The sequence below is a fragment of the Anopheles arabiensis genome, chromosome 2, assembly GCF_016920715.1.
Source record: "Anopheles arabiensis isolate DONGOLA chromosome 2, AaraD3, whole genome shotgun sequence".
Taxonomy (NCBI): Eukaryota; Metazoa; Arthropoda; class Insecta; order Diptera; family Culicidae; genus Anopheles; species Anopheles arabiensis.
In genome coordinates, this window is record NC_053517.1 from 14,411,630 (window position 1) to 14,525,893 (window position 114,264).

The 114,264-nt window shown below is 49.7% G+C and overlaps 19 protein-coding genes across 35 annotated transcripts; 12 read left to right on the forward strand and 7 right to left on the reverse strand.

Annotated features, from left to right (window-relative positions):
• Positions 1–2,842: 2,842 nt before the first annotated feature.
• LOC120896153 (putative mediator of RNA polymerase II transcription subunit 26) lies at positions 2,843–20,142 on the forward strand. Of its 5 annotated transcripts, XM_040300080.1 has the most exons (7): positions 2,843–2,946; positions 3,798–4,220; positions 12,025–12,209; positions 15,047–15,263; positions 15,404–15,912; positions 15,943–16,024; positions 16,638–20,142. In XM_040300080.1, exons 2-7 carry the CDS (start codon positions 4,184–4,186, stop codon positions 19,145–19,147), a joined length of 3,540 nt encoding a protein of 1,179 aa, XP_040156014.1. In that variant the 5' UTR covers positions 2,843–2,946; positions 3,798–4,183; the 3' UTR covers positions 19,148–20,142. The 5 variants fall into 5 exon arrangements, with proteins under 5 accessions (XP_040156014.1, XP_040156010.1, XP_040156011.1 ...); XM_040300076.1 differs by having other exon boundaries at positions 15,404–16,024; XM_040300077.1 differs by having other exon boundaries at positions 2,850–2,946; positions 3,820–4,220; positions 15,404–16,024.
• A 628-nt stretch (positions 20,143–20,770) lies between these two features.
• LOC120893826 lies at positions 20,771–22,087 on the forward strand. The gene is made up of 5 exons (XM_040295955.1): positions 20,771–21,091; positions 21,176–21,250; positions 21,312–21,392; positions 21,462–21,612; positions 21,757–22,087. Exons 1-5 carry the CDS (start codon positions 20,992–20,994, stop codon positions 21,809–21,811), a joined length of 462 nt encoding a protein of 153 aa, XP_040151889.1. The 5' UTR covers positions 20,771–20,991; the 3' UTR covers positions 21,812–22,087.
• A 275-nt stretch (positions 22,088–22,362) lies between these two features.
• Positions 22,363–23,450, forward strand: LOC120901951. 2 transcript variants are annotated; one of them, XM_040310332.1, is made up of 4 exons: positions 22,363–22,658; positions 22,727–22,804; positions 22,878–22,961; positions 23,033–23,450. In XM_040310332.1, exons 1-4 carry the CDS (start codon positions 22,643–22,645, stop codon positions 23,215–23,217), a joined length of 363 nt encoding a protein of 120 aa, XP_040166266.1. In that variant the 5' UTR covers positions 22,363–22,642; the 3' UTR covers positions 23,218–23,450. The 2 variants fall into 2 exon arrangements, with proteins under 2 accessions (XP_040166266.1, XP_040166276.1); XM_040310342.1 differs by having other exon boundaries at positions 22,881–22,961.
• Positions 23,274–41,755, reverse strand: LOC120901902 (unc-112-related protein-like). 4 transcript variants are annotated; one of them, XM_040310278.1, is made up of 7 exons: positions 41,681–41,755; positions 40,020–40,626; positions 31,058–31,206; positions 26,291–26,683; positions 25,645–26,213; positions 24,875–25,565; positions 23,274–24,790 (listed from the first exon to the last, which is right to left on the reverse strand). In XM_040310278.1, exons 2-7 carry the CDS (start codon positions 40,144–40,146, stop codon positions 24,590–24,592), a joined length of 2,130 nt encoding a protein of 709 aa, XP_040166212.1. In that variant the 5' UTR covers positions 40,147–40,626; positions 41,681–41,755; the 3' UTR covers positions 23,274–24,589. The 4 variants fall into 4 exon arrangements, with proteins under 4 accessions (XP_040166212.1, XP_040166195.1, XP_040166204.1 ...); XM_040310261.1 differs by having other exon boundaries at positions 41,563–41,733; XM_040310270.1 differs by having other exon boundaries at positions 41,465–41,733.
• On the forward strand, positions 36,990–46,460 carry LOC120901925 (beta-galactosidase-like). Of its 3 annotated transcripts, none has more exons than XM_040310309.1 (7): positions 36,990–37,619; positions 44,124–44,438; positions 44,523–45,215; positions 45,289–45,567; positions 45,654–45,785; positions 45,856–46,107; positions 46,180–46,460. In XM_040310309.1, the coding sequence occupies exons 1-7, from the start codon at positions 37,614–37,616 to the stop codon at positions 46,366–46,368; spliced, it is 1,866 nt and encodes a 621-aa protein (XP_040166243.1). In that variant the 5' UTR covers positions 36,990–37,613; the 3' UTR covers positions 46,369–46,460. The 3 variants fall into 3 exon arrangements, with proteins under 3 accessions (XP_040166243.1, XP_040166227.1, XP_040166234.1); XM_040310293.1 differs by lacking the exon at positions 36,990–37,619 and adding an exon at positions 43,123–43,277; XM_040310300.1 differs by lacking the exon at positions 36,990–37,619 and adding an exon at positions 43,785–44,000.
• Positions 46,461–47,055: 595 nt separating this feature from the next.
• LOC120901943 (beta-galactosidase-like) lies at positions 47,056–51,026 on the forward strand. The gene is made up of 7 exons (XM_040310321.1): positions 47,056–47,204; positions 47,294–47,451; positions 48,783–48,997; positions 49,079–49,243; positions 49,331–49,441; positions 49,512–49,898; positions 49,968–51,026. The coding sequence occupies exons 1-7, from the start codon at positions 47,136–47,138 to the stop codon at positions 50,765–50,767; spliced, it is 1,905 nt and encodes a 634-aa protein (XP_040166255.1). The 5' UTR covers positions 47,056–47,135; the 3' UTR covers positions 50,768–51,026.
• A 433-nt stretch (positions 51,027–51,459) lies between these two features.
• On the forward strand, positions 51,460–54,538 carry LOC120898878 (beta-galactosidase-like). The gene is made up of 9 exons (XM_040305329.1): positions 51,460–51,918; positions 52,000–52,093; positions 52,173–52,330; positions 52,429–52,643; positions 52,707–52,871; positions 52,950–53,054; positions 53,117–53,463; positions 53,542–53,820; positions 53,886–54,538. Exons 2-9 carry the CDS (start codon positions 52,007–52,009, stop codon positions 54,420–54,422), a joined length of 1,893 nt encoding a protein of 630 aa, XP_040161263.1. The 5' UTR covers positions 51,460–51,918; positions 52,000–52,006; the 3' UTR covers positions 54,423–54,538.
• On the reverse strand, positions 54,465–55,467 carry LOC120898881. The gene is made up of 3 exons (XM_040305333.1): positions 55,273–55,467; positions 55,045–55,185; positions 54,465–54,974 (listed from the first exon to the last, which is right to left on the reverse strand). Exons 1-3 carry the CDS (start codon positions 55,401–55,403, stop codon positions 54,620–54,622), a joined length of 627 nt encoding a protein of 208 aa, XP_040161267.1. The 5' UTR covers positions 55,404–55,467; the 3' UTR covers positions 54,465–54,619.
• Positions 55,468–55,544: 77 nt separating this feature from the next.
• LOC120898876 (biorientation of chromosomes in cell division protein 1-like 1) lies at positions 55,545–59,025 on the forward strand. The gene is made up of 4 exons (XM_040305322.1): positions 55,545–55,693; positions 55,889–56,163; positions 56,238–57,172; positions 57,236–59,025. The coding sequence occupies exons 2-4, from the start codon at positions 55,931–55,933 to the stop codon at positions 58,861–58,863; spliced, it is 2,796 nt and encodes a 931-aa protein (XP_040161256.1). The 5' UTR covers positions 55,545–55,693; positions 55,889–55,930; the 3' UTR covers positions 58,864–59,025.
• Positions 59,026–59,064: 39 nt separating this feature from the next.
• Positions 59,065–78,052, reverse strand: LOC120898877 (ABC transporter G family member 20). Of its 5 annotated transcripts, none has more exons than XM_040305326.1 (12): positions 77,933–78,052; positions 75,087–75,546; positions 66,774–66,943; positions 63,324–63,620; positions 63,026–63,245; positions 62,489–62,874; positions 61,213–61,447; positions 60,774–61,138; positions 60,592–60,680; positions 60,342–60,518; positions 60,184–60,270; positions 59,065–60,110 (listed from the first exon to the last, which is right to left on the reverse strand). In XM_040305326.1, the coding sequence occupies exons 3-12, from the start codon at positions 66,881–66,883 to the stop codon at positions 59,899–59,901; spliced, it is 2,178 nt and encodes a 725-aa protein (XP_040161260.1). In that variant the 5' UTR covers positions 66,884–66,943; positions 75,087–75,546; positions 77,933–78,052; the 3' UTR covers positions 59,065–59,898. The 5 variants fall into 5 exon arrangements, with proteins under 5 accessions (XP_040161260.1, XP_040161262.1, XP_040161258.1 ...); XM_040305328.1 differs by having other exon boundaries at positions 59,899–60,110; positions 66,774–66,945; positions 75,090–75,546; XM_040305324.1 differs by having other exon boundaries at positions 59,899–60,110; positions 77,921–78,037.
• Positions 78,053–80,557: 2,505 nt separating this feature from the next.
• On the forward strand, positions 80,558–82,044 carry LOC120898879 (26S proteasome non-ATPase regulatory subunit 6). The gene is made up of 2 exons (XM_040305330.1): positions 80,558–80,692; positions 80,759–82,044. The coding sequence occupies exon 2, from the start codon at positions 80,775–80,777 to the stop codon at positions 81,942–81,944; it is 1,170 nt and encodes a 389-aa protein (XP_040161264.1). The 5' UTR covers positions 80,558–80,692; positions 80,759–80,774; the 3' UTR covers positions 81,945–82,044.
• On the reverse strand, positions 82,027–83,424 carry LOC120898880 (protein FAM50 homolog). The gene is made up of 2 exons (XM_040305331.1): positions 82,559–83,424; positions 82,027–82,489 (listed from the first exon to the last, which is right to left on the reverse strand). Exons 1-2 carry the CDS (start codon positions 83,256–83,258, stop codon positions 82,113–82,115), a joined length of 1,077 nt encoding a protein of 358 aa, XP_040161265.1. The 5' UTR covers positions 83,259–83,424; the 3' UTR covers positions 82,027–82,112.
• Positions 83,425–84,682: 1,258 nt separating this feature from the next.
• Positions 84,683–86,772, forward strand: LOC120898328 (nucleolar protein 56). Its single transcript, XM_040304030.1, has 2 exons — positions 84,683–84,832; positions 84,914–86,772. Exons 1-2 carry the CDS (start codon positions 84,830–84,832, stop codon positions 86,459–86,461), a joined length of 1,551 nt encoding a protein of 516 aa, XP_040159964.1. The 5' UTR covers positions 84,683–84,829; the 3' UTR covers positions 86,462–86,772.
• LOC120898330 (abscission/NoCut checkpoint regulator) lies at positions 86,670–88,059 on the reverse strand. The gene is made up of 2 exons (XM_040304034.1): positions 87,824–88,059; positions 86,670–87,752 (listed from the first exon to the last, which is right to left on the reverse strand). Exons 1-2 carry the CDS (start codon positions 87,869–87,871, stop codon positions 86,829–86,831), a joined length of 972 nt encoding a protein of 323 aa, XP_040159968.1. The 5' UTR covers positions 87,872–88,059; the 3' UTR covers positions 86,670–86,828.
• A 245-nt stretch (positions 88,060–88,304) lies between these two features.
• LOC120898331 (retinol-binding protein pinta) lies at positions 88,305–89,995 on the forward strand. The gene is made up of 5 exons (XM_040304035.1): positions 88,305–88,413; positions 88,532–88,948; positions 89,051–89,377; positions 89,458–89,553; positions 89,637–89,995. The coding sequence occupies exons 2-5, from the start codon at positions 88,737–88,739 to the stop codon at positions 89,833–89,835; spliced, it is 834 nt and encodes a 277-aa protein (XP_040159969.1). The 5' UTR covers positions 88,305–88,413; positions 88,532–88,736; the 3' UTR covers positions 89,836–89,995.
• A 321-nt stretch (positions 89,996–90,316) lies between these two features.
• LOC120898332 (MOB kinase activator-like 1) lies at positions 90,317–93,473 on the reverse strand. Its single transcript, XM_040304036.1, has 3 exons — positions 92,875–93,473; positions 92,568–92,728; positions 90,317–92,197 (listed from the first exon to the last, which is right to left on the reverse strand). The coding sequence occupies exons 1-3, from the start codon at positions 92,886–92,888 to the stop codon at positions 91,725–91,727; spliced, it is 648 nt and encodes a 215-aa protein (XP_040159970.1). The 5' UTR covers positions 92,889–93,473; the 3' UTR covers positions 90,317–91,724.
• Positions 93,474–93,618: 145 nt separating this feature from the next.
• LOC120898327 (FAST kinase domain-containing protein 3, mitochondrial) lies at positions 93,619–96,228 on the forward strand. Its single transcript, XM_040304029.1, has 6 exons — positions 93,619–93,862; positions 94,047–94,244; positions 94,323–94,510; positions 94,598–95,657; positions 95,733–95,802; positions 95,888–96,228. The coding sequence occupies exons 2-6, from the start codon at positions 94,049–94,051 to the stop codon at positions 96,099–96,101; spliced, it is 1,728 nt and encodes a 575-aa protein (XP_040159963.1). The 5' UTR covers positions 93,619–93,862; positions 94,047–94,048; the 3' UTR covers positions 96,102–96,228.
• On the reverse strand, positions 95,830–102,782 carry LOC120898326 (IQ and ubiquitin-like domain-containing protein). Its single transcript, XM_040304028.1, has 7 exons — positions 102,034–102,782; positions 101,505–101,641; positions 101,096–101,423; positions 97,472–97,818; positions 97,214–97,392; positions 96,952–97,087; positions 95,830–96,810 (listed from the first exon to the last, which is right to left on the reverse strand). The coding sequence occupies exons 1-7, from the start codon at positions 102,444–102,446 to the stop codon at positions 96,266–96,268; spliced, it is 2,085 nt and encodes a 694-aa protein (XP_040159962.1). The 5' UTR covers positions 102,447–102,782; the 3' UTR covers positions 95,830–96,265.
• Positions 96,995–112,284, forward strand: LOC120898329 (all trans-polyprenyl-diphosphate synthase PDSS1-like). 3 transcript variants are annotated; one of them, XM_040304031.1, is made up of 2 exons: positions 96,995–97,107; positions 109,780–112,284. In XM_040304031.1, exon 2 carries the CDS (start codon positions 109,793–109,795, stop codon positions 111,008–111,010), a length of 1,218 nt encoding a protein of 405 aa, XP_040159965.1. In that variant the 5' UTR covers positions 96,995–97,107; positions 109,780–109,792; the 3' UTR covers positions 111,011–112,284. The 3 variants fall into 3 exon arrangements, with proteins under 3 accessions (XP_040159965.1, XP_040159967.1, XP_040159966.1); XM_040304033.1 differs by lacking the exon at positions 96,995–97,107 and adding an exon at positions 97,716–97,821; XM_040304032.1 differs by lacking the exon at positions 96,995–97,107 and adding an exon at positions 109,353–109,453.
• The last annotated feature ends 1,980 nt before the right edge of the window (positions 112,285–114,264 follow it).

Consider the following 114,264-nt stretch of genomic DNA (forward strand, 5'->3'; position numbering starts at 1 on the left):
TCAGCTCAAGCCAGCAATGCCGCACTACGCGCGCCGCAGGAAACAACGGCATTACAAACGTCCGCAGCCGAAAGAAAATGCCGAAAACAAAACCACTTTTCCTCAATCAAAACAAATCATCGACGAGAGGTGGGTTTCGCGGCAGTGGCTGTTGTCTATGCCGCTGAAGTGGATGATGAAATGATAGCCTCCAATTTGCGTACCCTTAAGTTGGATTATTATTATGCGAAAGTGGCTAGCCGGCCGGTGTCCCTTTCGAGCGAGTGCTTCAGGCCAGTGCCGGAGAGTCGAATGTCAAGGCTGGAGTCTGGAGGGTGTCCGTAGCCACGGCGTGGGAAAATGCACCACTCCTTGACTCGAGAACTTCGACGGTACTTTCCAACATCAATCACTCACGATGCCGGCTAGACTCGGATATTGGTTGGCAGGGTTTTTCGTTTTTTCTATAATTTTATTACTCGCTCAACTTCCTAACACGCCAAACTACGGGCAAATTGCACCGTTCAGCTGTTCTATAACGTTTTGTTTTTGCCAGCTATGATACACCATCCTCTCGATATTACCGATTTCAGCCCACTTTTTCCCTATCCACCGTTCGCAGTGAAATGTCGTCAAACCATTTAACCCGACCTCACGGAATGCAACCCCGTTGGTCGTAGAAGCGCATCGTTAGATTGCCATAAAGACGGTTGCTTGTAATCCAACCTCTGTTCCTCCCCTAGCATAAGTCCCGCTGAACCCAGTATGCGGACGGAAACGACATTTTAAGGTTATGGCTTTACCGTGCGGCTCGGTCGGTACCGTGCGGCTTCTCTTCCTACCCGAAGATGCCACTGCTCGCGGCGAAGTGTATTGAAATGTATCACCCAAACCGGTGGACGGACGGGGGTTGTTGTGTATCCTCCCGCACAGGATGCCGAAAGGGACGGAGAAGGGAAGGACAAAACTGCGGAAAGAAATAAATGTCAAACATGCGCACACACCCCCCTAGGCAATCGAGTGTACGAGCAGAAGCGGGTGGAGGTTTCGTAGCAAATTTGAAGATGTTGCCGGCACGAAAATGGGCATGGGGGAGGAACTGGAGTAATGGCACTCGTCTTTCGAACTGTGTCAACTGCAGCCTAGGTTTAAAGGGGTAGTTGGAGAATCATAATGGCAAGGTAGGCTGTGTGGTACGGTCGATAATGAAAGTAAGTGAAAGCATCATTTGACGGTGACGTAATGGGGAAGCCTACTGACATTCGGGGAGTGTAGGAGAGCCTCTCAAACCAAATAACGATGCCCTTTTGGCTAGGATGCCCATGTGTACGTATGTGGCTAGTATTTGAACAGGAATAGACGTTGGAATTGTTGTTTAGTTCATGCTAAAGCTGATGTGTGAGCCTCGAATGGCAAACAGTGTGAAATGTTGAAGAATGTCAGAAGAAAATAGACAGGATCTTAGATGGGTTGTTGTCCAGCGAAACCACTGAAGAAATTAAGTCTTCAGTTAAGTGTTTTAAACGTATTGATATATATATTTAGAAATATAGAAATTTCCCGGTAGATATCCAGGTGATATTTCTTAAAGTTGTAAGTCTTATCTCATCATAAGCCGATATAAGCAAATTAGTTAACCAACACTAGATAACTATTCAAAATCCTCTGTGCTGTATTAGTAATGTAACAATGATGTATAATGATGTCCAGAACCCAGTTGTTGATGAACTACAGAAACACATTACAAAATACTGAACATATCCCTCTAGCTCTCTCAAAAACATCACATATTTGTGGGCTCAGCGTTTACAAAATACGGATATTCCAAGAGATAAATTCCAGCACAGCTGATCCTCCGATACTTATGCTTATTTGTCACTTGATCTTACGAAATGAGAAAACAATTTTCCGTAAAATATTGTTTTGAAACAACAATTGTTCGAAAGATATTGTTTTGAAACAACAACAAACAAGAACAATTGAAAAGGTCACTTTTTTGTAAAATTGTAAAATTGTTGATTCTTCAAATCTACTCCGGAATCATCAAAAGGTTTACTTTATGTTTAGAATTCAAGAAGCGCTTTAAAACAATCAATTTAATACTTTCCACATCATTGCTCTTTGTAAATCCGGACTCGTATTTCAAATGACCTTAGACATAATACACAGATCCACCATTAAAAGTCACAAGGAAAATGAACTGTAACGATGCTCCACTATCCGGAATTTGTCACCAACCGACAAGATCATCCCCAATGCAGACACGCCACACAGCGTCACCACTAACATTTAGTCTCCTACAATTCCACTCGCCAGACACTCGCCCCCCAAAGCCCTCAAAAGTCACGCTTTACTGTGCCACGTATGCCATCTTTAAGCATGGTTCACTAAGAAAAACGAGACCCATGTTAGAAAATAATAAACCATACATACACACACGTACTCGCAAACAGCCCCGAGCGAGTACGCCAAACGATCAGAATGTCTCCCGCCGCAAGCGCGGCAATGAAGGGTTGCCGTTTCGATCACCCGAGGCCACGCTTGTTGCAGATCGCAGCACAACAAAAAGTACGACCCATTACGCGACCCGAGAAGCGTTGGCACCAGAAACAGGGGAGCAGATGAACCGATCCCCTCCTACTGGTGTAGTACCCAGATCTGGGGTCTGGGAGGGTTGCGATGAAGAAGCTGTAGCACAGCGCAGCATCTTCGCCCGCAGTACCCGAGCTGCACGATCACTGCAAAGTTCCCTCTCTCTCACACACGCAGACAGACACTCGCGCCGTCCGAAAAGCCAGCGGGGATCAGACGCTGAAGATGTCGGTCGGTCTTAGCTCTTCCTTTCATTTTCAGCTCGCATCACTTCGATACTAACCGCAGGAAAGTGCAGTCGAGCTCGGGGGATCGAGCGCTAAACACAGTGCCTCACGGATGCCCACCAGTGTTAGACATCCGGACGCCCGCTCGGTAACGTTTCGCACCCGTTTCTTTTGTGGTGTGCAGCCCAGAGCCCAGAGTGTACAGTTGCTGTTAGGTTTCGAGGAGTTTCAACCACTCTACTAGTACCAGAACGTTCTAGCAGCTGCCAGCGACTTATCAAGTGGAAGAATAAGTGCAGCAGCTTAGAAGAATCGCTCCGCCCTCGGGGCTCGGTTTTGTGCAATCAAATTGTGAATTAGGGCCCCGATTATCGGAAGCCCCCCCCCAGCAGCACTAACGTGTGAACATACTGTTTCTGCAGAAAACAATAAATCACCCTCCCCAACAATGGCCCCCAACGCCGGTTCTTTCTCCGGTTCACGGGACTCAGTTGAGCCGTTTTCCCAGAACTGCTGACTGCAACTACTTGCAGCAAGTTTTCCCTCCCCGCGCACTAACGGAACGGTGGAAGTGAAACCCTGATTGCAGCAGGTGTCTGCAGCGCATTGTGTTCTGTGTCCGTCCGCCTTCACTGCCTTCCACCATCATAAACCGTCAACACATCGACGTGGAACGTCCCACGCCACGAGAACTCGCATCGCACCCCGGGAAATGCATTCCACAGCCACCGGGCGATGGAATGCACTTCACGTGGGCGCGAATGTGAGAAGGCTCTAAGGTGTCCCCTCCCGCACGTACAGAGGACAGAACAGCAGTTGGCAGCCAGTGACGGTGGACGGTTCAGTGTTCCGAACTTCAGGGCTCCGTGGTCCGTGCCTCGCTGTCAGTTATGATTTACGGTGCCAGTGAAACGGTTCTCAGAACTTCCGGTTGAGTGAAACCTTACGTGTACTACTCGCTGTGTACCTTCCGAATTGTAGTTCACTTATTTTTCGTAGTTTTTCCAATGTTTTTTCCTAGGTTTCTGTTTAAAGAGATGACCATCTCGATCATGCGCTTAATGGTGACGACGTTTTAAGTGTTTATTATTCTTTGTGCCTGCAAAAAAACCAAAAACCAATTAAATAGCAAACGATAGTGATAGTGAATAGAACGTGCGTTTTAGTGGGATAGTGATTGAAGGGTTTTGTGGATTCGGGAAAGAAAAGTGCCACAATTTTTGCACGGTGAGGAGTTGAAGTGTACTAAAGCTCAAGCTTGCTGTTGGCCAACGGTGCCCCGGTGAGAGGATTGTCTTGGTTCCAGAACTGCTGGAGAATATCGCCCAGGAGCTGTATTTGTGGCATTCGTCCGAACACTGAGCAGCAGGCATTGCGCTCGAGACATGATGGCGCTGATGCAGCAGCTTACACTTTGCACGGGTAAGTATTTTCCTTCATTTAAAGCACGATAATATAAGGTCTATGTCATAGACATCAAACTGCAAAGCCATAGCTCCAAATTATGACTCACAAGCAGCACGTTGCATTCCGAGATTGATCTCAACGCTTCTAAGCTTCCAATTATTGTGCAGCGAAGCATTGCAACACTGAAACCAATTAGCGAAGCCTCGGCAAAACTGTTCTAGCCCACGCAGAATATTAACAACAACAAATAAAGTCACTCGGTAGTCACTTGCAACATGCAACATTATGCTGAGGTATTTTGAATCGATCTTCATCTTCACTCGATCGCTGCTTTATACCAACGATCCATGATCACGACACATTTCGACACCATTTTTTCCGCACCGTACAACCATTAGTCGTGCGGGCAAATTGCAACTCCCTGGATATGCAAATGCTTCCCATCCCAATCTTGAAGACCTGCTCGTGGGTGTTGAAGGATCGCGATCAACACCCGAACGGCACAGCCTGGTCGGGAGTGTGATAGGTGTGGGCTTGCTTATTGATGAGCGTTGTGTGGGAGTTTTATTGGTGCGAATTTCTCGCTGCCAAAAAGTGGCACAATCTTGAATTTAAGTCAGCGGTTAGTGTCTTTTTCCTGTTGGTTTAATTCACAAAGTAGATGCGAATGTGCATTTAGATAGCGTGCTGATAACATAGAGCAGTCGTTAAAATTTATTAGCCACTATCTCGCAAAACTAACCGTAAAAGCGACGTTTTACCGTGATCCTCCCGTGATATTAAGCCGGATCTTCCCCAACATTATCTTGTTTGTTGAGAGTGAAGCACCACACACGCCCATGTAATTATGTCGCACAGGAAGATGCAATCTCCGCTGACCTTTCGCGTGGCCCTGCTCATCCTAATCAGCTCAAGATGCAAAGCCCGCCTCGAAGACGCATCAAAACTGTCACTGTCACAGGAAATTTACATCCGGCCTTGGTTTACGATTCGCCGCCCCGCTCTCAATGTCGCAATTAAAGGTTTCGTCTTTAACGATCTGGATCGCGTCTTCTCGCCCCTCCAGCGAAAAAATAGACAGCACCTTGGTATCCATCTTTCTTGGAGTGCTAGGCCGGGATGAATCAAACACACCCGACCTGCACCCTTGAACATTCGACCCCGCAATTGCCTTTGCCGGATTTGCCTATTACGGTCAGGAAGATCGCACGATCGGCACCACCGCCTGTAATAATACCATCATCGCCGACCGTTCCCTACCCGTGTCTGCTCGAAGTCGATTTTTAATCAGCATTTTGACACCTTTGTCGACCTTTTAAAAAAGCGCGCACGCGCTCGAGGGCATGCGCAATCGAGCAAAGCTATTCGTGCGCCACCAAGAAAAGGCCACTCTGCTCGCATTCGGTAGCACGAACGAAACATCCAAACTGCTCATCGAGAACCGTACTCATCCTTTCTGCGGTCGTTTGTATCGGTAAAATAGCAATCAACCCGGACACGAGCGCATATTCGAACCGAGGGAGGGAAAGAGGGCATTGATCGGCGTTGGTGGCGTTACAACCGATCGTGAGAAAAATTCTTGTCCCATTCCCAAACCCCCAATTCCATTAGGCTTGGGCAATGCGGCCGCACAGCGCATCCCGCGGTGATCGCGTGAAGAAATGAACTTTACGGCAAACCGCAATCCCTTTCGGAGCCGCTGCTAACCTTGAGGGTACATCTTCAAACAAATATCAACCCGCGGCTGGTTCTCCACTCCGGAGCCGGAGCGTGCCACGATTTGAAATGCGAGCAAATTAATGGACGAAGCTGCAGCGGGTCGGATCGGTTGCAAGAATTATTTCATCCAGCGGTGCCGCTGGTTTTTCGGGTGGCTTGTTGAAAACCGCGCGACCCACCGGGTCTGTGATGCTAGTTTTATGTGCTCAAGCAGAGGGGGGGGGGGGGGTGGCCTGTATGTATGTATTCCTCTAACTTTAATTCGTCCGCTTGATGGGGAAACTCTCAAACGTACACCCGCGCCATCAGCCACGAGAGGAGAGCGTGTGGGGAAATGAAGCAACGAACGTTACTGCAGAGGTAGCGCCGTGTTTCCCAACTTCCGTGCAATAGGCAGGAATTTGTAGGAGAAGCTCATTTGAAATGACTCATGCAGCCACGCAACAAGACCTTTACTGTACGGATTCATTAAGCGACTCTTGCTCTGTACTCTAGACAACTTTACTTGGAGAAAAATAGCTTTTTTAAGTTCAACACAAGAGTATTTGAAAGGCTCGAAAGCGAAGCATTTGATCCATTATGTTGGTTGTAGCCTTCTGTACGTATTCACTGTAATTGTACCCAACCACATAATTATTTATTTCAATCTTTAAATTGCGCGTTTTGCTTAATAAAAACAAAACAAATCAAAAAATCATTGCAGGCGCAATTATGCAACCTCAAACCCCCGTTCACAAAACAACTCATTTCCTTGGTACCATGGGTTTTCCCGCTGCTTGTCGCTGCCAAGTGCCACATCAAGCATATTAATTTAATTTAATAATATTTTCAAAACCCAACCCCACAGCCGCCCCCTCCGAAAACGCATCGCATAACCTTTGGCACTTTCGCCTGCACTGTGATTAATCGACAATTTGTTGAATTACAATAATTTGCTTTACCATGCTTTAATCACAACTCCGGCTGCATTGTTTTCCAATCCTTTTGCCCGCTCGCCCGCTCGCACTCGCATTGCTTTACCCAATTTCCCAAGCGAAAAGAAGCATGCTGATGATGCCTGTTTTTTTACGAGCATAAATTACAGCCGCATCATTATGAGCAGCGATTTGCACTGCACAGGGCAGGCTCGCTTTGCAGCTTTCGTTGCCGCTGCTTTCCATACAATGGTCGAAGGGGTGGTGAAGCAAAAACCCCCGGCTAAAATCCTACTTCCGATCCCAATCGGTTACAAACGGCATTACATAATTGACCTCGTTAGGAAACAACTAGACACACACCACACATACGCGCGCACGAAGTGTTCTTTGGCTGCGGGTCGGATCTTTCCGATGCAGCTGGGGCGTTAATTTATTACCACCAACACAGCTGGTCGATCCAGCAACATGTAAGGCAAGCCAGCTACACATTCTCAGCTGCGAGCTGGCAATCTGGGGTTGGATTTCAGCGCTAATCGCGCCACAATCTTCATCCACCGTCAAACGGCTACCCAAAGGGCGGAACACTTGTGCGCTGATAATGAACTCTCGCACCCTGCAAGATGGAGGGATTGCAATGAAGCAACAACAAAAAAGACACATAAATTAAAACATAATGATCATAACCCCAAACCGCTGGCGCTGATTGATTACGGAATGGGGTGGGCTTGCAGCCTTTTCGTGTGCAACGTTCGCTTCCGCCGCTTCGTTTGCAAGACAAGAGGAAAGTGAATGGGTGTGAAAATGGCATTCCATCCCGATCGTTGGTGAATCATCCCCAACCTTCGCTTCGAACCCTTAATTGAAGGACTGGAGAGGAAGGTTTCAGGTGGTGATAAAAATCGAAAGATTTTTCCACGTGTTAATCGGCAGAAGACGAACCTTCACGTTTTGCGGGGAGCTAACGCATCATTACACAACGCGATCGCGTACCAGCGTTGATGTTGTGTTTCCTTTTTGTTTGTGTATTGTGGTACGTGCACTTAGAATTGACCAAAGGTCAATCAGGTCCATTGGATAAGCTGATCTTGACGATCAAAAGGATGAAGCGTGCCTTACGATCACACATCACCTTTGACCGCCGCAGTCGTAATATGCTTCAGCCAGCACAACTCCTCTCCCCAACATCTCTTGGCGCTCTCAGGCCCGCACTCTGCCACACTTCGCCATGAATGCATCAACCTCAAACCCCCGTGGGCTGATCGTGCTCGTGAGCTGCAATTGTTTTCTTGCTGGGTTTTGCGCTCGGAAGCATCCCCCCGCGAGCTCGATTGCAGCCGCGATCGCAGTGATTATGCAACACCGGCCGGCCGCACACGACTCCCACGGTTCTCATCACCCCGTGCGCAACCGCATTTGGGCGCTCATGCCGAAGATCAGCTCACCTTTTCGCTAATTACCGCTACCGATCTAACCAGCGCCACACCGGCAGTGGTCGGCCACCGCGCGCATAAACGGCCCAGTTGACCTTGTGACCATGATCGCGATGCGTAACTGCGTAACGGCGCGCTACCGAAAATTCCTTAGCCCCGTTCCAAAAAATCGCCGTACACCCGCTCTGTTCAAACACTCCACTCCACGATGGGTGCTGTAATTTATTTTACCGCCAGTTGCTTACAGCCTTACAACACAGCGCCACCGTGGCGATGTGCTAGTGTTGTGGATCTGCGGATCTCGGTACTGATGCTGCAAGAAAGCATCAGCAGGGTGTGCAACGGCTCGGCTTGCATTGCGCCGAGCGGTCGCGACGTCCATGTGGCGAATGCAGCAACGATTCCATTCATCATCACGCCAGCCCGTCCACGTATCTGGTCCGGTCCAACCCCCCCGCCCGGTCGGTCCAGTTCGGTGGCCTCCGGTGACCTCCACCGTGCGCCAATGTATGCATTGTTTGGGGCTTTTTTTTGTTTTTCTTCTGCTGGACACGTGCTGGACGTACGCGCATGCAAAGCGCTCGTACACGAACCGACGAAACCAGCTCAACTAGCTGCCGATTTTTTTTGGGATGGTGTAATTGGGGAGGAAAACCACGTTACCGTTGCTTTCGCCACTGGATTGCAGTTTCTTGGCATCGGCCCTCTTCGCTCCCTCGTTGGTTTGCATTTTTCGCCGCCTGCGACCACGAGTGTAGGGAGGCCACCCTCCGCACGGATGCCTCAGCTGGAATGGAAGCAATCATTCAATTTACCGTGCGGACCCTAACTGCCAATGGTGCGCAATGCTGGATTGTTGGCATAAAAATAATGAGCCCCGCGAGTTCAATCCGCGAATGCAGGTAAAAAGATCGCACCGAGCGACTGTTGGTGGTGTTCATCAATCATACCAGCGCAACGGACCGATCGCTGCATCGCTTTCGGAGCATTCACCGTCTTTTTGCGAAAGTGCAGTGGGGCTGGAATTTTTCGGCGCCGTTTAATGTAAACGAGCGATCCTGCATCGCTTGCATTGCGGATGGTTTGGTACCGGCGGGCATGTTTGGGAGGTTCTTCATGCCGTTTGAAAGAAAAAACAAACGAACGAAATGGATGATTTATATTCGCTGTAAACTACACCGTAACATGGATCAGATATGGCTGATAAATAATATCTATTTAGCGGTTGTGTAATACTTTGACTTAGGAGTCATTTATAATACCGGGTGCACTTTATTACAGGCGTGTTTGGAATGGAATATTAAAATTCCGGGATTATAACATGGAACTGGTATACTGTTATACACGAAGATTATACACCGATCGTTACTACAAAAGAGTTCTTATAGCCTCAGTTTAAATTTTCAGTTCAATCCTGATGGTTGAGTGAGGAGGTATTTTTAATAACCGATTATGCCTTACTAAATGCTGTTATTTTCAAATAATGTGCATTCTTGTTAATTTTTAAGCATTTTGATTTTTTCTTGTTGTGTTTTGTTCTAATTTGAAATCTTCTAATTGGATTATTATGCTTCTATTTATTCATGTTTTTCGTTAGACTAATGTAATGTATTACAGTTTTTATATCCATTTTATGTATTTTATGTTATTTCATAATTATGTTTCAATTTTTTACATTTTTACATATTCTAAACGCTGCAAATGTTATTCAATTTATCATTGAACTTTATACACATCCACTACAACATTTCCCGGTGCCTCTTACCAACGTTTTATAATCCTTCTGATGGCCCATCATTGATCACACAGTGTATACTGTATGCATAAAGCTATTTTCATAACCAAACAAATTTGTTACGTTTTTAAATACCCTCATTCTGTCGCCGTACCGTCCGAAAACAATTCACTTCCATTTTGCGTAGCGTGCCTAACAACCTATGTGCGCACCATTTTTGGCATTCCATCGCTGCGGTGACCTTCGGAACGAAATGTCGAAGCATCACAGCATCGAAATCAACCTGCTGCTGCTGTGCAATGTCGAAATAAGATCATCACCATCATCTACCAAACCAGCCAAAGTGCGGTGGTAATTGTGCGCGTGAGGAGCATTCGGTTTTTGTTTTGTTTTTTCTGCAGCGCCTTACAGCGATGTGATGTCCGTCCATTTGTAGAATCGGGAGGATGGTGTTGTTGAGCCTAGCCAGGGAAAGGCACACAAAACGGTAGCGCTAACGGTAGCAGCGGGCAAAGCACTGCGGGCAGGTCTACATAAAACAAAACTGCTCACCCTCGCCAAAGCTTCACCGCGATCCTCCGTAATTGGGTAATGAGCTTGAGGTTAAATGTTCAACTGCGGGGGTATGTATCCCTCTGGCTCTGAAAGGCAGAGGCATGACCGTTGACAGCTGGGGCCTAGCGTTTGCACCGGAGCGTGTAGTACTGAAAGGGACGCTTTCCGTCCGTCTTCGCGTAGCTGATGGACACAATGGACAGCTTAATGAGGGGACCGTTTGGTCCCCAAAACCGCAAGCGGATGATTCTCGCGCTCAATCTCGATAAAGCTACGCACACAGATTGTGCAACACGTTGGTTGGTGTACGGTTTTTTGCTGCTGCACCCAATGTCAACCGGGTGACGGACAGTAAGGTTCGTGGTCTTATGGCGCACCGGAGTCACTCTGGCGGTGTTACAGCCGTCCAAGCGAATCGATCAGGAAGCAAGATCGGAGGACATCGCTCACTGTTTTCTATTGTAGCCGTTGTAACACACAGCCAGACATGCAAACCCCCCAACAGAGATTTTGCTACCAGACCTCACCACCCACCAATAGGTCAAATAGCGCGCATAAAAAAGGTCAACTTTCACGGAAACGTCGTTGAAACAAACGAAACCAAATTGTAACTAAACGACTAACCGCGAGCAGGGTAGCAGCAAGCTTGGGACCCAAGCATCGCAGTGGTAGGTCTGGCAATCATTACACCTAAATCGTGATAACCGGAAGGGATGCTGCAGCATTTAAGAAGCTACGCCGCCGCAACCGGTCACGCGCACTGCGCTTCGTTCGCTTCGTTTTTTTGTGTTGTTTTTGTTTCGTTTCTTTCTAAACCAAATAGAGGCCAATAAGAGCGACTCAGAAGACGACCGCTGAAGATGTTTCTGTTGCATGCAGAGCTGGAAACCCCTTCCCGGATCGAACAACAATGGTGGAGCGACAGCTTGGAGAGCACCATTGTAATACCAAACCGAAGATCATCATCATGAGGATCGCTCGGTTGCGATTTGCATAAAACATGGGGCACAGACAAAACAAAAAACAGAACAAGGGGACAGCCCCTCCGTTTCGGTTGTGCCGATACACCTTCCAAATATTCGCTATCGAATCGGCATTAGGTCGACATTAGGGCGCTGGTGACATTAGCTGCCAACCATAACCAAAGGGGAGAGGGTCTCGCGTTGTGTCACAGGAAATGTCTAACAGCAGTCGTTTGGGTGGCAGTAAAGGCCGTTGCACAGACACACACACATACACAAGCATCTTTGCTCTTTGCTACATTCTCGTGAAGCATTTGCCGACCTTTTGGTTCGGTGCAGAACATCTTCTAAATGTTAAGCTGGTAGGTCGCGCAGAATGCCTGGAGCTATTCTATGCCTTCGGAGGACTGCAGTGTCTCCTACCTTTTCGAACGATACCCGCTTTGTCGCATGATCGTAAATTATTTCTAATAATCTTCTTCTTCGCCCTCCACTTCCCAGCCCTTCTAATGGTCGCGGCAATCGTAAGCAACAATGGACAGTTCCTGCCCGGACCGCGCTACAGCCTGGACAACATGCCCAAGACGGGCTTCACCTGCCGGGACAAGATCCTCGGCGGGTACTACGCGGACTCGGAAACGCAATGCCAGATGTTTCACGTGTGCGTGAAGGTGGCCGGTGTCGGTGTAAGTATGAAGTTTACGGGGAGGCATGTTCTCCAAAAAAAAAAACAGTCACAAATTCTCACAACCTCAACGACTCCACTCGTTGACCCCACTGTGCCGAAAAAGGGGTCGCTCGCTCCTAATCGTGTGGGAGCAACGGAACCGAACGGAGAAACAAAACAGCAACAAAACCACGGCTAAAATAAACGCTTCACATAATCGATGACGTTGGGTTGAGGTTGGATGGTGCCGCACGGTGGGACGGCCGCAACCATCGTCAGCAGATCGTCTCCGCTCCGTCAGCCGAACGGCCGTTCCCAAGAGACTCTCGTGACCTTTAGCGTGAAGCGTTTGCGGCCGGTAGAAGCTATGCACGCGGCTGGAGAGCGGGTGGAGGGAAGAGAGTGCCACGAGCATGGCATCATCAGGGGGTGGGTTTGCTCCATCAAAGGGTGGGTTGACGCTCGTTGACTTCTCGAACCTCCAGTTGGGGCTCGTGCCTTTCGAGCCTCTCGCGGATTGTCGCCCCTTTGCCACACGATTTTCTATTGTCGCTTGCCGGTCCCGTTTTTTTTTTTCACCATCTTATTGCTTATGGCCACCTGTGGCAACTGTGTGTGTGTGTGTGATCACCCGCGTGGATCAGCAGGACGTCCTTGCACCAGCGTGATCCATCCACTCGCAAACGGACACACATTTTGCACGATCAGGTGTCAAGTCACCAGGCCAAAAAAATAGCGGAACTCATGTAACACCAGGCGGAGTCCTTTCCAAACACCCAAGGACGTCCACACCTCCGGTAGGGGTGTGTTTGGCATGATCTAAAGAGTGGCACGCTGTTTGTATACGCTCCTGTAAGCTGCACGATGCATTCCATAAGTCGGGCTCTGGTAAATGCCACCGATGGAATAGATAATGAGACACACACACACTCCGAGAAGAGACCTCCAGTAGGAGTTATCTTTAGTTTTGCATCAAATCGAACGCGCAGCAGTGGAGGGGTGAAGTGAAACACCATAAACACTTTGTTTTAAATTTGGCTTCGTAATAGTTTACGATCAACCTGGCAGCATCTTTCTTGCCGGCTTCAAGGCTTTACCACGTTCAACCCGAAAAGGACGTTTCGTAACGTGTGAGGTCGTGTACGTCACACCGAAATGGCAAACATGTTCAAATTCAAGTCAAATTCAAGTCGATCGATGTGGACCCACATTTCACACCTTCGCGTCTATGGCTCGAAAAACGGAGATCCGGGCTTTTACGATCTCCTCGAGAGCATGTTGTGGATCAAACGAAACCCAACAAAAAAAAAACCTCCAACAATGGCGCCACGATACAATCCCAGCTATTTGGTAAGCAAACAGAAGAAGAAGAAAGAAAAGAAAAGAAAAACCTCCAACCGGAAAACCGAAATCAGGTCACATTTAAAGTTCACACCGTTACTGTTACCGATGAGCGGTCGAGATAATTGCTCACAAATTTGTTATTGTGGAGCAGATGGGCGTTCAGCGGCGTCCCTGTACAGAAGCTACCGGTAAGCATCTTGGAAGTTGAATTTCAAATTGCAAATCGTTGTTGAAATGTTACTTTCAATTAGCGAAGCATCCTCCTTTCACTTTTGGTTTGGGCCACAGAAACAATTTACCAATCTGCACATCAGTTTTTTTTTATTATCAATCAAACACGAAACTGTTTACATTTTATTGCTGTTGCATCGTTTTCGCGCAGTCTCGGGCGAATCATCCATTTTTTGGAGCCTTTTTCTTAATGGCAATGAAAACGAAACCATCGTTTCAGCAACGATCGTTATATAATTTGCCCTCAGTGCCCGATGAATAATAAACGATTATTTAGACGGATTGTGGTGCGGTGCCTTACAAAAACCCACAAATTCAACTCCTCCCTTTCAAACTCCCTTCACCGTGCTGTGGCGGTGATGTAGTTAATCAAATTGCCGATTGCTTCACTGGGGGACGGAGCATTTAACAAAAAAAAACCCATGAGAAACAAACTCCCGCCAACTCACAATTAATCATCATATTCACACCGAACGTGCGCACACACCACCTTTTGGGGCGCCGGTGCTGTTTGGTACGCTGCCAGCTATACAGCCTACAGCTGCCCGTCCTATCTGCCGCCCAATCTTATCTGCCGTTGAATGAATGCTTGCTACCGCGCTTGCTAAACATTTGCTACGAGCAGCGGCGGCGGCGGCGCCACACTGTCTGAGAAACAGAGCCACGAGCGGCGACGAGAATCAAACCTGACGGCGCTCGCGTGTGTACAACCTTGCCAGCCGGTAATTACACCGAGCAGCGAGCCCTAAGATGATGTATTTTGTCCGCTGGTGCCTACCTCAGCCTCCACAAGCAGCGGGTTAAGCTCCAGCGTCAGTGGAGATCAGTGGAGACAGAGAAAACAAGACCACGAATGGTAGTGCGTGCGAATTCGTACGCCATGAGTGAGATACGCACCAAGTTGGCCTTCTTGTGCCGTATTGCGCCACCTCTCTAGCGATTGCTTACTTTACACCTCACCCAATAATACCTGCCCCCGACTCCGAGTAGTGTGGTGTTGTGTGTTAGTTTTCTATTGTTTTATATTCTTGCGTTCTTGCGAAGTTACTAGCACCTAGGTGCTGTAGCTCAGTCTTCAGATACGACTCCACCACTCGATCAAAACTTCTCACAAATTAATTTGTGTGTGTGTTTTATTTCTTTCTCTCCACGTTCGATCGCACTCCGCTCCGGGAAAAATTCGTCTACCACGATGACTTTGTTCGATGACAATTTAATTGTTTTCAAACTCTTCTTTTTTTCTTCTCAACCCCTCACACACACATATACACACACACAAAGGTGCAAGATTTCCGCTTCCTCTGTCCCAATGGTACGGCTTTCGATCAGGAAGCTCAGATCTGTGCCGATTGGGGCGATGTCGACTGTGAGGCGGCCACACTGTACTACGGCAGTGACAACTTCGACCTCTACCGGCTGGGTTCCGGTTTCGAGAGCAAGCGGGCACCGTTCGCCGAGGAAGAGGAGGCCACCTTCCATCTGCAGCGTGCCGAAACGAGTAAGTGTCTTTTTGTTGATGTTATCTTTTTTCTATTTTGAGCCAATGAGGTAATGCGATGCGTGCTACAGTTAAACCTTTGCAACTGCTACACTGCATTCGATTCGATCCACCAAACTGACGATCTCCATACTCTACAGGCGATGCTCGAAGAAGCAAGCAGTACATTGTTAACCAGAGCTCCAAGCCACAGCAACCACCGAGCCCAAATCAGATCCCAAGCGTACATAAACCGTCCTATCCGCAGCAGCCCCAGCAATACTTCCGTCAACCGGTGACGCCACCGACCACAACGACCACCTCCACCACGGCGAGCACCACCACGACGACGACGACCAGAACGACCACCCCGTTCACCCCGGTGGAGAACATCTTCTACAAAACGAGCCAAGCACCGACGAAGCTGCATCAAAAGCACACGGAACACAAGCAGCACCAGCTGCTGCTGAATCAGCAGCAGCTCCTGCAGGCCCAGCACTTCCGTCAGCTGACGGCGGCAGCAGCTACGGCCACACCTGCCGATCGTCGCCCAGCGGGTGACGAGCTGCGCACCACAACGCCATCCTTCACCAACAATTTTGCACGATCACAGCCCCAACCACAACAGCAGCCCCAACCACAGCAGAGGCAACCACAAACGCAGCAACTTCAGCAGCAGCCGCAACAGCAGCGTTCGCCACAGCAGCAGCCGCAACAGCAGCGCTCGCCACAGCAGCAGCAGCAGCCACAGCCCCGTCCGGCGCAACACAACGACTTCAACAGTAAATACGTAGCCTAATGTGTTTAGTTAAGGTCTTCATCATCATCGCCATCATCATCAACCTCATCAAGATCTCCATCGCTACCCATTTTGCCGGACGGACATCTGACACCCGGAAGTTTTCCTTCCCGGGGCTCGACCATCAGCTGTTACACTTGACTCACGAACTACTATTTCTAGACTGGCAAACTGGACTGATTGATAATTACGCGCTTCATTTCACTCACTGGCGCAGGCTGTGAAGGCTTTCTGTTACGCTGACAGCATACACCGGACTCGCTACGCTTCCTCCACTCTTGCATGCCGCTTTAGCATCTGGGAAGGCTCACACAGGCCCAAATGGGCCTGGGTTGGGAGTGGCACCATTCGCTTTTTCCTTCATCATTCACCACCAGATCGAACTAAGATAATTGAATGATTACTGATGGGTTTTCACACTTATTAAATGGAACCGTTTATTCTTCTTTTTTTCATTTCTTCTCGCTTTCTTAATTTTGCTTCCGTTTTTGTGTTGTTTTTCTTTTGCTTTCTTTTCCATCTTTCCAATTATTATCTCGCCTTTTTATGTGTCCTGCTGCAACCCGTTCTGCACGCCACCCAATTCGCCAACCCAGATGATGAGATCTTCCGCGGATCGCACAGCTCGCACTTCTACAACAACCGCAACAATGGTAAGGAAGACTACGAGGAGGAGCTGTACCGGAAGTCGACAACGACGCCCCGATCGACGGCGGCGGCGACCGGAGCGAACCGCGCCTCATCGACTCAGGCAACGTCACGGGGCCGCAATCGTAGTCGGGGAAGTGTTCGGGCCCATCATCTGAATGCGCTGCGCAATGAGCTGAAGCCGAGCACCAGTACCACGCCGGCTAGTGTGACGAAACAACCCCAGCAGCAGCAGCAGCAGCAGCAGCAGCAGAGACAACCAAACCAGCAGCAGTTCAATCACCAGCAACAGCTACAACAGCAAAGACAACAACTGCAGCAGCAGCAGCAGCAGCAGCAACCACAACCACCACGACAACCATTCCAGTCACTCCAGCAGTTTCCACAACAGCAACGACAGCAGCTTCAGCCGCAACAGCAGCAGCAACCGCAACAGCAACGACAGCAGCTACAGCCGCAACAGCAGCAGCAACCGCAACAGCAACGACAGCAATTGCAGCAACCGCAACAGCAGCCCGCACGCCAACAAAACACCAAGCTACAAACGACGACACCCGATGACTTTGTGGACATTCCGAAGATCCCCAACTTCCGGCAGCAGCCAACGACGGTACTGAAACCCCAGCAGTCTTCCGCTCAGGCACCATCCTTCGGACAGGCCATCGTCTCCACACCGGCTCCCTTCGCTAAGCAACCGGCACAGCCACAAAGCCGAGGAAACACTCTGTTCTTCAACACACAGCAACAGCAGCAACAGCTACAGCAGGTCACTAGTTCCACGACCCAACCGGCTCCACAGCAGCGTTTCGGAGGTAATCCGCCCGCCACGAACAACTTCAAGATTACCGTCACTTCGCCCCAGAACGATCGTCAGCCAAGCTTCAGCCAACCGCAACAACAGTTTAACTTTAACGCGCAGCCACGCCAGCAGGCCCCGATCGCGAGCACAACGTCCGCTTCGGCCCCAGTTAACAATCCGTTCCAGTTTTTCGCTGCCCAGACGACCACGACCACCGTCCGGCCACGCAGTACCTTCGAGAATCGGGCAACGGAACGTTCGTTCGATGAGGGCGCCGTGACAACCCCACAGGAATCGCAACGTATCCGTCCACAGTCGCGCACGTTCAACGTCGATCCGAACCGGCTCAATCAGTTCAACTACAACGAGTATCAGGGTAGTCGCACCAGTACTACCACAACGACTACCTCCACTACAACGACCACGACGCCAGTACCCCCAACAACATTCGCTCCTTCGCAGGCGAACTTCCGACAGCGGGCGCCACAGCAGAGCTCCTTCCTGAATCCCTTCTTCAGCAACCCGTCCACGGCGGCTCCCGCCATCACGACCATCCCGCCGGCGATCGTGCAGAAGGCCGTCCCGAAGGATCGCTACCAGTCGATTCAGCGCTCCGGCAACGAAGGCCACACGCCCTCGACGGTGAAGAAGTTCTCCACGCTCGTCCCGAAGGATCAGTACAATCCGACCACCTTCAAACCGAACGCGATCAGCAAGAAGGCGCTGCTCCAGTTCGTCAACCAGAAGAGTGTGATCGGGCTGGAGAAGTCCCCGTTCACGGATCGGGTCAGCATTACCACCAGCACGACCAGCAGCACCACCACCACCACAACGGAGAAGGCGCCGGCTCCGGTGACGACTCGCTATCCGGGCTACATACCCACCATTCCGCCAGTAACTTCTACCTCCACCACGACCACCACCCGTGCTCCCTTCACTACCACCACGACTGTTTCCAACGCACCACCGGCACCGAATCGCTTCTTCCAACCACCCGTGGCCAAGGTGTCGAACCCGCTCACCCAATCCCCGATCGTCGTTACCTCGGCGAAACCGGAACCAACCCAGGCCGAAATCGACGAGGACGATGGGCAGTACCATCCCGAGCTGTACGAGAAAGACTTCTACCGGAACCGCGTCAAGGCGAAGGCACAAGCGGCGGCCGCCCTTGCCCAGGCCCGCAACACCAACGGACTGGCATCGCTCTCCACGAGCGATGAGGAGGAAATCTTCCGCACCGCACACTCGCAAAACATTGCCGCGAGCGGTAACGACCTGATACTGGAGCGGGCCCGCCAGGCAGCCGCCCGGATCAATGAGTTCTTCTCGTCCTCCTCGGTCAAGCCAACGACAACGGCACGGAAGGAGCAGAAGGAGGGTCAGCTGGAAACGGTCACGCCGAAGGTATCGTCGAAGCAGCACCACCACTCCAAGGACTCCTCGGGCCGGACAAAGCCGTCCCATGGGGCGAAGGGTAGCGGCAGCACCAGCAATGCCACTCCCCGACCCTTCTCCAAGGCGCCCACGATCCCACCGAACGCCACGATTACGAAACGGCCGCCGGAAGATGATAGCTACGATTACGCGTACTACGACACCGGCAGTCCCGATGTGCCCGAGTACGACGTCATCGAGGACTTTGGTCGGAAGCGGGTGTAAAGCCAGAATGAGCCGGTAGTCTTAAACGGAAGAATGCTTGCGCGAAGTGTACGTGTGTGAGGCAAGTGCACTGGATGCGTTGCGTCCTCTGCGCGACGTGATCCTGCTGCATGGAGTGTCAGTGGAATTAGTTGTATGCGGGAGAAGTAGCCGCGTGTGAGCGTGAGTGAATGGGATGAATGAATGAGTTAGTTTTTTGGGTTCGTATTGTTTTGCTTGTAAGTACCGCGGCGATGGTTACCAGACACATCAGTCTGGCGCTTCTTCTGACCCGCGTCCCATACGTCGAAGTCAACGCAGAAGTTGCGGGGAAGCGCAACAACGTCGGGATGATGTCGCTGCGAATATAAAACGCTACACATAATAATGATAATATACTGCCATTAGCGTTAACAATCATACACACACACATTCAAACACACATACATACATACACAATCACACACACATACAGATGGAGCGTAGAACGGATGCAGGAGCTTAAAGGATAGATGTCTTTCCGGGGTCCCCCAGTCCCCAAAATCCCAGCAGGAAGCCAGTATTTGTAGTACACTCAGAAATGCGCACTGTATCCATCTTTTCCGGCACGTGGCCTGATCACATAACAATCTTTTGTTTTATCCTTCTTTTACTGTCTGTTCCTCTCTGTTCTTTCTGTTCCTTTCTTGGAAAATCATGTCAAATGATATTATTTACACAATTACTTCATACGAGTTTAAATTCACTTTAAAGGTTAGAATACGTCGCTTAGATCCTATGTTCTTTCCTATTCTCAACTGTGCACTTGCTGAGCCTGAGCAACTTCCCATTCTGCACGCGAACCACACATAGTGTTAGGAAAAATTTGTTCCACAAATCTTTTCTTTCGCAATTGATCATAATGCAAAATGGTGCTAAAGACGGTTTTGCAGCCAAAAGTGCCCCGACTATTGTGGTAACGAGACAGCTAAGGAGGAAAAGATTTTTTGTAAATAAATGTCTTTAATCAAACAGAACCGAGCGCGTGGGGTTTTCTAGGCGGGAGAAGATATTCCATCCGAAAGGGGAACCATTGAAGTATGGATAAGAAACTGTTTACATTCTGCCTTCTTGCCTGACTTTTTGCTGTTGAGAAATGCTCGATGACCTATGTTGAAGATTATTTTCTCTTGTTTTATATATATCCTTTTGTTGGTAGTCACGTGCACGAAGATGAACGTGCCAAATGGACGGGGGAAGAGAATCTTACGGACGGTCTGCAAGTGACACGTGTAACATTTCGTTTGCCATTTTCGAGTTGCATTACAAAATATTGTCCAATATAACACATTTCTTTACAATGTATTTGATTATTGTTTTTTTCAATTCCATATGATAAATTTTAGCAAAATTGTTATAACTTGCCTATACTTGTCTTTTGAAACTAAATGAACCCCTACCTACCGTATTCGCCATCAACCATTGCCCCTCTGCTTGGCGCACATCACGCAGCTCTGCCTGCGGGTGACAGGTTCGTTTTATTTCTTCCTATACATCCACTGCGTTCGCCTGGTATGACGCACCGTGGGATGCAGCCGTTGTGCAGGATTTGCGTAGTAAATCGTTACAGTGGCGATTTGCTATTTAAAACGCGATTCACCCGGCCCGGAAGCGTTTAGTATTCTTTTCGCCCTTGGACGGAGCAATTAGCCGCTCTCGCTGGAGTTTTGAAATCATAGTGCTCGCCAAGTGGTAAGGGCACCCCTAGTGCGTGCCGTTGACTGAGACGAAGAGTTGGTTGATTGGTGTTTGTGAGTGGGAGGTTTATTGGAGCAGTACACTCCGCCCAGCACTCGGCAATCAAACGGACTCTCCATCGTACGGCGATGGAAGTCAACAAGCGCTGCCTGTGGCTGTTTGCCTTTCAGCTGTTTTGGTTCCTGTGCTTGGTGGAATCCTATCCCGAAGGTGTGAATTTCTACAAAGGTTCGTGTATGCAAAGCATTGCATTCCCTTTTTGCTGCCTAAATAAGACTTACCAAACGGTATATTCACTGCCTCACCCACCAGACTGGCTGCGTAACAAAAATGAGGACGATGTCGAGCGAATGATAGCAGAGGATCAGTTCGAAGCACCAAAGCTATGTAAGTCCGTTGTTTTAGGCTACCTGCTTTGGCTTAGTGTTCACAATGAATCTCCTCTCAGTCTTTTACAGGACACCGAGCTCGTTTACCGATCTCGGGATGGGAGAACCGTTGGAGAAACGGACGGTCAACAGATACAAAAGTGAGTAGAATGTTGAACCGGTCAAAGTGATTGTGTTACTAATGGTCATCCATCATCACCCCCAACCAGACATGATGATCGCCAAGGACAATCTTGATGCACCACTGACGGACGATGCCGAGCAGACGAAGGAAGCGACCCGTTACTACTTTCCGCGCATCACCCCCAAACGGTCACCGGGTGCCATCCTGAGCTGGGCCATTCCTGCCGCTAATCGAGTGTAAATAGACTGATCCTCCCCTCCACCTGCAAACCCTTACCCACTCACATGAGGAGAACTGGTCCTCACGCTGCACGCTCTCCAGTGCCCCCTGTCCCTGCTCCACACTGGTTTCAGCCCTAAACATCTCCACATCTATTTCAGGCGTGTCATCAGCACGAACTATCGACCACCGGGAATCAATCGGCCGGCCGCCTAATGCAGCGGCCCACCTTACTGGGAAGTGTGTTAGAGCACAATGTCATGATCTCGCGTTGCAAACTTCGATCTTCGGTTTGGTTCGAAGCGTTTTGTTTCATCTCGTACTTCGTTGCGCCTTCGTTTCCATAATATGTACTAACGCGTACATCAGCACTGGCTTTTAGAGAGGGAGAGAGAAAGTGGGCGAGAGAGCGGATTGAATAGTTGTTTTACCATCGTGTCGTCTGTAACATCAATATGGATAAATATAATCTTCGGGTTCTGCTAACAAAAATTATCTACGACCAACTTTAGCGCACAATGATGACATGAGTTTTTGTTTCGGTTCGAAGATATTGCCCTTGTGTTTGGATAACTGCATAAAAATGATAACAACGGTACCCGACAAATGACGCAAATGAATAAAACAGCAGTAAAATTGGTTTTCGGATAAAAATTGATTATGTAGTCATGAAACCGTCAATTCAAATTGAACGAACAATTGCGCAAAGCGCCATCTAGCGGAATTTATAGGAAACATATTACAAAACATCGGCTTTCCAGGGATCGGCACGTCACTTTACATCAACTCTTTGCTTCATCCGTCCGTGTTCATTAAAAGGCAATTCTTTTTCTGCTAATTTAACATGGTAATTCCGCCAGAAACGTTCATTTAGTGGAATGCAATAGGTAACTGTATAAAAGGCGATAAAAAAACACATAGAAAGCGAAAAAAGCAAAACCAAAAGAGCTGTCATTCCAGTGGTACAGCAAAAACCTTCAGGTAGTCCATTTTTCAAGACAAACCCAAACCGTGAAGTCATCACGCACTCAACACTAAACATCCAACATGTCGGAAGAGAAAGGTAAAATATATGCTTGGCATCTGCTACAATAGCATGGTGACGATTTTAATGGCACGTTTACCTTCCAGCTGAAAGCTCCTCATCCCAGGAAACGTACATCTACAGCCTAGAAACCCACCCATCCGGCAACGGTCATGAAATCCAAGGTAGGTCCTACAAAATTGACTCGAAACACTTTACATTGCCGCCAATCTCAAACGTTGTCATTTACGCTGCTAGCAGATGTTTTCCATGTCGTGCAACCGCAAAGGAAGAGAAAGATACAAACCAAGGGTACAAGAATGACACGCACCACACAACCTCGTAAGTAACGCCTCAACATCCTTCCAACATCCAACGGACACGTTTGCTTGTGGTTTCTTGTTCTGCTTTAGCTCCGAAAACGGGAGAGTGTCTCAAATCCAGCTACAAAGCGTGTCTGGTGTCGGCTATAAAGAAAATGGTACTAGTAGACAAACTCGAAACGGAGATCCTAGCTCGCCATCGTAATTTCACCTTGAAAAATCGCGAACAAACAACTGCTCCAAACGATCCCACCAACGCCAATAGTGGTGCTTAATCTTCCAATCCCACAGTCACACAGAGAGAAAGAAAGAAAAAAAACACCACTGCTCATCAGGTATTAATTGTTAATCGAATTTATTGCTTCAGTACAACAGTAAAATTAGTCCTAACATGTTTGCCTACGAAACGAAGAACGAATTACACATGACAAAAAAACAGTATGTCCCCCCCTCTTTCGCTGCGAACTGGCGTGCGTCCTCGCTCTGTATCCCGAACCCGTACAGCAGCGGTAAGTGTAAGGGAGGTAGCGAATTAGTTTGTGCTAGTTGTAAGTGGATATCCACCAATCAGGCGTAAGTTGTTCGCTAAGTGCCACCCAGTGCAAGCATGTTAAGTAGCTTCGGATAAGGGCTTGGTGCGTCTACATTCGACAGTTGCGTCGCTCGCTGGTTCGTCTACTAAGTTGTTGCTGTTTCAAGTTAAGTTTTTGTTAACCAGTAGCGTGTTAAAATTAGGCAGGAAAAAGGGACCAACTCAATTACAAACATACTAAACAACGTACGAACAAACACATACACATTCACTGCCATCGTTGGCATAGATGCATGCTACAGCCTACGTCAGCCATTATCCTTTTGCAAAGAGGCACCGTTTTTTTCTCTCTCTCTAGTTTTTGTCACTTGATTATCCTGCAGAAAGGTACAGGAAGACAGTACAGGATCCACTACATCCCGCTTGGAAGGCTATCGCGGACACGATTGTCGTTACGCGTTCAATCCCGCTTGATAGGGATGGTTGCGGCAAATCCGACGTAATCACCGTGCCGTCTCAATACTTTAACTTTCGCTACTAATTATCAATAAGTAAGGCAATTTGATTGTATTTTCGCTTTTTGCTTTCCTTCGGGCTTGCTTCCAATATTTCTTTTAACAATTGCTAGCTAAAACTCGTACACAAATAGTTCCAATCGCACGCTGGAGCTAAGACACCAAGCCCGAGCTCACGTGTCGCACATATCCTAAATCGAATTGGTTTTGCTTCTGCTTGTTGCTGCAGAAATTTGTTAGACAACAAAAGCTTTATGTTTTGCCAAAGAAAACTGTGATACAGCAATGGAACCCGGCCGATCTTTGGTCCAACTGCCACAACATCATCCCGAAGCAACGGCTCAAAAGAATACAAACGGAAAGGGTTAATTGGGATCTTCCCCTCCCTATGGATAGGGAGAGGGACACGATTATACAGTAAACGCTATACTTTCTAATCAACTAATGTTATGTACAGTACAACAAAAGAGTCAAAACGAAGATTAAAGTTTACACGTAAAACAAGTAAAATTATGCCAAGGCATCGCCATGCCATACTGTGGTTGTATGTGTGTTTGTTTTGGGAACGGCATATTATTGGCGCCTCCCTTTTTCACCTCCCTAATTCCAGCCACCCGTTAGCTTGTGGAATAGCTCCTCGTTGAGCGTTTGGTTCGTTTCCTTCGAACGCATTGACATGAAGATGTAGCCACCGATGAACTCGTGTATCACTTTGCAGTCCGCCGACAAGCAGGAGAATACGACCGTTTCGTTCTGGAACTGTACCATCATGCACCGGATCTCCCAGTTGACGTTCCAGGCCTGCAGTGAAACAGAATCGTAGAGAGCAATGGGTCAGTAAATGTAGAAACCTCCAATTATACACCCCACAACAAAACTACCCACCTTCATTGTGTTGTATCGCCACGTCTTCAGATGGTCGCCGGTGGCAATGTCCATCTTCATGATCCGGTTGCTAGCGACACCGAGCAGCTCCTCCTTCTTGTGCCCGTCGAACTTGATCACGAACAGCGTGACGCCGAACTCGGGCAGACTCTGCCACGCCCGGATGTAGCTCAGCTTCGCCTCGATCAGCGACAGATCCTTCACGTTCGCGTGCGCCTCCAGCATGCGGATCATGGCCTTGCTTTTAAGCTTTTTCGCGTACCGCGGTGCCAGATACTCGCTCGGATCGATCTCACCCGGGTTGATGTTGATGGCCGGTGCCTGGGCCGGCTTTTGCATACTGAGGAAGGACCGGATGCTGGCCACCTCACTGTCGTACGAGCTGTCCGCGAGCGACCGGCCCTTGGACGCGAGCCGACAGGCGGCCATCCACTTTGCGTACTGCTCCTCGTTGTCGCACCGGATCCACATCTCGCTGTTGATGCTCTGCTCGAGCGGCACCTCCAGCTTGATGTTGAACTTCTTCTGCGCCAGATTGACCTCGGGCGTCACCTCGCACCCGCGCAGATTGATCGTCACCTGGGGCGCACTGTTGGCGCGCGCGTCCTCGCGCGACTTGTACAGATGCAGATGCAGATCCTTGTACGTGAACCAGTAGCGCTTGTAGCCCTTCAGGGTGAACTTTTTCGGCCTGCGAAAGAGGGAAGATTAAAGAGGGTACGGTAAAGCCTCGTCTCCAAAAGCGTACAGTTCCGAAAACACACACTTACTTCAAGAATCGCAAATAATCGGTCAGCTCCGGGATGTGGGTAATGTCGCCAGCGTTCACCCCATTACTCGGTCCCTCGAGCGTAATCTGCAGCTCGCGCAGTGCCGCATCGACGTCGTCGTCTGCCGCATTGTCCAGGCTGGAGGTGTCGATGCCCGAGTCGGCCTGCGGCACCTCGTTCTGCTTGTTCACCTGCAGCTGGAGCGCGCCGAACATCAGCATCTCCTCCTCGGTGCAGTCGATCTCCTCGTTCAGCAGCTGCCACTTGGCCTGCTCGTACAGCTGGTTGATGCGCACCTGGTCGTACTTCGGGTTTAGGTCGAAGAACGTGTAGTACTTGAAGCGCAGGCAGAGCGTCTCAAACTCCCGTATGCCCTGCTCCATGATGGAGAGGGACGAATCGAGCCAGCTAATGTTCATGCGCGCCCGCTCGACCAGCGTTTTCGGCTTCAGCAGGCGCGATCGTGCCTCCGGGCTCGGTGCGTACGGACTGTAGGCCAGGTTTTCATTCCCATCGCCCGTGCTGGACGAAGAATCGCTGTTGCCCGACCCATGGCCGTGTCGTAGTGTCTGAAAGGGGAACGGGAAGTTACCATTACAACCGGTTGCAGCAACCGCGAAGATGTACGAAAGGAGCTACTACTTACGCCCGTCGGTGAGCTGATCGGTGTGCTTTGGAGGGCCGGTTTCGGCGTGGAGAAGTGCGCGTTCGGTACCGGTGCGCACGAGAACGGTCCCTGGTGGACCGGACCGTCCAGGCTGCCGTTGCTACCGTTCAGGTTGTGGGCAGCGACCGGGATGAACGTGTTGGTGTCCGGCGCCAGATGGATGTAGTCCCGCCCGTTGCCATTCTGTTCGATCGGGATCTTCTTCTTCGCCAGGTCGGCGTAGTTCTTCTTCAAATGCATCGGCTCGAGCGGCTTGCAGAGGGACAGCTCCTCCGGGTGTCTGATGCCAAGGTCCTTGCAGAGTGCGACCACCGCACCGAACGTTTTGATGGAGAAGTCAACCCGGCAGTCTAGGTATCGGAGGTCCGGCATCTAAAAAATGGGGGAGAAAATGTGATGCAACAAGAGCGTCTATGATTAATGCATTGTTCCATGCAATCGTGAATGAGAGTGTCATAAAGCAAACCACAAACTAGCTATCAATTAGAACCTTGAACCTTCGTCATTCGCCCCACCGTGGCGAGCAATTTAGTTCATGTCCGCAGCCCCATAATAATAAAGGCTAACGCATTCCCGTGCGCACAACGTGCCGAACGTGACGATGATACCCCGAGCGGGCGGCAGCAAAACGTTGGCATGTGTTGGTGGCACATTTCAATTAAGATTCATTACGAGGGCAGCAAACCGTTTAAATTAACCCCGCGCGCTTTCACTTCCTTACGCGCTGTGGCCATCCTCCGGCTCGCCGACGGCGCGCCATGGGAAGAAAGTCTTGCGAGAGAATTTAAATGTCTGATGCGCACAAAATCACAGCTCCTCTACTTCCCCCGCTCATTCATTGATTTAATCGCTGGCAGGCCCATCAACTAGTTAATAAAAACAAACAAATTCTGCCCTTCTCTCTCTCGATCGCCGTGGTTGAAGCAGGGGGGGACTTTCGGTGACCCAGTTTTGTGTGCGCTGCGATCTTCTCCGTTATCCAGTCATCGCGTGAAAAAGGCACACCAATACTGGAGCGGTTTGTTTCTCTTTCCAGACACTTTGGTGTGTGCCGCGATATTCTGTGTGTGCCTTGGTTCTACGCCTCAGCAACAGCGGCCGTTGTTTCGTTATCTTGCGAGGAGCGAACAAATAATCCTCCCGCGCCCCAAACAAAGCAAAGTTATTCCATCCCTTGCTCCCGCATACGGATATGGCGCACGGCAAAATCGTGACCAAATGGCCAGCACCGTACTCCGAAACGGGCATTCGATGGCGCGTGCAAAACTGGACGCCGTTCTGGACGGCCTGTGTATCGCACTGATGTCATGGCCCCAAAAGCTCTCCGAGTGTGTGAGCTGCGCGACACGCCAAAACGGAATAATTAATTCGTAACTCTTGTCTCTCTGTGTTGGCGTCGCCTAAGTTGTGCGTTACTCTAATGAATTGTTTGAAAAGGCGTTAAATGGCCGCTGTCCACTCATTCACAGCTTCGCCGTTGATCAACTTTTAGTGTGGCTCGCTTGTCCGCTGGAGCGTTTCTAGCAGCAAAATGAAGATTTCATCCAAATTTGTTGGGTCGAGCTTGTCGAAAATCCTCATCATATCGCGTGTCGCGAAGCAAATCACGACCTTTTTTGGGAGAAAGTGTTTGTTGCGGGCCGGTACGAGCGCGCCTGTTAGCATTTTGCATGAGTCATTCCTGGTTTATGTTTGTCCATCCATTATAGTGATAGTGATTCATGCGAAAAAGTGTGATCAGCGAGCGCCCTTTTTTTCGCTTTTCAGTTGGTCCCGTTGGTTTGGTCCGGTTGGGGCCTTGGCACTCGTTTTCCCCCTTCCGTGTCGTGATAGCGAATAACCAGCGGGGAAGCACAACGACTTGGTTAGGCGCCAACAAAGCGCTTGCAAATGCATCACAAAAAGCATCGCCCCAATCGCATGTGTTTGCTTTGAGCTGGGACGCAAATGGGTAAATGTGTGGTCTCGATTCTCGCCTTTGGATTGCTTCAAAGTTTCTGCGAATGACTCAAGTGAGAGCTCAACGCATAGAACTCGCAATAGTTTTATTCAAACATTTACGATAATCGATAACCGACGACGAAGTGTTTGCGTCATGTTTTAATACCTAATTTACCATTAAGCTCTTTCTCTCGTGCCTCTTTCTTTCACTCTGAACCCGATACCTTCACCATCTGGTAGAGGCTTGTAATGGAACCAGCGCAAGCAAAAGGGGTTGTAAAAATGCTTGAGTTTCATGACAAACACCGCAGGCTTAACTGGTGCACTGTGGGGAACTAGTTAGTGTACCCACTGATAAACAGAGCAAATACACCACGGTAAACATGCGGGGCCGTGGATCGGGAGATACGCGCGGTTCTGATACCGAATGGTCGGGACAGGCTCTGGCATTCTCACACACACACACACACACGCACGTCCATTCCGAACGCCGAAAGAAGGCCAACCTGTGTGCTAACAGCCTGGGCCGCTGTTGCAATCACGTCGCCATCCTCGTCGTCGTCGCCCACTTAAACCAGGCGGCCACTTTTCGACGCCCTTCGCGTCAAATGTCAAGTATCCGCCACTTTGTAGCGCACAGTGTTTGTGTGTGTGTGTGTAGGTTTTGCTGGGTGTCCCCCATCACAACTGTTTTGCTAAACTACTTAAAAACAAAAAAAAAAGAGCGACCCGGGGGAACGAAAGTTTTCCTTCGAAATATTCTAAAACACACGCCTCAAATTGGCATTTACCCACGGTTTGGTGCGCAAACGCACCCAAACGCGAACAGTTGGCCGGTGGCCAGGTTTGTTCTGGACGGGCAACCAACCAACCAACCAACAGGTGCTGCTCCCCCCTGCTGTAACCATTCGTAGGTGTCTATGTGTGTTGGTTGCTCTGTCCCTTTCCTCTCTTGGTTCTGCCGCGGGGAGCGTGATTCAAACCTTGAACCAAAACCCATCCGGTGGGAGATTTAAGGAGATCGACGAACGGCGTGGAGTGTTGTGGTGTGCTTGCAAGAATGGTTCCAACCTGCACACTGCACACCTTATTAGCTGCGGCAGAACGTACTCCAACGGAGACCGGATGTTGCTAGCCGCGCAAAGGTGCTGATCACTGTTGATAGCGCAATACGTCACCAAACCGTACCATAATTGGATTAACGATCACTCCTCTCCACCACTTGACATTTTACGCTCACCATTGAGGGGGAGTCATTTAACATTCTAAAATATGCATATCCACATAATAAGCGTCGATCGCACCCGTAACGCCTCCACGCACAGGCCCCAAAGCAGACCCGACTCGAACTGTGGCCAAACTAGATCCAAACTAACTCACAAACGCCATTCGGCGGCTGTAAGGTGTCCGCCGGCCCTCCCCTCCCCTGGGTCAAGATTAATGAATCCTTCTGCGGCTGGAATGTGACCACTGGAGGTGGAGATTGAATTTCCCTGACGCCTCCCATACGCAGAACCATGCACTTGGCGAAAAGCTTTACGCTCCAGTGAGCCAACAGCTCCAAAAACCCGCCCATCGTGCCACATTTCAAACATTCATTAGGTGGTTCGTGCGAAGTTGTACGGTACATTTTAACCCCTGCTACACTCGTATGCTAATGCATTTGCGTTACCGCGCAACCGGCAAACCTACGCTCGGCAAAAACAGCGTGGTGGAGCATGGGGACGCACCACCGGGGTTGTCGTCGCTGGTCGATCGCATTCACGTTCGACTTCGACTTCGACAACGGGACGGGCGGGGATGGCCTCTCATGCCTAAAAATAAGCCGCTGCGTACGATCGCGCAACTGATCGCGCACTCGGCTGGTCAGCAGCGTGGGGCCAGCGGATGTGGTTCATTTCGATACGCCACGCCAACACACGGCCTCCTTCTTCTTTAGTCTAGGACGGGGAATGGCGTGTGGCCATGTCATCTCCGGTTATGATCGGCCGTGCGGTGATGGAGTGCCCCAAGCTCGCGCATCTTCGCTGCCAAAGCCGCGCACACACGTGCTCGTTAAGAGAGCGTTTTTGCTGTGGCGGGACGACGAACGGACCAACCCCCGAAAAAGGTCAATAGGCAATAAAAATGGCGGACCTAGGGTACGCCAGAAAGTGATCGGTCGCGTTTCATATTTTTAGCGTCGGAGTTGGCCCTTTTTGTTGTTGTTGGTTTGTTTGCTTTAATGGCCTAGATGTGCGCAGGGATGGGGTTGGGTACTGTCTTCAGTTTTCATAAGCAGTTCCTCCCACTCTGTATGCTGCTATGTGATCGCACGGTTGCTCTCGGATCGGTTCTGTGTGGGACGTGCGAAGATCAAATAGCACACGCAAGTGTGGAGGATACTTGAGGAGGGTTGGGACAACTGTTTTTTGGGATAGTCAAATAACACGATCATCTTGTTGACCGATCGAGCGTTGTTCATTTGCAGCAGCAGCAGCGGCGGCAAGAGCACGTTCAAAGAGAAAAAGGCCGCCAAACAGACCCCGCTCGTTGACCTGCGAAATGATTGTCCATGTTGCGGTTTTCATACAGATGGCGTCGATGTACCGGAAACTGCAGAAACTGAATTGGCCAATTAAGCCATTCCAGTAGAGCCTGATGTTTGAGACTCCTACGTGTACGGTTTCTTGATATAGCTTAAGATCCAGTGTGTACTGTTGGTGTTGCAACAGCGTTACAACGGTAATCCACCCATTCTGATGCGATAAAACAGGTACAAGGGTGGGTTCGTTCCGTTCCAACGAAATTGACGAGGCCGCTTACCTGAACTCGCAACGTTTTGTGCATCGGTGTGAAGTGCAGCAGGGCGTCCGCGTGTAGGCCCACCTGGTCGAGCGTTGACTTGGTGCGCGTCAGCCATTGGTTCCGGGTCGGCCACCACAGTGCGTGGTCTGACCAATCTTTCGGGTTTTCTGGAAAATGGAAAGACAAACGAGGAGATGTTTAAGTAATCCGCCTCAACAGCCAACAGTGAGTGGTTTAGTTTATCGCCGTAATCCTAGTGAATGTTTAAATTTCCTTTTTGTGCTATTTTTCTATATTGATGTCGATGAAATAAAGCTTAATTGTATATGCTGATTCAAACGGAATTCAAACTGCCGATCTGTTAAGTACCAACCAACGATCCTTATATGGGTGCTGTAAACATCGTACATTACTCGATATGTTGACGTATTTCGAAGATAAATAAAACATCATACAACATACAAACATTTGCCAAGATAAGACTCAGTACACACGTGGCTAATCTACGTTGTTGGCAGAAAACGTTACAGAGGATGGTTCGAACAACATTTCGCCACGAAGCAATAAACCGTCTGTAGATTAAGCTGTCAAACATCCGCAGCCGCTGGTCGATGGCCCGATGGCCCATAAACGACCCAACGGAGGGTCGATTTGCACATCCCTTTGAAACCGATAAAATGTAACAAAAGGATGCACACAATGAATGGTTGCAGCACCAATATCTTTTTACAATGTACGCGTCGTTCACTCGCAACAACTTTCGCAACTGTGTGCATACTTTCTCTTCCCAGACGGGATGCGCACACCGCCGCACATTTGGGTCGTAATTTAAACCATGCCCACAGATCTCCGGCGGTCACAGTCCCTTGTGTTTGTTTCCCCCTTGCCCGGTCCATTCCGTAACATCGCCCAACAGAGCAAAACCATCTGCTGGCAGTTACCGGGGGTGTGTATGCCCGCTGTACAGTGTAATTCATTCCGCTTCATTTTCCGCTCCTTCTTGTCTATTTCTCCTGCCTCTGATTGGTTGGACATTCAGGAACTTCCACACTGATGGGTCGTCGATTTGGGTTAGATGTCGGAATTTGTGTAACCACTTGAAAGACATTCAGATCGGTCAGTATCGGTATTGGTAACGTTTTTAAAAGACTACTGTAGTAGCGATTGGTCAGTTGTTGGTTATTGGAAGATGACCCTAAAAATAACCCATCACGACTAGAATGCGGGTTTCCTGGTCTTTTGGCATCGATCACTCGCAAGAACTCGTAGAGCAGTAATCATAAGCTCACACCAACTGCAGATGTGTGGTTTTCATCACACACACACATGAAGATCACACACAGTAACTCATCTCAAGTGCTCTCCGGATGGATTCAGATTTCCTCTAAAGGCTTTTGCATCTTCTTCCGACCCGTAATGACACCTCCGGTGTACTCTCCGGCTTTCCCAATTCCCTTCGCACTTCACTGGAATTCATCCGCGGGCCCGGGACCCGCCCTGGCCCTGGACGGAAAGTTGCCAACCGAACCGAAACATTGCCAGACTAGTCGACATTTACGAGCGCGGCGGGTTGCGGCGGCGGCGGCGTCGTCTCAGTTGTCTCGGCATCCGGGGAACTGGGGCTTTGTTGGGCGAGCTATAAAAAGCGATGCTCGCAGATATTTATGAGAATTCGAAACACACATCGGCGAAGGTTAAAGTTATGCTCGGCAATATCTCAACAGCTCCGAGTGGAAGATTTCCAACCGAGGAGCGCAGTGTGAGGTGGTATGAGGGAAGGCGATTGTTTTTCGAAAACATTAGACTCCGATCTTACTACCTTCCTTCCCTCGCTCGCCCTAATAATTCTTCTCAAGCAGAATGGTTTATGCATGCGTGTGCGATTGCGATGGGTTTTTGCGTTTTTCTTGGTGCTATAAATAGTACAAAAACCGCTAGCCGAACTTGAGCATCATCTCGTGGCAAGCGAGGCAGCGTGTGTTTCAAGCTAAAACAAAACCTTCACTAGACAGAAGAGACGACAAAGATGGGGTTTGGGGCGCTGAAAGCAGTGTTCGAGTTTTATTTATCGCTCTTTGTACGGGGCGGCACCGTTTCGATGCAATTTAATTAGAGGCATACGATTCAGGGATATTAATGCGTTTAATATCGAATATTAAATCTCATTCTGTTTTAGTTTATTGCACAAAACTCCCGCCAATCATCCATTTTATATCCTGACCTAATCAATCAAAGAAGACGCTAAACGGTAAACTCCATCATATCCTTCCTTTTCAAGCTCACGCTCCTCTCTAAACCTCTATATCGACCCGCCTGGACACAGGACATTGGCCACCGACATTTTTATTGCTCCATTAGCCACTATTAATCACTCAATTTACACGCCATAACCTTGTGCAGGCGGCTTTGTGGCAGGAAATTAACCCGCTTCCTTCCGTTCAATATCGGGGAAAGGTTGCCCGTTATCCCGCCTAGAACCGGCCTTCCCTCCACTCGAAACCCTGGTTCGCCGTCACCGAATACTGGTGATAAAATTTCCCATTTAATCCAGCGCCGATGACGGTAAAAGTGTCACTGTGGCTGGCTGCAGTGTCTGGACGGGTGGGAGTTATCCGGTGCTGAATAGTGATAGCGCGCACACCACGACCCTTTTTTCGATTGCGCGTAGTTACGGCCCGGGCCACGGCACGATGTCTTGTGTTTGATTGTGTTCCTAATGGTGATGGCAGTGGTGGAATGGTACACGTGATGTCTGCCGCAAATTGTGCAAACAGCGGAAGATTCCGAATGTAGGTCTAGGCTCGAGCGCGCGCCCGAGCTTCTGCTGCCAACGTACGCCATTTGGGGCGATGGTGGTGGAATTCAATGTCAATGTTGGGGAAGCGCGCGCGGCGCCCTATCGAAAAAAAAACGCAACGCCTTATCGTACCGACGGGATCACGACGGCGACGCCCCTCGAATGACACAAACGGGCGTATGTGCGAAAAGAATTTTATCGTACCAACGGCTGGAGAAGAGGAGCGTCGTACGTGGAAATCAGGGTCGGTACGGTACCGCCGCTGTTTGAATGCCAGCATTTGTTTTGCGCTTTGCGCCTTGTGTGCTTCCCTTGCGTACGCGATCCGCCCTAGCGGCTGGTCAGGGTTCAGCAGCAGCAGCAGCAGCTGCGCCGAAACTGTCATGATTCGAAGCAAAAATGCCATCCAAATGAAAGGAAAGGACCGCGTTTGTGGTGGTGCTGGACTCTTCGTAGAAGGTTAGAAATGGATGGCCGGTTAGCGGTTTAGGATGAAGTGCCGCCCGCGCCTCGTGCTCACAACGCACAAAGAGAGGGAGTTTGGTGAAGTACATCCAGCTGCTGCTGCTGTTGCTGCTGCTACCGAACATCGTGTCGGTGTTTCCCCTGTCAAACAATGGGGGGAGAAAAAATTGGAACACATGCAGTCATAATGTTCTCGCTCGTTCGTTTATGTCGTTGTTTTTCTCAAGGGCGTGTGCTTTAAGATGCGTTTTTGGGGTTTAAAACGAAACAACGGGGGCAAATGGTTCGTTGCGTTAACAGCGGGTCTCATTACTGAGGGAACACTTTGTAATATGAAGTGGTTGAAGGATTTCTGGAGAATACTTGCTATATAAAGCTCTTAAAAAGGGTTTACTTTAATGAGTAAAAGGGTTTAACAACTCAGACAAATACTGCTTCAACGAATGTCTTCCTAAGGCCCGGGTCTATGCACATATTGCGGAAACATTTGTTCAATAGCAATAGCATTTCCGGATTTTTCTATTTATTTAAAAAACTGTGCACATTTTTGCTCAAAAAGTAATTTAAAATTATGTTGAAATTAGTTTGTATCTGTTTTGGTATGCAAAAACGTCCAAAAATGGTCCACGCAACATTTTCATAGACCTGGGCCTCACTTCAACACACAACACGACACCATCCCTTCAATCCAAGGCCAACTCAGATGGCGCAATCGATCTGATCTAGGTTTGCTGTGGCGACTACTGAACCGTCCCCGTTTGACGGTATCGGAGATTGTCCACCATTAATTTAGCATAAACAAACACGCCCGATCCTTCGAATGTAAATGAGACACAAGCGCTGCGATGAAATCGCTCGGCGGCCTAACCAGTCACCTCCGTCCGCAATACCTCACCAATCCACACATTAGATCATCCGCTTCAAGGAGTTCTGATTAAAGCAGGCCTGGCAGTACCAAGTACCAACGGGTGGACGAACGTGAACGTGAAAGAGGAGGTGGAGGAAGAAGAAACACGCCGTGCTCAATGTGCTCAATGGAATAGTTTCTAGCACCATCGGGGTTTCTTCCGATGTCGAGATTGTCGATCGGAACCGTCTGCGCTACTTCCTTTCCCGGAGTGGGCCTGAATGTGTGCGTGTGTGTGTCCCCTCACTTCTACTTCCTCTCAACCCGCACAGACACACACACACACAAACACACACACAAATGATCATCATTCGTTTGCTCGCTCGTAGGCGCACTATTGCCCAAGGTGTATAGACGCATGGAGCCGAACCATTAGCTCAACGCGCAGCCATGGCTACGCAGCGGATGGGAGTACAAGACCAGTGCGCGACAAGGTCTTTCTGTCTGTTGTGCATCATTCAAACGCGTCTTGGGAGTGATGATATGCGTGTGTGTTTGTGTGTGTACGCGCGGACGCGCTACATTGCGTTTGGTCCGTGTGGAAATGATTGAGGGACTTGATGTTTTTAAGATTCCCAGTATAGCCCCGTATCGGAAGGGAGGATGCAGATTGCCTCCCCACGAACGATGAGGTGTGTGGGAACAAGTGTGTTGATGTGTTTTGTTTTACGTGCGTCGTATCCGCCCCCTCCCTTGCTCTCTCCGCCGCCTGGCTCTTGGATCGATCCGGGCAAAAGAGCGACCGAAGGAAACGGTCGGCCGTATTTTCGTAAACAAAATATTAAACACCATGTGTGCTGGTAATGTAATGTTTGTGTGTGCGGGGATGAAACTTGGCACGAGAGGGGAATGCATTAGAATTCACGCCCGTCTTGTGCATGGTTTCTCCCTTCCACTACACCCTCGAACAAGCAGTTCGAACTTCCTTGACACGGCTGTTTTTGGGGGCGATAGAGCAAGACAGAGAGACCCGATGATCACCGAAACACCCTGTGCGAGCGAAGTAGTTATGATGCTGCTGCTGCTGCAGCATGATCACGCACGACGACCATAACGCGATGGCGGAACCGGAGGCACTGGCGCGGACACAGCTTAAAATGAAACCAAGGACGAGTTCCTTATATGGTGAGAGTGCGGCGGGCAAAGAAAACGGTACCTTCGCAGTGTCTGAGGGGGAAGCTGTGGGAAGGAGTGAACTGAGGTGAACTGAACTGGATGGTTGGCATGGAGATGGAGCAAGAACAAGACCACATTGCTGTACGGCTGTGGAACGGATGGATGCAAGCGAACGAACCGTGCTGCGACAGCGTACGATGGTGAGTTTTGCTTTCCCTTTTTTTCCCCTTTGTAGTGCAATTTATATTTTAGTTTTAAACAAACTTTTCCCAATTAAATTCCAATCCATCGAACCTGAGCAAGATGAGTTCCGATAGTGTAGTAAATTATAACAAATCGGCAAAAGGAACGCCCCCTTCAATTAGCGTTTACCACAAGAACCGTCGGCCATTTAATACACCACCGGGTCGCGATAGTAGCGTCGCCATTGCCATCTTTATCAGGTGTACGAAGGCGACGCGCGTACCTCTGCACACAGCGCGTATAAGCGCGATACGGTGCAGCGCTCGAGCGACTCATCAGCACCAGCACACACACACATACACCGACCAACCAAAAGGGAAGATAAATCTTTCGTCGAGACGCGCTGTTCAAAGTGGTGTTGGTGCTGCTGATCGCTGAGGATCGCGAACGCGCGCTCGCTTGTTTATCTCACCCCATTCTTCGAACGCGCTCGCTGTTTGTGTGTGTGGTGCTCTCTCGCTTCGAGGTGTGGTTGGCCGCAGCAGATTCAATCCATCCGCGGCCATAAGCTGCCTGTGTTGGGTGGCTACCGTTCGTCGTAAGTGCTGCGTCATCAGCTTGCGGGTCAGTAGTGTTGTGTATTAGGTGGTATCTCGAATTGCTACCGGTCAGCCCTTCGGCACGGCACGTACTACTGCTCCCCCGCTTCCCTCCGTGTCTTCGTGCTATTAGTGTACGTGTTCTTGTTGTTGTTGTTGTTGTTGATGACAGACGAATAGTTGATCTGCGGTAGGCGCGTCCGGTGCCTTCACGTTTGACGCTCAAAACATTAGTGTGAGTTTGCCTAGAAGGGTATCGTCTCGAGCGATCTCGCAGGACGAGCAATCGCCACTGAATAAAGAACGCTTTCTCTTTCCCAACTCGCCCTCTCTTACTCGCGCTTCAAACGCCTCAATAAATGAAAATATTCTATTAATAACTATCGAAAACTGAGCGCAAACCGAAAGACGCCGCAACCGATCTACGCGAGGGACCGATCGTCCGACCGACCAAACGCGCGAGAAGGAGGATCTTGCCCGCTCTTCCCGCTGACGTGTTAACGCCAAATGATGGTGAGTTACCTTCCCGCTGGGAAGACAAACACTTTCTTTTCCCTTTTTAAACCCCGCCTGTATGCGACGCACTCACACAACCACAAGGGCATGCATACATGGCCCTGAGGGAATAGGTAGGGGATGCTGTAGAATGTAAATAAAGGGTGCGTTAGCAATGATGAGCGAACGCGACCGGCCAAGGTAAAATGGTATGAAATCAGTTACACACACACCAAAGAAAACAAAAAAACTGTAACCATTTCTCGATAAATCGTAAGGACGAACAATAAGAAAGTTCAACATCCGGAACCGAAGTTTTGCACCATAATTAATCTCAATCCTGCTGCATTCAAACGACGGAAAGTCCAACAACTGACGGGACGATGACGTAAGCAGCCACTTCACCTTCCCACCGTCTGGGATGATGGCCAAATAATTATTTTTGGTCCGTGAGTCACACTGATCTGAACTGCAACTTCGCTCCCCACACACACACACACATCCGGGCCTACGTTGGTTCCGGTAAAGGGCGGGGGGTTCGTACATCCGGTACGAGATTTGCTAGGCAGCCCAGGCGCTGGCACGACGTGAATGTTGAAAAGCCAGCACGGCTCCCGAGGGGACTTTATTGCGAGCGCGTGCCTTGGACAATCCTTCCCCTTTTTTGATGGGCGAAAATGTTGATTCCTCCAACACACACAGTGCGAACTTTGAAACGCCAATCGCGCGGGGAGGTGGTTTCTTCAGGTGTAGTGGTGTTGTTTTTGTTTTTTGCAAGCAAACGGGCAACGACGGCATTCCAGTACTGGGAACGGGTTTTTGCACTGAGGCCTGACAAGCCGTAAAACACACACACACAGGCCAATGGAATGGAGCCAATGGAACACACGGCGGCGCACCATGCACTGGGCAGCAGGCGAAAAATGCAAAGTGTGTTGCACATTCGTTTGCAGGTTCACCCGGACCCGGGAGCTTTTTGCACAGTTGGAGGAGTTGGACTCGACATCTTATCGGCGCCGCCCCGCTCGCGGGGGCATTAATTAGCTCTGCGGTAAGTGCAAACAGACCTTATAATGCGCACGAGAGCGTGTTCGGCAATCTTTGGACCGCTATCGGTGACTGTGACCTTAGATGTAGAGGCTTGAATCAATGAAGTCTTTTGATGGTTTCATTAGAGCTATAGTTATGTTTACAATTTAGTTCAAGCGATCGGAGACAATTATCATCTGGACCTGCCGTTCTTGTTTCTTGTGCAGTAATTTACTTAAAGTTGCAACATTTTTAGGATTTATTTTCTAAAGCCCTTTTCAAAGTATATTTTATAGTATCGTTAGTTAATATAAAACTTTAAAACGTATATCAAAAATGGCTCTGATGAATTAGTCACGAGTATCCCAGTACATTTTTATAGAATTCCTCCATGATGGTCTATTTAAAAAAAAAATTAATCCATATCCTGTTTCTAAGTGGAATATGATGTTGTTTTATGCATTTGACTGTGCTACGATGATACCCAACTCGTTGCCCAATAAAGCATTATGCATAATTACTCCAATTGCTGGAGATTCCTGCGTTCGAACCCGGGGGGATATGCACTTCATAGAATAGTTTCTTTGACAATCGTTGGAAAACATTCGTGGAAGTGCCTCTGCTTCATTGCTCCGTGACAACACACCATTAATCTAGTTCTGCCTGAGTCATATTTCGGCTCTCGTGACTCGTGGCAATATGCAACTGGTAAAAGTTTTAGGTACAATCTCATGTGTGTTACCCTTAGAATACCCAACAAGTGTGGTGCAACAGAATTAAATTTGATTACAAAAATTAGAATAATTCCGAATATTAAAGCTGTTACGGCTTTAAAATAGATTAATCGTGTTTTCAAGACTATTTCCTCTGTTTTGTTCAATATCCTGTAAAGTTTGGGAGTAATTTGCACACCATCCTAAAGCAACTTTGTTCGAATTTTGCTCATTTTATCACCCAGCCTTTCGACTAGAAGCCTTACAGTAACGCCTGATGCGTTACAATGCGTTACACCACCCATGGGTACAATCTTTTTAGCACCAAAGTGCCGTGTGCCCCCACGGTGATGGGTAAAAGCGCATTCCAATGGGTCATACACACCTGCCAAAGGCAACTGCACCGCAGGCCAACGCAACTGGTCCACGGGGCAACCTCCCGCCAGTGTGATGTCCAGTTGGATGGGAGATATTTTCGCCATATACTTTCGCGAGTTTATTTTCCTTTTTCCCTCCCTCCCCCCACAAAGACACCAGCAGCTAGCTCGCGCAAGTGGTCCGGTTTTGGTGTGCAACCGCGGCCGTCCCGTTCTCCCCACAATGTTTTCCACGTACGTACAAACACAGACACATAGAAACACGAGCCCACCACGTTTGGGGGGAAAAAAACACTTACCTGGATCGACCAGACGCAGCATTACACCGCCGATGTGCAGATCGCCCCGGACACGCAGCGTTTTCTGCACCTGAAGGTCGGTAATGTAGACCTTCAGGTTCCAGGTATTGTCACCTACGTGTATCATGTTGTCGCGTTGTGCCGCTTTTACCGCCGCCTCCGGCTACCTTCGCTACAAACACACACACACGCACTCACTTACTTATAGCCACTACCACACACCAGCAGGGGACAAGTGCACTTTGCACGCCCTTTTTGCACGTTGCCGTACAGCACAGGCAATCAGTACACAAAATTAATGACTTTTTTTTGGGATTGGGATGTAAAACTGCCAATCTTATCCTTCACTTCTTCACATGAACATACACACTCACTCACACAAACACAAGGCACAAGGGAAGGCACTTGATCTCAGACCCGGATAACGCACTGGCCTCCCCGTTGGAATGCCACTTTCTTCACGACACTTTCTCTGCCGTTGTACCTTTTACACGCCTCTCGAGCGGTTCGGTGCAGAAAATGGGACTTTTTGCAAACGAAACAATCTTCAAACGGCCCACAGTGGCCGAAGGATGCGCTGTGTTGCTTGAGAAGAGACACACTGAAACTGTACCAAATTATGCCGAATACAAAGAAGAAGAAGAAGAAGAAGAAGAAGAAAACACATAAATTAATTTCTATGAATATGAATCGATATAAGCACAGCACGGAGTCTCTAGCCCTCGCTCGCTCTCTCGCTGTTTTGCGTGATCGTTTACACATGCGATCAGTTGGTTCGCGCGCGCGAGAAGATCTCACCCCCCTTTAGAACGTCGATCGCGCATACCAGTATGCTCTCCAATTCCAACCCCTCACTAGGGACGTGCGTCTGTCTCTGTGTGTGTGTGTGGATGTGTGAGTGGGTTGGTCGGTTCGTGGTTTTTGCCCCACAACAGCAAAAGCGCTTCTCGAATAAACGTTGACGTAATCAGTCGCCGTGGGGTGCGCGCTACCTACAACCCCCTTTTGCGGAGGGTGCTGTGCCGATGATGATGACGATGATGATGGTGGACGGGAATTTGCACGACCGACCCCTACACTACACGCCAGCGCTTGATGTCTTCTGTGTTTACGTGTAAAGGCACGCCGAGGACGGTGTCAGGGCGACGGCACTGCAAAAGGGCTTGGGCCACAAAAAACTAAAAAAAATCCACGTTCACGGAACCAACCACCGGGGCAGCACTGGACACTGATAAGCGCACACACTCACTCACTGTTCTGTTGGAATGCGCTGCCACGGAATCTTCACCCATACTACACCACCAGCCAAGCACTAGCGGTGTGTAAAATACCACATAACACACACATAAAAAACAACACCCCACGATAAAAGAAATTATAATCAATCAATTGCTGAACAAACAAGAAGGAGGGTAGGGTAGAACACCACACACGCGTATAAGCACCTCCGCAAAACAACACACGCACGCAGGGTTCGGAGTGGGAGCTAACAATAATAAATGTCGTCCGCAGCGAGGGTCACGCGAAACGACGGCGTACGCACCGAGATCTTGTTGGTGTATCTTAGCGCGGCATCGCTGGCGTGTCGCGTTTTGGCAAGGGAACCGGGTAACGAACACCACACCGCTATTGTGTGCTAGGTACTGCCGAGAGCGACTAACATTACTGTTGGGCTTGATGATTTGTCCACTGCACAGCCGAGCAGGAGGCGAATGAATGTGCGTTCCGTTCGGGTTTCGGAATGCATGCTTGCGCGGACGGGTGTAGCGATGTGTGCGTGCAATCTTGGGCTTCTTCTGCGCAGTTTCGATGGCGAAGGGACAAGTGGTGCAACATATGTTGGCGTTATGCTGTGCTGCGGGCTGTCTATCGCTTATTTTCTTGTGTTTCATTGATGTCTATCACTGTCTAACATTGGTTTAGCTATTAAAAGAAATTTTTACAATTGGTAATGTACTTCAACTGAAAATAAATTTAATAAGTTGCGTTATGTTATGAAAAAGTATCCTTAAAATTTGTTTATTTTGCGAAAAAAAAAGAAAAGGCAAAACGACAGTCTCAAGTTCTGCCCAATAATTTTAAAATCTCTGGCTGTAAGTAAAATAAATTTATCATTTTTAAATTAAAATATTGTTAAAATACATGTATAGTTGAAAAATACCAACAAAACATGTAACCCTTTTGTTTGGTCGAAGGGAAGAACGGCCCTGCATTTGCCATCGATCGATCGAACGCATTGCCCGGTGTGTGTAAACGGCGCATTAGCAGCATCGTTCGTGCCCCTATCTAACGACATTGATGTTGAATGTATGTGTATGTGTGTGAGAGGGTGTTATTTACCGATGAGCAACCCCCGTGATGACGGTAAGGGGTAAAATATGCTCAACTGATCTAGATCAGTCCCAAACGCGCTCAGGGCGCACTTTTGGGTCGAATGAAATAGTTTTCAATTTTCTTTTATTTACGTTTAAACATTTTGCATTTGTAAAGTATGCTAAACTACATATAAAACGAGAAGCAGCAACGAAAACATCGGTTTCATTGGTTCTACTCGCTGCCATTGCAAACAACAGCCGCCTGCAAGTACTTTCTTGTAGCGCCATCTGTTATCCGATAGCTGTAGTAAAAAATTCTCTATTTTTTCAAATATTTTCAACTTTGAGCTTTGTACCGAGATTCGTTAATTTACGAACGGGTATTTAAAATTCATCATCTTCCCCTCGCTTTTACCCTACTTTATCCTCTCTCCTCACTTCAATCCTCCATTTAAATCAATTACAGTGAAAGCGGTGCGACCCACATGTTTGCGCCTAACTGCGTTCCGATTATGCATCGGTTCAATTATGCGGGAAGCGACTGGTCGATTGAATCTATCAGAATGATGCTCAGCTAATTAGTGATAAAACGTTTGATGTATTGTTTATGAAATAGTGCGACAATATGTTCTTCAAATTTGAATTTAATAAATCTAATTCGGTTACCCCTTAAGTACTTTTAAATCGACCCCCAAGTGTATTATCATCCCGAAGGACACTCCAATCCGGTATCAGAGCACGCTAAAACCCAACAGCCAGATTAACCGCTCTATCAGTCTTGTCCGCATTACCTGTGGGAACGGATGCACAACGGCGAGTAATAGTGAGGATGATCCGGCGAACGAAGCTGCTCGGTATCTGCGGTGTCGTGCTGGTGGTGGTGCTGGCGCTAACGTTGGGGCTCGTGTTCGGGCTGCAGAGTGACGACGACGGTGGGGACGAAGTAAGATTTTCCCATTATTCCCATCGCGACCAAACACTGGTCACCGAACAGGCTGGCTAATAATTAGGCGGTACAATCTTATCAAGCAGACCCAACAAGCGAGAAGAACCATCACCAGATAGACTGGGAGCTTCTCGATAATTGTCTTATCACAAGTCCGTTTCCGCCACACGCTAGCTAAGGGCATCATGTGAGTGAGAAGACTGATCACAAATCACAGGCCAAGAAGGGCAACGTGTTCGATTGAAATTAATATTTAAATTAGTTTGTTTACACTGAAACATGTCCAGTATCGAATTAGCACAAGGATTCACTCGTCCTTGTGATAGTGTTGGCACGCTTCGGCGGTGGTATCGCACTACCTTAATGCCAGCTCGGCGACGAAATTAAAAAAAATAACGCCATCAAACCGTATTGGTGTTGGTATTGGGACTGATGATAAACCAACCCCTCCTCCTCCTGCTCCGCCGCCGCTATGGTACATAAAAGGTAGTCGCGAGATTTTGTAATGAACGCTGCCGTACAACAACGCATGATCAGTTTTTCGCTGACTGCCGACCGGTGCACCACACGCCACCACGGTCTCGCACAAAGTTAACCTAGGAATATAGGGGGGAAGGAGTTGTGTTTGTGTTTGGCAAAAGTGTGTGTCTGTTGCAAATCATGTGGCTTCGTAGCGCCACCGTTCTGGCGCTGTGCCTGGCCTTCGCTGGCTCAGTGAAGGTAACGCGTGATGATATGTGCAGTGAATATCATCCGATCAACACTTCGCCTTTGCCGCTACACCCCGACGGAAGGTTTGCGATTGATTCTCACTATCTTCGTTTCATGCTTCTTCCACCAAAGGCGGAGCGATCGTTTAAAATCGACTATGAGCGGGACACGTTCGTGATGGACGGTAAGGACTTCCGGTACGTGGCTGGATCGTTCCATTACTTCCGCGCCCTGCCCGAAACGTGGCGCACCAAGCTGCGCACGCTGCGTGCCGGCGGGCTGAATGCGGTCGACCTGTACGTCCAGTGGTCACTGCACAACCCGCGCGACGGCGTGTACAACTGGGAGGGTATCGCGAACGTTACCGACATCATCGAGGCGGCGATCGAGGAGGATCTTTACGTGATCCTTCGCCCGGGCCCGTACATCTGTGCCGAGATTGACAATGTAAGCACCCACAGCTCAACCCACAACACTGAAGCGGGTGGAAGTTTGTAACGTTTCAATTTCCGTGATTTCGTCTCCCATCAGGGTGGTCTACCGTACTGGCTGTTCAACAAGTACCCCGGCATCGCGGTGCGCACCAGCGACGCCAACTACCTGGAGGAGGTGCGCAAGTGGTACGGCGAGCTGATGAGCCGCATGGAACCGTACATGTACGGTAACGGTGGGCCCATCATCATGGTGCAGATCGAGAACGAGTACGGTGCGTTCGGCAAGTGCGACAAGCCGTACCTGAACTTCCTGAAGCAGCAGACGGAGCGGTACGTGCAGGACAAGGCGGTGCTGTTCACGGTCGACCGGCCGTACGACGACGAGATCGGTTGCGGCCAGATCGATGGTGTGTTCGTTACGACCGACTTTGGGCTGATGACGGAGGAGGAGGTCGATACGCACGCGGCCAAGGTGCGCTCGTACCAGCCGAAGGGTCCGCTGGTCAACACCGAGTTCTACACCGGGTGGCTAACGCACTGGCAGGAATCGAACCAGCGCCGACCGGCCCAACCGTTGGCGGCCACGCTGCGCAAGATGCTGCGGGACGGTTGGAACGTCGACTTCTACATGTACTTCGGTGGCACTAACTTTGGGTTCTGGGCGGGTGCTAACGATTGGGGGCTGGGCAAGTATATGGCGGATATTACGTCGTACGATTACGATGCGCCCATGGACGAGGCGGGCGATCCGACGATGAAGTACACCATCTTCCGGGACATCATTGGAGAGGTAAGCGCATGGGGAAGGTGTTAGTGATAGATAAAGGCTAACATATCATATCAATTGTGATTCCTTTTTTCAGTACATTCCGCTGGCAGTGATGCCGATTCCGGATCCGGCGCCGAAGATGATGCTGGAAGCTATCCAACTGACCATGGTTGATACGATTCTTTCGGACCACGGCCGGGCAATGCTCGGTGTAGAGGCCGCCAACAAGGAGGGCCAGCTGCTTACCTTCGAGGCGCTGAACCAGAACTCGGGCTTCGTGCTGTACGAGACGACCCTGCCGAAGCTGACACGTGACCCCAATATGCTCACTATCAACGGTCTGCACGATAGGGCGCAGGTGTACTTGGACCAGGTAGCGTACAGATACGACTCGGTGCCGGCATAATCCTGATAAGTGGTGTAATTATCAATTGGCTCTTCTTCGCTACCACATTTCAGTTCCTCGCCGGTACGTTGGCTAGGGAGAACGCCATCGATTCGCTTCCCCTCACCGCCGGCTACGGCTCGGAGCTTTCCATTCTCGTGGAAAACCAAGGGCGCATCAACTTCGATATCCTCGATGACTACAAGGTATGACGGCATTATGAGAGCTGCTCAACTGTTCTGCTTCCGAACCCTTCTTATTTGACTCCTATTGCAGGGCATTTTGGGCAACGTCACTATTCAAACGTTTGCCGAACCGTACACCAAGGAGCTGGAGCAGTGGAAGATCACCGGCTATTCGTTCGATGACTACAGCAAGGTGGAACAGTTCATCAATACCGTTTCCGGTGGTTCCGGTGTGAATGGTCGCGGAATGGCCGTGCATGGGCCGGTTGTGCTGAAGGCGGTGTTTGACGTTCCGGCGTCCGAGATTCACGATACCTACATCAACATGGACGGATGGGGCAAGGTACGGTGTCGATCAGTTCCCTCCCGATAAATAGGGTCGTTAGTGAGATATATTCGCTTCGCTTCTCCGCAGGGTTTCATCTTTATCAATGGTTTCAATCTGGGACGCTACTGGCCAGTGGTTGGACCGCAGGTTACGACCTACCTGCCCAAGGAGCTGCTCAAACCGACCGGCAACACTATCGTGGTGGTCGAACAGCAGAAAGTGCCCGTCGATCGTATGCTGCATTTCTCTGCGAAGGCTATTCTGGACGAAGCCTAACCGTGGAAACGCCATCGTTACTCGATTGGTGATCGAAAAGAGCCACCAGAAGGATGAATAAAAACATTCCATCTTTTATTTAGAATCAGAAACAGACACTGCTGCTCAGCTATTATTAGTTAATGTTGCGATCGCTTATGACGTATGATCATGTCGCAAGAATGATATCACACGATGATATCACACGAGATAAAATTCTTTCTGAAGCATAGGTTTTAATCTGCTTAGCTCCAACGGCTTCTTGGGCAAACCTTATCGTTCATATCACAATCAGTTCTCACTACTCCAACTACAACTCTCTCTCCAGTTACTCACGTACCCCCCAGTCCAGTCTGACTCATCCATGCTCTCTCCTGGTCGTCCATGGTCTATCACAAACATGCCAAAATACATCCACCCTGACCTTTGCCTTCACTGGCTTTTACTGCCGGCGAACAGCAGAACCATAGCCAATTGAATAATTGCCTCCTCAAGAACGCACGACCTACCCGGGTTCCTCTCCTCATCCGTCACAGTTCTGCGTAGAATGCCATTACGCGTTCACCCCCCTCCACAAATACGCCCCTCGGGGACAACAGTGTACGTTTGTTTGCTCTCTGGCAATGGTCGGTTTGCGTCTCACGCTTATCTACATTCGAGTGCCAACCCAAGCAACGGGACACTCCCTCTGGGTGCAATGTGCGCGGTAGACGCCAAACCCGCAGCTCAGTTGATCGGTGCGTGTCCGTAGGAAATGTGCTCTGTGGAAAGCCTACTGCACCAACAACATGGCTAACGTGGTGTGCACTCTGTTCGCTTTGGTGTTCCTGCTTGCTGCTCCCCAGTCGGTCGATATGGTACGGTCGATCGCTCCTTTCCGATTGCCATCCACCCAACGCTTTGGGGCCTAATCGAACGGATGCTGTTTACTGTTTCACCTCTACAGCGACTGTTTAGCATCGACTACGATAACGACACCTTCGTGATGGACGGTAAACCCTTCCAGTACGTGGCCGGCTCGTTCCACTACTTTCGCGCCCTGCCCGAGAGTTGGCCATCCATCTTGCGGTCGATGCGCGCCGCCGGCCTGAATGCAGTTACGACGTGAGTGTATAAACAACAATGCAAAGTGATCAAGACCTCACTGTCAGCGCATGGGGATAGCGAGCTTTCCACCAGGGGGTTTGTTCGATGACAGCATAGGGTAAATGTACCTATAGTGGTGGTAGTACCAATAGTGGTGGTATTGCACTAAAATGCGGTTCATACGGCAAATTACAAGTAATTAAGTTATTTACGTTAGTGTGAAATGTTCTTTAACGTTTTAAAAAGGGTTTAAAAGTTAAATGGGGCCATTCCGTTACTTAGTGACCAAAAAATCCATTATTTTGTGAAATGTGTCAACATTTTTCCAAAATCCTTAGGATTTCATAACGAAACTCATTTTTCTGTTAACGTTCTAAATGACCACAAAACCACGCAATTACTAGTTTTTCAACATAACTGTTATGAAATGTTATTGTTTTACTGAAATTATTTGCCTTTTGACCATATTTATGCATTTTTAAGTGTTTTTTACCATAGTGCCATTATAGGTACACAAAACAGGCATGTTCCTATAGTGGTTATAGTTATAAAATCAATAAAAACAGGTCGTTTTAGATTTTTTCGAGGATATTTTTGACATGTCGTACTGTTTTCACTAAAATAAGCAACATAATTGAGTTTTATGTAGGTAATTTACCAAAAACAGGGCAAAATTCGCTTATATGGCTGAATGAAAAATTGACTTCAAATCAAGCACACTCTTCCGGGTGTAGGTTGACGACAGGTGTGATGCAGTACTTTAGTCAATAGTTTCATTGATCAAATTTATACATTTGTTTACGATCAAATTACGCAAGAAACCTATATTATGGCAGTAATCCTTGCTATTCATACGAAAACAGCTTCGAAACTAAGTTTCACTGATATTATACACCGTTTTTGATGCATCTTTGTTTACCACCACTATAGGATCACAATACGACGACTATAGGAACCATACCTCCATTATAGGTACAACGAAGCAGTCACAAAAATATGTATTTTTTCGTAAATTTGATGTATTTCATGATAAAAATGGTTGTGATTGCGTAGATAAAACATATTCCAATTGGTATGTGTTAAAATATTCAGAAATTGTCCTTCCTGACACTTTAAATCCATTAAAACACATCGGTACCACTACAAATTGCACCACTATTGGTACATTTACCCTAATAGGTTTAATGAAGGGGGCGTCTGTGAAGTAGATGATACTTGTGGGCAAGATAAGTACTTTGTTTTTATTGTAGCCCTGCAGTGGAGAAACTGATAAGCACACGTTGCATATGGAGCCATTCTACCAGGCGCGGTCATTCAACTTCTTTTTTCTACTACTTTCTCTTCCACAGGTACGTCGAATGGTCCCTGCACAACCCAAAGGAGGATGTGTACAACTGGCAGGGAATGGCGGACATCGAGCACTTCCTCGAGCTGGCCGATAGCGCCGGCCTGTACGTTATACTACGCCCGGGACCGTACATTTGTGCCGAGCGCGATATGGGCGGCTTCCCGTCCTGGTTGCTGCACAAATATCCCGACATACTGCTCCGCACGAACGATCTCAGTAGGAATGCTCAACAAATAGCTGGCCCTTGTGCTTTGGTTCATTTGCTGCTAATCTTTCTCTTTTTTCGTATCTACCCAGGGTATCTGCGGGAAGTACGCACCTGGTACGCACAGCTGCTGTCTCGCGTCCAGCGGTTTCTCGTCGGACAGGGTGGTCCCATCATAATGGTACAGGTCGAGAACGAGTACGGCTCGTTCTATGCGTGCGATCACAAGTACCTCAACTGGTTGCGTGACGAGACGGGTAATAAAATGTCACCAAGACTTCCTCTCCTGCTCTCTAGCTCACTCCTAATAATTTGACCTTTCGTACAATCTCCGTCTCCCGTAGAGCGATACGTGATGGGCAATGCGGTCCTCTTCACCAACAATGGGCCCGGGCTGGAGGGATGCGGCGCAATCGAGCACGTTCTAAGCTCGCTCGACTTTGGACCCGGAACAGGTAGGCTGGAATGTCTGCGAATGCTCAATCAGGCACGCTAAAACTGAGCCCCGCTTCGCATTATTCGCAGAGGATGAAATTAATGGATTTTGGACCACGCTGAGAAAAACGCAACCCAAGGGCCCGTTGGTAAACGCGGAGTACTATCCCGGCTGGTTGACGCACTGGCAGGAACCGCATATGGCCCGCACGGACACCAAACCGGTCGTTGACAGTCTGGACTTTATGCTGCGGAGCAATGTCAACGTAAACATCTACATGTTCTTCGGCGGGACCAACTACGGGTTTACGGCTGGCGCCAACAACATGGGCGCAGGAGGATACGCAGCCGATCTTACCTCGTACGACTACGATGCACCGCTCGACGAGTCCGGCGATCCAACGCCCAAGTATTTCGCCCTGCGAGACACAATCTTGAAGTACTTCCCCAAGCCCGATCTGCCCGTGCCGAAACCGAGTAGGTATTTCCCGGAAGTGGCCCAAAGACAGTGACACGTGTAGCTCACACCTTTGTTTCGTTTTGCAGCTAACAAAGTGCAACTCCCACCACTGAACATGACCCGTCTGGGCAGTCTTCTCGACCCATCCCTGCTGGAACGGCTCGCCACGCAAACGGTCACCTCCCGACTGCCCCTGTCGTTCGAGGCACTGAATCAAGTGTCGGGGCTCGTGCTGTACGAGACGCTCCTACCGGACGACATCAGGACGGACCCACGTAAGCTGATCGTCGAAGGTGTGCACGATCGGGGGTACGTGTTCGTGGGCGAACAGTTCGTCGGTGTACTATCGCGCGAAAACCAAATCAACACGCTGCCGCTCGCCCTGGACGCTGGCCAGACGCTGCGCATCGCCGTCGAGAACCAGGGCCGTATCAACTTTGGCATTGCGAACGATGGTAAAGGCATCCTCGGGAGCGTGTTCGTCAACACCCGGCAGCTGTACAACTGGACGATGTACGGGCTGCCGCTGAGCGACTTTAAGCCCATCGTCCACGCGATTAGGCACCACCGGAAGCATCAGCACCGTGTACGCAGGGCGTCACAGATAGCCGGCACGCCAATGTCCCTGTACTATGCGATATTCGACATCGAGGGACAGCTGGCGGACACCTATCTCGATCCGACCGGATGGGGCAAGGGCGTCGTGTTCGTCAACGGGTTCCTGCTCGGTCGCTACTGGCCCACGGTGGGGCCACAGGTTACGCTGTACCTTTCGAAGCATTTGCTAACGCAAAAGAACAACTACCTGGCGGTGATCGAGTATCAGAAGGAGTTTGGTGACTCGATACCGCCGCTCAAGTTCTCGGCAACTCCTTCGTTTAACTGAGCGCGTTGTTATCGTGCTGCAATCGTGGTTCTATCTTATCGTCTGTGCGCATTTCCAAGTCGATCGACCTGGTTTCGATACCGAATTGTAGCGCAGCACTATTACAAAACGCGTCTCCCACTTAAGCCATAGAGCCGCCTCTTAAGTAGCCGGGTGTGTAAGTAAGTAGGTTTATCGTACACACCAACGACCCAAACAAACCCACTCTTTTGTTGACATACAATGTAAAAAAATATAAAGCGTTCTTCCGCCAACAAAACACGTGTCGCGTGTTGTTCCTCAAACAAATTCCACAAAAACGATCCGCGCGCGAGACAACACTAACGCCACTGGACGTGTTCGTAAGACATAACACACACAAAACGGGCCCAGAATGTATGCCAAACAGGGTGTCCTCTCTTGTGATTTCGATGGGTATATGTGGTAATTGTTCTAACAGCTGTAGCAGCAGTTGATTTGATCGATCACAAACTTTTAAATATAAAATTGTCCCCTTTCTGCCCCGGCCACGCTGCGTTGCGGGAGGTAAGGTGGCGCTCGAAAAAGACACACGAACAAAGGCTTCGGGCGGCTGGTCTGATTAGCCAACGCCGGCGGGATGACGATAAGAAGCCCCCCCCCCCCCCCCCCCCCCCGTGCGTTCGATGGCGCCCGCTGGCAGGGGTTCGTTGTTTAGACCCGGTACGTATCGAATGTCGCTTAGTAGCGGCGTGCACCTGCAACGGAGCGGTTCTGTGTTCTTGTGCCCAGTGTGAGCGATCGTGAGCAGTACAGGGGGTTGATGTTGAGCGTTTTGTAATAAAAGACTAGTTTTTTATTAAGCTGAAGCTCTGTGCTGTAACAATAATTGCTTAGTTTTGAAGTCGATCATGTGTCGATCGTACTGCGAGCGGGTCATCTTCCTACTTCAAACGTGCTGAAATCCGTTCCCGTTGGTTGTTTGATGTGGGTGGACTTGGGGAGTACCACTACAACAAGCAAGACACTTAAAAAAAAATAGCCACAACCGGTTTCTTCCGTTGGAGCATCATCTCGGCCTGTTCTCGTCGCGATCGCACACTGCCAATTCGTCGTCAGCCCAACGCCGGCGTGAGCCGTGCCTGCAAAGAACAGTCGTGAGCGTGCCCGCGGGTCCAACGGATCATCCCGTGGTCTGTGTTTTTCTCTGTTCGCCCACTTCAAACGCCACTTCACGTTCGGAGATTTTCAAGTGTTTTTTTTTTATTCATCAGTTCGAAGATGATTGCTTATCGAATGCTACCGCTGCTAGCGCTGTGTCTTAGTGGCTGGGCTGCCACGGTTGAAGCGGCCGCCCAACAACCACCCGTAAGTAGGGCTAGCGTTGCTAAGCAACAGGCGAGCGCAATCTTAAGCGTGATTCCTTTTCCAACGCCCCTGTGTTTAGCGAAAGTTTGATATCGACTTCCAAAACGATACCTTCACGAAAGATGGGCAACCGTTCCAGTTTATCTCCGGCTCGTTTCACTACTTCCGCGCGCTGCCAGAATCGTGGCGCCACATTTTGCGCTCGATGCGGGCGGCAGGACTGAACACGGTCATGACGTAAGTACGGGGAGCGGGAGAGGGGAGAACCGTCTGGTTTTGGGATGCAAGTGACTAACGAAAGAAGTAAATGTGTGTGTAATGTAATGTACGCCTAGCTACATCGAATGGTCACTGCACGAGCCGATGCCGGGCCAGTACCAGTGGGAGGGTATCGCCAATTTGGAGGAGTTCATAGAGATAGCACAAAGCGAGAATCTGTTCGTGATCCTACGCCCCGGTCCGTACATCTGTGCCGAGCGGGATATGGGCGGTTTCCCCCATTGGCTGCTGACAAAGTATCCTTCCATCAAGCTGCGCACGTACGATACAGGTAGCTTCAGAGTGATCTGTTAATTTAAAATTGTTTATTTAAATTAAAATACTTTATTTAAAGACTACTTAAGAGAGGTGCAAAATTGGTACAATCAGCTGATGCCCCGTCTCGTCCGCTATCTGTACGGCAATGGTGGTCCAGTGATTATGGTTTCGATTGAGAATGAGTATGGTTCATTCAAGGCCTGCGATGGGCAGTACATGCAGTTCCTCAAGAATTTAACCGGTAAGGCATATGGCTTCTTATTCGCACTCATGTAACGTTAGATTCATGTTTGCCTCATGTTTTACTCCTCATTTTCAGTCCATTTCGTGCAGGATAAAGCGGTGCTGTTTACGAACGATGGGCCGGAGATTCTAAAGTGCGGCTCTATCCCTGGCATTCTACCCACGCTGGACTTTGGCATTAGTAATAGATCGTTTGCTGCTTCGCGCATTCCATTTTTACCACTTGTTTTCCCCTTCCTGCAGCTAACAATCCGAACGCGTTCTGGCAGCAGCTGCGAAAGTATTTGCCGAAGGGACCGCTGGTCAACGCGGAGTACTATCCCGGCTGGCTAACGCACTGGATGGAGCCGACGGCCCGTGTCGATGCCGGTATGGTCGTCAACACGCTCAAGCTGATGCTCAACCAGAAAGCGAACGTAAACTTTTACATGTTCTTCGGTGGCACCAACTTCGGTTTCACTGCCGGTGCGAACGATGTCGGGCCGGGTAAGTATAGTGCGGACATAACGTCGTACGATTACGACGCACCGTTGGATGAGGCGGGCGATCCGACGCCAAAGTATTTTGCCATCCGGAAGGTGCTCGTTGAGGTAAGGGAGCATTTGTGTTTTTTTGTCTCTCCATGTCTCTATCGTAACCGATTGTTTGCATTCCCTTCGCTTGTACAGTATTTCGGTGATCCGGGCGTACCGGCACCGGTAAAGCTGCCCAAAATGACGCTCGAAACGGTGTGGCTGGAACGGCGTGGATCGATGCTGTCGAAGCACGGTCGAACGATGCTCGCACAGAAAATAGTTACGTCCGTAACGCCGGTGTCCTTCGAAGCGCTCAATCAGCATTCCGGGTTTGTGCTGTACGAAACTCAGCTGCCCGCGGGATACAATCGTGATCCTTACACGCTCAAGGTGGAAAATCTTCACGATCGGGCTTATGTGCATATCGACGGGGTAAGTAATAAGAATCGGGTTTTATAGACACTCAAAATAACGACCACTTTTTATCCCACCATCAGACTTTTGTAGGAATATTGTCCCGCGAAACCAACACGAACACGATTCCGCTGAGCGTTGGACTTGGGACGCGACTGCAGCTGCTGGTGGAGAGCCAGGGACGCATTAACTACAACATCCCGAACGACTTCAAGGGCATCCTCGGGACAGTGACAGTGGATGCGAAACCACTGTACAACTGGACCATCACCTCGTTCCCGCTGGACAGCTATCGCTATCTGGAGAACTTCTTAACCCAACAGCCCATCGAGCAGGAAGATCTGGATGGAGCGGGAGCACAGGTGTACTACGGCACGTTCACGATCAGTAGCGACACCATCTACGACACCTACCTGTACCCGAGCGTGTGGGGCAAGGGATTGGTGTTTATCAATGGCTTCAACCTGGGCCGCTACTGGCCATTGGCTGGACCGCAGATTACGCTCTACGTGCCGAGACACATTCTTAAGAAGGGAAACAATCAAATCGTCATGATCGAGTACCAGCAGCACATCCAGCATCCGTACGTGCAGTTTATCGATAAGCCGATCTTTATGTAAGTGGGGGGAATTTCTCAAAACGCAGTACTTATGGAACTTATATTACAGTGAACATAATATAGATGCGGTAAAGTTTAATAAAAATTCATTCCGATCAATATTGATCAATAATTTCACATTTCACTTTTGTACAAAACGCTTGGCGTTCACTTTGAGTTCAACATAACGTCGCGGCAAGCTTACCTGATAAATTTCTTCTAAATTAATGCTCTAGCTTTACGGTACAGGACCGCCAACAGTACGGCACTCGAGACTAGCAGTATTGTAAGTCCTAGTTTCCTTGTGCTTAATTGAGAGGGTGCATTATCACACTCGGCTTGCTCGTTCAGCACCGACTGAATATCGGTCAGCTTCGCGGCAATCTTATCGACCGCCTGCAAGGAAAACTCCGACGCGTAAAAGCGATCATCCAGCAGCACGTTTTGCGGGAAATTCGTTTGCGTTTTCAGCTTTACCAGCTCAATCATGCAACGTATCGCTTCCACGTGCTCCGAGCTGTTCTTAAACACTGTCTGTGCGTATTCGTTGGGGTTGAATTCATTCCGCAGTACGCTACAGTAGAAAGAGAATAGGTTGCTTTAAAAAATCATTCTAAAAGTAGCATGAAGACGGTTTCGCTCACCTGTCGTACAGTCTCGTTTGATTCGATAGCGTTGATAGCTCCGATAATATTTCCTCAATCGCCTTGCTGTTGCTCATGCCCATGAGGCGCAAATCTTCCTCCACCAAACCACTGAGCTGGTTGTACTTGACACCGCATTGTCTACAAAGCGGTAAGATTGGGTTACAACAACATCGTTCCTCGTGGTCGACGACCATTGCGAAGAAAAATCAGCCTACGAACACTTACCGTAGCACGTCGGTAAGATTTTCCGTATCGTAATTGACGCTGCTCAGCAGAATCGCTACCGGATCGTAGTATTCCGTGATCGCTTCACTTTCCGTGCCATTTTGCTGCATTTTGTCCATGTTTGCAGGCATTTGCTGGTAGTTAGGGCAAACGTAAACAACCGCTTGCCGGCAAAATCACAAAACTGACCAAAACAACAAGGTGCGCACGCGCATGGTCGAAAGACGACACCGCTTTTCTATGCATCTTGTGCGAGGTTGATTTCAACTGTCAAACGTCTGTTAACTGGCGAACCGTGTTGGTCGGCGTTGGTTTGTTTATGTGAAAAGTTTCGTATTTTTCTGCAAAAGCTATTTGTTTTGAGTGAGTTCGGGACGATAATTTTGTGTTTGATGTGTAAAATATAAATTCTTCATTCTAGGTAAGATAATATAATGCTACAGTTTGTGGGTTGAAAAGGAATTAATCCCAAAATCAACCCCTCGTTTTTGGTATGCATAGTGCGCAATAGTGGCCTTGTCCCCGTGGCATTGAGCATCGTGTTCATCGAAAACATTTCATTGCTGAAAGTCCCAAGTAATAAAATTATATTCTCCATTATGATTGCCCTTTGCAGTTAAGCTTTACGCACCCGAACCCGTGTGTAACAGCCGCCATCATGATCGATGATCCGCATTTCATCGATGCCATGGTACATGAGCTCAAGTCTCAAGGTCTTTTCGATCAGTTCCGGAAAGAGTGTTTGGCCGACGTGGACACGAAGCCCGCTTATCAGAACCTGCGGCAGCGCGTGGAAGGGACGGTGAACAAGTTTCTCGGGCAGCAGGAATGGTCCGACAACATCCGGTACAAAAACCAGCTCCGAGAGCAGCTGCGTAAAAACATCATCGAGTATGTGGTTGAATGAGTTTGGAGCGGGTTGTACAAAGGGTGCTAATTTCACTTTCACTGATTAATGATTACAGATCGGGCTTTTTGGACACCGGTGTGGAGCGAATAGTGGATCAGGTAGTGAACCCCAAAATAGCTACCATTTTCCAGCCAAAGGTGGAAGAGATTGTGTACAACTATCTCGGCATCGAGAAGCCCAAATCATCCGTCAACGGGAATGAGCAGACAGCAGCAAGGCCAGAATCGTTGCTGGAAGACCTGGAAGCGGTGAGCCCGGACTCGGACAAAAAGTCCGAAGGAAGTCTCACACCATCTCCACCACCACTGCCGCCTCAACCACCACCGCCGGAAGAGCCGGAAGAGCATGGGGTCGAGAATATGGACATCGACGAGGAGGACGATGCGCTAGACGAGTCGAAGGAGCAGGATGATTTCGAATCGCCCGCCTTCGAACCGCTCGAAATGCGATCGCCCAGCAAACCGAAGGAAGATACGAACGATTCCAACTCGTCCGTTATCAGCGGGCTAACGTCGCAGGAGTCGGTAGAGAGCGACGATAAGCCCGAACATAATCCGATGGCCGACGCCGGGTCCGCCAAGCAATCCACCAGTGTGCCTCCGAGCGAAGAGCAGGAAACGCCAACGACGAAGGATTCCGAGTTCAGCCAGGAAGTGGCGCCCACAAATGACTCGCAGCTGTCGCAGGTGTCCAGCAACAGTCAGCTGCTAACGGCGACGGCCGCATCCTCCAGCGAGGAAGCTCAACCGCCAGAGGAGAACGAACGGCTGGACATAACCGAGGAGGCGCAAATGCCAACGCTGTTCAGCAGCTCCACCGACAAGCTTTCCAGCTCGAACGAAAGCGAACAGGAGGGAAAAGAAGCGGGTAAGAAGATTACGTTCGATTTCAAGAAGGATGAGTACGATTTCGTTGGCACTGAGCGTCCGTCAGCAATGACCTTGGGTGAGGAAAGCAACGCCGAAGGTAATCGCGAGCCAGATCCAGAAGGTAAATGGGCAGCTTATTATTTGTGGAATAAATTAACGACATTACGAAACAATATATTTGCAGAAGACAGCAGTACCCCGACGGCTACGCCTACGGAAACACCAACAGAAACACCAACCAAACCCAAAGACTCCGAAGAGCCGAACCTCACGCTGCAGGATGAGGAAACGTCCCAATCGGAACATTCGCTTAAAATTTGCGAAGACTCGTTCAGTGACGACAATACGAAAGATTCCCTGTCCAAAGATGCTCCCGCCTCGGTTCAGGATAGTCCGTCGAAGATGAAAGGACTTACCGACGCCAGCAGCTGCAGCGTGAAGAGCGATGACGGTGGTAAAAATGTTACTCCGGCGGATGATAAGAAAGATGAACAGGTTCCACCCGAACCGGAACCCGAAGCTGCGAATGATGAACAAAAGCCGGAAGAGAAAGCATTGGAAGAAACAAAGGAGGAAAAAGTACAGGAAGATACCGAACGGAAGGATAAAAGTCCAAAATCCGACAAAGTCGACGACGATCACTACCAAGAGCATCGCAAGCATGAACCGAACCGTCGATCGAGCGATCGTGATTCGGAGGATGGTAACGATAAACACGATTCGGGCGGATCGGCAGCACCATCGGCGAACGGTACAGGAGAGAAGCCAAATCCCTCCGCACAGGAATCCAGTGAGAAAGCACCCGAGAAGGAAAAATCCCCCGCAAAAGAGCCTACAGATGGAATCGACTCATTGATGCTAAGCAAGGAGCGGGACCGACTTTGTGGTTCCGTCACACCGACCGGTGAGGGAGCGCCCATGGATTCATCCTCCTCCGGCATCCAGTCGGGCGACGATTCGGAGAAGAGCCCTGAAACGCTCAAATCGTACAGCAAGCCGGAATCGATCGTGCTCCCCGTGCAGCCGGTCGTAATCGATCAGATGCTGACGAGCATGGAGGACGACAAAATCGAACGACTGCTCAACGGCGAAACACACACGAACGATGCAACGCTCGAATCACTCAAGCGGCAATGGCAGTCGACGGAGGGCAGGATCCGAAAGCCCAAATTTGCTTCCAACTTTTCCGAAGCGCGTCGGCTGATGAAGGTGCGCAAGCAGATGCAGCGCCAGGAGCAGAAATGTCGCGAACAGGCGCTAGCGATGGCGAAAAAGTACATCAGCGAGAGCAAAGCATTCGGCGGCCGCTGTATGGAGGATCAGGGCATCGAGCTGGAGTTTGTGTGCGACGGGACGCGTAAATCGCCCGGGCCGACCATTTCTTCCCCAATCCCGAAGGCGGAACCGACGGGGGAGAGTGTCCAGGTGGGCGGAGGGAGCGATCCGGAGCTACGGTACTTCCCCGAGGAGCAGGAAGTGTTCCAGCTCGACGAGAAGCGGCTCGACTTTCTGCGCTCCAAGACCGAGGGCGTCACGTTCGGTAAGAACTTTAAGGTGCAGCATTACCGTACGATCGTCTACTCGCTCACCGTGGCAACGCCGAAGGTAGCGAAACGAGCAGCCGCGCCGGGTACGGCGGGCAGTGGCAAGGCAAAGCGTACCGCGGCCGTTAACGGGGTGGCGAAAAAGCTGGACCTTACGGTGGAAGACGAAAGCAAGCGGGCCGGTTTGGCGACGATCCGCAAGCAACGATCCATCAGGAATCGGTTGGTTGAGAAAAGCACACCACCATCCGTCGGAACGGACGCATAAGAAGGGCGTTTGTGTGTGCGCGCGCGCGCGTGTAGAGTAACTATTAAAGGCGTAGTCAGACAAAGACAACAATGTCCAGTTTCCAAGGGAGGGTTTTATTAACTGTTAGGCTTTGATTTGGATGATCATTACGAGAGTAAATAAAGAGTTATATTAGTTTTATATCACGAGTTTTGCGTACACCGAGACAAATGGGAGGCATTCTTTTGTATGCATTTCTGTTTATTTTTTCATTACATACCACAAAATAAGCAAAAAAACATAGTACAAACAGTTTCTTAGCCTAGGACACAGACTCTCCAACACGGAAACCTTACAGCTCTACCGGCTCTGCTATTCATACTGTACGCCCGCCCCTTTACTGCTAGATTGCGTCCTCTATCTCGGTTTTGGTTGCACAAACTTCCTTAGCTTTCTGCTCACTGTTACACATTTCTGCTTCTCGAGGATCGTTCGTTCCTCGCCGTCGTCCTATGACTAAGATATTACGTTACGCTAAGGAAGAGAAAACACAAAACCCAACACTGCTGCACGTTTGTAAGATTTGCGGCGCTGCGCCAAATGTATTGTGCAGCCGGCTAACAATATACAGTCCTATATATACAACAAACATTCACACGCGCTGATTAAATTAGCCAAATTGGGTCTCCTGTCCGGGAACAGGTCGGTGACCAGGTTGAGCAGATTGGGACATGGGGTTGGATTAGAAGCATTCCTATACAACCCGTAAACCCGTGCGTGTGCACATTCTTACTCGCTAGGGGGATTTTGGGGAGGGATCCGCCAGCACTCACTACTGCGAAGGATAAGGACACTTGGGGAAAGCAAGGGAATGGCAAGGGAAGGGAGGGATGCCAATGTAAGTGTTAGCCCTCTCCCGAAACCAGTGGCCTAGGGCGGGGCCTTTGGGGGATGCTACCCCACTGTTCCTTCGCCCCGGATTGGTATCAAATACATTAAATAATATCTATAGCTTTTACCAGAAAATGGTTCACCCTTAAATGGCCCCCATGGACCCCATAACGCCTTGCATGATCATTTCTTTATCTTCAAACCAAGCAGGCACAGCAATAGTAAGCTGATGATCCACACGCCGACCGCACCGTATCCCATGTAGACCTGCGAGTTGGTAATGCTCCAACCCTTCGTCAGGACGTTCCGCACCGCTATCGACGGGATGGTGAATGGGAAGCAGTACGCGACGTACTGCAGATACTGGGGCATGCCCTCCAGGGGCCACAGGATCCCTGCAAAGATGGTCGAACACGTAGCAAAGTAAGTACAGGCTCAATGGGGGCAATGGAGATCAGTAGCACTTACCGCACAGGATGATCATTGGGTAGAAGCTACCGGTCGCCATAAAGTTGGCGGTTGAGTGCGCATCACAAAAGATGGATATTAGAAGGCCTGCAATGGAGAATGGAGAAGATGAAAATCACTCATCCACTACTGCCAAGACAGCTTCCTGTACCACTTACCGTACAACATTCCCGCAAAGCCCAACAGCATCAGCAACCCGACCACCGTGATATTGCTTCCCTGGTTCTGGGCATCGAACAAGAAGGTGGCCAGCAGAATGATCTCTATGCACTGGAGCAGCATAATGGACGTCTGTGTGATGATGTGCGCAAGCAGCAGTTCCAGCGCCGTAATGCCTGCAGACAAATGGAAGGAGAAATAGTTCAATTGTTCCGCCCCATCCGTTCCACCACGGCTCGTCGTACGTACCGGCTACGATCGTCCGATCCCAAACACCCTCCAACCGGTCCGTGATGAAGATTGTGGCCGTAATTAGCGTGGCCAGAAAGAAGATCATCCTACACAATCAGGGGGAAAAAGCAACAAGCAAAAAACATAGAGAAGACACTCAAAAGTCTCGATTAACGCTCATTAACCCCACCAACACTTACGTCATAACGACGCCCGGTGCCATGAAGTCGGTAAACTCCTCGTCGAACGTGCCGTACACGGGCGTCTCGAACGTGATCGGTATGTTGGCTAGCTGCTTCGGCAGCCGGCAGTCGGTCATGAGGCTTTCCGCAAACTCCCGGTACGTCTGCAGCAGCTTCTTCTCGATGAAGAACGTGATCTGCTGGTCCGACTTGTCCAGGTACACCTTGATCTCGGACGTGTGGAACGAACCGTCGTCCGCGTCCCGCACATTGTCCCGCACGTCCTGCAGCGATTCGGTGAAGTTTTCGGAGAAGTGGATAAAGCCCAGGATCTTGCCCTTGCGTGCATCGCGGTACGCATCCTCGTACGTGTCGTAGTATTCCTGCATGGGAGTTGTGTGAGACGTTGTAAGACAAGGTTGCAAGCCATGAGATCGCGAATGCTACTGCCACCTACCTGTATCGCAACGCTCCGGTTAAGCTTCTCCAAAAACCTACACGACACCTTGTACAGATCACAGTCGTAGTCCTCGCGGTAGTAGGTGGTGATGAGCGACTCGTTGAAGCACTGCCGTATGTTGGTCAGCTCCTCGTTCACGATACCGAGCCGCAGATCTTTCGGGTTGCCGCCGACTGCGACGTAGAAGCTTACCAGCTGAAATATCGGATACAGGAACAGGAAGACCATCCCACTGTTTCGGAACGGGAAGCGGGGAGATTTCACCGAAAATGAAAAACCAAATGTTTCGATTAGTTTGCAACTAGCACCGGAACCATGCGTGGTCAGCGTAGACACGGAAGGTAGGTACGCGATCGCGATACGCGTCGAGGAGGATGATCTGTTGGACGATCGATGAAGCTAACGAGGTGTCGGTGGGCATTAATGAACGAAACGTGCTGTTGGTTGTCGCGGTCTACGTTCTACGTTCATGTTTCATGTACTGGTGTACCTGTACCTGTGGCGTCATCTAGAAGAGAGGGCTTAAGGGGTTTGGGAAACTAAATTTTCGTTACACAATTCTTTTTTATCATTTTGTAGGTCGAAATCATTACAACACGTTCAAAAGCGACTATGTTCAAGCGACATTGTTTAGTAAGGGAATTCTAATGTTGGTAACAGTAACTGTACAGGCGGGCGAATTTTATAAAAGCGTTGAAAGCACTTCTCTAATGTACACACCTTGCTTATGTCTTAATCAGTTTATATAGTCACAGTAAGGTAATAGGGGTTTAGTTGTTCTACGCGTCCAACAATGTATCAATCCGAGTAGTTAGCGCCATATTTACATGTCCAAGTGGTCTTAATTTCTGTGCAATGCAGTCCACAAAGTGCTAACGTAAAGGTGATTAAGATTTTGCCCCACAGTGCCCCAAATCGTCCTGTTTAACATAAGAAACCCCCCTCAAAACACACACACACAATTCCCACATGTGTCTTGTGTGTATCTGTTGATGTCCTGCAGAACAGTCCGTTGTTGCTTGACCGATGAAACGTTCTATGAGAGATGGATAATGGAGATGGCGATGAAATGTAGTACTACTGTCTAGTATCTGTTGTAAGCCACATTCAGTCTTCTCTTTCAAACCAGATCACACACACACACACACACATACACAATCACAAGCAAACACGTATAATTACAACAACCATGGAGAAAGGGCTTTAGCTAGCCCCGGGGCCTTGGGGCCTAACCGACTAACACGATGCCTGCCTAACTCCGTAAGCTACTCACGCCGGTTGTCGGATCATCTGCAGAAAGTTCTTCGACAGCAGTGCATTCATGCGCCGCTTGCTGGTGAAGCTGACCAGCTCCTTGATTGTGCTGGTGAGCGGTTTTCGCTTTTCCGCAAACAGGCCCCCGCCACCGCCACCACCGCCGCCGTCCTTGGCCTTCTGCTCGTTCGTCCCCAGCACTGGTATCACCTTCTTCAGGTCCTGGGCGCCAGCAATTGCCCGCAGCGTCGCCGTTTGGTGTGTCGTACGGTCGGCTTCCTCCGAAGGGCCGTGCTTCTGGCAGAGGTTAAGAAAGGCCTCCTCGAGCGACGTGCAGGAGAACCGCTCCAGGATGTTGATGGGCGAGTCCTCCGCCAGCAGAATGCCGTTACGCATCAGCCCGATCTGTTACGGTGAGGTGGTAAGAGTTGCGCAAGAGAGCTTTAGCTTTTGAGTGCTTGACACGAAGTTAAACGATCGATCGCTCCAGGGTGACGTTCTTGGGTTGATATGTCGTCCACTCTCCCCGCGGGGAGGGACCACAACGAGTACTTACAAAACCCGCCTGCTTGGCCTCCTCGATGTAGTGCGTCGTTATAATCACAGCCATTTTGCTTGTACTGGTCGTCTCGACCAGGTACTGCCATATCTTTTCGCGCAACAGCGGATCCAGCCCGACGGTCGGCTCGTCCAGTATGAGCAGCTCCGGCTCGTGCACCATGGCGGCAGCGAACGACACACGCCGCTGCTGGCCACCGCTACAGTTGCCAACGTACCTGAGGATCGAGAAAAACAGGGTACCGGTACCGTCACGCGAAGGCTGCAGATTGGTGTTAGCCATCACACACACTTACCGATCGTCACCGGGCAGCTCGAGCAAATGCTTCAGCAGTTTGTACCGCTCGCGGATCTTTTCCTTCGACATGCCGTATATTCGGCCGAAGTAGTAGATCGTTTCCTTGATGGTGAACTCCTCGACCAGCGCGATGTCCTGCGGCATGTAGCCGATCCGGGGCCCGGGTACGCCCGATCCGGCCGTGCCCGGTGTGCCCCCGAGCACGTTGATTTCGCCATCGTTGAGAAACTTTCGGCCGACGATGCAAGAGAGGAGTGTCGTTTTGCCGCAACCGGAAGCGCCGAGCAGCCCGTAACTGTGTCAAAGTAAGACGAGATGTTTCGTGAGAAAATTGGTTCAAAAAAGTTCAGATGAAAATGTTCTTCAATGATGTTCCTCGATCATTGTCCGATCACTTCCAACCGAAGCATCCAATGTCTGATCTGGCCGAGAAACCTTTTTCTAGACAACCTCGAGACAGAAAACGATCCTTCAAGGTATTTCTACAACCTTTTCAGTATCATTTTATGACAATTTCAGTCAGTGGTGTGACCTTCAGTGCTGCGGTGGTGTTGTCTGATAGCTCGTTGTCTCCTATCAATAACCAGCGGATCGCCATAATTGAAAGTGTTAAAAAGACGTGTAAACCATAAAATGTGCCCCAATCTACATCAAACTGCACTTAACAAGTCCACCAAACCAAGTCCAGCCTTTAACAACCGATCGGTCGCACGTGTTGGGCAATCAGCGGTAACCAAAAAATAGAAAATGACACTCTCGAACAGTCCGATCGATTAGAAGGAGGTCATAGGCTTTTAAAAAGCTTGCCACGGGCCAACGAAAGCAGGTTAGAAAACCCTAACCCAACCCCCAAGCAAGCGAGCGATTCAATACCTTTCCTCCTAGCCCGTCTCTGCGTGTCTCTCTGCAACGCGCAAGGTTGCAATACATTTTCGGTGAGTGTTTTCCTCAGGTTATGATTGTTTTTTGAGTGCTGCGAAAAATGCTAACCAACAATGTGTATACATTCTCTTGACGGTGACGAACTGCGTGGCCCGACACTTCACTAACGAGCGGTACAGTGCTGTAGTGGCAAAGTGGACAAGACGTTAGCTACCGTTACACGTGCGGCTTGTGCGGTGTTGTCTTGTACGACTTCCGTTGACGTTCACAAGACGAAGTAGAAAAAAAAACACACAGGACAGAAGCATTCACTCTTGTTTTTTTGGCAATTCACTTTTGGAACGTGAGCTGGAGGTTCTTTCTAGTTGCTGCTAGGGGAGGTTGCTGCATTACATTATCTCACGGTCTTACGCAGCGCGCCCTGCGATTTGAAATGGGTCAAAGCACCTTAACTGGAGCACCGGATGGCCGAAAGTGGCCGAATAATTAATGGCACCAACATTAATTAGCTACGACCCGGTGGGCTCGTTGTCACCTCCAGTGGTTGTGGTTGCGGCCGCATAAGAAGGGACATATTAATTCCCTTGATGTTGTGCAATGTCAAACAATGCATTCGGCATTACCACGAGTGACATAGGCGCGCGTGCGCTCGTAGTGACACAATTTGGGGTGGCACCGGCTCCATGCCTTCAAACGCGCGCGTGCCATGGGAAAACAGGTGGATTCAAATTGCTCTTGAAACATGTGGCTTTATGTCCACGGCTATCGATACCCGCCCGCTCGGTGGCGTGCAGTTAATTACGGAGAGCTCAGAACCCGTTTGACGTAGGCGAGATATATTAAATCTATCAATATTTTATACCGAGAAGCAACTTCCTTTGCCTTCTATTTTTTCCCCCCTAATTACCAGAACAATCATCATTAAAGTCTAGTTTTAGGCGCTCCCATTGCGCTGCATTCCTAAGCTCCCGCTGTTCCCAAACCCCTACCAAAATAAAAGGCCCCCCGATCTCCTGAAAGGTCTTCCCGAAAGGCCTAACCGGTTCTCTATGACACAGTGCCCACTCTATGGGGACCATAAATTGATACTCGCGCTCACCACACTTATGTAACCGTGGCTTTTGGCAACAAGAGAGCTCTCGAAAGAGCTGCGCATCGAATTGGGGAAGAAAACCGATCCATTCCCCCCGGCTCGGACAAATCAAATTGAATGTGATTGAATGTGTCTTCAGCGATGTCTGCCGTAGCTCGTAGACAGATGATCTTTTCGCTTCTTTTGCTGCCCACACACACACACACAGTCATGCCAGCCATGAAGCGCTCGGGCATGAATTTCTTTTTTGAGGTTACACTACGACCCATTCATCATTGGAGGCTTGTAACCGTTTGGCGTCGGCCATCTCCTTCGTACGACAACGGAGCGGGTGACTATCAGTCCGAAGGATGACGAAAGCGGTAAGATGCGGCGTATGTCACTGCGTCCATGGTGCATGGTACATGGCCTTGACATGGCGTACTTTTCACACCGGGAGATAGGTGTTACCTTTGCTGATGGATCTCTATATCCCTGACGACACGCACGCGGAAACACGTGAGGAGGTTGCAGGCAAACCCACACAAAACACAACACAGGCAACCTCATTCCAGTGTGTGGAAGGACACATCGTCACCATCGTCAGTATTTGCGCGGGAACTCCCTAAAAAGGAATGCTCAATGGTGTGTGGATAGGTCTCACATCGTAGCACAAAAGATTTAAAAAAAAGCTAGAGCATTGTTGCGTGATCTTCGCATTTGCGTACGAACTTGAGATCGAGATCCACTTAACGACTCCTAATGACGACTCCAGGCTGCGCGCTCGCTCGGAAGTCAAAGAACAACGTCTAGTGTAGGGCCACCCATTCTGAAGGACAAGTGAAAACCGCTTTCGCCCCCCTGTTATTATCTGATGATACTCCTTGGGCGCCCCTGCCTGTTGCTTTGGGCGTGCGTACCAAGCGAAAACAAGAAAGCGAGAACCAGACCGCCCCCATCACCCCTTACTGTCTGTTCCATCGGGTGGAGAACTTGTCGTTGACCATGAAACGACCCCAATGGCAAAGCCCGGATCAACGTGTGTGTCGTGTGTTCCGGCGCAGCAGTTTGACCTGGAGGACGTCCACTTGGTGTTCGATGTGCGCCCCGACACATCCTTGCCACTTGAACTTCGTCGAGCGTTAGCCTTGTGCGCATCCAATTTCCCAAGCGACCCCGGAACATCCATCTTGCTACAGCGCCTTTGTGCTCCCGTCCAGATTTCCCTTTTTCAAAGTCACCCAAGTAAGGGCCGCGTCTGCGAGTTCATTAAAAATTCCTACAACATCCACCACTGAAAACACGGACAAAGAGCGGTGTACATCCCTTTCGAAACCTGCCCGACCAGGTGTGCGTCTGTCTTCGTGTTACACAGGTAACAGATTGAAAGAATCTATAAAGTCTGTTGCTGTGCGCCGAGACTAGCGAAACGCTGGACATTCGTGGGGTGGACATTCGCCAACACCTGGGCCTATTCCCAGCCAGGCTACTTACATCGAGCCGCGGGTCACGCTCATGTTGAGATGATTCAGAACGATCTTTTTGTTGGGATCGTTCGCCTTGCCATAGTATTTGTAGCCGGATATCACTTCCACCGCAGTCATGTTGGAGCCGTTGTTGCTGTGTGTGTGTGCGTGCGCCTGCCGTTCTTGTCTGGGCCTCCCCTGTGGAAAGAGTTAAGAAAGCGAAGAAAAAAACAAAGATTAAGTTGCTGCAGGTTCAAGAAACTTATTTCAAGGGCACTTGTGCACAGAAGACAACGGACAATCAATACTGGATCTTAAGCAGGTTTGACAAATGGAAATAAAACTCATGACGCGTAATGGGGTTTTTTCTCTCTCGGCAATCATCAGGTCGGTTGAAGTGTTTTGGTGTACCTGGTTAGTATGTAATTGCACTGGTGCAGCCGTCAACAAACACTCACACACCCCCGTCACGGTGGTCAATATTGAATGCTATATATAAGCAGGCAAACATAGGTGGTAATAAAATCGGCACTTCTAAAACACTGCCTTAAGAAGCGAAACGTGATGCGTGTGTGTCGAGGTGTAGTTGATTAGTAAGCAGGTGTGATACAAACAACCTGATCGATTGAATCACAACGAATCCTTCTCTGCAACAGGGCGAGTTTGGGTTAGGTTCTACGACGTGGGTTAGGTTCTACGGCCACTGGACAAGGCTGGTTGTGTAATGTCGCGTATTTCGACAGAACGATATCTATTCCCCGGATCTGGACTGGGCGTCAATAGTGGGAAGACACATAAAAATATCTGGTCTAACGGAACCGGTGGGAGATTTTACGTGCGATTCTCTTTTAGCAGAGTTTCGTCGTTGGGGTTCGTCGTCCATTTGGGATTTCAATTTATTGAAATGAGATTCCTGATTGGTTCGGGAATAGGTTTTGGTATCGCCAAATGTGAAGAATTTCAGCTTCTGGCAGATAACTAACAAAGACCAACTTCAGAATCAATATAGAGTAGCGTGAGAGATTTAAATTCTCTCTTTCTTCTTCTTCTATTTTTCACCGTAAAATTGCTCGAAAACTGGTTTAATTCTTTTGAAGCTTAGTAGAGATGCTCTCCAGGGTACAGCAGACTAGAACTATCAGTAGATGAGAATCGATCAACATCTGGGCTTCTATGCATTAGACAACCGGGCTAACAGTTTGAGTCTCAAGTTAAAAGCTGTAGCTGTGGTTCAATTTCAATTTAATTTTAAATGCAACTCTAAATACAGGAAATGAACATGATCACCAGAATGCAAATGCACAATTGACATTGTACATGTTTATCCTTCCCTATGCCGGTTATTATTTATCATCGCAAAATGTCATCGCAGGGTAATGGCAGCTACCGGCAGCGGTCTGGCTTGATCGCCTAAAACAAATAGTGTTTAAAACACTCAGCTTGGTCTTCGTTTTTTCATCCTTCAACCCGATTGCTGATGTGTTCGCCGTCTTTCCGTTGGCATCGAGCATCGTTCATGCCCAACCTGTCAGTCCGGTTTTGCTCCCGGTATGCCCATTCTGGTGAGAATCTTGGAAACATTGGAACAAAATCCGGACGCGCAGACAGCCCGTGCAGTAGCCTTCGGCGCGCGCGCACAGCTTCAAACACACCGCCGGCTTCGATGGCAAGGGTCATTAACCAGGTGGGGACCCTACTAGGTCAACGAATTCAACCCCCAACGCGCAGCGAACAGTGGGCAGAGGTTTCGTGGCCTCGATTCGTAGGCTCTGAGGCTGTAGCGAAAATGCGTAGCAAAAGCAAAATCGCAAATACGCCCCACCGCCAAAAACAAAACAAAAAAATGAAAGAAGACGCCGATACTATCGCAAGGAAAGCGAAAGACGACAACTCACTTTCGGTGTGCCAAAAAAAAATCGCATTCGTAGAGGCATCGCAACAGGCCCACACGCGTAACACGAATGCTGGCACGCGTAGTAGTAGTAGTAGTAGCTGCGACGGCGGCCAGTTGTGAGGAAAGCGTTTTTCGCATTACGTTTGCGGGCCGGCGAAGATTTCACGTTCACTTTCGTTCACCTTCGGCGAAGATCGGTGGAAAAGCGAAACGCCCGTCATGCGTGATCCAGTTTCAAAGCCCGGGCTGGCTGGCTGGACCGGGCTCTCGTCTGCGACCCGCTCGGGTCGGGTGGAACACATTCCTCTACGCAGACTCTACTCAGAGCACTACACTTGTCGGGTGGGATCTGTGACTGTAACAAAGAGCAGCGCAAACAACCAAAACGAAGATGACGCTAATGGCTTACAGCTCGGCAAACAGATGACGGCGATGTAGGCCTCTTGCTCTTGCTCCCAAGTACCTCGGCTCGGCTTGTCGCCGAGCATTCGCAGTGCCAACCTCACCTTTCGCAAACAATTGGCAGCGGGCAAATCCAGGCGCTCCGAGGTAAACAATCGTTCTCGAAACCGTAGCACCGAGCGGTTGGCAGGCCTGTGTCGTGTGGCGCACAGGCCACACCGGGCTTATGTAAGTGATCGCGCCCAATCAATCCAGACCGTGTGCGTGTGTATGTGTGTGTGTGTGTATACGGCGGAGCTATGTCGAAGTGGCACATCTGTACGATCGATCGGTCGGATGATGTAAGTGTCCAGTGATGCTTCTCCAGTGTCTCAATTTTTGCCCTCTCTGTCGCTCTTTCTGTATCGCTCTTTCCATGCGGTTCGTTTCTTGTACCACCTGAAGATCACCACAACCTGCCGGAATGTGGAGGATCACGTCCAAAGTGTAGTGCACGGCGGTACGCCAGCACCAAGACCTTGCCTGTCCTGTCGTTGGCGATTAATGAAGCACACACCGAGCATAATCGCACCGTTCAAGGTCACACACTTGTGCGGCGGGAGTAACTTCACCTCACATTAACCAAACGGTTACCCCCCGGTTGCCGGGGCGGTAAGTACGTACGCACCGCCTAACCTCAGGTCCTAACCCCACGACGGGCGCCCTTCCTTGCTCGCCACGATGCACGCACTTTCACAAGGACAAATCTGACAGCTCGATCGATCGATCATATTGGGCCGATCCTGTCCCGCAGTGCTTCCAGGGGTTGCTCTCTACCGTGCAACGATGCTGTTCGCCACTCTTTCTCTCTCTCTCAAGGGTACTCAAGGCTTCCAGTTTGTCGCATCGATCGTGGCAAGTAAAATCTCGTTTGATTGGTGTTTTTGCTCCGCTGCAAACGGATATGCAAATTTGAGGATCGCATGGATCGCCCCACACCACCCAACCACAAAACAGGCGGAATGAAAATCGCGACCGATCCACACACACACGCACACATTTTTCACGCAACACGTAATCATGGCTGAATTTATGCAATAGAAAAGCGGTTATAATTGGTACAGCAACGGATGATGGACCATCAGGCGCAGTAGTAGTAGTAGTGGTAGTAGTGGTCTCAGTAGTAGTCGCACTCTTACCGCCCTCCCTGCGGCGATGATTACTATACACTGCGCACCGTTTCTCTTCTGCCGCACTTAATTGGTTCACAGTTCACTCGCGCGATTGCGCCATCCTCTCGTTACCGGCGATCGGTCACTGATCGGTGTGTGTGTGTGTGTGTGTGTGTGTGTGTGTGTGTGTGCGTGTGTGTAAGTGCTTTTGTATGTACACCATGTACAGCGTTGCTGGGGGGTTGTCACAAGGGTGATTAGACGCCAATACAAGGTGGCTGGTCACCCTGAAGCCGTCACCAGCCTGAGGAAGGAGTGAAACGATCGTGCACCACCACCACGGTGCGGCGAGTGGCTTTGCAAAATCCTGTCCAATTTCCAAATCCAAAATCAATCCAAACCACCACTGCCGCTCAATGCCAACGCGTTGGTCATCTACCCGCTCAGAACGCAATCCGGCGTTGCGTTCTCCAGGGAGCCTTTTTTTTCGTTGTTGCTGCTGCTGCCTTAGAACCGGCTTTGCACTGGGGGTCGCTATGCGATTGCACAAACTCGCTGCTTCCATTGAAGTTCATTTACTTCTCGCACCGGTTCACCTTCAAAAACAACAGCGAGCCCTAGAGCGGCAACCCTTACCCGCACGGACGGTTGGTTGGTCACCACGAGGAAAACATGCGTGTGTGTGTGTGTGTGTGCGCCTCAAGTCCTTAAATACGGTGCACACGTATAGTGCAGGCAGTGCAATGCACAACATCCGATTGGTCATTCCGATCGACCGATCCGATCGGTTCGATTCGGAAATCGCACTTATGGTGGGTTTGTTTCTTTTTTTTTAATGAACCAACTTTTTATGCAACTATTGGCGCTCGAGAATGCATGTTTAATTGTTTAATTGTTTATTGTATTTAAGTGATTGGCCAAACAAGTGGCCTTATCAATGAATTAAAGCTAGAAATTAAATAACTAACACAAAGAGCAGGTTAAACGCAGTGTACAATGTCAAGACGGATCAACAGAATCTTGTAAGTTGGTGCCAGTCAAATGAAGTGTAACGCTGGTTAAATTTACGGGCCATCGCAGTCATAGGGTCGTTCTCGCTGTATGCACGTCTTGTAAGGTCAGTTCTTATTAGTCTGTAGTTACGGAACACTCTAGGAGGGACATTTATGTTGACTCTAGCCAGAAGTTCTGGCAAATCTATCTCACCGACAATAAGTTTGGACATAAACGTACATTGGGCATTATCACGTCTCCTAGCAAGTGTGTCCAGACCAAACAACAAACAACGAGTATGATACGATGGACGAGGGGCTACATTACGCCACGGAGTGAAGTGTAGGACAGCACGTGTAACTAACTCTCTTTTGGACAGCTTCTATCCTATTGGACCATACACTAGATAACGGACACCAAACTGTAGAACTAACCTCGAGGATAGAACGAACATAGGACTTACACAGAGTTAACAGAGTGAGGTTATGTTCTTGATATGGTAATTAAACTCTTTTTTTTTTCAAAATCATTCCAAGTTGCAATTGTAAGCAAAAGTGATGAAAAGAATGCATTGTCGTTAACAGCAATTAAAACATTTTTATTCATATTTAATTATCGATCAATCAGCTCCACGCGATTGAGTAGGGCGCACCGATTAAACGTTGCCTGATGTATCATTAATTCTTAGAGAAGAATTTTAATCTGTTTATTGCTTCATCAATCTTATACCCCTTTAGAATGATACGTTGTGATATGCGCGATAAAAGAGCACGGTTACCGCACACTTTCGTACCGCTTCTTATGTAAGCGTGACGCACAATTCCGGCCATTTACGGTTTAGGAGCTGGTTCAAACGGGCAGCAAAGAGCAATCAAAAGGGGCGTGTATATTATCGACTAAACATCAATTTAAAAAACCATCCAATGTGTGTGTGTGATCAGTGCACAAGTTTCAGTTCTAATTCGCACGCCATGAAATTAGCGTTCCTTTCCGCCGATGCGTAAATCAAGAGGCGTTCTTACATCGCAATGCGCGATCGCGGTGCGCATGATTGCATTCTCGGTGCGCAGCTGGAGCGTTGCATACATTGAGATGCGCAAACTCCCACACCCTTCCGCGTCATGTGTTGGCCAAGATTCGTGTTGACAAATATTGAAATAACTCATTTACGACCGCTCCGCATGGTCCCCACATTTGGCTGTCGGCTCTTCTACCCGCAACAGGCGACGCAACAGCGAGCATCGACACGATTACTCCGTGACACACTTTACTGGCTCGCGGACAAAAAAAAAGGAGGCTGTTTTCCGGGACGACGAGAGTGGTGCTCGTATCCGTGTGTGCTTGCGTGTGTGTGCCCGAGCGCGGGAAAACCTTACTTCAAGATCACAACACCCGTTCGCTTAGCCCCGTTGCGTACCGGTATTTCCAGTGCCCGTTGCGGCGGGCGAAGAAACCAAAGCCGGCCAAAAATAGGAATAAAAATCAAAAGTGAATAGAAACCGGTCGCCTACGTTGATAGCGGCCACCACCAGACACCATCGCTATGGATCGGTATGGTGAAAATCGATCCACCCACGGCATTTTGGGATCGATTGGGTGGGGGTTGGAGTTGGAATTAGGAGCATCGGTGTTCGGGGTGCACGGTTTCGGTAATTGAAGCTCAAAAGGCTCAAAGAGGACCTTTCTTACCCACTCTGCTCCCGCCCTGCACGGCAAGGTGTCTGACCTCTCGATTAGTTCGAGCAGCCGCAAATGCTATCATTAAACAGATGCCGAAAGGGCAGAGGCCTTCGCTTAGCTGATCAACCCTGGGCGCAGTTGAAAAACAAAGCAAAAAAACAGGCAGCAGGCGTAATTACATGTGAGTGCTTACTCCACGAACGAACGAACGAACGAAAAAAATACGCTTATGGGGAACCAAAACAACATAGAAACGGTTGTCTATGCGGTGGCAATTTTGGGGAATTGATAGATCGAACGGATTGATAGCGGCTTGCGGATTGATGGGCTTTATCCGGCAGAAATGGTGAACAATAACGAGCGGGCCAGATCGCAATTTCCACTTTTCACCACAATCAGCCAGCAAACGAAATTGTGCGGAATAATTACCATTACCCTTTCCGCAACCCCTTTTACTCTCCGCAAACTTTCAATTATCTTCAAATCAGCTGATTGAACCAACCCTAATGTACCCCCAAACAATCCCAGCTCTACACACTACATGGGCGCAATAGATTAGCCGTGTCGGTAGACTGATCGCTAACCATTTCCGTCACACTATCAGCGGAAAACATCGCACCAATTCTACCTGAAAACAAACACACAACGCCAAAGCATTTTGGCTTAAATGCTTTTTTTTTTGTTATTTACTCCTCCCTTAATGCGCATCATGCTCACGATCATTAATGTGTGTGCGCGCGCGCGCGAGCGATCATACTTGCGCTCCGTCGAGCAGCGTACACACGCTGCTTGTTGCTGTTGCTGCTGGTGCCTCGGTATGACATTCGCGCAACAACGAAACACGCCAAAAAGCCGATGTCCTCTGAGTGGCCATTTCATTGCCTCCCACCACGGGCGGGCTGAGCGTTTGGAGGCACGCTTTCCGAATCCGTCCGAGCTGCCTTGACGCGCTGGCGTGTCTGTGCGTGCGTGCGTTGCCGTGTGCACCCGCTGCACGTTGTCATAACAGTTTTCAGCTGTGTCGCGGGCTGTGTGTGTGTGCTGCCGCTGTTGGCATGCGTTGCATCACACGAGTACGGTTGGCAAGGCCACCGGGGTTTTGCTAAGAATAAGAAAGCCCGAAGAAATCGCACAACCTCCTTGCCGGTGTGGATCGATTTGCAGCTTTTGGTGGTTGTTGCTGCTTGGCTGCGGTCGCATTCGCGTTGTTCATTATCCCCCAAGCAAACCCGGTTTCTCTTTCAACAGCTATTGTGTCGTTTGCAGAGGCTGCGATCATCGAATGCTCTGCTGTTTTTTTTTTGTTCACCTGCGTTAAGCAAATTAGTAGCGAGCCACACAACATTTGCATCAAGAATGCTCCACCAAGACACAATTTAAGATGCATGTTAAATAAATGTAAATGTAAATTTTCATATGAATTTAATTCGTAAACAATAATGTTCAGCCAAAGTCTGTCTGTTCAGAAAGACTGCAACAGCTAAGTAAAAGTGACGAACTCGCTATTATCGAGCAACATGTGAAAGACTTCAACAGCTACTCTAAAGACCCGAACCCCTACTAATCTATCAAAATACAAAAGACTTTAACAGTTAATTGTAGGTGACGAACCCCGCATTTATATAGCAGAATATGAAAGACTTCAACAGCTAAAGCGACGAACCTCGTAAAATCAGAAAAAAATTGTACTGTTTGCCACTTCAAACAATTTGTAGCAAAGCGCATAAAAGCGACGAACCCGACCAACCCGACGATTCCATCAGTTGCAATATTATCTTTCAATCCCACGTTAAAAAAGACTACAACAAAATGGCAGGAGACACACTACTGACCATTATCAGTTCAGCACGCCTGGTCAAAAGCGTACACATTGTGCCACATTCCACTCCGCGCGCTGATAAAACCGGGCGCGACCACCAAAGGACAACGAACGGTGAAATGGGACGGGCATCGAAAATCGGGACACAAACCGGACCACGGCACCAATGGAGAGAGAGAAGGGAGAAATAAAAAACTAGTTCAAGTTTAACCGATCCCCCCTCACGATCACGCTCACGATCACACGCTGTGTGAGTAGGTGGCAGTAGGTGAAGTAAAAAAATAAAAGGCTGTGGTGAGATGGTATACATTGCCTTGTTTGCTCCCTTTCCTTCCCTTTAAAAAGTGTGTATGTGGTGGTAGTAGTTGTTGATGCTGTTGTTAATGCTATTGATTGGTTTACCTTTTTTTTTCTCTCGCTGCGTTAGTAGCGGCTGTGATTAGGCACGGGTGCGGATCGAGGAAGGGTGCGGTGCAAAAGTGTGATGAAAGCGGGTTGGGGGCTTCGCCACACGTTGTAGCAGCCGCCTTCCCTTGTAGTGAGCACGCGCGTTTGCAAGCCTTTTTAGCACGGGGTGTTTTTTTTCTTCTTTTCCTTCCTCCTCTTCTGCTTCTCCTACACACTACCGCCGTTCAACTAGATAGGCACACGGACGCCGTTCACCTTCACTTTCAACGAGGAGGTTCGCGGCACTAGCACATACACTGCACGCACATACAAACACACACTGGACACAGAAAACACACACTTACACACTGTTCTGCCGCTTACGCCTAATCCCCGTCACTTGGGCACGGTTTTAGTGGCCTGGAGGGAGAGTGTTAGTTGGTAGTAGCTGGCTACCTGGCTGGCGGCTACCTGGCTGCTCGCGATAGTGACGATAGGGAACAAAGGCACAACAACGTTAAAACTACAGTTAAACCATCGCTCGGCCGGGGACAACTGTCGGCGCGAACGCGTGCTCGTCTGCCGACGCTTCCTCTATTTTTTTTTGTGGTGCGCTTAAAGCGTGTTTAATGTTATTGTTTCTCTTTCTCTCTGTCTTTTCTTAAACTGTCTTGTATTTGTTTGCTTTGCGTGTCGGCGGTGGTTTATCGCGTGCGCGCGCGCTCTCGCTTCGTCACCGCGAGAGCTGTAAAAAAAAGAAGCACGCTCGCCGCGGTCGCGTTGTTGTCGGTTGCTTCATTCAAGAAATTAGACAATATTCACTTATGTAACGTCATCTCGCGTAGCGCAAAAGGAAAGAGCATTATGTAGTAAATATCGTCTCGATCGTCTCGATCGGGCGCGAACGGGGGCTGAAGAAGATACGCACCACCGTCTGCCTTCTGCCGCCGTCTCCGACTGTCTGCAGCGAAAGGAGAGGGGTAAAATACAGCCCCCCACCCCCCACAGCCCAACGACCACCGAAGAGAAGATGTGTACGGCGATGATAACGCTCTCCCCTTTGGTTTGGGCGGGCAACCCCCCAAAAAAAACAAAACCAAACCAGAGGACAAAAAGTGGAACACACAGCTCAGTGAGCGTGTACACGAGGTCGTGAAAAGTAGGCGTCGGGGCAGAGATGGAGCAACAGACATTTACATAAAAAAAGAACATAAGGAGGGGAAAGAAAGGCACCAGCAATTATTGTGCCCCGGCGCATAATTGAGAAATAAAATTGTATTACATAAAATCGAAGATGCAAGAGGAGAACACATTTTAATCGCATTTAAGTAGCAAATTTTAAAGAATTTTAACAAATAAGGAAAAAAGGAGAAGTCGAAAACTCAAAACACGCAAACGAAACGCGAATCGCCGGACACACATCAAGATTGATCTCGAAAATGCTACACCGACGACGTTCACAAAGAAAATTCACTTTTCCCTCCATCTCTCCGTTTGCGCTGCTTCGCGCGCGTTTTAAAAATAGCTTCCAACGATGCGCTTCGCGATCATTCTCGGCATGTTGCCTTTTCGTTCGTTTCAAAATATGCAAAGCGGGTGTGTGTGTGTGTGTGTGTGCATAATTATGTTAGCAGTCCTGTTGCCTTCTCGCTTGGCGTTACATTGCCGAACGCGATACAACCGGATTTGTACAACTTCTCGTTCCGTTAGTTGCCGTGTGCCGAGCAAATTCACGGTCACACCGCACCGAGCCACAACAAATTCGTTGCTACATTTTTATGCGTTTCTTGTTTCTGTCCTTTCCATTTTCATCCTGCAAACTGCATAATGGTGGAGTGAAAAGTGTTTAAAAGAAGAAAAAAAACAATCCTTCTCGATTGATCTGCTCACTTTCGGCGATGTTCGGGGGTTCGTCGCTTTTCTCCACACACGCTTTTCGACACACGTCATCGCACAACGCGTCAACCCGCGACAATCACCACGACTCGGCGCGAGATAAATGGTGCACACACACACACACACACACACACACACACACACACACACCGCATTCTGCGCGCTTGAACGAGCTGGCAAGAAATGCAACCGCAACCGAGCCACCGCCACCGAAACGACAACAAACGACCAAACTAAACTAGGCCGAGGCCGCGGTCCCTGGGCCGGCGGAGTGCAAGCAAAAATCAACACTCGTACGAGCAGGGAACCAAGGGGGGGGGGTCAGCTCGCGTGCTTTATACGCACAGCCCCGAGTTCCCCCGGGGGAAAAGTATCTATCCCCGAAGAAAAAGGCGACTCAACTTCATCCTTCGCTCCCACAGGTTTACGGGGTGGTGCGGGAAGCGAAGGTCCCTACCGATCTACCGCCTTCCCCTTTGTGTAAGAGGTTGCGTGTATGCTAAACTGGAGCCACCCAAGGGGAGGGCGGAGAGGGAAACCGTTAGCTCATTTCTTCATCGATTTCGGTTCGATTAGGAACGAACGTCGCCCCGCGTGCCCGTCGCAGGGTTCACGCAAAAGGGAGCATTTGTCTTTCAAACCCCTTCCCCCATTATGCTGGTGCCTGGATCAGGTCGGCACTTCCCAAACGGTGGTCAGTTCTTTTTAGCCTTGCGATGACGACGAGAGTTGGTTGGTTGAGAAATTGCACAATCTCCTGAGGGCAAAAACACACAAACAAACAGAGCGATCGGATACACCAAACAAAAATCCAAAATCCATTTCACCCGGCACTCGCATCACGCACGCATTCACATTTTCCAACAAACAAACAAAAAAAGCAATTAATAGCAAACACCAGAAATAAAAAACAATAATCTTAAACACACGCAATGTTCTGTCGAATTACACACAGGTGCACGTACAGTCACAGTCACAGGAGAGTTTGATAAGAACGCGGCGGGACACGTGTGCAACTGTTCAGCACGGACGGCGAGCTGTAACTGAAGCCTGCCCGGGTCGCTTGGACAACGGTGGCTGGCGTGCAGTGTAGTGTCTCCCACCAGCTCGCGGCGAACCACGAACCAGCAACGCAGCAGGCAGGCAGGCAGGTCGGTCGGTCGGTCGGGTCCGCTCGTCGGTTGCTGTTGGTTACCTCATCGCGCGGTTTCTTCGGGCGCGCCTGTTGCGGGAAGAGCAAGACCGCCCGAAAAGTGATCCGATATGCCGGGACGGGGCCTGGAGGAATTGTGTACGTGTGTGTTTATGTGTGTGCCTGTGCGTATGTTGGACACAACTGGTAGCATCCAGCATAACACAGAACAGTGGGGCGGCGTATAGACGGGATGCCAAAACCGATTATTGCTCACATTCTCTTGTATACTCTCTCTCTCTCTCTCTCTCTCTCTCTCTCTCTCTATCTATCTATCTCTCCCTTTGGCAGCTTATGTTGTGTATGTGTTTGTACTGATCGTTTTTTTCTTCTATTTTACAGTCATTTTTCTCTCTCCCGTGCTGATGCTGATTGGTACCTTTTTCGGGCTTCTCATTGTGTTTAATGTTTGGGGTGGTTTCTTGCCCCGTTCCCTGAGCACAGGATGCTGAGGGGGGGGGGGGTAATGTGGCATCGATCGATTGGTAAACACGTCTTCTTCAATGAGTCGCATGTGCGGCTCACAGTTAGTGCTGATGAATTACCCCCTCCCACCCCGAGCTGTTGTTGTTGTTGTTGTCCAACTGTTGCCTTCTCGGCTTGGACTAGGGGCTGACTACTCTCTGCCAAGGCTGTGCCGAACGATGGTTTGGGGGGTATTGGGGGCAGCAGTAAGTGTTAAATTACATTGAAGCACAATAATTATTTCATCAACATCCTTCTCCTAATCCATCATTCCAAATGGCAGGGTGGGTGATGACGATGCCGACTCGCCGATCGACGATCAGTGGTCTGCAAGGGGAGAGAGAGGGGGGGGGGTCAACAAACGGCAAACGAGATGACCGCTGCACGCTGGTGGACGCCGGGAGTAGAATTCTGCGACCGTCCTCTAACGTGTCCAAAAATTGCACGACTCCAATGACACAGAGGCGACGAACGGTGTTCGAAGTGCTGCTGCTGCTGCTGCTGATCATCATTAGTTGCCGTTTTGCTTTCGCTTCGTCCTTCAAACGCAGTCCGGGTGTTGTGCGGTACCCGCGGTTCGCGTTCGGAATGCTTTGTCCTTCCATGGACCCATAACCCCGCCCCCCCCCCCTCTCCCAACCCCTTGCACCAAAGATGGTAAAGCAAGTATTATTTTTCAAAAGGATGTTCTCGAAACAAGAAGAAAAAGGAAAGCTTCCAGCACGCTCACGCGTATGCAGATGCGAAACCACACTCGAGTGTGTGTGACGTAGACGTTTGCGATCGTTTGCGTGTGTGAAATGATTTGCATGCCAATATTGCCAATCGCAGATCACGCAGTTAAGATACTAATGGTGGGTATTTCTCATTCTACCTGTCACGTCAATACGAATGCGTTTAAAAAAAAGTATAAATTTATTGGGTGGATTAAGGTGGATCTTCGTTTCCGGGGCTGTGTGACGTCAGTTGCGGGTTTGGCGTTGGTCTACTATTCAAGGATTTTATGATCTTTTTTGCGAAGTAAATATAAATGAGTATTTGCGCGAGTTATAAATGATTAAGGAATATTCAAATTTCTTATAAAAAGCTATTATTTTTTTGCAAGATAGGATATTGGGAAGTGCGATGGGATCAGCTTCAGGGATCAGTCGGGGGAGCCCTACCAGATACAATAATGTAAGTACCCTGTCACTAACATGTATGTTGTACATAACGCCTCTTGATCGCTTAGTCTGGTAAACGTTAAAACCGCAATTGGCTGGCATCTATTAAAATCAACTCGAGAAAGAATCATTCATGACAAAGAACAATGGAGGATCCGCCGTAAGAAATGTGTGGGGAGCTATACAGAATAGTGTAAGACACTTTCACAGAAAAAAAGTAATATGTCCTTACAGAAGTGAGTAGTTGCCACATTCAACGTTTAAGCCTGGAAAAAAATTAAAAGACAAAGGAGCAAGACCGTGATTTCTAAGATTCGTGACTAAGCGTAACATAATGTAACGAAATTATACATTTTTTTTTAAATATTTCTGAATATTATAAAACACCATAAACAACAAACTAATTGTAATGACACAGAACATGGCTTCATCGATGAAAATCACTGAAAACCATTTGAACCACCAAACCATAATTATTTTTCATACCATGATCGTATGTCGATTTGGTCGGCACATGCTCTACCAACCTTGGTCGAATGCGAGCAAAGGTCGAATGCGAGCAAAGGTCGAACATTCCTTTTAAATAAATTGATTAAATTCTAGGGATAAAATTATCACAAAAATTAACATTTATTAAGAAAACCCAGATTTTAGCTTATAAAAAACAATAATTTAAATAAATAAGTTAAAACCACCTTCATCTTGTCACTATAAAAACAAATCCAACATGGCGACCCGGATGGCTCCAATGACAGTAACCCTACCCGTTTCGTTGTTCAACGCTCGCCTGTCAAACCTCATTCGGACCATCACTAGTTTGATGAGTCTCAAAAATTGAGATCGAACGTCGCCCGTGTGTTTATTGTTTTCGCAAATTCATTTAATTCTCTCTCCGTAAAAGAAATGTAAGTATACCTACGCCACCTTCGTGCAGGCCTCGCAGCGTTTAACGCACTGACGCACTTTCGCAGCACTTCGTAGCAAATCATGCCGGTCGAAAATCTGGAAGAGCAGGGCTTGGAGAAAAACCCCAACCTGGAGCTGTCGCACTGCAAGTTCCTGCTCAGCCTGCCGGAGTTTGCCAGCGACAAGAAGCTGTCGGAGAAGCTGCTGGCCGCGATCAAGGCGGAAAATATGGCCCCCTGGTACGAGCAGGTGTGCACCGATCTGGGCTGGACCGTCGACCAGAAGCAGCTGGCCGAGATGCGGGAAACGAACCGCAAGAAGCTGGAGCAGCTCGATGCCGCCATCGAGGACGCGGAGAAGAATCTGGGCGAGATGGAGGTGCGGGAGGCGAACCTGCGCAAATCGGAGTACCTGTGCCGGATCGGCGACAAGGAGGGCGCGATAACGGCGTTCCGCAAGACGTACGAGAAGACGGTTTCGCTCGGCCACCGGCTCGACATCGTGTTTCACCAGATCCGCATCGGGCTGTTCTATCTCGATCACGATCTGATCACGCGCAACATCGACAAGGCCAAGTATCTGATCGAGGAGGGCGGCGACTGGGACCGCCGGAACCGGCTGAAGGTGTACCAGGGTGCGTACTGCATTGCGATACGCGACTTTAAGGCGGCGGCCCACTTTTTCCTCGACACGGTCAGCACCTTCACCAGCTACGAGCTGATGGAGTACGCGACGTTCGTGCGCTACACCGTGTACGTGGCGATGATCAGCCTGCCCCGCAACGAGCTGCGCGACAAGGTCATCAAGGGGGCGGAAATACAGGAGGTGCTGCACCAAACGCCCGACGTGAAGGAGTACCTGTTCTCGCTCTACAACTGCCAGTACGCCGATTTCTTCAAGCATCTGGCGTCGGTCGAGGCGGTGCTGCGCAACGACATTCTGTTCCATCCGCACTACCGCTACTACGTGCGCGAGATGCGCATTCTGGCGTACACGCAGCTGCTGGAATCGTACCGCTCGCTCACGCTGCAGTACATGGCGGACGCGTTCGGCGTGAGCGTGGACTACGTCGATGCCGAGCTGTCGCGCTTCATTTCCGCCGGCCGACTGCACTGCAAGGTGGACCGGGTCGGCGGCATTGTCGAGACGAACCGGCCGGACAGTAAAAACTGGCAGTATCAGGCCACGATCAAGCAGGGTGATATTCTACTGAACCGCGTGCAGAAGCTCAGCCGTGTCATCAACATCTAAGCTTCTGGTGGGCGGGTTTGCGAGTTGAGGTTGGTCGCTTAATTTTGTATTTTCGGAACGTGCGTAAAATAAAGCTAATGAATTTTGTCCCCAAAACGTACGTCTTCGTCACTTCGGGAGCTGTTTTCATTAAAACCTTTCTTCTAATTATGGTAAAAATCTCTTAAATTACTTCTTACTTTTGTCCTTAATTGTGTACTTGTCGTAAACCTTCGTCGGATCGTACGGTTCCCAGCGGGAAGCGGGAAAGATGTGCTTGTTACGTTCGTACCACGACCGGAGCAGCACCTTGCCCGCATGGGAGTCCTCCTTCTCGACCGAAGCGTCGCTTATCATGCGGATATCGTCGTACACGTCGAAGTTGAACAGCGGTCCACTCTTTCCGCGAGCCTTCGTCACGATAAAGTCGTAGAACGTGTAGTGGTGCGGCAAAATCAAATCCTCCTTCACGTACATCAGCTGGTCGGCCATCACCGTTTTCAGCTCGCTAAAGTCCTTCCGCAGCATTTCGAGACATTTTTGCAGGAACTGGTAAATGGAATTGCCTAAAAATAAGGATACAGAAGCCCGTTAGTATTTGATTCGCATTCGTAAGACTGTTGGTAAGTCCCTACCTTTCTTCATTGCGACCGATTTACGATGCCCGGAACCGTCCCAGTAACTGAACGTGATCGTGATTTCCTGGTCCTTCAGTGTCGCCTGCTTCATCGCCCATTCCTGGCGCAATTCCTCGCGCAAACGATTGTCCCGCTCTTCACGCTCCCGGTCCGGCAGAAACGACGTATCGACGTCCGGGTTTTTACGAATCTTCTTCACCCCGCTCGGTACCTGCTCCTTCCAGGACCGCTTAACAACGGTCAGCTCCTCCTTGACATCCTCCTTTTCTGATTCCTTCCCCGATCCCTCATCCCCGTCATTATCATCATCCCCATCGGGTTCATCCTCCGGATCAAAGGACAGTGCCTGTATCTGTCGCTTCTGGCGATCCTTTTCCGCCAGCTTCGCTTCCAGTGCCTTCAGCTTTTCCTTGTCCTTTTCCTCCTTCTTTTGGGCCAGCTTTTTCTCCCGCTCCCGCACAATGTCCTCCTGCTTGGCCTTCATCTCGTCCAGGGTGACCAACCCGATGGTGGAGCTTTTGAGCTGCTGCTCCACCGCATCGTAATGGGCGGCGAATTTGTTCTCGATGTTGCTCACTTTCAGGTCCTCCTCGATTTTCTTCTTGCGAAACTCCACCTCCTGCTGGGCTAGCTCGCGCCGCTTCATGAGCTGGGCCGCGCGGCCCCCTTCCGAGGCGGCACCCTTGTAGTACGCCATCGCTTATTTGGTGAACAGTTTGTATATTGCGTTTAGTTCAACGAATTTTAGTCCACGAAATGCTTTGCAAAATTTTCCACACAGAGAGAAGGAGTTGGTTTTGCAGCTTTGTTTTTTCTAGAAATTTTCGTAAACAATCAAGTGACGTTTTGCTAAGGGTGCTTTCTACTCATGCTGCTGTTATGGTACGTGAGAAGCGGATGTGAGAATTCGAACATGAGAAACAGTGGATGAGAAACATTTCGGATCAGGTGGATTTCTCATGAATTTCCCTTTTTGTGATTTTGCTTTAAATTGAATATTTTCCGAGCTATGATTTCTATTATTGACAAACAAACTAGGAGAATAACTAAAAGACAAAATAGATGAATTTTATCAACTCATTCAGAATAAAAAATTGAAAAGTTTTCACAGAGGATCAAAAACGACCGGGTTCATTTTTTTAAATACAGGTGTCCCCCGAGATGCGACTGTATTTGGGACCGAAAAAATGGCCCAAAGCAAGGCGTAAGTCGAAATAGTCGTATGTCGAATATCTGTCAAAGTTAAGTTTAAAACCGAAGTTGAAGAGGCGAAATCTATGATATCGTGATTTTTATTTGAAATAATGTTTGATAATGTATTAATTTTACACCGAAAGTCGTTTACGCGATATAAATATCAAAGATCGGCTAGTTGTAGAATCTTTGGAAATGTGTTTGTAACGGTTTTCAGCACAGAAATTCAAAAAAATACATAAATTTCTTCTCACTGACAACTTTTCACTGTCAAAATCAAAATCGTCGTATCTGCGAATCGTCGTAACTCGAGGGGGTCGTAACTCGGGGGACGCCTGTATGATTAACCAGAGTTCTGTGAAACGTGGAAAGGCTTCATAGATCTTTCGTCGTCGTCTTCTTCTTCTTCTTTGGCAAAACAATCGTTGTCGGTCAAGGCCTGCCTGTACCCACTAGTGAAGTGAACTTGGCTTTCAGTGACTTAGGCAGCGCTAATTGCTGATGCGGACGTGCGTGCGTTTTTTGAAAATGTATGGAATTTGACACCCACAGAGAGTGACAGTTTGCAACCGCATTCTTCAGAATCAAACAATTTTGATTTTTCCGCATGCACACCGGTACGCCTACAGTAGTGATTACAGCTACCTTAATGATTTACCCATAGCAGGATAGTCAGTCCTAGGTATGTATTACATTTTCAAATTTATCCCATATAATCCTATTTTCAATATATGCCATCCATCAGTATATACATCCTTCGATTGAACAAAACGATTCCTTTTTTATTTTTCGGTTTTAATTATGATCACTCCACAAACGCGTGTGACAACGGTCATTTTAAATAATTTAACAGAAGTGCCCTCAAACCCTGCCACTGTCTTTTCGAAAAGCTTTCAGCCGCACGAACAGCGCCATAGTTAAACTTCCGGTTACTGTCAAACAGTGAACCCCGCATGTTGTTTTCTTTTTTGACCACCCCGCTTGGCGCAGGTGGAATGGATTCTGTATCTTTGGACGATTAAACAAGAAAATAATTGTTGTTTTTGTTCATACTGGTTGTAGAAAGGTGAAAGGATGGTAAGTAACTGTAGTTGCTTCGTTTGTGCACGGTTCATTAATGTTTGGCTCCACCGTTGCTTCACCATCCCCGTACGATAGGCGCTGTATGTGTTGTACGAGCACGCGGCTGGCTATGGGCTGTTCAGCGTGAAGGAATTCGAGGAGATCGGCATGCTGTTGCCGCAGGTGGAGGCATCGATCCTCGACCTGTCCCGGTTCAACGCGATCGTCAAGCTGGTGGGCTTCCATCCGTTCAAGACGGCCGTCGCTGCGCTGAACAACGTGAACGCCATCTCCGAAGGTCTCGTGCCGGACGATCTGTCAGGCTTCCTCGACACCACGCTGCCGAAGTCGAGCAAGAAGAAGCAGGTGACGCTTGGCGTGAGCGATGCGAAGCTCGGTGCCGCGATTGCCGAAGCGCTCGAGGTGCAGTGCTCGCACATTGGTGCCGTGCCGGAGATACTGCGCGGCATCCGGTTCCACTTTGCCGGCATGGTGAAGGGCTTCACCGACCAGTCGGCTGCGGTGGCCCAGCTGGGCTTGGGTCACAGCTACTCGCGCTGCAAGGTGAAGTTCAACGTGCACCGGTCGGACAACATGATCATCCAGTCGATCGCGCTGCTCGACCAGCTCGACAAGGACGTGAATACGTTCTCGATGCGTATCCGCGAGTGGTACTCGTACCACTTCCCGGAGCTGGTCAAGATCGTGCCGGACAACTACATGTTCGCTAAGGTGGCGCACTTTATCAAGGATCGCAAGTCGCTCACGGACGACCGGCTCGAGGAGCTGGAGGAACTGATGATGGACTCGGAAAAGGCTAAGGCCGTGCTGGACGCCGGCAAGATGTCGATGGGCATGGACATTTCCGTGGTCGACCTGATCAACATCGAGATGTTCGCCAAGCGGGTGATCAAGCTGTCCGACTACCGCCAGCAGCTGGCCAACTATCTCCACTCGAAGATGAACAGCGTGGCGCCGAACCTGCAGGCCCTGATCGGCGACCAGGTCGGCGCTCGGCTCATCTCCAAGGCCGGCAGCCTGACCAATCTGGCCAAGTTCCCCGCCTCGACCGTACAGATTCTCGGCGCCGAGAAGGCCCTGTTCCGCGCGCTCAAGACCAAATCCAACACACCGAAGTACGGCTTGCTGTTCAACTCGTCCTTCATCGGCCGGGCGAACGCAAAGAACAAGGGGCGCATTTCCCGCTTCCTGGCCAACAAGTGTACGATCGCGTCGCGTATCGATTGCTTCGCCGAAACGCCATCGACCGTGTTCGGCGAGGCGCTGAAGGGCCAGGTCGAGGAGCGGCTGAAGTTCTACGAGCAGGGCGAAACGCCCCGCAAGAACCTGGACGTGATGAAGGAAGCGATCCAGCTGGCCAGCAAGCAGGCGGAAACGGGAGGCAAGAAGAAAAAACGCAAGGCAGAGGAAACGAACGGCAATGGGGAAGCCACGCTGAACGGATCGGCCAAGAAGAAGAAGAAGAAGGCGGCGGCGCTGGACGATACCAACGGGGGGGACGCCGAAGAGTCGATGATGCAGGTTGATACCTCCGCCGTCCTTGACGATTCGGTGAACGTTACGAATGGTGAGAAGAAGAAAAAGAAGAAAAACAAAAACCGGCAATCGGCCGTTGAAGCATGAGCAGGGGAAGGGAGCGGACATAAGTAATCGACATTAAGGTACAATAAGTTTGTTTGTGTATGTAGTGTGTGAGACATTTGTAAAGCACTCACAGGATAAGTAATAGGGAAGCGTTGAGTTTAACGCCATAGCTTAGGGAGGCGCCCTCTCAGGGAAGAGTACGGAGCTTCAGTCCTCGTACACTCTTTCTTCTGCAAACGTATTTCAGTTATTTTTCCACAAAAAGCATACTTTTTTCTATTTTTTCGTAACATGTAACTAGAGTCTTCGTACAATAATGTATCGGAATAAACTTACCCGTAGAAGATCTATTCAGCCTGCTGTCGTTTGGTTTCGCAAATTCGTACAAAAACGTATATTGCACGTGTTAAACACGTGTTGGCCCTTTTCCGCCCTTGAACGGCACCGTTGGATGCTCCTGCGGGTCCTCGTCGTAGTGGAACTCTTTGTAGCACGCCCTGCAGTACAGATCGTTATCACATCCTCGACACCGTAGCACTGCATCCTCGTTGCAGATCGTACACCAAGGCAGCTCTTCCTCAACGTTCGAAGATGGTGTTGGTGTAATCTCCTCCAGCTCACTTTCCAGGTTCAGCTTCGCCTCCAGCTTACCCTCCTCGGCGTACCGTTGGGCTAACTTTCGTGCCAACTCCTCATCCGTCAGGCCTTCGTCCGAGTCACTGTCCGGGAGTATCGTTCCTTTAGAACTGCCACTTGCAGTCGCTGCTGTTCCATCACCTGCTGTTGGAAATTGCTTCAATGCTTGCAATCGCTTCGCTATCTCCTCATCCTGCTCGGTACGCTTGTCGTCCATCACGCTGATTAGCTTGGTTTCCTCCACGAACTGGCCCAGCAGGTCCTGCACCTTCTGTGCCTCCGTCCGATTGTCCGGCGCCATGAACCGATGCGACGCGTCCTTGTAATCCTTATACTCAACTCCCTTTAACGCAGCCAAACGCTTTTCTATATCTGTATTATCGCTCGGTTCTCCTTCCTTCGGTGCGTCTTCCTCGCCCAAATCGATTGCCTTCAGTGCCTGCAGCTTGCTACGTATTAGCTCATCGCCATCCAGTTCCGTTGGCGGCACGTTCGAGCTCTGCGTCGTAACTGCGTCATCGTTGGGCGTTGGATGGTTCGGGGCAACTGTTGCCTCCCTTTTCGGAGCCTCCTTCACACTCACAGTCGCAAGCGCTGAACAGCGCAAACAAACATTCAGCTTCTTGCCATCGCGCACCAGCTTGTACTTGAGGCAGCCCGAGCAGAACGAAAACTTGCACACCGGACAGCCGTGCTAGAACGGTACAGAAAAAGCATTTATTCCACTTTTTTCCATTCAGCACATCAAAGTGCAATACGGGTTACCTCTTTGTTGAAAAATCCAAACGATTTGGTGCAGATAGTGCAGGCCATTCCTGTGGCTGTCCCGCGGGGAGCGCTGAGTCACACCGCGACCGACGGAGCACGATGACTCACCGGGGATTTTCTTCCGCCTTTGCCTTTTTCTCTGCAATATTTTGCAATTTTGTTGTTCCCTTTACAGTTTTCAATATTTTCCACTGGCGTACTTTAAAAAAATAACTGTTTTAATTCAAGGAAAAGAAAAAAACGGTCTTCCGCAGCCGATCAGCAGCGACAGACTTTGTTTTGTTTTGACAGTGCATGCTCGCACGGGCACACACGCACACACACCGTTACGCCAGCCAGTGTAAACAAAACGTCAAACAGCTGACTAGAGAGCAGCGATGCATTCGCGAACAGGGGGGAAGGTGGAGATGAGTGAGGGACTTGCGTAGTAAGCAGGCAACAAAAACATGCTGCCCTGATGGAATCACAGTAGCACGGGAAGCAGCGTGACTGACGGAGATCAGCGTCGTCGCCTAGACCGGGAGCATTACAACCTTCCACCGGTCCGGCAAGGGGAGAGAGAGGGGAAGGTAAAGGAAGGAAAGGAGGTGAGATAACAATTAACTCATTGTGCTGCACTGGAAACACACTCCTCCGCCCGTCCTGTGTGCGCGAGACTTTACACTGTCATAATTAATTGAGGTTTGTTGCACCACTCACACCTAGATCGTTCTGTGCGCCAGCAGGCCAGCAGCGTGACCGTTTTTAACACAGCGTGCTCGCCGATTAGAACGCCGACAGCGCGCTGCCGCATTGAACCCTCTTGCGTTCGCGCTCGATGAAGCGTACAGCACGGAGCGCCTACTAGCTGCTGGTGACCCGTTTCGGAAAGTGGTGAGGAAGGGAGAGGGGGGAAAAAAGAGCTCCAACCATGAAGACGACGACCGACCAGGGACCGGTGGTGATGGTTGGAAACGGTGTGGAAGAGACGGCCGAACTGCGGACGACCAGCATTGCCACCGTGACGCGGTGGCTGCTCGACGAGCGTCCCGATCTGGTCATCCCCGAGGGCTCGCGGTTGATACTGTACTTCCTGCGTACGACCAAGTACGACCTCGACAAAACCAAGCGGAAGCTAATGACGTAAATATTATCGCCGTGGAACCTTCTGGTGTGCCAATCGTGTGATAAAGCGTGACGTGTTGGTGCATTTTTTTTTGTTTTGTCTCTCCCACCCGCCCGCAGGTTTCTAAACAACAGAGAGAAGCTCACGGAATGGTTTAAAGACCGGGATCCGTTCCGGCCCGAGATACAGGAGCTGCTCGACATTGGGGTGTTTCTGCCGCTGCACCAGAAGGACGCACTGAACCGGCAGGTGGTGGTCATCCGCACCGCCGCACACGATCCCGAGAAGCACAAGCAGGACGATGTGTTCAAGGTGGACAAGATGATACTGGATCTGCTGATGCACCTGGACGAGACGGTTTCCGTGCACGGGGTGGTGGCCATATTCGATATGCAGGGCGTCACGCTCGGCCACGCACTGCAGTTAACGCCGTCCATGATTAAAAAGTGAGTATGGTGGGGGGGAAGCTAGGTGGGAATGAAATGATACTAACTGGTTGGACGTGCGAATGACTCATTTCCGTCAGATCCGTCGAAAGCTGGGAGAACTACCCCTGCAAACCGAAGCTGCTCGAGTTCGTTAACGTACCTGTGCACGTGAACATCGTGCTGAACGTGTTTAGGTAGGTAGCTTGCGAACCGTGGGCTTTGTTCGGGACACGGTCAACTAATCTCCTTTCATTCGTTCATTTCGTTCCCGTTGCAGGAGTTTCATGAGCGCGAAGATGCGCGAACGCGTCACCATCTCGCGCAAGGGTTCGTCGCTGGAGCAGTCGATCACATTGCCGCTCGAGCTGGGCGGTAACGGCGAGAGCTATTACGAGCTTTCCGAGCACTGGAAGCAAATGGTACAGGACAATGCGTCGTTCTATGCCAAAATGGAGGAGAACGTGTTCCACTTATAGGGATGGGATGGGATGGGGGGCAATAATGAGCAGCGCTACTTTGAATGAATCATATCCTATTGGAATAAGGTTTCCGGAGCTACGCGGAATAGGTGTTAAGCGTGTCTAAATGACTTTTAGAATAAATTTTTAAGCACATTTTAGTGTGAACACAGCTAAAGCAGATGTTGTTTTTGTGCCTGCCACGAAAGATTGATTGACGTTCAACCGAGACGATAATCCAACCCCGATTGCCATTATCGCACCATCGGTGTGCCGTTCGGGGATGCCATGCAAGATAACACACCCGCGCTTCAACAAGGAAGGGGATGGCGGTGTTGCTTATCACACCCGAATGACTTCCAGTGCACAATGCCAATCAACCAGCGGAAATCACCATCCATTGACCAGGGTCATGAACGGAGTAGAGGGACATTTCTTTCGCTGTCTCATCGTTTCTTCGCCTAATCCACTGGATGGAAACAAAACACACACACGCGAATTAAAAGAAATCTACAGTTATCGTACCTTTTTGTTTTTAATGCGTTCACATCGTTTCGCACGTTGCAATCGTCGGCCACACGCAGCCCCCATGTCCTGTTTCTGCATCCGCGCTTCACTCGAATAGCTTCGTTCCTTTTCGTTCTTTGAAATCTAAAAATGCTCCATTTTCCAGCTCTCTTTACATTTCCTGGCGCACCTTACTGCTGCTACGGGGTTGTATAGTATTATTCTTACTTTCTTTAATTGTATGTTTTCTTGTAAGCCTATCGTTTCCATTGCTGCCCTGTGCATTGTTTTTTTTTTTCATTTCTCTCCACCGTTATCAGTCAATTGTTGGCGCTGCTTGTAGCATATTATTCGTCCGTTCGTTTCTCGTTTTTGTCTGCATTTGGACTCTTTCCCTGTCCTTTTTGATGGTTAAATAGTGTCCGCAAAGCAGCAACAAGGAGCGTGTTCACAGAAAAGTACAGAAAAGTCGAGTGCAATCGTCTTCCTGTCGTACCGAGCATGTTCTGTTTCGCGTGCAGAATGTTGAAGCGGGGTTTAAATTGTCTCCACACGGACAGGCATACCTCGTCAAACCAATACTCTTCCCTAGATCATTATTGTATTTCTTTATACGGGCAACTAAAATCTCAAATCAAGCAGCATCACTAAAACGGTCATTTCACATCGTATGCATTCACGGACATGCGATTTACGCAATTTGTTCGATTTACTCTTGGGACTACATTGCCAATGCCATTCTCTCACTCTCTCTCTTTGCTCTCGTAGCAGCAAACAAACAGAAACGATCATCTGACTGGGTTGCGCAATTGCAATTGCACAAAATTTGCAGTGCGTATCAATCAAACGAAAGGAAACCGAAAAAGGAAACACAGGCGGTATCTATCAACGATATATACAAAATTGCGGATTGCGGAACACGACCCGACTGCGACCGTGTACGAGACAAACATTGTGAGGACATTTTCATAAAATGCCACCCGTTTACACCACACTGCCACCTCTCTGCCGCTGGAGCCTAGGCTCCCTACCGTTCTTTTTTCTCTCTGCTCCATTATTATCATCTGCAAGCGAGTAGGGACTCCCGGTAGAAGTCAGGCACGGGCACAAAGCTCTTAACATGTAAAACGTACTTTAATTTTAAAAAAACACACATTCGAGAACATCGTAGCGGTAAAAGAAATAAATTAGCTTAGTGAGAGAGGGTCGCGGATTTCCGGTGCAAGGGCGAGAGATGAGGCCGCTAAGAATAAGGGGTGGGGATGGGATAGTGGAGTGGAGCGAGTCGGTCTGTCTTGTGTGCCACATCGTCCCGTAACCATCACGCTGGATGAATCGTACCAAACCCTCCCTCCCCCCCCGGGTAAGTGTGAAACCGACAGCCGGGCGTTCGGTCGCACTTATCGGCCATCCTTTGTGATGAGCTTGTCGATAAGATCCTGCAGTGGCGCTAGCTCCCGGCGATCGATCAGATTGAACTCCTGCACGAAGTAGATGAAGTGCTTGAAGGAAGTGTTCAGATGGGCTTCCTCGCTCAACCGCACCACCTCGGAGAAGTGCTGATGGTAGATGTGCGCGTACACGCGAAACAGTCGCTTCAGGATCGTTTTGGCGATGTTGATGAAGTTTTTCGGAAACGGTACGCCGATCTTGGACGGGAAGAGCGTCTCATCATCGAGCTGGTCCTGCACCCACGTCATCAGGTAGTCGATGTATTTGGGCGCGCTGCACTTGATCGGTTTCTTCACCGTCTGCCCGTCCGCCCAGTGGTACTCGTACTTTGGTCCGGCCGACATAATGCTGCATGTGTCCTCGGTGCAAAACTCCGTGATTGTACCGTACAGCATGTTGATTTGATTAAAGAAGTCTACCGCTAAAAATAGAACACAGAGGCATAATTTTGGGTCCCGTTAGTGCGATGGAACGGTAGGGGTTGGGTGGAGGAGCAGGGAGTAGCAAATCGTGCAATTGAGAGGTGGGCGCAAAGAAAGAACAACTACGATACGGGCGTTTGATACGGTGACCGGACACGCGTACCAACACGAGGATAAAATTATCTGCCACCAACTTATCAATGGAAGCGGACGAACGTGACGTCCGCGGAAACGTGCCCGGTTGCGCTCGGTTGGATGTAAACACACACACACACACGGCCACATGCGCATACATACACACCAGGTGCGCAATGGAAAGTTAACGGGAAAAGAGGAAGGAAAGAGTGGACTACGCAGCGGAACACTTACTGTTGACTGCCACCCATTCGTTGAGATCTTCGCCGTCGGGAAGCTGTACCGCGTTGCGCAAATTGCCCGACCCGAGCGTCGCGGCCGCATGCTTCATAAGGTCATACTGGTGTGTGCCTTCCGGAATGTTTTTCTTTGGTTTGAATGTTTTGCTCGAGCGACTGCCGGGAAAGGGGAAAGGAAGACAAACAATTAGTGTTTTGCGGGGCGGACGTGTTTGGTGTTATTTTTGGGGCCCCCGTCCCGGGCTGCGGAGGTGCGCCCGATATATTCTGCACCACGGAACACGGGGCTAGCGGATACTTACAACAGGAAGCTCATTGCGCTGGGTTCTGTGCTGCTTGAATGAGTTCGGCCCTCGTTGCTTTCTACCCCCAGATCGACGAAACGAAGGAGGGAAGGGGGGCCCACACTCGGATGGAGACCGCGCAGATAGGACGGACTGATCCTATCCTGCTCCCGGTGTGGTCGGCTAGTCAAAGAAAAAAACTAAACCCTACCACTCGTAGCCCTTTGCACTGTCCCAAGCCAAAGGGATGGAGCGGTCCACGACGGTATATTGGGCCAACAACGGCGGTTCGCACTTATCACACCAAAAAACCGAGAAAGCGAAACCGAACCGAGACGGACCGAAACGTAACAGGTCGAGAAACCGGGGGAGGGTGAGGAAACCTGCCGTGCTACCGAAACGATGGGACGACGACGGAAACAATAGTACGGCCTGCCTCGGAATGGACTGGAATAACTTACGAACGGAGCAACATGAAGGCGAATTGAGAAAGTCAAAAATTAAAGACGAAACAAAACGAATCTTTGGAACACACTCTGGGCAGTGGAGCGACACTTCTCGTAGTACAATAAAACACCTATGGCCAGATGCATGTGTGGGCGTTTGTGTTGGATTTGTTGTTCCGAGTGGTGGTGGTGTGTGTGGTTTTGACAGCCTACCGCAGTGTCAGATGCGGTGCGGGTTTACACGCGCCTCTCGACGACTCAGCAGGTGGCGATGCTGAATTGGTTTGGCGAATTTTCTCGTGTGGTGTTTTGTTTTTAATTTTCTATTAATTTTGTGAAAATTGTTCAGATAAAAGTGAAATTTTAAGATCATGCTCTTTGCCCGATTAGAGCAGAAAGTGAAAATGTCTTCTTGTTGTTGTATTCTGCCAGCTGTCATTTTTGCACGCATCGAAATTTGACATGTTTTGGGGCCACTCGGTACCGCAAGATATCATCCGGTTAAGTTTAGATTTAGAGAGTTTTTTAACTTATTTCTTGGTGCAACATTAGAATAAGCAGTAAGTACACACCCTGGGTATCCCAGTACATCCCAAACTCCCCCATCAAATGGCCAGTTTGCGCGTCAGACCGCTCCTACCGCTCCCACCTTGGCACCGCTCGCGGATAAACATATTACATAAAATGCTGTAAACCCGGTTGTGAAATGTGTTTTTGTGCTTTTTTCACCCTCCCAAACAACAGATATGATTAACTTACGATGTATCGGTCGCAGCTTCAGGTACTGTTTAAATGCTCGCACCTACAGCATATCGACGAGTGCCGCCACGGCCAAGGCGATTGCCGCGGATGGCAACGGGGACCGCATCAAAGTGCAACCCAAACTTTCGCGCAACACACCAGGCAGCACCGGCAGTGCAGTAGTGGCAGGAGGTTCCAAAAGTAAAAGGAGCAAACATGTTCCGACTTCCGGAGATGGCTATTGGTAACTAACGTTACATCTGTTGGGTGTCCTTTTAGATCCTATCGTGGCAGCCGCTTTTGCTTCCCTGCGCAGTGACGAGAATGGAAGGGAGGATGGTGCCGCTGGCGGTTCCGACGCAAAGCAGGACGTTCAGATCGATGAGATGATTATGAAGGCAAACACGGTCGCAGAGCTGTTGGCCGTGTCGGACGTGACAAAAGTGAATCGAAAACAAGCGCTGAAAGTGTGTGCCCCCGCTGGAGAAGCTTTCGCTGCCGATTGCACCACGTGCTAAAAGTGTGTTTGTTTTTTTGTCTGTTTGCACTTTTAGATCGTTTCCATATTGGCCGAATGGAGTTCGATAAAGAAGGTCAACCTGTCGGACTTTGAGAACGATTCACGTTTTGTCGAGCTGTGCAGTCTGCTTGGGCGCACGGGAACGCAACGCACGGCTGGCGGCGCCCGTACCAACGGCGGGGGTCCCTCGGCGAAATCGACCGAGCTGCAGGGCGACGATCTACAGACCGTGCTGGGCATCACCGCCAATGATGAAGCGGCCAAACTGATCGCCGGTCTTACGCTACCTCAAATGATCAAAGTCATGTCATCGTTGGCGGCGAAGAAGAAGCGCAGCATTCCGCTGCTTCGCTCGCTGTCGTTCAACATTGCCAGCAGTCCGGGCCAGCTGAACCTGAAGGAGTGTGGCGATCTGCTGTACGCGATGGCGTGCCTCAACTTTCGCGACGTTGTGCTGACCGGACGGATCTGTGCCGATGTGGACCGGGAGCTGGCCAAAAACACGGACAAAATGGCCCCGATTGTGTCGGTGCTGACGAGCCTGGGCATGCTGCGTTATCGGGATGGTGCAGTGCTGGACAATCTTTGCGGGTGGATCGCAGCACACCACGAGCTGTGCAAACCGACCCAGCTCGGCTCGCTGCTACTTTCGTTGGCCACGCTAAACTACGAGCCGATCAGTATGGACACGATAAAGGCGAAGCTGGTGGCGAACGTGTCCGAGAACGATTTCATACGCTCGACCGATTGGCTCAACACGGTGTGGTCGTTAACCATTCTGAACTGTGTCAGCGGTGAGCAGCTGTCGTCCGTGCTGAATGCTGACTTTTTCCGCCGGCTGCAGGACGAGCGACGCGGCAACTTGCAACCTTCGATGAAAATCAAGCTACTTAATATGGCCGCCGCAGCCAAACGAGTGCCCGGTGCGAAGGAATCGCTGCTTGCCACGCATCGAGCGGAGCTGTTTGTACCGTTCGAGCCGTCGAAGGATAAGCGAGTGCTGGTGACGGGCATGCTGGACGCGCTGAAGAGTCTAATACCGTCGGAAAGTATGGTCAAAATTAGTCAGACAACGACCATGGGATTCACGATTGGTAAGCATCGAATTGAAAACTGGCGAGGAGTAAAAGGAGTACTAAATAATGAGTGTTTTCCTTCTCTTTTCTCAGATGCTGAATGCGTTTTGGATAAGAAATGCCTGCCACTGCCCGTTGATAAGGAACATGAGCAAGGCACGAGGTACGTGCGTCCTTTCACCAGCACAAATTTACCAAAAACACTATCAAAATAAATTTATTCGCTTTCTGGTTCCGTTCGTTCGCAGGATTGCGCTGCTAGTGCACGACTATCACGACATGTGTCAGGGACCGCACGTCGCGCTGAACGGCATACAGGCACTGAACATGCGGTTACTGGAGCAGGAGGGCTACACCGTACTGTCGATACCGTACAACGAGTTTAGCACCAGCGACAAGCTGCTGAAGCGCGTGGAATATTTGCAGAAAAAGTTCAAATCCATCGTTACCAGCAAACAGTAGGCGGCGCTCGCGCTGCGCTACATCTTTTGGAGGTTCCTCGCCTCGCAGCTAGTGACCGGCCGGCGCGGGGCTGCTCTCGGTTATGTCGTTAAGAATGAAGAGAATAAAATATTACCCCTAAAACGTAGTGTGTGTGCGTGCAAACCCCGGCTCACGGGGCGTTTTTACACCAGCTTCTCGTCCAGCCCGACCTGCCACCAGTCGCCGGATTCGGTAAACTCCTGGTCGATCTCGCGCAGCTGCCCGAACACGGACCGGGCCAGTGCGTGCTTGCTTTGTATTTCCTTCAGCACGCTCGGCTGATAGAAGCGGTCCAGCCGCTGCAGCTTCAGGTGGGCCCGCGTTTCCTGCTCGGTCAGGCAGATGCAGTTCCACGGCGACCAGTCCTGGGCGACATTCCAGCGCGGCAGCATCAGGTCGGCCCGATCCGTATCGTTCGAGATGACCGAATGGCCGTGCCAAATGTTTTCCACTATGTGCTTGATGTCGTTCTCCTGAATGATGAACGCGTAGGACGCGAGCGAGCCGCGCTTCCGCTCGTCGCGCCGTATCGCACGCAGGATCGAGCGATAGACGGCAATATCAACGGTCGATCCGAGCAGTGACGTGCACTGGCCGCAAACGTCAGCCGATCGTTGGCGTGTGTGCACGGTGAATGCATTTGCCGGGCGAAGTTTTTTGCATTTGCGGCACAGTTTCGTAACCGGCCCTTTAGAATTGGAGACAGAAAGAGAGAGAGAGAGAGAAAGAGAGAGAAAGAGAGCAACAGTACCGTAGGACAGGTATTTATAGAATTACACTTATCCAAAGCCAAATTCGCATGTTGTGTACTCTGGGGATGTGCACTTACTTTCGCGTGCCTTTTCCGGATCGGTGCGTATAATATCGGCCAATAGGGTTAGCTGCCGCTTCCGCAGAATCGACAAATCTTCCGTGCGCAGATGACAGAGTAGCAGTTTGCGTTCCCGTTGCAGCAAGTTTTCCAGCTTTCCGTTTGAATTCCGCGGTAAGGCAAGAGGATTAGAATTAGATTTTAAATTGTGCCAAAAACAAACACACAGGCACACACTGAAACATGTGATTAAACGTCAAACGGAGCACGTAAACTGTACCTCTTCCGTAGCGGGATGGTTCTCCTGCACAATTACATCGGCCAGTTCGTCCAGCAGTGCCATGTGCTCTTGCGGATCGCCACCGGCACTTGGCGGTAGTGCCATTTTTAACCGGCGATAGTACACCAGCAGAAAGCGGGCCCGTTGCGTTTGCGGTGTTTCCATCTCGATAACGCGATCTGGAAGAGGAGGGGAGGGATAGTAAGCTATCAATTAGCCGGCGTGTCCCACGCTCCCTCTACACGGTGTACTACTTACTGTTGTAGCCGACCCAACGCTTCGGTTCACTGATTTTCACCAGCTGCCGCTCGACGACCTCCTCCAGCTGCTCCCGGCGGATGGCGCGCCGCTGCCGCTCGACGCCGTTCAGCAGCTGAATTTCCTTGTCGAGCAGTATGTTCATCTCGGCTATTTTGGGCGCCCCGGAGTACTTTTCGCGGATCAGCTTCATCTCGTTCTCTTTCCAGCAGTGAATCTGAGCGAACAGTGCATCGAACTCCTCGTTCGTTTTGGGATACGCCCGAGCGACGGCCGTTTTGTTGTGCGCGAGGGTTTTTGATTCCTGTGCACCGGCTTCATTTGCCTGCTGCCGCTGCTGCAACGCTCTGGTGAGTAGGAATTGGAACACAGGAATAGGGAGAGCTGTGCAATTTGTTTGCGAAATTTGAGTTGCAAAAGTTGCCCAAGTGGTCTGTTTTGATGCCTTCAGGCACAACGGATTTGCTTTCTCGCATGAGGATCAAGCTCCAAAAGGGCTCGTTTGCGGGTGATGGTACTGTTTCCAACGGGAACACATCACCCGCTTTCAAGGTGAGGACAACTAGAAAAGGTTATCAGCACGAGTGCGCCATCCTCTTTACTCCTCCTAAACATATAGAGCAGTAGCATATATTACACGTACTAACTATAGAGATGGGTAATACGGACTCAGATTCATGGATCTGAATGAATCTTCAAACTGAATCCTTGAATCTGAATCGCATGCTCTAAGATTCATAAATATCCTAGTACATGACATGAATCTCTGAAGATGTCGGAACCTCAGAAAATGTATGAATCTCCAAAGACTCTAAGGATTCATGAAACTTGCTAAATTCAAGAAAATCTAATGGTACATATATCCTTATTGAAAGATCCACTAGCTCTTTTGGCAGGCCTCATCGTACTGAGGTACATTGATGAGTGATTTCAATCGATTTTGATGTAATCCATATCAACTTGGATTTTGCGCTGTGATTCTTCAATTTTGTGCAAATTCGGCCTCTTTTCCGTGTCTCGTCGAAACGATTGCCAAATGTTGCGTTATGACTGATCAATGCTTTTCGTGTGCGGTTCTAGTCGTCCGAAAATCATCTCATCTACACGTAAGTCCGGGGCGATTAGAGATTCATGACTCTTTACATATTTGTAACTCTTTGAGATACATGATCCACTGATATTATTATGGATATGAGAAGATTGTTTATTATAGGCTTAATTTATTCTGAACTTGATTCGAGCCGATAAAATGAACTCCAAAGTTAACTTTTCCATACAAATCATCACAAAAAATTCATCATCTCGACGGCGAGACGACTCGATTATAAGAATAGAATAGACCTGACTGGCTTTTTCTAAGATTTTAGATTGTTTAACTCGAAACTAGATATCAGACAGGCATCATCTTAATGAATATTATTGTAAAAAAATTACACAGAACCATATCGAGGTGAGGAAAGCACTGAGCACCAAAACCATGCGGCGTGCACCTTAAAGCGCTTCCTGTTGCCCTACGGAGAACTTCGCTCAAAACCGCATGGCTCCCAACGTGTTAAACAATAATTATAGCAAAATCTACTCTCTGACAACAGCAGCAGCAGTTCCTGGGAGGAAAAGATTAATTCGTCCTAATTCCTATTATGAAAAGCCGGCGAGAAATGAACACAGATGCTAGACCCATGCGCGCGCCGACCCACTGCTAACTGCCACTTTTCGCGTTTTTCATCCACTCAACCGTAGGGGGAGATTGGCTCCTTCCCTTCACACCCACCGTGTGCGACAATATCCATTACCATAACAAATCCTTCTAATGAATTAATATTCCACACGCGGTGTGCATTTGTGCGGAGTAATAGCTATATAGCGAGACCCTGTTAAACCATGAAACGAGGTTGAAGACAGACTGCTGGGCCTCGCGAACAGCCGGGACACGAGGCCGTCGCACGCTGCCGCCTGCGCAGGAATTCGTTTGATAAGCTTGTTAATTCGTAGCTACGGCGTGTGTCCGATCGCACGCTGCCGTTAAGGAAGTGATCGATAAATTCATTCCCGTTGCGAGGTAAACGAGGAGAGTAGTAATCATCGATTGGGTTTGTTCCGCCCACGAGTGAGCGGCGAAACGGTTTCAATGGTAGGGGACGCGATCGTGCCACGATCACGACACAGAGCAGAGTGCCCCTTTTACGATCATAACGATGGTGGGGTGTGGTGGGCCAGTAAATCGTACGATTAATCGGTGTAATGCAGAGGGCCCTGAATCAATATCGGCCCGGTGGCAACCCTTCTGGGCTACGCGGCAACGGTGTGGCGCTACTAGCGGTCGGTACCCTCCCGGCAGTACTCCCGGTTGCAATTATTTCAGCCCGACACTATTCCCGGCCGGTGAGTCGGTGGAGCGTTCTAATGAGCGTTGGTCAGTTAAGCAATTTAATGGGACATCTGACGCATTCCGATGATCCGATCGCGAATCCGGGCGAACTGGACGGCGGGGGCTGCCACACTTAAACGCGCATCATTAGCCGAGCGAACGATGACGAGATGAGCTGCCGAACAGCACGCTCTGCGCTATTACGGCTTAGCAAGTGGGACGGCAAGGCATTAAAAAGGAGGAGTTGGGAGTATTTGGCTCTATTTACATTCCCAACCGAATGCCGAATAGGTGAGTACAATTAATAGGGAACTGTAAAACGGCACATAAATCGGCAAACACTGCGGTAGGTCCCCCATGGAACGGTCCGTTAAAATGTTGCTAAAATCCACACATTTGTTGCTAAAGAAAACCTTCCCCTGGGTGGTGCGTTCGTTGATGAAGATGTATTGCTGCATGCTTACGACACATTAGGCATGTGGGTGATGTGTGGTTAGCGGCATCAAAGGGGGATGGGAGAGATTGAATGCACATCGAGTGCACGCTCGGTAGCGGCACCGCTGACGTCACTCGTAATTACATTCCCACCTCACCTGCTCACTGGTCAAGAACTAACGAACGAGCAGGAAAACTGACCGGCCAACGGCGCGGGATGGATCCTCCCCCAAACAGCCGGGAAAACGCAGAACTTATCTATTGAGATTTTATCACGCACCGGATGCCTAGATGCAGGTTTATGGCCCGCGGTTAAAACCTTGTTCCCCGGGTTCGATTCTGTGCACGGGCAGGCAGGCGTGCGCAGGCCGAGTGCGCGAAACTGTGGCGTTCCGCTACACTTTTCACCAGTTGGAAGGCGCGCACCGTGCGCCAAAAAGGTACGGAACCGTGGTGGTGTAGAACGAATCTCATCAGGGGCAGTGTACGCTTTGGCGAGTATTGTTCACCACCTTTTTCAATTTCCTCCCTGCGGACCCAAACCCAGCGGACCCATGCTGGGCGAGCTTTTCATCTGTTTTGACAAATTTGCAATCGTTTGGCTGGGTGTCGTGATGGACAAAGGGGACCACTTCCTGGAGAAAAAAGGGGGTTTTCCATCTCCTCTGCCCCTCCCTCTAACGCCTGTCTAATCCACCCGAATATGCCCAAAAAAGGCAATGGCGTTGGTTGCTTTTTTTGCACAATTTGTCGACCATAATAATAGTCCGAGCGAGCGGAGAAGAAATTAATTGATCATCTTGCGCAAGTACACCGCTTACCTCCATTCGGCGGCACTCTTTTTAACGAGACGCTGCCACAGCACACGCCGGAAGTTGCGCTGTATCAGCAGCACCTTGCCGGCGACGTCTTTGCGCCGCTCGAGCTCCTGCGCCGTTTCGTACGGCAGCGGCTGGCGGCACGGTCCGTCGGGTACTTTGCGTTCGGCCACCGCCAGCCCCGAATGCTGCACGGCCTGGCAGCGCGGGATGGTGGTGGTGGTCGTCCGTTCGCATACGGTTTGCGTGTCGCGGCTAAATTTGGTCCCGGGTCGAGCTAACCGATCCGCCGGTGGGCCCGTCTGCGTGAAGGCGTGATGGTACTCAACGTCTGGAAATGGCGACAAAACGCGGGCAGCTGCGTTAAAGAGGTGGGTAGGAAGGGTAGGGGGACGAACTGTGCAGTGCTTACTGTTTTGCTTGTTGATGTAGCCCCCGACGAAGGGTTTGGTGATGACTTGGTTCTCAATTTCCACCACTACGTCGCGGCTCGGTTTGCCGTCTTCGCCGGCAATGCGCACCGTTATGATGTCGGGCAGGGTAAGATTGCTGGAAAGGAATAGACACATTAATATTCTATACAGTATCACCGACTAAAGGGCCTGTGTGTGCCCAATTAATATCCATTGAAGAATTGGAATTTCTAGAATGTCTGAATGTTGGAATAAAAATCGCTTTTCTCGAACTGAATGTACCTCCCCCGGAGGCGCTCTACTCAAACATTCTTTCCGCTTTTCCACAATTAAAATTCAAACCATTTCCCAGCGAGGAAAACTCCATCTCCAAGAGGGAATTTGTGCTGGAAACGCGCTCCTGCAACCACCGAAAGCAAATGCAACCCGCTTGCCGCCCAATTAAGCTGAAAATATGCCACGCCGGGTGGGAGTCTTCCCACGGCGGCTTCCCAGCCGACCACCACTACCACCACAAAACCACCTTACCGGTAGTACAGCTTCAGGTTGAGCTGCACATTCTCGTCCCGGGCGGGCTCGGACAGCAGCAGCTCCAGATCGCACACGTTGTACTCGCTGACGCACAGCTCCTCCAGCCGCCGGTGGCCGGGCAGCTCCGCGCCCGCCTGGCGCAGCACCAGGAATTTCGATTTCACCTGAAACTTGCACGCAATGTGCTCCTTCACCTCCTCCAGCGTGTGCTGGCGCGGGTAGGCGTGGGCAACCACTTGTGCTTTCATGAGATGGAACTTGACGGTCACATCCTTTCGACAGGTCGTACGGGCACCGCCGCCACCACCGGCAGTACTGCTGCTGCCACCGCCCGGCACCGAGATGGACAGCGTACCGCCGGAAGCGCTCGTGCCCGCCACCGAGAATGATTCGCCCTCTTCACCACCCATCCTCGGGAGGGCGGCTCGTTTGTAATTGATATTGCTGTACGGGTGGGTGGGCGCGCCCTGCTTGTTGGAGGTTATTCGCCGACCTGCGTTCTCGTCACTTTCACACACACACACACACACACACAGGCTAGAACTTCGGCCGGAACTGCCGGAACCGCTGGCAAACACTATCTTCCCCGGGGGGCGGCGGCGGCGACGGCAGCAGCAGAAAAGCAATGTCCGGTGCGTTGCGATGAAGCGCGTGACGTTAGCAGTTGTGTGTTTTTTCCGCCCCCGGTGTGTGTGTGTGTGTGTGCACTGAGCTGAAGCAAAGGGCAGCAGAACGGATGGATAGCATCCCAAGCGCTGTTGAGCGGTGAAAAACAAATAACGAACATCGAAGTAGCAGCAGCAGCACCGGCAACGGCGGCAGTTCACATGGTAACGCGTGGAGTTCACGCGGCGCGACGGTTGCTAAGGCTGTCGGCGCCTGCGATTTGGCCCCTTGTGGCAGAATGTGATATTAAAACGCCGCCTACCAACGTCACCCATCCATTCCATACGAGGGTGGGTGGGTAGGTGCAATGATGATGATTATTACACTGTCCCCCTATCACCCCACGATCGTCTTCGGGTCAAGACTCACCACGCGGCACGATTCGGATCGATCGGATCGAATCGTTCGCTGGAGAAAAAAAGGAGCAGCATGACTAACGGGCGGGCGGGGGAGCATAGACAAGAATATACATTTTTCGAAAACTCATCCGTCCGGCATGAGGGGCCTACGACCCCCGTCGGCTTAAGTGAAAATGTATAATGCTTTAGAATACACAGTGCATAAAAGGTGACCGAAAGAGAGCACAGAACATGCCGATTCTCATAGCTCGGGCTGCTCTACCGTTTCTGCCCACCGTTCCCGCTCATCATCTACCGGGATGGAAATGGGTGCCGCCAACCGCTAATTATGAGATGTTTGCCATCGCATAAATAACTGTAAAGATAGTGGAAGTACAATTCGCCCTGATGTGGCAAGAGAAAGACACACACAGCTCACCCTTATTGCTTGGCCGGCCCTTACGACTGCTTAGTGAGTGAGTGTGGGCCATGTGCTTTTCCCACATGTGCCAACCCGTATCGATGTATCTTCTATGTTTGCTTAACATTGCCGTTGAGATTGTTTTTTTTTGTAGCCCGTTTTGGGATCGTTTGACAACATTTGAATCGATTGTGGAGCGAGCGACGAAAACTCAAAACACGCAGAACCTTCGGCGCCACGATAGGGAATGTGCGGAAATCACAAATCACTGGCGTTTCAAACCATTCTGCGCGATATTGGATTTTAGATGCGAAAAGGGAGGGAGAGAATGTGATCGAACGGTAGGAGAAAGGGTTCCACAAACGTTCCTTTTTTATTGCCTCTACGTTTTCTGTCTGTTATTTTACATTGTGAGGGATTTTTTTCTGTTTATATTTTTTGTTTTTTTTTTGAATTTGTATGTCAAAATAGGTCAACATGAAATATGTGACGATCGTGATTTGTGTACAAAAACTAGCCTCTGCATACCACGAGCGAAAGGGATCGCATCCTAAACAATATTTTTTATGATCTTATTTTTTGCTCTTTTACGTACGATCGGTCAGGCTGTTGCAAAAACAAAAGATTAATTTGATTGCTCACACTCACATGTTTGCATACACGCAATGTAAAATTAACGTTATTTAGTACCATAATTGGACCTCTTTATCATGATTGAATTTACTGCATAACTGACCTAATAAAGCCTGTGTCGTACAGGACCATCTAGCAGTTTGCCGTTCCTTCAAACCCGTTACCCGGCGTCGATTCAAAACCCACCAATCCGGCCGAGCCTTACGTGCGGAAGCGCACGCTAATCCGATGCGCTAATCACAGCAGCCGTTTTGACATCCGTTTTTTTTACAGAAGGGCCGAAGGGCACGACGCCTCAACAGTGCGCAGTGAAAGCAGCGGAGCCTTCATGGAACGTTTATCGCCCTTCCAGCACACCATCAATTATGGTGCGCAACAGCACACGGCACACTCGACACTTTAGTACGCACGTTTGCGATAGAAGAAACGGTGTAAACGGTGTCGGTTTCCGCGTACCAACGCTGATCGTACTCTTCCTTCCTATGGCCATTTTAAATCACGCCGGCGATCGGGTTTAAAAAAAAACAGGGAGGATAGGGAGATCCTCCCCAGATCGCGCTCGTGTTTTTTTTTTCCTCTCTGAACGATAGTGATCAATTTTTAAAGCTTGGAAGGAAGCAGAAACGGTACAAAACGACGATCAATCGATCGATTTTGCGTGCAAACAAGTAACATGCGCGAAAGTGAAAACCACGAACCCGCGCGCACCCCCGGTGGAACGCTATAATGCGTTCCTGATTTTTTTTTGCGTCTATTTGCGTGTGGGAAGGGTTATTTTTTGTTGCACAAGAAAAACACCCTAAGCTTTTTGCAGCAAAAAAAAAAAACACTCTGACGCGTTGGTGGTTTTGGATGGATGAAATTCGGGGCCATCGGGGTTTCGTCATTCGCCGGCAGTGTTCCATTTTTGCGGGTGCGCGCTCGCGTCTTTCGCGTTCTCCCCTTGCGATGTCTTTCTGGTGGGGTAACGGGATAGTAGAGTGTAGCGCAAAAACATCCACCAACAAGATACACACATACCGGTACACACCGGGATGTGTGCAGTGTAGGTGGAAGGATACGAAGATGGAGCCGGCGCAAGAAAAATACCATGAAGCAATCGTTTGCCCCGCTGCAAGAGGTACACCAAATGGAGACCGAAATGGGGAAGAAAGTCGCTTCGGTTTGGTTCAAATCTTTGTCAGCCGATCTGGCACTCTCTGGCCCCCCTGCAAAAATGGGGGTGAGGAGACGAACGAGCGAACGAACGAGAATATAATTAAATCCATTCTGCGGTTTCGGTGTGCCCTCGCGTGGGAAATGTGTGTGTGTGTGCGGTACGGTGGCAACGATGGCCCGGCAAAACTGATGCACGTGATGCGGGACGCCCGCGGTCTGAGTGACTTTACCACGCGTACGGGTGTAATCAGCAACGGGACAGGGGCCCGGGCCGCCCTAACTGTTTCTGCCGGTGCTGAATTATGTGCAGCCATTGATTTGCAGTCGCGCGTGATGGATGATGCGCCGCAGAACGTTGGGAACGAGCATCAAATGACACAAACCCCGCCACAATCAGTCAGGAGAGGAGGGAAGCTGTTGTGGTGGATGTTTTTTTTTGCACGCAACAAGATGCAACAACAGCAAAAAAAAGGCCCCAAAACCTCAAGCCTTCTCCCGTTCGGGGTTCGGGCCGCGGGTGCGTAAGCTTGGAAGTGATTGCGTATCATGTCAACATGTCAACCGCTTGTCATTGCGTGTGGTGAGAGCTTTGTCCTTTTCCGCCACGTTGTCCCTGTCCTGGACGACGCTTCCCATGGGAAGCCCTCGGCTCCAGTTACTGCCCAGCCGCGTTGCCCGTGCGCTGCAACAAACTTAGATCCGACTCAGTCCCGATCAGTCTATTAGGCGGGTCTGCCGGTGAAAACCGGAGTGCGCCCGTGCGAGGCAAGAATTTGACCCCATTTTGGCGTGCCGATTGGCGCAGTGCAGTAGTGCCTATGTGCTGGGGGGGGGGGGGGGGGGGGGGGAGAGATGTCTCGGTTTGAGCCATGAATAGCGATCAAATTAAAAGTCATCAATCTTTTCTCTCCATTCCAAACGTTTTCCAGCTCCAGGCGCACCAAACGCCTTACCGGAAGCGCGTGGGGAACGCACCAGACCGCCATCCGTTGCTGCGAAAATCGAACACGAGTGCCGGGGGTTGTTTGCGTTGGGGGCCGTGGCGTGTTCTTTTATTTCTATTCAATGCCTTTGTTTGGAAATTGTGCTTCTGTGGGGCACGAAAGGACCGAACAGGACTCGCGGGACTGCGGCCGCATTTCCAGCGCCACTCTTGCGAACCTTTCAAACAACCGTCATCGTACATCACGCGATCATTATCGTGAGATTTCTGTCGCTTCCGGGACAGAACAGTAGCAAACGGGAGGGAGGGAGGGAGGCACGAAGTGTGGTGATCACGAGCAGACACCGTGCGCTCTCTCGTTAACCTTCACCTTCGGCCGACTCGGCGGCGGGCGGCTAATGTGTGTGGCCCGAGGAGATAAAGCACCGAGAGAAGTTGTGATTCGATTTGCATTAATTAGAGCACAAATTGCCGGTTTTTGGGAATTGGGGTGCGTTCCGCCGGGTGTAAGTGATCGGTAGTCGGCCTGTCCAACAAAAAAACACCGCCCAGAAAGCAGTGTTGACCATGAACTCGCGCACTAAATGGTCCGAAATGGTGGAAGGAAATTAGTATTTAAGATAAGCTATATCGAAAGTAAAGGAAGATGGAAGCAGCCATGCAAACGCAGGGGTATGATTAATGAAGACGTCCCGATCTAAAAGGGGTTGTGGATCATTTGGAAGGAAAACGTGATAGAAATATCTGCTGCTAGGCCGGCTGTTGTTTTATGACAATCTGCTGCCGGGTGTCAGCATTTCTTTGCCGATCCATTTATCCATTTGCACACTGTGGTCGGTTTGGTTCCGTGCCCACCAGGGAGCTATAAATAAGCGACGGTAAACAGTATGCAAATGTGCCTGCACACACACACTCACACTGGTGGGGGAGAGAAAGGTTCCAGAGTTGCGTCGGGGTGTGTTATGACATAAGAGCGCGCCACTTCTAGAAGACAACGATGCGCAAGAACGTTCGATCCGGTACCGGACGTCACGCGGAATCGCAAAAAAAAAGACAGAATAACAACAACTGTGTAATGTGTAATGAATATTCAACGCTTCGTCTTCGCCCTCTGATCCAGACTTCAAATGCAAACCACCAACTCTTCCCCCAAAAAAAAGCTAACAGTACTTGGTGGCCCTGTGGACAATCCTTCGCACAATTACGTTTGGCGAGAACTGTGTGTCCCCAATGGTACCCCCTCTCATTTGGCTCATTATCAAGTCTGGGAACGTTCGAACACTCGCGCCGGACTGTGGCGTCCCGTCGAAAGATGTATCCATTTCATTGTCATGCTGGTCGACGGTGACTCCCCGAACCGGGCACCGGGAAATCGGGAGTCGTCCGGGAGTCGTCAGAATGCGATTTGGAGAATGTCACCAATGTTAATGCCGCTCAATTCATTTCAGTCATGTTTTTTTTTTTTTTGCTTCGGTCAGTAGGGCCATTTTTTGGGGTGTAATTTTTCGGGTACCGAATTCCCAAGCCCTCAAGCTGTTCGCCCAGACTCATTCAGCGCGAGTGGGTGGACAAGCCGGCGCACTGCTCGAATGTCGCGTGGAGCGCAGAAGGTAAGACATTAGTCGTCCGTTCCCTGGACTCTCTACACTTAATCACCTCGGATGACTACGGGTAGCCCGTTGAAGGCGCATCTTGGGCCCAAAAATTCGGTACAAATTAATTCCACCTGCTTAAGATGACGCCTGTCCGCACTTGCGTCCCTCTGTGCTCTCTGTGTCTCGGTCGAAAGCGGAGTGGAAAATAATAACGCGAAATTAGCATACTGACCCAATGGCACACCTAAAGCGGTTGGTAAAACTTCCAACCGACTACTACTCGCCCTCTCCCTTTGGTGGAGAGAAGTAGTTGCATTGCATACACACCCCATGCAACGACGACAGGAGGAACCAACGCTGTCCGTTGGCGGCCTGCCTGCCGCAGATCCATTAACGGAAAGCTTTGGACACCCTTTTTCGGTTTTGGTTGGAAAAACCAAGTCACAAACACACAAAAGGCACGAGGGAATAAACGTCAGCACAGGAATAACGATCACAAATCACACAACTGCCGGACGGGTGGTGGTCCACTTCCCTCGTGTTCACGTTTTTGGTTTATGGACGTCTCTCTCCAATAGCTGCCCTCCCCTGTTGGGTATATTATGTCGAGAATATCTTCATTTCTGCCACCGACCGAGGAAGTTCCCAGTCGTGCGCTGTCGTGCTGGTGGTATCCATTTCTTGTTTATGATCACTAAACGAGCGAGCGCGCGCGCACACACACACCGGCCACACGCGCGCACGCGGGAGTATAAATGGATTTGGTGGCGCATTTTGAAGGGCCCGGAGCGGATGCAACGGTTGATCGGGATGACCGCCGCGTAATGATAAGTTTATGACGAAATGATCGATTTCTCTGGCCGCGACATGGCGCGTTCGAAGCCCGCCCCGTCGGTTTGGTGTAAACTAGATTTTTCATTTCCCCCGATCGATCGAGTGGCATTGTGTTTGGTTTTGCTTTTACGATGATGTAATTGTAAATGGAAAACAAGTCAATTAGAATTTTAATAACCATTCATCAAAAGCAACAGCGAGCAACACAGGGGTTGTTGTTAAATGATTCGTGTTTGTGCTGGGACAGTGAACGGGACAACTGCGAGGTACCGGTCGGTTGGCTGGTCGGCCTGTCCCCTGGATGTGCCGTTGCACTAATTTGATTTATGTGCTCTCCGAAATGATACGTTGGGGTTTCATGCGAACAGGTTGAACTGACCAAGACCGTTCGCGGTGTTGTGTGTATTGCTGTGGTGATTTATGCCATGTTAATAGTTGTGTTGCTGGTCAGGGCTCAGGAGAAATGCATGCAAAAACCTACATTTCCTGTATTCCATTTCTTTGCAGTTTGAAATACTAGTCAATTATTGCTTATAACAATAGTCAGTTAACAATTTATCAGTTCAATTATCTATTTACTACTATCCTTCTCTTGCTTGCGTGTGTGTGTGTCCCTAAATGGCAAAAGTCTGGACTACCACCACACCCTTGTTGTTTACCTTTGAACATACGGCACACGCATGCGCAGTAGGAATGTTTATTTCGTCTTCTCTTCTTGCAAACATCGTACAATTGTCCTTGGATCATTATGCAATTTCAGTTGTTTTCAGATGCAGTTGGTAACGGCAGCACAGGGAGAGCGATGCTGTTGTTATCTTTCGAGCTGATGGTAAGCTAAGGTGACCATTTGTTTTGCTATTTTACTGCAAAGCAACTAGTTTTTGTTGAAAAGATTGGAACATTTATCTGAGTTCTCTGCTGGCTAATGTTTACCAACATAAAAAAAAAAAACATCAAGATGCAGAATTTTTCGTGCACAAGCTGTCCACCCAATAAGTACCACGCATCCGGTTGAAATGAGTCCTCATTGTGGTTGGAAATCGACTCTGTTCGGACTGTGTAGGAGCTAACCTATCAAATATAACACCAGCATTTTGATACGATGCAATGTTTCGTGGTGTTTATAAACCTTTCATTTTGCTCTTTCTCTTCTAGTCTTAGTCTGCCAATGATTCCCCTGCATAATCAAGCCTTGCTGCTATCATCCAGGATTGCGGGCACGCTGCTGTGCCACATCAACCCAGCAGGATGGAGAACGCCAACGATAGCGACCGTCACACGCAGTGCCATTCATTCCACCGCCAGCAAACGCTTCCTCCCCTCGCAGCGGGTAAAACCCATCGCAGCACAACCCGTTGGATCGGTGCTCCAGAAAAGCTGCTCCGTCCTTCAGCACCTCTGCACCAGGCAGCACGAAACGGTCGATCCGTACGTCCTGCTGGAAGGCGAGCTGCGGCACATCTACCAGGACATTAGGGAGGAAATCGAGCTCGCCACAAACCACCCGGAGCTGGGCAGAATCGCCACCTACTACTTCGACGGGCAGGGCAAAGCGCTCCGGCCGATGATTACGATACTGATGGCGAAGGCGCTCCATAGCGACCGCCCGATTACGAAGGGCCAGCGGCAGATAGCAATGATATCGGAGATGATCCACACCGCCAGCCTGGTGCACGACGACGTCATCGACCAGTCGTTCGCCCGGCGCGGCAAACCGAGCGTGAACGTGCTGTGGAACCAGCGGCAGGTGGCCCAGGCCGGCGACTACATCCTCGCCGTCGTGTCGATGATGCTCGCCCGGCTGCAGCACAACGACGTGACGCTCATCCTCAGCGAGATACTGGCCGATCTGGTGCAGGGCGAGCTGATGCAGCTCGACACGAAGGAAACGGAAAACGAACGGTTTGCGCACTACTTCGCCCGCTCCTACCGGAAGACGGCATCGCTGATAGCGAACAGCCTGAAGGCGGTCGCCGTACTGACCGGGGTGGGCGAACGGACCGCCGAGATTTGCTTCCAGTACGGGCGAAACCTTGGCCTAGCGTTTCAGCTCGTGGACGATCTGCTCGACTTTGTGTCGAGCGCGGAAGCGATGGGCAAACCGGCGGCCGTCGACCTAAAGCTCGGGCTCGCCACCGCCCCGGTACTGTTCGCTTGCGAGAAGTTTCCCGAGCTGAATGCGATGATTGTGCGCCGCTTCCGGGGCGAGGGGGACACTGAGCGAGCGTACGAGCTGGTGCACCGGTCGGAGGGGCTGGAGCAGACGCGCTTCCTCGCCCGCAAGCACTGTGCCGAGGCACGCCGGCTCGCCAGCCAGTTCGACCAGTCGCCGTACCAGCAGGCACTGGTGGTAGTGTGTGACTTTGTCCTGAATCGGATGAAGTAGTGATAGCGCGTTTAAGCGCGCGCTGCCAAAGAGAGTCTGAACTTTTCTACACGCCGGCACACAATTTACTACTTTACATCTGTAAATGTGCGGTAAAAAACGTGCGGTAGTCATTGCGGTAGTCATTGCGGTAGTCATAACATATTTATTGTCAATTAAGCACAAGAAAAGCCGTCTTGGAGGGACTGCGGCGGCCGAAACCCAAAATTACGCTTGAAATCTCGCCCATCAAATCATTCATTAAAACGTTGTGCGGGCGGTGGAGGGGGCAGCGAAAGAACGGATTCGATCCTTATCCGTGGGCACGCAACAGAAGCGCAACGCAATCCAAACCTCCACTACGCAAGTAATTGTATTTTTACGCGCTCAACCATACTTCCATATTTATGGACCCGCCAGGAGAAGCATGAAAAGATGAGTCTGTGTGTATGTGTATGCAGTTCTCATCAACCGATCATTATGGCCACGAAGAATGTCGATCATTAACATGCACGCGTGTAATGGAGTAAACGATAAAGCTCACGCACTCCCGCACTCATCACCTTTTTTTGTTGCTGCTTTCGTTCTTTCAAGCCTTTCTTTCTTTTGTTTTCTCTCCTTAAATCATTCCTAGAATATCGTTAGTGGGATCGGTTTTAGCCACCCCTCCCCTCTGGGTGATACTTTGACGCGCGCAGCCTCGTTCCATTGACCAGTCTGTTTGGGCATGCGTCAACAAGCGACGAACCCAGCTTGCCCGTAGCGATCTCAAAAATCTAATGAGCGAAAAGCGGGAACGATGACGCTCTAACACTCCTCCCCCCCTTCATCGTGGCGCTCTGTTGTTTTCCCCCAATTAGGGCGCGCTTAAACAAGCGGGAATGCACTGCCAAACGGTCCGCGCACTTCAGGGTGGGCCGCGCATTTCGTAGAATCGCTAGGTGTGGTAAATGAATGATGTGTACGTGTGGCTTGGATTGGCTCCCCGCACACCAACACACAGCACAGCACCACGGGGACCGAGGATCGGATTGCAACTGGTTCATCCTCTCGCTCGGGAAAACAGCGGAAACCACAGCGCCCATACTCCCTTTCCAATGCTTCCGCCGTGTCCTCCCGTACAGTGGGGCGCGTTGGGAACAAAATGCGCCGCTCGTGAATGATTGGTTGAGGATAATGTTCCATGTTGGGATTAAAAAAACAAACCGGTGCGGAAGTGTAAGACTTTAAAATTATTTTAAAAAAAAAACAAATTTTGACATAAAATGGACTGAATTACTTACTTGTTAATGAAAGTTGTATGTGTGTTTTTAATAGTCTGCGTGCGTTACATATCGAAAGAAAGGAAGGAAATTTGGTTTTAAAATTGAATGATATTTTAAAAATATCTTAATAAATAATATTTAAATAAAAAAATCATTTAAAAGATCATCTCTTAAAATTCCATATTTAATTTTCCCATGTTATTGAATCTTTCCCAAAAAATTCTTTAAGTCCTTAATTTATGAAAAGCCTTTAGTTTGTGGCTTCTAGCTGTGTTGGATTGTTTAATTGAACCAAACTGCGAAATGTCTTTTGAAACTATCTAACAAAAATCTAAGACTTACCCTTCACCCACCGTGCGGATCCAAAAGGAGGAGCGGATGGGGCGAGGAAGGGGGAGACCCAAGACTAACCGATGAATGGGCGAACCGAGTGAATGATTGTTAGCTTTAGCATAATTAGATGCGCAGACCGGGAATCACGGGTGAGGTGGTTAATAAATCACTTATCAACATAGCGTAACATTGCGCTCGCCTCCCGTTGCTTCCAGGAAGATGCATTTACACCGAGAAGGGGACGGGGGTGGGGGAGTTGGTAGCAGCCCGCAAGAGCGACAGCAAACGAATGCAGCCGCGCTGCCTAAGGAAAAAAAACCTGTTAAAGATCTGGGCTATTGTTCGAAATTGTTTTAATTACAAGGGAAATGCCATCCGCCGCCCGCCGGTCGGTGGCTGCTGCCTGCCGTTTCCGTTGGAGTGCGCCGCTGCAGCAGCACACCCCCGACGACGACGAAATGCACTTTGGCGTCGAAAACGGTTCTTGACACACCAGAGACGAGTCTTGTAGCGAGTGTGTGGATTTTAGAGTTAAGGATTGTTTTGTTCTTTCTTTTCTTTTCTCTTCGACTGCGCTTTTTCGTTGAGACAAACAGCGCTTTTCCACGGTTTTCACTAACAGCACTCGCGTGGAAGGTGCTCTATATTTGCCACCCTCGGCAAGGGTCTTCCCTCCCGCCTCTCCGCCGACCTGGTGATGAGAGGCGGCGGGGGGACCAACCTCACTCCCTTCGCCCTCGCCAACACACTGGGAAGGGTGATTAGTTTTGTTTACCGTACAGGCAGTCCGATTATTTTCCTCTCGTGTGTTTTTTGCTTCTCAGTTTTTTGGGCTCAGTTTGCGGCTCAGCCAGGGAAAAATCGTCGATTTAACCGTGTGCGTGTGTGTGTGTGTGCTTAGTGGCTAAAATGGCTATGCGTTGAGTTGTGTGTTGTTTTGCTTTTTTTTTTTTGCAACAATTCCACTCAACACTTGCGTTCTTCATTTGCTTTCCCTCCCGCTAAGTGTCTTGTTGTGTGCTGGTGGTGATGGTGGTTGTTTTTGCTTTGCACTTCCAACCTCATCAACCGGCGGCGGCTCCAGCCCTTCCTTGCCCCCCCACCCCCTTTTTCCATCTTTGTTTCGCGGCACATTTGCTTCCTTCCGTTTAAGTGACGTCCCACCGGGGGCATACGAAATGCGCAAATTTGCTCCGTTAACCAGCCCGCCGACAGACAGTTAGCCGTCCAAAAGCAGCAGGGCAGGGTGTTTGGGCGGTTTGGAACAAGATCATCATCACCACCACCACCACCAAACGGCCAAAGGCACACAAAATCGGGCGGGGGCCCCACTCCGGAACGATAATGAATTCCGGAAAAAATGCATTATTTCCGTTTTGGAATGCTTTCACAATTCACCGGTCCACACACTGTGGCACTTGGCTGGCGCGGTCCAGTTTTCCAACCGTCGCCCCGCGTCGGTATTGTGGAATGGGGTGGCCGGGGTTTTTTTGCTTTTCGGCTTTTCGGCGATAGGCTGCAGGCGCGGTACCGCGCACAACCAGCAGCCGCACAGGTGGCGTCAGCAACCAAAGTCCGGCCTACGTTTGGCTACGTTTTGAGTGATTTCCGCTGATACTTCTAAATGTGACCGTGGGTAAAAGCGTCCACAGGTAATGGTTGATTTTTGGCGGGTGT

Coding starts and splice junctions, on each gene's coding strand:
- LOC120896153 (XM_040300076.1), top strand. CDS start 4,184: ATGATGGCGCTGATGCAGCAGCTTACACTTTGCACGG. Junction 15,264..15,403: donor TCTGCAGCGTGCCGAAACGA/GTAAGTGTCTTT, acceptor CATACTCTACAG/GCGATGCTCGAAGAAGCAAG. Junction 16,025..16,637: donor GCAACACAACGACTTCAACA/GTAAATACGTAG, acceptor TCGCCAACCCAG/ATGATGAGATCTTCCGCGGA.
- LOC120893826 (XM_040295955.1), top strand. CDS start 20,992: ATGGAAGTCAACAAGCGCTGCCTGTGGCTGTTTGCCTTTCAGCTGTTT. Junction 21,092..21,175: donor AGGTGTGAATTTCTACAAAG/GTTCGTGTATGC, acceptor CTCACCCACCAG/ACTGGCTGCGTAACAAAAAT. Junction 21,393..21,461: donor GACGGTCAACAGATACAAAA/GTGAGTAGAATG, acceptor ACCCCCAACCAG/ACATGATGATCGCCAAGGAC.
- LOC120901951 (XM_040310332.1), top strand. Junction 22,805..22,877: donor CAACGGTCATGAAATCCAAG/GTAGGTCCTACA, acceptor TTACGCTGCTAG/CAGATGTTTTCCATGTCGTG. Junction 22,962..23,032: donor GACACGCACCACACAACCTC/GTAAGTAACGCC, acceptor GTTCTGCTTTAG/CTCCGAAAACGGGAGAGTGT.
- LOC120901902 (XM_040310278.1), bottom strand. CDS start 40,146: ATGATACACGTAGGTGACAATACCTGGAACCTGAAGGTCTACATTACC. Junction 31,207..40,019: donor GCTGCGTCTGGTCGATCCAG/GTAAGTGTTTTT, acceptor TCCATTTTCCAG/AAAACCCGAAAGATTGGTCA. Junction 26,684..31,057: donor ACAAAACGTTGCGAGTTCAG/GTAAGCGGCCTC, acceptor CCCATTTTTTAG/ATGCCGGACCTCCGATACCT.
- LOC120901925 (XM_040310293.1), top strand. CDS start 43,164: ATGATCCGGCGAACGAAGCTGCTCGGTATCTGCGGTGTCGTGCTGGTG. Junction 43,278..44,123: donor ACGACGACGGTGGGGACGAA/GTAAGATTTTCC, acceptor CTTCCACCAAAG/GCGGAGCGATCGTTTAAAAT. Junction 45,786..45,855: donor ATATCCTCGATGACTACAAG/GTATGACGGCAT, acceptor CTCCTATTGCAG/GGCATTTTGGGCAACGTCAC.
- LOC120901943 (XM_040310321.1), top strand. CDS start 47,136: ATGGCTAACGTGGTGTGCACTCTGTTCGCTTTGGTGTTCCTGCTTGCT. Junction 49,244..49,330: donor CTGGTTGCGTGACGAGACGG/GTAATAAAATGT, acceptor CGTCTCCCGTAG/AGCGATACGTGATGGGCAAT. Junction 49,442..49,511: donor CGACTTTGGACCCGGAACAG/GTAGGCTGGAAT, acceptor CATTATTCGCAG/AGGATGAAATTAATGGATTT.
- LOC120898878 (XM_040305329.1), top strand. CDS start 52,007: ATGATTGCTTATCGAATGCTACCGCTGCTAGCGCTGTGTCTTAGTGGC. Junction 53,464..53,541: donor TCCGGAAGGTGCTCGTTGAG/GTAAGGGAGCAT, acceptor TCGCTTGTACAG/TATTTCGGTGATCCGGGCGT. Junction 53,821..53,885: donor CTTATGTGCATATCGACGGG/GTAAGTAATAAG, acceptor TCCCACCATCAG/ACTTTTGTAGGAATATTGTC.
- LOC120898881 (XM_040305333.1), bottom strand. CDS start 55,403: ATGCCTGCAAACATGGACAAAATGCAGCAAAATGGCACGGAAAGTGAA. Junction 55,186..55,272: donor AATCTTACCGACGTGCTACG/GTAAGTGTTCGT, acceptor ACCGCTTTGTAG/ACAATGCGGTGTCAAGTACA. Junction 54,975..55,044: donor CAAACGAGACTGTACGACAG/GTGAGCGAAACC, acceptor TTTCTACTGTAG/CGTACTGCGGAATGAATTCA.
- LOC120898876 (XM_040305322.1), top strand. CDS start 55,931: ATGATCGATGATCCGCATTTCATCGATGCCATGGTACATGAGCTCAAG. Junction 56,164..56,237: donor CTGCGTAAAAACATCATCGA/GTATGTGGTTGA, acceptor TAATGATTACAG/ATCGGGCTTTTTGGACACCG. Junction 57,173..57,235: donor TCGCGAGCCAGATCCAGAAG/GTAAATGGGCAG, acceptor ATATATTTGCAG/AAGACAGCAGTACCCCGACG.
- LOC120898877 (XM_040305326.1), bottom strand. CDS start 66,883: ATGACTGCGGTGGAAGTGATATCCGGCTACAAATACTATGGCAAGGCG. Junction 62,875..63,025: donor AGGCCAAGCAGGCGGGTTTT/GTAAGTACTCGT, acceptor TCACCGTAACAG/ATCGGGCTGATGCGTAACGG. Junction 61,139..61,212: donor ACCGGAGCGTTGCGATACAG/GTAGGTGGCAGT, acceptor ACTCCCATGCAG/GAATACTACGACACGTACGA.
- LOC120898879 (XM_040305330.1), top strand. CDS start 80,775: ATGCCGGTCGAAAATCTGGAAGAGCAGGGCTTGGAGAAAAACCCCAAC.
- LOC120898880 (XM_040305331.1), bottom strand. CDS start 83,258: ATGGCGTACTACAAGGGTGCCGCCTCGGAAGGGGGCCGCGCGGCCCAG. Junction 82,490..82,558: donor ATCGGTCGCAATGAAGAAAG/GTAGGGACTTAC, acceptor CCTTATTTTTAG/GCAATTCCATTTACCAGTTC.
- LOC120898330 (XM_040304034.1), bottom strand. CDS start 87,871: ATGGCCTGCACTATCTGCACCAAATCGTTTGGATTTTTCAACAAAGAG. Junction 87,753..87,823: donor TTGGATTTTTCAACAAAGAG/GTAACCCGTATT, acceptor GTACCGTTCTAG/CACGGCTGTCCGGTGTGCAA.
- LOC120898331 (XM_040304035.1), top strand. CDS start 88,737: ATGAAGACGACGACCGACCAGGGACCGGTGGTGATGGTTGGAAACGGT. Junction 89,378..89,457: donor ACGCCGTCCATGATTAAAAA/GTGAGTATGGTG, acceptor CATTTCCGTCAG/ATCCGTCGAAAGCTGGGAGA. Junction 89,554..89,636: donor ATCGTGCTGAACGTGTTTAG/GTAGGTAGCTTG, acceptor TTCCCGTTGCAG/GAGTTTCATGAGCGCGAAGA.
- LOC120898332 (XM_040304036.1), bottom strand. Junction 92,198..92,567: donor CGAATGGGTGGCAGTCAACA/GTAAGTGTTCCG, acceptor TTCTATTTTTAG/CGGTAGACTTCTTTAATCAA.
- LOC120898327 (XM_040304029.1), top strand. CDS start 94,049: ATGATTAACTTACGATGTATCGGTCGCAGCTTCAGGTACTGTTTAAAT. Junction 94,511..94,597: donor ATCGAAAACAAGCGCTGAAA/GTGTGTGCCCCC, acceptor TTGCACTTTTAG/ATCGTTTCCATATTGGCCGA. Junction 95,803..95,887: donor GAACATGAGCAAGGCACGAG/GTACGTGCGTCC, acceptor GTTCGTTCGCAG/GATTGCGCTGCTAGTGCACG.
- LOC120898326 (XM_040304028.1), bottom strand. CDS start 102,446: ATGGGTGGTGAAGAGGGCGAATCATTCTCGGTGGCGGGCACGAGCGCT. Junction 97,393..97,471: donor GCGTTGGGTCGGCTACAACA/GTAAGTAGTACA, acceptor CTCCTCTTCCAG/ATCGCGTTATCGAGATGGAA. Junction 97,088..97,213: donor ACCATCCCGCTACGGAAGAG/GTACAGTTTACG, acceptor TCAAACGGAAAG/CTGGAAAACTTGCTGCAACG.
- LOC120898329 (XM_040304031.1), top strand. CDS start 109,793: ATGATTCCCCTGCATAATCAAGCCTTGCTGCTATCATCCAGGATTGCG.